This window comes from Rissa tridactyla, chromosome 1 (assembly GCF_028500815.1).
Source record: "Rissa tridactyla isolate bRisTri1 chromosome 1, bRisTri1.patW.cur.20221130, whole genome shotgun sequence".
In the NCBI taxonomy this organism is placed as follows: domain Eukaryota; kingdom Metazoa; phylum Chordata; class Aves; order Charadriiformes; family Laridae; genus Rissa; species Rissa tridactyla.
Genome location: NC_071466.1, coordinates 14,873,891 through 15,010,393, shown reverse-complemented (window position 1 = coordinate 15,010,393; position 136,503 = coordinate 14,873,891). Strand labels below are relative to the sequence as shown.

General features: G+C 43.4%; 3 protein-coding genes across 17 annotated transcripts; 2 read left to right on the top strand and 1 right to left on the bottom strand.

Annotated features, from left to right (window-relative positions):
- The first annotated feature begins 15,050 nt into the window (after positions 1 to 15,050).
- MTMR2 (myotubularin related protein 2) lies at positions 15,051 to 80,471 on the top strand. Of its 5 annotated transcripts, none has more exons than XM_054191868.1 (15): positions 15,051 to 15,228; positions 37,134 to 37,239; positions 53,422 to 53,497; positions 56,812 to 56,906; positions 57,084 to 57,194; positions 59,999 to 60,100; positions 60,803 to 60,886; positions 69,146 to 69,295; positions 70,096 to 70,284; positions 71,243 to 71,428; positions 72,295 to 72,501; positions 74,080 to 74,172; positions 75,735 to 75,848; positions 77,213 to 77,389; positions 78,411 to 80,471. In XM_054191868.1, the coding sequence occupies exons 1-15, from the start codon at positions 15,140 to 15,142 to the stop codon at positions 78,570 to 78,572; spliced, it is 1,941 nt and encodes a 646-aa protein (XP_054047843.1). In that variant the 5' UTR covers positions 15,051 to 15,139; the 3' UTR covers positions 78,573 to 80,471. The 5 variants fall into 5 exon arrangements, with proteins under 5 accessions (XP_054047843.1, XP_054047861.1, XP_054047852.1 ...); XM_054191886.1 differs by lacking the exon at positions 15,051 to 15,228 and adding an exon at positions 15,605 to 15,724; XM_054191877.1 differs by lacking the exon at positions 15,051 to 15,228 and adding an exon at positions 15,777 to 19,702.
- Positions 79,715 to 104,950, bottom strand: CEP57 (centrosomal protein 57). Of its 2 annotated transcripts, XR_008464914.1 has the most exons (12): positions 104,856 to 104,950; positions 99,790 to 99,946; positions 96,558 to 96,737; positions 95,623 to 95,744; positions 94,623 to 94,739; positions 88,448 to 88,525; positions 87,124 to 87,228; positions 86,884 to 86,964; positions 86,285 to 86,529; positions 85,474 to 85,618; positions 82,070 to 82,782; positions 79,715 to 80,042 (listed from the first exon to the last, which is right to left on the bottom strand). XR_008464914.1 is itself a non-coding variant. In XM_054191918.1 (11 exons), exons 1-11 carry the CDS (start codon positions 104,883 to 104,885, stop codon positions 82,546 to 82,548), a joined length of 1,497 nt encoding a protein of 498 aa, XP_054047893.1. In that variant the 5' UTR covers positions 104,886 to 104,950; the 3' UTR covers positions 79,715 to 82,545. The 2 variants fall into 2 exon arrangements, 1 of the variants encoding a protein (XP_054047893.1); XM_054191918.1 differs by having other exon boundaries at positions 79,715 to 82,782.
- Positions 104,951 to 105,242: 292 nt separating this feature from the next.
- Positions 105,243 to 118,394, top strand: FAM76B (family with sequence similarity 76 member B). Of its 10 annotated transcripts, none has more exons than XM_054181256.1 (10): positions 105,245 to 105,392; positions 105,944 to 106,008; positions 106,307 to 106,361; positions 107,868 to 108,023; positions 108,584 to 108,780; positions 110,786 to 110,833; positions 111,030 to 111,110; positions 111,798 to 111,930; positions 115,063 to 115,164; positions 115,809 to 118,394. In XM_054181256.1, the coding sequence occupies exons 1-10, from the start codon at positions 105,267 to 105,269 to the stop codon at positions 115,896 to 115,898; spliced, it is 1,053 nt and encodes a 350-aa protein (XP_054037231.1). In that variant the 5' UTR covers positions 105,245 to 105,266; the 3' UTR covers positions 115,899 to 118,394. The 10 variants fall into 10 exon arrangements, with proteins under 10 accessions (XP_054037270.1, XP_054037306.1, XP_054037297.1 ...); XM_054181245.1 differs by having other exon boundaries at positions 105,246 to 105,392; positions 111,795 to 111,930; XM_054181276.1 differs by lacking the exon at positions 105,245 to 105,392 and adding an exon at positions 105,584 to 105,807.
- Positions 118,395 to 136,503: the final 18,109 nt, after the last annotated feature.

Sequence of the window (136,503 nt, the reverse complement as noted above, 5' to 3'; positions counted from 1 at the left end):
CACTTGGCCTTGTTGAACCTCATGAATTTCACATGGGCCCACTTCTCAATCTTGTCCAGGTCCCTCTGGATGACATCCCATCCCTCAAGTTTTGCAACAGCAGAGCCAGTTGGCATCTCCTGGAGCTGCACGGTTAAAGCCCCACTGTCTGCACTGGCATGTGCCTGGTGTGCAGCCCTCTCTCCCCAGACATGTCATGCATTCCTGTGCACAGCTTGAGACAACAAAGATGCTCTATCTACATTTTTTGGAGGGCTGCCTGCGATGTTTTCACTCTGGCTGACTGGTCTGCCTTGTTCTACAGGACACAGTTGCTCTGTTTTATCCTTCATGTCCCGGAACATTGGGAAAATCCTGTGCTGCTGTTAAGCATTTGGCTGAAATGCTGCATGTAGGTGCACCCATGTAGCTCATGTCCAAGTAAAGAGATCTGGTGGCAGAATCGACCCCTCAATATCGATCTGAAGTGAAAGGAAAGGTTCCTGGTTGTTGTGAAGGTCAATGAATATCATGTAAAGGCAGAATTTGCCCTAGACACCATTATGTTGGAGTGACATGGTGAAAATAAAACCGGGGAATGTATTCAAACTGCCTTTCGTGCTAACCTGGTCTCTAAGCACAACAGGGAAGTTCAACTCTAGAGGCTTAAAAATTTTTAAATATTAAATTAGTGCCTGAAGCGCACAAGCTCCAGGGTACCAACTGACTGAGAAATCCTTATTGGATATTAGTATCTTATAATTTGAGGATCTGATTTGGAAGGGTCCTTCTTGTAGAAGTAGCCCATAGGGTCAGTTCCATAATTGATCTCATGACAAACGACTGGGCATACATGCCCATCGGGTTAGTATATGAGTGTAACTCATACATGAGTGTAATTTCCATCAATGAAAGACATCTAACTTTCTCTAGGGGGATATCTGCATATCTGGGGATTCAGCAGGTCAGCTGCATTTCTTCAAATTTATTTTAGAAAGAATTTGATACATTTTCCAAAAGTGTAGTTTTAAAAAGATAAATGTATCAGAATACATATGGCATACTATTTGATTCATTAAATTTACCAGTGTCTTTAAGGTAAATACTGAAGAATGTCTAAGAATATATGTATTGGCCAAAATACCCCTTGATCAATCTGCATGTCAACTGTGCCAGTGATGATTTATTCATTTTTTGAGTTCCTTTTGCTCTTAAGGATCATGCTTTTTTCCCCATGTTACTCATCCTGCAGTGGGAATTCTAGCTGGCATAATGTTACTGCTCATAGTAACTCTCCGAGTAACTGAACTCTACAGCAATTTAGAACTGGTGTAAAGAAACCTGTTGCACTCTCTCCTGTGGTTTCCTTAGTGTGAACGTGTTAGCCTTGATCTGTCGGAAAACCAGACTCACAGGATGTCTACAGCAGAGGCAGAAACTCCATATGTGTTCCCAAAAGGCTGAGCAAAGCTGCTGTGGTATCCCCATTCACACGTGAGTAGCAAGTTGACTGCATTAGTAGAGCTAAAACCAGGATTTCATGCATAACACTTCCTCAAAGCCAACCTTTCCCTTCATTTAAGAAACAAATCCACTAATCAAAGGTGTTTCCCCATTTTACATTGCATCTTTATATTATAATGTGCCACAATGGTCTTGATTAATTGTGTGGATCTCACTATAGTAAAGCTATTGCATGTTAATCCTGTTCATTAACTTTCCCTCCAACCCCAAAGACTCTGTCCAGTCTGTTTTACAATATAATCTGATAGCTTCTTATATACAAATACCAACAGACCATCTGTTTATACTGGGGAGTTTTTAAAACCTTCTTGTAGAAAATGTCTGGAGTGTTTTAGAGGGTTACAAAGAGAAGCTTTCAAATGCCAACAAGACAGTGCCTTTTAAAGAAGCAAATCATTAAAAAACAGGAAAAAAAAGCCCGTCCTGGAGAATATTTCATTACTTTCTCAACATTGAATATATTCTTTTTGCAGTGACTCAAGTGCACAAAACCTCAGAAATTTCCTTTTGTTACATCAGTTTTTTAATCCTCAGTAGTGGCCTATTTTGGTTTTCTTTTTCATTTTTCTTTTTTAAAAAAAATAATGAAATAGTGTCCTTTTTATACACTTTGCTGTGCCTCCAAGGCCTCCTGCTATTAGATTGGGTTTAGCTTTCACTAAGCAAGAGTGTGCAATAAAGAAAAATCCCCCAATGGCCACCAACACCGTGACACAGTGTAGCTGTGCATTTGGATGGCAGATTAGCTCCAGAAATGCTACTTTATATTAAACTATCTAAGCTTTCATCGAATGCTTAAACCGGGCTTTTACAGCCTTTGATAAAAGGCAAGATTATCAAAAAGGAGCCCAAAGTCTGGCTTCTGTGCCCATGCTGATCAAAATGGTGATGTGTGGCGCTCAGATTTTAGTCCCACGGTTGCTCACAGAATAGGGGCACTTTGGTAACATGATATACTCCAGGCAGAAATAAGCAATGCAGATAACCAGAAGTCTGCAAAATATATAGAAAAAAATTGATGTTGTATAGCCTAAAGAAGAGGAGGTTTGGGGTGGGATAGCATAAAGAGTCTTTGAATAGGTAAATCATTGCTGCTGAGGGAAAAGATTATGTATCTCCATTATTGGTTCATACAGGCCAAGAAATAACGTTTTCAGGATAGATGCCAGGTGGAAGTTCTTAACAGGAAGGATAATATGAGGATGGTCTGTGTGAGGAGGGTTTGGTGTCTGAAGGTCCTCAGGACCTGGTTAGGCACCTGTCAGAAATTATACCAATACGGTTTATCTGCCTTCAGCCAGGGGAATGGACTAAAGGTCTTCATGGGTCCTCACAGAAAGACAGAAAAGGATGGAAAACAAGCAGAAGGTTTTCATGCTGAGGAAGAAAAGGCACAAAAGTCACTAAAGAGTTTTGTGTGGCTTAAATCAATGAATACTCACCAACTCATATGAACACCACCACCACCACCCCCCCCCATCCTGTAACGCAGCTACTCGAATCCCTCTCCGCTCCCATGCCATAAAAACACGGCAGGAGGCCTGAGAGAGTTGGGTTTGTCCCAACTGTCTTGCCTGCCCCTTCAGTCTTTTTCCTGCAGGGTGAAGTTAAGGAAATCTTCCATTTGAGCCCCCTTTCCTGAAGAAAAAGGTTTTGATTCTATGCTTGCCCTTTTGTGTTAAAGCTACCAAGGCAGGCTGGCTAATTGCTGGAATGATGAGGAGGTCCCAGAGATACCCAAATCCAGCCTCGAACATGTCTAAGTTGATGCCTTTGTTCGCTTCACAAAACCAAACAGGAGTAGCTTGTGTGAGGATTAGATATCTGCAATTCAATCCAGATGATCGCTTTATTATGGAAAAACATCCCTTTCCATACCACCCAGAAAGACAGCTACCATGAGATGAAGTATCGCGGGCTCCTGTTCCGCCCCAGTTGAAGCTGCAGGCTTTAAAGGCAGAGTTAAAAGAAGATGTACAGCTGCTACAGGAGACGGGCTTAACACTGTGTCAACGCCATGTGCTTGTAAGGATATTTAAAGGATTAGGGGAGAATTAAATGTTTGTCTGTCTTTGTTGTTCAGTACAGCTTCAAAGCTGGAGGACGATATTAAAGAAGATATTTCCCCTTTTTAAATACCGGAAGGGGACTCCTAAAACAATAGCTGGAAAATGCAGGCATGACCTAACAGATTTATACACAAAGATGCTGGGCGATTCTTATCAGATGGGTGAAGAACAGGCTATTCTGCAGCATAAGACGGTGATATAAATTTCACAATTTAAAATATCAATGAATAATCCCCAACATGGACAAAAAAGCCAGCTCAAAATTCCTCTCCAGGAAACAGAAGGCAAGCATCCTCGCTGGTGGCTTCAATTTATCCCACTATGCTGGGTTGGGGGTTAATTGGCCAGTAGCGGAGCGGTGCTTCCCATGACCTCCCCTAGGAGCAGTTCTCTTGGGCAGCCAAGGGTGGTCACCACTTCATCTGCTGCTGTTAAATCTGCCCTGTACACAGGATCCCAAACTGGGAACTTTCTCCATAACCTTTTAGGAAAAAGCAAATCTGAGCCAGAAACACAGTTGGTCAGATTCTCAGGTCAGCGGGTGCTTTCTGGGGGGAAGGCTTAGTTAAGGATTCAAGTAAATTCAGCGCCTTAGCTTGCAAGGGGAGGAATGGAGTCTCTAAGGGAAAAGAGACATCTTTCTCAGAGAGGTTATGACATTAAATCAGATTTTTACTGAAGTGAGAATCTTGCAGCTCCAAGAATAGGGCTAAAGATAGGTCTTAGAATTGCCTAGGTTGGAAGGGACCTTTCAGATCATCTAGTCCAACCATCAAGTCTTAAGATAACTTGGCATGTTCCTGATCCTGAACTATTCCACATAGCTTTAGATGACTTCGGGGACATTGGCTAACTTGTGGCACACACCCCACAGCGACTGCCCTCTGGATGCCAGAGCTTTGCCTGGGGCAGACACTCTGCTCTGCACTGTGGCTGTGCTCTTGCTCTGGGCCTTTCTGTCTCCAGCATCATCTTCTCAAAATACCAGGGCCGGTGCTTCTTAAAGCACCTTTAGAAGGCAGACCGATGGCTGTTTTCTGCATGAGGCAACATCTCTTCCAGCTGCATTTGGGGCTTTTACAGATTCTTCTTCACTGCTCTTATTATTTTATTCATTATAGAAGGAGCAGAGCAAGGATGAAAACCTCGCTCATTATATCTTTCCCCTCTCCTGCTCCAGCCTATCTCTCTGAAGGATGTTATCACTGAAATTTGGACTAGTAGCAATTTATATCATCCTTAAAGAACAAAGGGAAATTCTTTGCAACAGCAAATACTCATTCTGAGCAAACGCAGCCCCGATTTCCTAATCTGCCCATCACCTACCACTGTTGCATTACTTGTGAGTTCACAGGCCCAACAGTGAAGAAAATAACTTTGTTCACCTTCACTGTCACCATAGTATGGATTTGAAATGTCTTCAGTTTTGTGTCATGTTTAATCAGAGTGGGAATATGTTCTATAATATATTATCCAAGCATTTTTACAATGGGCACTGAGCTAAGAGATAATCAGGTTATTCAGCATATTCATACAGCCAAAGGCGTTAAATTTTGTCCATGAAGAATATTTGAGCAAAACCAGAACGTTTCCCTCCTTTCCTTCTTTTCCTTTCTAAAAGTGAATTAATATCTCTTAGTAGGGATGCCTGTCTATCCCACATTAACATTACTTAACCCTTGCCTTTACAAAGGATTCTCATGACCCTTCTCTGGGAAGGGATCACACCTCCATTTTTTGGAAGCAGGTATTTGTACTCAGCACACGGAATGCCCTCGGGGTAATGATGTATCTTTGCCCTGGGAAATTCCACTCTGCTTTGGTTGAGACGTTTAATGTTAAACCTCTGTTCTTTCACTTTTCTCAATATCCTTAGGCTGGAAAGCATGTTGGCAACGCTCCAGCATGACTGAAGCATCCGAGGGAGCTGTGAGGCACATGCTGACGGTTCAAGCCAGGGCTCATTCTGAATTCCTGCTGGTTTCAGGCACTGCCAACCCCACAAGCACCTCTGCTCTCCACAGTTGCTTTTGTAGCAGAGTTGGCCAAAGCAAATGTGTCCCAGCCAAAGCATCAGCCTCCAACCTGTCTCTGTTCACGAACCACCCAAGCTCATCTATCAGCATGCTGAGGATGGGCTGAACCCGTTGGCAGAGCAGCAGCAGATATTGCCTGAAGACACTGCTGAGCTGCCAGAGCAGCTGCAGCTGGGAGACGGCGGAGGACTGCGCTTCATGTCACCATCCCATCACACCATTCTGGGGCCCCCATGATGGATGGAGGGGTGCCACCCCTACGCAGGAAGAAAAAAAGAAGGGCTGCCTTAAGCTTCTTTCTTCTCCATCTACAGTAGTGCCACCAGATCCAGCACTAAAACTTGCTTCCCATCCTTCCTCTTCCTCGTCAAGGCCAGGAATTTCCCAGCTGAGAAATGAGGGTTATCATCTTCCTTCATAAACTCCCCAACAGTAGCGTGTGTCCCTCTCAATCTCTCAGACAAATTGCAGAGACATGAGGCCCTTGCCTTTCAAGGGCAGGAAAGAGGATACTAGATCGTGCTCCTCCTCCTTATCTTTGGAGCCAAACACACGAGACGGTGATTCTTTTCAAAAAACCCCGACCCAAAACACACAGAAATGCACAGAGGAAAGAGGGTGTCAGGACCATCACAGTCTCTGAGTTACAGTGTTGAAGGCTCAGGGGTCACTGACGGCAGGTGACTTATTACACTCCCATAAGATAATGCTCACTTTTGGCCTTCACAAATTGCAGGAGTTTATATATCAGCACTGCCTCAGTCTCACTATGCGGGGTAGAAGCAGTTGACATCCAAATGCTGGAATAAGGCCAGAAATGGCATATTTGGAGTTGCTTGTGAAACCTGAATTGAGCCACACTTACGTGCAGGCGTTAAACTGCTTTTTAATTACACAGTCCCATCATGCTTTCTGTCCTGAACCTTCACTGCATCCAGCACACAGATGGGATGTCTGAACAGAACCCGTTCACGTCACGTGGAAATTTAAACCAAGCATTTCCTAAGTTTTGGTACACATGGCACTGCAGCCTATTTCTTTCGTGCATTCATTTGTTGAATGCAACATAGATTTGACTACAAAACAAGTGGCAAGACAGGCACAATCTGGCTGCTTCTTTCATGATCTAAAACTAGCCTCAAGAGGAGGGAAGTGGTGTTCATGTCTACGAAAATGGTAACAGTAACTGACACTTTCAGCTTATGCCAAAATTTTGGAGTCTGAGGCTGCCTGTAGGACACCACACGCTCCTGCAGTTGTGCGCTTTCCTGACCAGTCACTCACTACCGCCTTTCTGGGAGAAGCATGCGCTCCCTTTTCCAGCTGTCTGGTGTTCCTAGAAACACTGACCGGTGTCCCCACACTGGGTGTGTAATCGCCTTGGGGACAATGAGAAACAACTCCCTGAGTAGGTCCGCGTTGCTAAATAAAAAGCGGTCAGGGAGAGATGCTGGCGATGAGATCAAGTGTAGTAAAAAGTAGATGTCGTTTTTGTTTTGGAGGCTATTTCAAATCAGCACATCTGCTGCAAAGGCAGGTTTAGAATAGATATAAGGAAGAAATTTTTTATAATGAGGGTGGTGAATCGCTGGCACAGGTTGCCCAGAGAGGTGGTAGATGCCCCATCCCTGGAAACATTCAAGGTCAGGTTGGACCTTGCTCAGAGCCACCTGATCTAGTTGAAGATGTCCCTGCTCGTTGCAGGGGGGTTGGACTAGATGACCTCTAAAGGTCCCTTCCGACCCAAACCATTCTATGATTCTAGTAAAGGGAAATGCATCAGGCAGGTATTTTCATGGCAGGAAAAGATGAGTATCTTTGCACATCTGGAGATGTGGCAGGAGAGCACTGGGTTGTTTGGGAAGGCACAGCTTGTTGTCACTGTGCCAGAAGCTGGATAGGGAGCAGGGAGCCCAACCTGGTGCAGTCCCATCCCACACTGCCTTTTGAGAGCCATCACTGGGGCAAGCTCCAGCTTGAAGATAGTTCACCCAGTGCTAAATCCAAAAAGGCAATGTGGGTGTCTTGAAGGCAGCAGATTGAAGCAGTCTCCCCAACCCAGATGGTAAGCTAACAATTAAGTAATGCAATTAATCAAGGCTTCAGCACTTCAGTTTGCTCCTTGTGCCTCTTATTTGACATTATTGACAACCATCTCCAAATTATAGTACCATTGGAAATGGCAGTAAGCTTCCTCCCTCACAATATCCAAGGGCTTAATGTGTCTTCAACTTCCTGAATGTTTTCCACATCTCACCCACTGTGGATAGGTTACTCACACAGAGCAGATAATCAAACACCTCTCAAATACTTCATTTTTATTGCGCTGACTGTTAAGCCGGCAAGTCCCCAGCCCTTCCATCACTGGAGCTGAACAGCTACCACTTCTAAAAGAAAGTTGGGCAACTACACGAGCCTTCCCCATTTGAGCCATCGAGTTAAATAAAAGGGAAACCAAAAGGAATGAATTCCTACTGTATTTTATATTCTAGGTGTGTCCTTCTCATCTTTAATGTCATCTCCAGATCTTACCATCATCATTTTATTGTGTTTTGTTAAAACACTACCACAAATGCACATCTTCCTTAGTAGGAAAAGAAGCATAACAGATAAAATCAAGTATTCTTAAGCATTTCCCTAATTGTAGCTATTAAATACACCAGCTGTAGATTAAGATCTCACTTTGAGAATTCTGTGTGCACATACACAATATAAAGACAGTACTATTTCAGAGAATGTAGACATAAAATCACCTGTATTTAAAATTACCGTTTGCTTGAAAATTGGTGTACAAATCAGGACTGTAAAATAAAGATTTGAGATCCAAAAGGTACGAGACCCTTACCCTGCATGTGAACACCTATCCCCATCTTAATGAGACTGCTCAGTGCAAGTGCTGAGACCTCAGAAAATCACACTCCTAATGGCTGACAACATCAAAACCAATTCTTGCCCCAATGTCCTTCCTTCCTGCCTCATCACCCTATAGGTTCTGGAAATACATTTCTTTCCAGCAGTAGCGGTTTAACAAGCACCAGAACTTTCAAATTTAACTCCTGTGAGTAATTCTTACTTCATGTTTGCCAGATTGGAGACCATTACGCAGATGGCAAGGAGCTGCTGAAGTGTTGCAGTCCGAACCTGTAGACAGCCAGACAGCTGCTGTGATGTATGTAGTCCTTCAGGAGGAAAGATACTATACTACTTTATTTGAAGTGACACTAAAAATTGATCTTCTAAAACTACAACATGTTTTTCAGCATGTAGTGCCCCTAGAGCCAGAGGAATGCAGCACACAGCAGCTGAGGCAGCCGCACGCTCTCCAGAACAGGGTGCCTGCACCTTCAGACTTCACAGTCTGCTACAGCACTGACATACTCACCTTGTCAGCCTTGGGCTGCGCTGGTATCATTGCTTAGCTACAGGCAAATGCATGCTCCGGTACATTGCAATAAATCATTATCTGCAGAGGCCAGCAAAAATTAAAAGCATAAGGCAATTAAAAGGCGGGTGAAATGCCTGACTCCAGGCAATGGTCTGTACACACCGAGCACACATTGGGATGGATCCTCATGTACTCATTAGCCTATCTGATATTTAATGCCTCACTGCTCTGCGAGCAGCCATGGGCTGGGGTGGGAGTGAGGACAAGAGAGCACTACACAGGCAGAGCAGCACGCAGAATAAATATTCCGCCCATCAGAAGTGCTCTGTAAACAGGTAGCAAGCTATAGCATGCAGGATTAGGTCCAGGCTGAGTCCAGAGCTCCACATCTGTAACACCTTGCACGTGCATGACTGCATAAAAAAAACCCCAATCAAGTGACAAAAAGAAAGTGTCATTGGCCCATTGATCATTAGCTTCTGTTTCTGCCAGACATGTGGGGGGTGCAAGGCAAAAGCACTGTCAGGGTGCCATCACAGCCAGTAAAGAACCTCATCATGGGTGAGCTAAAGTGACCACTCTGATCAGGTTAACCTCAAGTACAGTAATGTTGGAGACATGGTGACAATTTAACTGTAAGTTCCCCTCTTGGTTTTGACTAGTTTCCAGCTTTGACAGCACAGGCATCGTGCACTAGCAGGACCAAATCCGTGCATGTGCCCACGACCGTCTTGTAACAGATGTTCTTGCAACCACAAGCAGCTCTAGCTCCAAATCACAGCCACAGCACGTTGTTCTTCATCAGCCTCTCTGCATGTGCCAAAGCTCTCGCTGTTTCTGACCTCATACTTTATCAGCTGATGGAGCTTGACAAAAGGAACACATGCCACCTCCACTGTGATTTGATGATCATACATCACAGTGGGATCTCACCAGTGACACTCCGCCCTTCCCAAGGCGCTGAGAATCTTTTATCAGCTGCCCACTGCCCTTAAGCTGTACATCAAGGAGACAAGAAAACGTAATAAATCTGAGAACCATTTTAGTGAATCAAAGGGAGAGACGAGGGTGTCTCTGGTTGTGTGGTTTTCAGAACAATTATGGGACTGAGTCATGCCACAAATTTGTTGGACTCACTGATGTGGACTACTAGAGAGGAAGGCACAGTGTGTGAAGCTGCCATTGCCATGAATTATTTAATGCACTGGCTAACAGGGCACAGGAATGCATGAATATAGTAGGGGAAATATGGGAGATCCATAGAGCTCCAGCAAGAAGAGATAGTTTTAGGATGGATATGATTTCAGTGTTGGGGCTGGAGTGAAGGGAACAAGGCAACCATTTTCAGAAGGGATTAGGGCTCTCACTCCCTTGTTATTTATAGGCCTTTCAAATAACTGTGTTGGGTTTTGTGATGGGGAAGAGAAGTAGCGAGGAGAATGCCTGATGAGCTGTACCATGTAAGGGCAGGTTATAACAGAGACTGCAGCAGGGGAGCATGCTTTCTTAGAGAGAATCATTTGAGCATGTGGTCCTGCTTCATGGTCCACCCATTGACCACTGTAGAAGCACAATTCCTCCTCTGCTCTGGCACCCGATGCTCCAGGTACATTTAGTCAAGGAGTCACAGACCACGACCAAACATCTCCACGAGACCCCTATGAGATGGCTGTGCCAGGATGCCTGGGATGTGTGACTGTCCCTAGCTTTGAGGAGCTCTGTGCTGCTCACAGTGTGAGAAATGACAATGCCTGTGTTTGCATCAGCAAAGCTGAGGAGTTCCAGGGATGAGAACATCTGGATTTTTAACATCTGGCACATTCATCTATCATATACCAGATGTGTGGACTACACATACACACAGAGCTATAAAGCCCTGTACTCAACAGGCATGTAGTTTAAATACAATAGACAAATACTATCTCCTTTTCACACTAAAGGACTGAGGGAAAAGCTTTACTTCCCCTCTCTTAATCGTGTTTTATATGGTACAAAAATTGTCCTCTTTGTGCTATATTCACCACAGCTTTGACAGCCTCTAAACACCCAGGAAAGCCAGGCTATGTATTTTACACTTCTTATGTGCTATGAACAAAAGTTACAACCACGTACAATTTCAGAAAGTACTGCAGGATGTCTGCTTGTCTCCTTTACTTGGAAATTATCTTTCACACCTTTGATTCAAGAAAGTTCCTTGTCATTCTCTCTTTCTGGATATCTTTTATCTCAGCTGTGCCAGCCACATGGAATTAAAGAGGAATACAGATAATTTTATTGCTTATCCATGATGCTAGTTTTCTTTTACTGTTTCCTGTGTTCAAATCACAAAACGGCAAAACATTCCCTCATAAAAAAAAAAACCAACCAAATGATGATCCTTGTAAGATAATGGTTAGGGATGTGGTAAGCAAAAGTAGGTTAACAGACTGAACTACACTTATTTTGCATCAGTTATAAAACAGTCTTGTGAACTGTCTTTAATTGGTTTTGGTTATGTCAGGGCCTTTATTTAATTCACCATCACTTGTAAGAGCCCTGAGGTAACTCACTTCACAGAGAGAAAATTCTGACTGACTTTGAAAATGTGGTATTGTTGAGCAGAAAGACTCACTGATCAGACTGCTAGTTTCTTTCAGCAGCAGGAGAGATGCAGGAGGTGATTAGCTTTGTTCTCATTTACAAAGCACCAGTGGGAATTTCTAAAGGGTTTCACAGGCCCTGGGGATAAGGCCAAGAACAAAACACAGCAATGAAAAGCAAATAGGGCACTTCATCAATAAACTACTTAGAGATGCCACATCAATAGCAAATTAGGAAGAAAGGAAGGCACTCTAATACTTTCACATAGCAAAGGAGGTTTTATATATTGTTTTTATTCGTACTTGACTTTTTTTAAACAACTGCACCTCTATCAAACTAAGCTTAACAGAGGGAATAGAGGTAATACCAACTCACCACAAGGCTATTCGATAAGATTTGAAAGGGAAACACACACTGCTCTGTGCTAGTTCTACGGCGCTGACCTCTCCCAAAGGTTACTACCGTCAGGAACTCCGTCCTCGGAAAGACTGGGAAAAGAGTACATCAGTGGGAAAAAGCCTACCAGAAACTGCATGGCTGCTTACCAAAGATGCAAAACTGCTGCTGCTACAGCACCCCCTGTCCGCTTGTCTCCAAAGAGGACGCCATCTGCTTGCCCAGACATAGGTGGGGATGGAAGGCTGAAGAGAAGAGAGGGTGAGAGAGTATCTCACTAGTACCTCATTCTCCATTAATAAATGGCATTTCTGAAAGGTTTATTGCCCCTAATTAGAGAAAAAAAAAATTCATTGTAATAATGTAGAAGCATTTTGTTTGGATTTTAACACTGCAATAAAACATTAGCAATCAGCTTATTTTTTAAAACAAAAATTTCACTTCTAAACAGAAAACAGAGATTTCATTTTAGAAAAGCCTCCAGAAACTCCATTTTCTGGGCTGAACCCTCCCCCCCTCCCCGACAAACTCATTTGCCAATTTAGAAACTTTTTGTTCAGAAGACTAAGTAAAAAACACAGACAAAAAACCTGCTGCAACAAAGCTACGTTTTCAAGTTTAAACCAGCTTCAAAACTGTCCCACATCAAGCTTGCTCAACAGCTGCCGATAGACACTGAAGGAAAGGGTGACAGAGGCAATTTCACAGCCACATTGTGCAGTCTCAGGCGGGGCTACTGCAATCCCTCTTCAGCATCCTGCTCCTGTTCACAGGCTTCTGCATGATTTAAACTGCTCTGGAGTTACACTCTGATGACAGGAACAATACGGGAAACAACAGAAAGAGATACATCAACTGATTTGCTCCTTTGAGCATGAAGAGGGACGATGTTTCAGTAACCATTTTACAGTCCACAGAGTATTCAGATGTTTAGAAAATACAGGGTTTATGCTGTTTTGAGGTAATCTCCAACAGGGAGGTATATTTAGACTGAGTGTCCTGACATAAGGTGCTCGCTTTACCAACAAGCGGGACTTACTGGAAACGCACCTGGCTAGTAACACGTCCTCAGAGTTTCAGTTTCTTTGCCTAGTGGGATTTTTGCCAAAACAGCTGTACGGGTGGAAAATGCCTTTGCGCTGGGTATGGGAGGCTTAAGATGCAATTCCCGGGTCTCTGTATGCAATGCCTTTTCTCTTGCTTACCAAACTGCTCCAAGAAACTGAACACACCATGGCTCTTCCTGCAGAACATTCAACAGTGAGTTGTGACTGCAAAGCTTCCCGGGCACAAATCGCGATGTATGCACACGAGCTGTCAGTCAGGTAACTTCTCTCCTTGCGAGCACACAGAGGATCCGTGCTGGCACCCCGTGGACTCGCATGATTTTGACCTGCCATGTTCCCCAGCTCCTGCTCGATCCAGTTGAGGGATAAACTCAATGGGGATTCTTGAGCAGATACAGGCAATTAAAATTTTCAGGAGCATAACTGTTGTTTATTACGGGCACACAACCCAGCACAAGAGGAGGTCTCAGCAAAGCCTCTAGCAGGCTGGCCTAACACAAATAACAAGGTGTCCAAATGGTGAGCAGTGACGAGTGGTGTTCCTAAGGGGTTGTTCCTAGGACCGGCACTATTCAACAACTTTTTTGGTGACATGGATATTGGGATTGAGCACACGTTTGCCAGTGACACCAAGATGTGTGGAGCAGTTGACACACTGGAGGGAAGGAATGCCATCCAGAGGGACCTGGACAGGCTTGAGAAGTGGGCCCATGTGAACCTCATGAAGTTCACCAACGCCAGGTACGAGGTCCTGCATGTGCGTTGGGGCAATCCCATGCACAAATAAAGGCTGGGCAGAGAACGGCTTGAGAGCAGCCCTGAGGACAAGGACTTGGGGTGCTGGTGGATGAGAAGCTCAACGTGAGCCAGCAGTGTGTGCCTGTAGGCCAGACGGCTAACTGCGTCCCAGGCGGCATCAAAAGAAGCATGGCCAGCAGGTCAGGGGAGGTGATTCTGCCCCTCTACTCCACTCTGGTGAGACCCCACCTGGGGTACTGCATCCAGCTCTGGAGTCCTCAGCACAAGAAGGAATTGGATCTGTTGGAACGGGTCCAGCGGAGGGCCACGAAGATGATCAGAGGGCTGGAGCACCTCTGCTATGAAGACAGGCTGAGAGTTGGGGTTGTTCAGCCTGGAGAAGAGAAGGCTCTGGTGCGACCTTATAGCAGCCTTCCAGTACCTAAAGGGGGCCTACAGGAAAGATGGGGAGGGACTCTTTAGCACTGAGTGTAGTGATAGGACAAGGCGTAGTGGTTTTAATTGGAAGAGGGTAGATTTAGATAAGATATTAGGAAGAAATTCTTTACTGTGAGGGCGGTGAGACACTGGAACAGGTTGCCCAGAGCAGCTGTGGATGCCCCATCCCTGAAGTGTTCAAGGCCAGGCTGGATGGGGCTTTGGGCAACCTGGTCTAGTGGGAGGTGTCCCTGCCGGGGGCAGGGGGTTGGAACTGGATGATCTTTAAGGTCCCTTCCAACCCAAACCATTCTGTGATTCTGTGACTTCAAAGGGGATCTTTGAGAGAGACCATTTCCTTGCTCTTAGCAATGACCCTCATGCCCTGGGGAGGGAACCCGGGAGCTGCCGCCTTCCCTTGGTTTTCAAGAAGCCAAAAAAGGGAGATCCCGGCCCATTCTGTGCTCCTACGAACAAACACCTCCACTCGCCGGCTGGCTGTCTCCTTCCCTCACCCTCTTCTCGGTCCCCAGGCGATGAGGAGCCCCCGGGCTCCGGCCAGGCTCACGCTGCGGAAGGAGAAGCGGGGATGTGCCGAGGGGAGGCCGGGAACGATCCCCTTCCCCTCCCTCAGCCGGCCGGACATCCCCCGCGTCCCTCATCCCGGTGAGGGGAAGGAGAACCGCATAGTGCCCCTCTCCCTGGCTGCCGGGACCGCGGGCTGAGGAAAAGGGAGCCCGAGGACGTTCTGCCCTCGCCGCTCCTTTCCCCGCAGCCGGCGGAGCCGGCCCCCTCCCGCCGCCCCGCCTCAGCCCGCCCTCCCCGCGCGGCACGCCGGGCCAACATGGCTGCTTCCCGCTTGGCCTGGCACCCGCCGCTTGGCTGACAGACAGCCGGCCGCCCCGGGGGGCCGCCCTGCCGCCCGGCATGGAGGAGAGCTCCAGCTGCGAGAGCCTGGGCGCCGGGCGGGCGGCGGCGGCGGCGGCGCGGCCGCCCAGCGGCGACTCCCTCTCCAGGTAACGGCCGCCGCGCCATCCCTCCCCCCTCACCACCCGCCCGCGGGGGGCCGGGACCGGGCCGCCGCTGCCGCACCGCCGCGGGGCTCGGCGGCTTGAGGGGCCCCTCGTCAGCCAAGAGCCATGGCGGGGCGTGGGGGGAGAGGAAGAGGGCGAGGAGGGGCCGGCAGGGAGAAGGAAGCCGAGGGGATGGAGCTGGTGCCATTTTCTCCCTCGGTGGGCAGCAGGCTCTAGCGTCTCCCCGCCGCCGGGTCCAGCCCGCCCGGGTGTCCCCATGTCCCTGCAGGTTGTCCCGGTGCTTGGGGTGGCTTCGGGGTGACGGTGCAGGCGTGGGCACTGCTCGACTGCGGCCAAGCCGGTTTCTTTTACAGGCGTTTAGTCAGAGCAGGAGGTGCCACCCCCAGCAGCCTTTCGATAAAAGCTGTCTGAACAGCCACAGCTGCGCTGCCTGCCTGGGGTGCCTGCGGTGACTGAGTTGAGGAAGGCAATGGGACAGGTGAGCTTCTGCTGGAAGGGCAGGGTAGGGCACCAGCGTTGTTACCTGCCTTCTGCTGCTCCCACGCTAGGCCTTACCCTGTGCTTTTTCACCAACAGATTTCCTGGGCTGTGCTGAGCATTTGCGGTTGTTGTCCTCACAGCTTTTTCTGAGAGCTTGGCTTTGTGGTCTGAATGACTTCTAACGCCATGTGGGTAATTTCCAAGGTCTTTAAGGCACAGAAGCTGAAAGGAGACTTTCCTGTTCCTCCCACCCTCCACAGCCTATGGGTGAAGTTTGAATTTTGCCACTGGCAAGCGCATCTCGCTTGGGCCATGCGTTTGGCGCAGGAGAGTGTGGTAGGGTAGCAAGGGAAGATGATGGCTGAAGGACAGGGGTGGTGGCACAAGAGACTCTAGGTTTCGTGGTAGGGCCTGGAAGCAGGATGACCTGGTGACTGAAGGTTATTCTCTCCCATTCTGGCTGCTGTCACCATGGCCAGGTCGTAGGATCACAGGGTAACTCAGGCTGAAGGGATCTCAGCATCCCTCAGTCCAGCCTCCTGCTCACAGCAGGGACAGCTCTGATATCAGATCAGGCTGCTTGTGGCTTTTACCCAGTCTGATCTTGAAAACCTACAACAACGGAGACTGCACAGCCTCTCTGGGCAGCCCGTCTCCATCTTCTGGATATTTTCCACATAGCCACTGCGGCTGCTTTTCAGTCTCCTGAAGCAGTCTCTGCTCCAGGCTCCCACAGCCTCTCCTCGCAGCAGGTGCTCCAGATCCACCATCCTGGTGGTGCTTCCCTGAACTTCCTCCGTCAATGTCTTTCCTGCACTGAGGGGCTAAAACCTGGATGCAATATTCCAGAAGCACTCTAATGAGTGCTGAGTAGAGGGGGATCCTTCCCTGTATCTCCTGTCTCTCCCTCTAGTCTTATAGCCCAGGGTGCTGGTGGCCCCTTTGCTGCCAGCATCTCTGTTTTATCCCCAGCAGGACCCACAGGGCCTTTCCTGCAGAGCTGCTCCCCAGACAGGCGGTGCCCGGTTTGCGCTTGGGCTTCTTCCTTCTTGAGTCCTTCATGACTCCTTGTCCTCATTTCACCCTCCTCCATCAAATTGTTCTGTTCTCTGCTGTCTGTATCAGCTTCCTTGTGCAGTTTACCTGTACCCTGCCAAATGTCTATAGACCTCTTTCCCACTTACCTAACTGACCCAATATACGCTTCTGTTTCCCTCTGCATCAACTTGGGCAACTTGGACCCATCTGGAGGTCAGTCACTGTAAGAAACGCAGGCCTGTGGACACAAAAGAGAACTTAACTCAGAAGAGCCACTGGCTACAAGGAAAGTCCTGTTCAGCCTCTCAGCAGCATGCCCTGCACAGATGGAACTGTTGGAAAATTGAGATGATAAATCTGTTTCTGTTGAGCATGCACAAGGCTGTGTCCTCCAAGCCCTGAAAAGGCCCAGACTTGAGCAGACTTCTTGGGATATAAAAACACTTATCCAAAAGCTTTCAGAATTTCGAGTCTCTGCTCTAGCATCTAGAACTTGTAGAAGAAAGCCAGCCAATTTTTTTTAGGTATTCCAAACAAAATATATTTTTCTTTAGCCAGGTGTTGGAAATAGATCTGCAGTTATTAATAAAAAACCCCTCATCTTGAGTTGGTATATGCTGTGAAACTTTTTAGTTAAATTGTAAGAAAGTAAAATAAGGTTCTTATAATGAGAGATGCCTGATAACCTTCAGAATGTTTATTACCAACTTCCCCTGCAAATCTAACGATAGTTATGCACAAACAAATAATTTTCCTATGAATCAGACTGCAGATCCATTTTCAGTTTTGGGTTTTTTTAAAGATTTTTTTCTCATTAAAGCTGTACTGCAGTTTGATTTTATGCATCAGAACAATCCCTCTGAAGCTAATGGGACTATTTGTATGCATTGAAACACACTTATTTTCATCTCTGTGATTGTGGTCTAATAGCTAGACCAACTTTGGATCATTAACCTATGACTACAGAGACGTGACACATTTTCACTAAGTGATTTTGTTTAAAAAGAAAAAGTTAGCTTTGGGGATGATGTGAGGAGCACAATGAATCACAAGGGTGCTGTCATCAGTTTTTATAATCTGTTTTATTTAAAAGGAACAACAACAAAAAAATGAGTAGAAGGCCACTCATCCCAGATTCAGTTACCTAGCAATGTGAAGCCTTGCTGAGTTGTAGTTGACTGAATAGTTTTATACAAGATTTAGAAGACTCGGAAAGATGCTAGTATCAAATATATACGGTAACACATTATTTGCATTCTTTTGGTTCCAGCTTGGAAGTTGAGTGAGTTTCATATTTCTAGAGATACTTAAGAACTAACACCTCAAGAAGGCATGCTTGATAAGAGTTCCCTTATACATAAAGTTGCTCACATGAATAAGGGCCTTAAAGAACATATATATGTTTACTTGTCTTTTAGTAATACACATGAGATATGTCAATAATGGCATTTGACAGTGACAGTTGCTTTCATATTTTAATAGACCCTAGTAAAGTGCTGTACCTGTGGTCCCTGAGTAAGATATGGGAATAACTAAACAAGTGTTATCTACTTTTCTGTCCCAACTAGAAAAATATTTGAAAATGCTTTACGAGACTCACCGTATAGCTGTTTGTACACGGTAAAAAAATCCCCAGCTCTCTGTGGAAATACTGAGTTAGTTTCAAATGAGCAGGTCACAGCTAATTAACTCAGCTGCCCTCATAGTTGTGCTGAAACAGCTATTCTGCTTTTCAAGTCTAAGCCGTCTCACCCAGTGCTAGTTTTGGGTGGCACAGCACTGGGTTCTGCAGCTCTGTGTGGTTTCCAAAGTCAGTATTTAGGATGGACTTTCCCCTTGCATCCTGTTCTCGTGGAAGACAGGTGACCATGAGCCAGCTAATAAAGAGCTGCAGTGGTATTTAACTAGAAGCTTGCAAGGAGCGCTTTTGTGTCTGCAGTGTCAGGCCGGGAGCAACCTGCGAGACAGAAAAAGGACTAAGGTAAAACACTGATTCTAATGTTTGATGAGCTACAGTACAGTTACATCCAGAAGAGCAAGCTTTACTTAGTGTTATGGACTGCTTTTATATCTATAAAATGGCCTGGGGATCCTGGGTGAGTGAGTGATAAACACACTTCAGCTGTGCTAGTTAATTAGAGTTCTTCAAAGACCGCTCTTAAAATGAATTTGTAGGTAAAGTTGTGGGTGGTTTTGTTTGGTTTTTTTTTTAAATTTGAAGTTGCATGTGGACCCTCCGACTTTTGGAATTCAAAGTAATAGCCAGCAAAATTCTACCATAATCTTTCCTTTTATGAAAGGAAAGCCAGATAAAGCCATATATGACTTTAGCAGAACACATGACTTCTGGAAAAAGGTGATGTCTGACTTCAGCTATTTACTTTTCATTAAAGGCGATGGGGCATTTTGTTCATGCAGTCTGTGTGATTATGTGCTGTAGTTTCTGAATGAACATATATCTCTTTGTATTCCTCTGAAATGTTACCTGAAAAAAGCGTATTACAGTCCAGTCTGAACAACAGTCCAATAAGGTATCTAAGAGGCTTTCTGTTAGATCCGCTGAAGGTAAATTTGTATTGCCTGTGCAAAAGCATGGAGGAGATTGTACTGTAAAGAAACTGCTGTAGGAGATGTCAGCGATATTTCAATCTCAGTATAAAATGAGAGAAAGAGATAAGGCAGCGGGCAGATGTTTCCTGCCAGCATGACTGTAGCAATGTTTGATGTTACCACTTTCTGGTTGCTTGTTACCACCTCTCTGCTGGTGGTTATCATCCACAGAGGTCTGCAGATGCAGTGGATCCTCTGCACGGCACTTTTACTGAAGCATATGAGAATAATCATGCTCCTTGTCTTTATGTTTGCAGGGATAACTCTGAAAACATAAACTCTGTGTAAATCAGTGCAGCAAGGTCTGTTGAAGCAATAGCTCCATGAGGTATGAACTCCCCCCTTCGTCTCAAATAAGGTCCTGTCAATACCTGGTCTGATTTAAGGCTACGTTGAAGGAATTCTTTCCCCACGGGCGAGCGCAGTGCTGGGAAGAGTTGGGTCTGTAAGCTGTTGGCTGAGGAGGGCTCGCTAGCACCACATTGCTACCAGATGTGTGAGATTTGCTGATTGAGTTGTTTTGTGATGAGTCATTGAAGTTAGAGTTTGAAAGGGAAGATTTTAGCCAGTTCTGGTGTTCGGTGAAATGTGAGTAGCTGTCATTTTCCTCATGGGCTTTGAGAGCACTTCTTGCATTTGATTTCTTATATGTGTGAAGCAGGATTTCTCAAGAGTTGTTACCATTAAAGACAAGTACGTTGCTGGCTGAGTGTTGATAATGAACTGGTTTTTGCATCTGAGAAACTTAACACTGTGCCTAGAACCAATTTGCAACTCCAGACGGGCTCATTATCATTAATTTTAATATGTGAGTGATAATTTATAACACTTATTTGCAACTGAAGTCCATTCTGAGATAGATAGTGGGTTTTTTTGTGTACTGTGTATTGTGAAGATAAAGAGCAGTTTTGCCTGCATATACTTTTACAAAGTGAGGAGGATCTCTTATTAGAGTCTGAGGATTTGGGGCAGAAAATAATGAAAATAACGAAAATAACATTCAGTCAAAAAGGCTTTAGAGCTTTTAATTTATGCAGTTCACTTGTGAAGAGAAACTGTTACCTTTGAAGAACTTGGGACTTGTTTTTAGTAGCAGTCTTTGGCATGCAGGTTTTGGCTCCTGCATTCAGCAGAAACCATTCCTACTTCTCTTGGAGAGTGAGACCTTCAGTTTTAGAAGTTTACCTCTATCAGGCACACAGAGATCTCTTTGTCCAGATTCTGGCTATACAATAAAAGTGTATATGTTTTCTTTTTAAAGTATATTTTTCATTTGAGAATATAAAATACAATTGACCCCTGTTTCTTGTATTGTAATTGATGTTATATTGCTGTTTAAAGGCCTCACAGGAATTTGGGGTGCCATGGTACTAGTTGCTACACAGATACAGATGATGGTTTCTGTGTCGAAGAGCCAGGGACCAACTATTTAAATGTGCCAAAGCCAGGACTGTATTTTTACTAATGTCTGGCTGGTAATTTTACTAAGCTCTTGGATGTGCAGTCAAGTGCTGAGACTCCTTGCTGAGAGATTGGGCGAAGAGCGAGAAAGTCTAAGGATGAGATGAAAAACTGCTGTGGAGAGATGAGGCAAGGTCTGACAGCTGCTGAGGGGTAAAGCTAGGCTCAGAACATGACTCTCTTGGGTCCCATCAAGCACTGCCTTTTCTGAAGAGAGATGGTAATGTTATGTTGACTAACAGTCTGTTTGCTAGACAGTTTTGAGTCGTACACGGAGTGCCTTAACTCAGGCTGTTTACAACTGAGATGCAATTACAGAACCTGAATTTTAAGATTGAGGATGACCTGACAGTGTCAAATTACACAATTCCTATCTGATATGTGGTTGTACTCCTGCTGTGACTTCAGTTATAGGTTATCACCTGTCTTGAACATGTTTTGTTGTCTATTTCTGATATTTTATCGTCTCCCTTCCTTTGCTAATTCTTTCATAGCTCATGTACAAAGGCAAGAGCTGCTTTTGGAAAGGTCATAACACCTCTTGAATGGCTCAGCAGAATCGATAGTCTGCAGCTTCTTTTTCCTGAATCTTTTCCCGATGACCTGCTTTACTGTTATTGGTTTTTCAGTGCCGAGGGTATCAGGTAGTGTAAAAAGAGACCCAATCCATACACCGAAGGGCTTAGATTACCAGAAAGCTTCGTTGAGGATAAAAACAGCAAACATACATTAGAAATGCATTGGAAACCTTCCAGAGGTCACTCTACAAGGTGTAGTTGTAAAACGGGACATGAAAAAAGTGGTCTTGTTATTTGTCCATGGGAAGCCCGTTCCACCATGAAGAGGAGGGTGACAGGAAGGTAATGAAGTGCTTGGTTTGTAGAGGTGTTTGGGATAACTCAGAGAAGTGAGACTACAGAAGAGACACTGTCACAGTAATTACCCCATCTTCATTTTTAACTAAAAAACATCTGGCTGCTTTATAGCCCCAGTAGCTGGGAGCTAATTGAAGAAAAAATCAGTGAAAGACAACAACAAAGAATCGGTGGAACTTTTCGAGTATTTGTTTTTCCTTTTTCTACCAGCTGTAGTTTCTTTTGCCAGACAATGTTCTCACTCAGTAATTTTCCAGTGATTTCAAGGTAGCTCTTTTCCTTGCTTCTCTCTTGCCTCTCTGCTCCATGAATTCTTTTCCATTGCTTTCTAAGCCCTGATATATTTGATGAAGGGAAAGTCTTAGCAGTTTTCTAGTTCATAACCCCTTCAAGGTGATGTTCTAGTAATTTTGTTAGCTCTGCACAAATGCTCCCACTTTACAGATCGGCCCTTTCTGTAGTCTTCTGGCCATGGCTCCAGAATCATTAACGTTAGATCACCCAATGGTTCAAATTTGATCTGGGTCAGGTGTGGGTACGTGATCATATTTCTGCTGAACTAGTTAGAAAAACACGAGTTTATGGGGCTTTTTTCTTTGTTCTGGGAAGATGGGCAACACCTGTTTAGAATAAAACAACATTTTTATCTGGATTTATTTACTGTGATGTAATGAGGGTACGTGCTTGTACAAAGCATTACACACAAAATCTTGTTCGTGGACAAAAAGGCAGCACATCTTTATGTAGCAAAGAATTTATTGTTAGTGTAACTGAAATTTTGAAAGTCTAATCATTAATACCTGAGATACAGTTATTACAAAAAAAGAAAGAAGAATAATGCAGTTAAAACTGTCATACATATAAATCTTAGTTTCTACCCCTCTTTCTGGTCTTATGCTCACCCCTCCCCTATTCTGGGTCCCAGAGGTTTTATTCTTCCAGGTTGCTGGTTTTATTCTGGTGGTGACGGGTGTTAAAGCAAGTTGTCAGCATCTGGAGTCCTTTACTGGGAGAAGTATGAGGTTCACGTTGACGGTTTCTTCTTTCCTTACTGTAGGATCCACCTGGGATCATTTTAGTATGTTTGGTAAAACAACTTTACACCTATCTCTGTCTTCATTGGTCTGCAATTCCACATTCCATCTGTTTTTTGCTATATATGGTTGCTTTTTATGGGTATTAGATACTATTTCTTCGTTACCCCTAAAACCAGTTTTGTCCAGCTCCAGGTCTGCATTTCTTTAACTGAACATTGGTGAGTTGTTTATAGCCGCGGTCTCCAGTGCCAAGCCTGTGCCCCATCTCTTCTCATCCTGTGCCTGTACTCCTCTATGCTGTGTCTTTTATCTCCACTTCTCCAGGCCTCTGCTATCATACCAGGCTGTTGTATTTCTCTATACAATTAGTTAGGGGTAAATATCTCATTCTATATAGAATAACTGCTTGTTGCTGCGATTTGTGCAAAACCTTGGTTGTACCTTATACAAACAAAAATAAAACAAAGTAGATATAGACACCTGGCCAATTACAGAAATTACAGTCACAACTAAACCAGGTAAAATAAAGCTGCAGGCAGGCCAAAAAAAAGTTCAGACAAACCTCGGTCCTGAGGCCTTGAAAATTCACTATAAAGCTTATGAAGAGCAATGGCAGTACTGAATGACAGTACTAAAGGTTAACCCAACTATATTTTTCTGAACAAAATTTAACTGGTGCAGTGACTATACATCTGATCAGTGCTTGGTGTTTTGTGAGCAAAGCGTTTGGTGTTTGGGTTTTTTTTTGTGTTTTCCCCCCTCCCCCCAGCATAAAAAGCACTAATGTCTGAGTTACTGAGCTCCTGAACCACAACCTTGTTCATACCTCCTGCCTTTAGTGAAGATAAAACATTTGTGCTATTTTTATTGTTCTGTTAATAAATGCTATTGTTGACTTCTGTGATAGCACTGCTATAGGACAGTAGTCTTCTCAAAGATGGCACAGACAAGTAGTAGGACTAGCCTCGTCATCTATTTCAGCTATATCTTCCCATGAATGAGCTGGAGCCTGTGAACAAGTTGGTTACATATGGAAGATTACAGAGGCTGTCTGGCTGCTGTGGAGAGCAGATGCTGAAGGTAGGGGCACGTCACTGAAACCTGTAGTCCCACAGGTAAGCTGCTAAAGGATGACTGTCAAAATCAGTCATCAGAGTGGAGGTTAGTTTAACCAGCAGATGGGATACCTTTAACAAGTCAAAACTGATCAGCATCTCGTTTGTAAGTAGAAGACCTCTGATACGGAAATGAAAAATGTGGGATCTTCTGCTTGCATTTTACCCACGTTGGCTGTCAGAAGGATGTTCTTGAAAATTCAGGCTGTGGCCTCCAGTCTAAGAATGGACGTCCCACTTCACCGAAAATGAGACCCCACATCTCATGAAAGAGTGCTTCCCAAGCCTTTTTCCTCAAAGGCGAAGAAGCATGCTACCAATATGGGCATTAAACACCATGATGTGAGTAGAAGAATGTGGTGGGACTGTTCGTGGATGTGCCCTTGACTTGTGCCAGCAGAGTAGTCTCGGTCCTTCCCTTGTTACCATCTGCTGGGCTACAGCTTCTGCTGATCACTGCTGCCTCCAGCAACACGGAGGGACATTTTTCATCTTTATTTGCTAAAACATATTCTGACTCTATATTCCGTCTGCTGCTTCCCCTTTCTGCTTCCACCTTGCATAAAGAAAAACACAGGCACCCTGGATGAGATTTGTCACATCTCACTGGACTGATGCAGACCTCTGCTGCTTTCTGGGTTTCTTTTTGTAGATGATGGGGAAGAGTGAGTCATCTCTGGTTTTCCCCAGTGACTGTAAGGAGAGCCTACAGTGAGTAATTCAGATGTGATCACCTACGCAGCGCTCCCTCCCAGTCGTTGCGGTAGGGGCAAAAAGCATGTTGAGTTTGGGTTGTTCTCCACTCCAAAAAAAGGAAGGAAGTATTTCCTAACTAATGTTATTGCTCTTGTTTTGCATATTAACTAAATCTTGGCAACTGAGAGGAAAGCAGAGATTTGTAATCCGGTTTCTTAAGCCTGTTTCTTCATGTACATGTCTAGTTTGTCCACTGATAGTTTTTGTAACATTTGGACAACTTTAACGGTGTTTGACAGAGGAGTGAAAGTAATAACTTTTGTTATGTATATTGTTAAAGTTTTGCTTTTAAACAAAAATGGAGATGGGAAGGGAAGGGAGGCCATGTCAGTTTTTCCATTGCAAAGAGGCGTATTCCTTTTTCAACATAAGGGAATACCTAGATGAGAAAGATGTCATGAGTATGTGCGGATTCTCTTTCGCGAGGCTTTTTTAAAGTTGAAGAAATATTCTAGGTCTCTTGTTTTTGCATTTCCTTCTTTCCTGGGATTTCTCTGGTGGCTGCAAAAGGCTTTGTTCAGTTGAAAACAGAAAGCAAATACAAACTTCTCTACCACAAGACACTCATCTTCTGGAAGCCAGGGCAGGATCTAGTTCAGATTGCCATATCTCCGTGTGAATTAGGTATCTAAAACTTCCCTACTCTCAGCAGAGTCAATACAATCCACAGGTAATTCAACTGAACAAGGGTAATGTTCCACCCTGGGAGAGCTGAATTGTTGTCCAGACTCCATTGCCTCGGTTTCTGTTGACTAAATGGGAGCATAAATACCAATGGTATCTACCATCGGGAGCTGAGCCATCCAGACCTCATTGATCCTACTCCTCTTTGAATTACTTTTTTTCCGCATACCCTGATTTCTTCTTGAGGAAGCAGAAGCGGCAAGAATAAGTGACCTTAGAAGATTAACCTTCATTTTGGATGCATGAGAACTGATGTACAGAAAATCTTCAGATGAGCTTGCAAACTTTGTGTGCCTTATTTTCTTGCAAGGTGGAAGAATTTGGAAGATCTTTGTTTTCAATGTGTACCCTACTGGGCAGTGCGGTGAATGAGCATGCCCTTTGGCCAGTCTGGGACATATAGAAGTCAATGGCTGCTGAGCACTTTGGAAACTGGGCTTTTTATTTAGATACTAAATGGGACTAAGTTTGTGGGGAAACTTGGTCCCAGGTATGAGTGTTGAAGGTGAGGACTTTGATGGACCACAGTCTTCAGAGATGCTGGAGTCTCTGGAAGTTGTGACAAAGTACAGGTGCTAAATGTTTCTGAAAACATCCTGTATTGTCTTAGCTTAAATTTCTGGAAATAAAGCCCCCAAATTATTGAATGCTTGGCTTACGTTAGCCTTGAGACTCTGCTAGGGACCAGTTTGGTGCAGGGGTTGGGCTTCTGACCGAATATATTTGTTCCCAATCCTTTTTTGAGCCAAGTCTGGCAGAGCATGCAGCTGCGTAGATACTGTCTGTGAAAGCTAATCAAGGTGTTACACCACGTCAGTTTTGCTCCTTCTTTCGATTATTCCCAGTATGGAACAACTAATGTCATTGATGAGTAAATTGCTGGTATTTTTAATTCCTGTGGGTGTTTGGTTTATTGGGGCGAGGGTGTTGTGTGGTGTGTGTTTGAAAGAAAAGCAGAACATTTAACAATACATGTTACGTTCTGACTAAGGTGTTTTTTAAATAGGGAAATAGGTAGGAATTGAAAGAAAAATTGAGACAGCACATGAACCGTGGGAAGTATACATTTGGTTAAACTATACATAATTGTGTCTTAGCACGTAACTAGAGACTAAGACACTGCCAGAACACAAATAGTAAAAGCGAACTTATATCTGTCTTTTTATCCAGTTCTCCTTTCTGTCCTGAGGTGAGTACTTACTAATGTAGATATTATTTCTAATTTTTTCTGTGATAAATTTAATAGTGTTTGTTTTGTTTTTTAAATTCGCAAGCAACAAAAGATTTGATATCCTGTGTTGGTTTCTATTTTTTCTGTTTCACCTTGCTCTCAGACTGTGGAGTTACTGCAAATTATCATGGGACTGTCTGAATTTGCATCAAAATCCTGATAATTTTTTACTTGTATGTTTTTCTCTGGCTTAATATATTTTAAAGGAAGGGGTGAAAGTTTATATGGTAAATATAAATGCTGGTAAAAGGCAAGAGTGGTTTTGAACTGTGTGTAGGATTTCCATAGTGAGTTTTGTGCGCATTCACAGCACCTGTGGAAAGAGTTGTTGCCAGCCCTTTCTCCTGTGGGGTGCGGTGGTAAATCTGAGGTTGCTCTGACGTAGGAGGTAGGAGCACCACCCAGGTCTCTTACTTCTCTGACACAAAATGTCCTGAGCCTTGGAATCAGCTTCTTACACAGGTAGGGTTTAAAGACATGGGTAGTCTTGTAGCACCAGGAATCACTTGGATTTGTGTTCTTGAATTGCCTTTTTGCTAGAGGTGGTCATGCTGCATGAAGAGCCCCTTGGCTGTGGTCTGCCCAGGCTGCTGCCTGGGTGGTTTTGGGGAGAAAGCTGCAAGTCAGGACACGTGCTGATTCATCACGGCCCTGAGAGATCACTTGCCAGATGTCCGGTCAGTCAGTGATCTCCCTAATGGCTTTCTCTCTGTCGCCGTGCAGCACTTCTTCAGCCATCTGAAGCCTGAGGTTCTGGAATTTCTCTCCCTCAGCCATGGTTTTTTGACCTAGAAATACTATTTTCTTGAGGGGCTCTTCTTCACTTTTAGTTTGGTCTTGCCTGCTGCAGCATCTTATAGTTGAGAACAAAGATGATGATGATGAATGATGATGAATGATCCCAAAAAGAATAGCAATAACCTAAGATGTAGGAAGGTGCAGAGATGAGCAGGTGGGAGCACTGTCCTAGCAGGCAACCTTGTTTGTGTTGAGGATAAGCAGGGTTGCGTTTTCAACCCCTGTTCACCTTCTAGCCTTAATTTGTTTTCAGCGCTAAGGGTCTGTCCCGGTGGTTGGAAACACCAAAGCTTGGGAACACAGATCCAGAGATGCGCATTATCTCCGGGAAGTCTGTCAAACCTTTCTCCCGTGCACTAGGGCAGAGCCAGAACAACTGGGCTGCCTTTGCATCGTGTCTCACCTGGAGCAGGTGGGGCGCTCACTATCTGAATTACTAATGCTGCAAGCGAAGGCGCCTGTGCTAGTGATGGATTTTGCAAGCTAAACATTTCCATTAGGAACTGGAATCATAGAATGGTTTGGGTTGGAAGGGACCTTAAAGATCATTTGGTTCCAACCCCCCTGCCATGGGCAGGGACACCTCCCACTAGACCAGGCTGCTCAAAGTCTCATCCAGCCTGGCCTTAAACACTTCCAGGGATGGGGCACCCACAACCTCCGTGGGCAACCTGTTCCACTGCCTCACCCCCCTCACAGTAAAGAATTTCTTTCTAATATCTAAAGCTACCCTCTTCCAATTAAAACCATTACCCCTCATCCTACACTCCCCGCTAAAGAGTCCCTCCCTATCTTTCCTGCAGGCCCCCTTTAGGTACTGGAAGGGGCTGTAAGGTTTCCCTGGAGCCTTCTCTTCTCCAGGCTGAACAACCCCAACTCTCAGCCTGTCTTCATAGCAGAGGTGCTCCAGCCCTCTGATCATCTTTGTGGACTTCCTCTGGACCTGTTCCAACAGATCCAATTCCTTCTTGTGCTGAGGACTCCAGAGCTGGATGCAGTACTCCAGGTGGGGTCTCACCAGAGTGGAGTAGAGGGGCAGAATCACCTCCCTCGACCTGCTGGCCACGCTTCTTTTGATGCAGCCCAGGACACAGTTGGCTTTCTGGGCTGCAAGCGTGGATTTGCCAGCTCATGTTGAGCTTCTCGTCCACCAGCACCCCCAAGTCCTTGTCCTCAGGGCTGCTCTCAACCCATTCTCCGCCCAACATGTATTTGTGCCAGAAAAAAGTACTGGATTATCAGCCTGCTTTCAGGAGGTAGTAAGTAATTTTGGACTCTGTAGATATGGGATGAAATGTAGTTGGTGAAACAGAGGCAAAATGTCAGTTCCCAGCAGAAGTCTAGCAACTTCTTGAAAAAGTATTTTTTTTTTCTTCTGTTTTCTTCCTCGTAGCTGAGTACCATCCCATGCCAGCCTGGAGTTTGTTAGAAAACTAACTCCCCTTTTGTTCCTCTTGTGAATACATCATTTTGTAATTGTCTTCCACGTGCTGATCAGAGGGTATTAGTTCAGGCTTCTGATAGCTCCTGTTCTTCCTGTTTTTTTACCTTCTGGATTGTTTGACTCATGAAAGCATGATACTGTGGGCTGCTTGCTGTTATTAATTATGTGCTGCATATTGGTTTGTCTTTGGGTGTTGGCTTTCTATTCTCGGAATCTTGCAAATATTTTAAACAATCAGCCTATTGTTTAGCAAGTGCTCTACACACACTGTAGGCCTTTTGTGAATTTATGGTTAAAAAAATAATAAAAGAATGACTAATGGAGCACGAACGGTGCTTGTGACACTGTGGTCCATTGTGTAACCATTAAGAGCAAAATTTGCATTCCTAGAAAAGCTTGTTCACGGTCAAAATATAGGACATTCTCTTCATGGCTCATGGGAAAACATGTACTATATATTCAGCTCAGGATGCTACTTAGGAGGATCAACTTTTAGAAAATGATATTTCTTCCCTTGGAACATTGAAGTCGGACTGAGACCCGGCTTTGCTTGGCAGCAGAAGTGAATCTTTTTCATTCAGGCAAGTGGCGTGGGGGGCTATTTTAGGTCTGTCACACACATGCACAATGATTTGTTTGCTGAAATGGCTTCTTTTTAAGATGTTGTTAAGCTCTGACATTGCCAGCCCTTTTGAATGGAGAGGGTACATTATTATATTGTATAACTGTCTGCCTCCCCCAAATGCCAGAGGAAGCCTGGCAGTTGGTGCTTTTCTTTCCTTCAAAAGCATATTTGTTTATGGCTTTTTTTTTTTCCCCTTTGAGATTGTTACAGGTCAAGCAGAGATTAAAGTGGAATCTTTAAATGTTTAGAAAAATTATGAGTTCCATGTACTTCTGAAATTAGCAATTGTCTGTCCTGTGTGTGCCTAAAAAGAGGGTACTGGGTGTTTGGAAGGGGTAAAGGTGCATCTCATTTATGCTGTAAGTGGGTTTCCTTTGGTACTTCTTGTCTAAGTAGAATAAGCCTGGTTTGATTTTCTGTTTTGCTGGAGATACTACTGCTTTGTCTATCCACGTAAGCTCTTTGGGAGAGGGGTTGCCTGTTATGGGCATGCGCAGTGCTGAGCACTGTGGGATTCCTGTCCTGGGAGAGATGGTGTTAAGATGCTAAAACTTCATTTACAGCAGCAAGAGCCTGTGACAGCCCTGTGGCAGAGTGGAAGCCGGCACAGAGCACCCAGTTCCTGCTGCAAGGCTCCAGTTCGGACAGACACCAACCATGCTTTCAAGTGCTTGTCTGAAGAGGGGCATATGAGGGATCTCTGAGTACCCTTAGGTATATATATACACACCCTGATGAGGACTATGGGGACCAGTTAGCCTTAGCACAGATCCACAGAGAGCTGCTGGGAGAACCTGATGTGGGCAGCAGCTGGATTTCCCAGGCCAGTTCAGCCAGTACTAGCTAGGACAAAGTCGCATTCATGGGGAACAAGCACTGGTTTGTCTGCTCTGATGTGACCCAGAACGTTTTTCAGTATTACTTTTTCCTTCTCTGAAAGAAACAGGAGTGTTGAAAGTATTTAGGAGGGAGAGTTGTCGGCTTGAATTTGTGAAGCAAGTGGGGAGTGCTCAATAACTCTGTGTCACATTTCTAAGAGAAGTGCCCAAGTGCTGCAGGTGCTTCTATTCATGGCCCTGCTGCAAATTTGAACCAATTGTATCCTGCTCTCTTGGCATCTGAAGCTTCCAAATTAAATTGTATTTGCCACTAGTCATCATTAATTTGCAGTTTTCACCTTGATTAATTTTTAGGAATGTGCATAATGAGAAACTTTTACAAAAACAGGAAGAGAGGAAATGGAAATTTGCCCTCTGCAGTGTTTTTCTCATTTATGACCTTTGCGGCTGAAACTGTATCGCCCAGTGGTGCATTTTATCCCCTGTTTTCCATGTGAGTTCAGTGACTATTGAAACAAAACATCCGGTTTGATACAGAAGAAATGGTGTGAGCAGTTCATGCCAATTAGCGTCTGAGTAATTGGCACACCTCTGCAAGCAGTGAAGCAGCTACTTCTTCTACTGTCAGGGAAGGCATCTTCATAAAGAAGGTGCTGGAGAGCTGACTTTATCATCACTGACTGCATTTTGGTTGTGTTATTTATAGGAGCGAGCCAGGTTAGTATTCTAAGACATTAATACAAAAAAAAAAATAGGTGTCCTCGAGCCCTGTGCATATGCTGTAAATAAAAATGGCCTGTTTTCGAGGGGTATGTTTCTCTCCTGTCCCATCAGCTTTTCACAGAGTTCTAGATGTTAAACTCATATGCAGGTTCCCAGACATGGATTTAGGAGAGGAAGTTTAGGAATCGGAACTTGGTTGGGTTTTTTTTCCCCCTTTTTGTTGTAACTGGGGTAGTTTTGTTCTGGTTTGGGTTTTTTGTGTGGTGTTTTTTGGGTTTGTTTTTTTTTTTTAAAAAAACAGTATCTTATTCTGAAGCAAGACAAAGGTCTCTTCCACAGTTTTCAAAGTCTGAACAAGTGTCTTCAGAAATTAACAGTGGTTTCTCAGAGAGTTGCTGCCCATAGAATCATAGAGCGGTTTGGGTTGGAAGGGACCATCTTTCACTAGACCAGGTCGCTCGAAGCCCCATCCAGCCTGACCTGTGGATGCCTTGATGGGGCATCCACAGTTTCTCTGGGCAATCTGCTCCAGTGTCTCACCGCCCTCGTCGTACCCAGTCCCTTTCTGCATAGGATTGTTTTTTGTCTTTGGGAAGGTGTATACGTATATATTTTTGATGTTCTTGCTGAACAGAAAGAGGCACATCTCTAAGATGCTTGCTTGGAAATGACCATTCTCAGCAAGTACCAGCTGGGATGGTTTAGCTGGAGCATCCCTCATAGTGATGTCATGCCCTTTGCTTCGAGTTTTGCCGGAAACTGCTGTGAAGTTTTATGTGATACGTGCAATTGGTTGTCCTGACTTTCTTCTTGGATCACATGGCCTAAGAGGTGAGATTGTGTGATGTGGTTGCCCTTAGGTCTGATGTTCACAGAAAGCTCTTCATAGAGATATCCAAGGAGTTTTCCTTCCTATGGAGGGTTGGTATGGGGAAGTACTTTTCTGAGTACAAAGAATTTTATATTAAATTTCCTACAGTAGTGGTGGAGGGAGGAGAACTCAGTCCTGCATAAATTGTGCATTTGTCTGCATCAGGTTGAAGCTCCAAGGTTTCATGGTTTGATTTTGACTCTTCCTTTGCATCTCCACACTTATATTCTACGTAACCTGAGTTCAGTGTGTCACGCTCAGGAGGTCAAATTGCCCTCGTCAGAAACTGGACTTGTGCTTTTGCCTTCCAGGGAAATCTGTTGCTTCTCTGCACTAGGAAAGCAATAATTTTATATTCAAACTCTTTCTGTAACAGTTGGCAAAACAAAGGACAACTACAAGTTTTTACTTATTTTCCCTGGCTTTCTTATGCACCATCTTTTTAAGATTGCAGGGGTCTGAGAGTAGCGATTGACTTGGATGGCTTTGGCAGATGCCATGTAATGACACTTTTTTGAAGTGGCTTAAGACTTTATCGCTTCTTTCCCCAAAAATATTTCCCCTGCACTTTCACAGTTTAACCGGATAAGTTTGAGTGTCTCAGACACTTCTGTTTGCAGCTTCTTTACATCTTTGTTGACAGTTTAAGCTAAGCGCACTGGCATACCTTCAATTCTGCTATGGATGCAGTAATACCTTTCAATTGCCTGAACAAGAATCACCGGAGGGCATCTGTCTGAATCTGAATTATCTTTGAAAACCATGGGATGTTGTGGGATAGTCCTAATAATAACAATGAACACTTCACCAGGGGTTGAGTCATTGCGCTTGGTTTCCATTGTAATTCTCTTATTAGTTGCATGTATGTGTTCCATATAGCCAAGGGGTTAATACTGTGTGCAGGTACTGTACAAGACCATTGTGCTGACAGCTCTCATTTGGACTCATTTATCATTCAAAATCTGGCCATAAGAAGTACGTTTAAATAATAAAAATAATCACTGAGGTGAAAGACATGTATCACTGTTAATTGCAACATAAACCTGTTTCCTGCTTCTGCTTGGGGAGGGAGGAAGGAGAGGAGAAATGGGGATGGCAGTATCCGGAGTAAGGTGCTTTCCCTGCAGGTGCTTATGAACTGTTGTAGGGGTCTCTCTTGGTACTTGACAGAGACATCCATCAGCAGGGAGGGTGCGGAGCTGCCTGGGCCTGAAGCAGGGGAAGAGAAATGCTCCAGGAGGTCCTTGGTCTTCACAGGTTCCTCACAGGAACATCTCACTTTCTTTCCTGTAGAAAGAGCTCAGTGTGTTTTGTGAACCTGAGTATATATTGCTTTTTAGAACCTTAATGAGGTTCAGAGACAATATCGTTATTTTTGCACGTTTATTAAGTTGTATTGAACCAGACCTTCAGCTAGCAGTGACTGGCACAGGTCCAGTGATTTTTAACCCATGCTGAAATCTGGCCGTACCTACCTGTGTTCTCAGGTGTTTGTCACGTGCCCCCAAACCCAGCAGTTAGGTCTGACTGTCGTGCCCTTGCCATCACTCGGGTTTGCTCTGTGTTGTCTCACTGGTGGAACACAGGTGTTGGGTGTATGTCCCTGCGAGAACATAGCATCCTCGGTGGGTTCCTCAGCATTTTAGACTGACATTAGAAGTACCCTGTCACGCTGCCAGAAGTATTGTTTGTATGAGACAGCTTTAACTTTGTCTTGGCAAAAGCTAGGATGATATGCAGAAGCTGTGACAGAAGCAGGAGTAAATGATTTGCCCGGGATGATGCAGAAGGGCTGGTGGCAAGGCATGGGGGGAGCTCTGGTCTCCTCGCTCTGAGTTTATGTGTTGGCCCCAGGACGCTCTCCCCCTTTCCCCACCCAAAGGCATATGAAACTGCGTGGTTTGAGGATCTTTTCTTTTGCATTGGCAGCAGAGGAGAGCTCAAGACTGACTAAACCACTGAAGCTAATAAAATTCTCATGCGCATGCAGGGACATCAGGTTAATGAGTTTGCTAAGCAGTGGAGCTGGAGCCACGTAACTGCCTGACAATGATAAGAGAAGGGAGCTGCAAGCCAACAGCGTTTCAGTTGTCTGCTCCTTCGTTCCATCTCAGCTCCCTATAAATGATGGATGAGGAGAACCGAGGCAGTGAGCCAAACATATGCAACCTATGCAGACTGTGCAGAACTGCATACTCCAAGCGGTATTGTTCGATTGTTTGCCGTACGTGCAGGCAGCTCTTCCCAAAAGCTCGCCCTGCTGCCACTGGAGGGAGGCTTCACTGGTGACTTCCACGGCAGCAGAGGGAAGCTGGTGCAGGCAGCTTTTGAAAATCCACTTCTAAAATGTAAATGCTTTCCTTCATTAAAACCCACTTGAAGCCAAGCGTGATCAACAAACATAAAACACTTTCACAGCTCAGTCGTGCGGTGGATTATAGTTCTCTCTCTTCCCCCCCCCCCCGCATAAAGCAATTTGCTCCTTAGCCTGCTGAAGTGAAATTAATTAGCGATTTCATAAAAATCTTTGGTCTACAATGATTAGATAATCGCTGCTTGTTTATTAGGTAGACACTTGGAATGTACAAGGGCAGACAAGTTGTGTAAGCAGAAAAACTGGTGACATTTTGATCCTTTTGTTAGCAGTCTCCCTCCATGGGAGCTGTTAAGAGCAGGTTAGACAGACAGGTCTCAGGAGTTGTTTGGGTGTAGCTTGTCCTGGCTTGGGAGCAGAGAGACTAGCGCATTCCATTAAACATTTGCAGCCTTTGCAGCTCCCTTTTCTGTGGCTAAAGGATGTGAAATTCTTGATGCAAATGCTGCTGCTAATAGGTTACTGTGCTCAGTGATTTATTGATGGTGATGGCCGCTGGGTGAGGAAGCTGGCCTGCCTGGTGCACATGGGCCAGGTTAGCTGCTGGTTTCCTCTTGCTTAGTTATTTACACCCATGCTAAATGACTTGTAAACTCAGCAGAGTTGCTGAATTTCAAAGTTGCATTTCAAAATGCATTTAAATACACAAAATTCTGGGCCCTGAAAGGGGAGGGAGCTAGAAGGCATGGCTTCTGGAGGCTTACTCTGAGCCTCTGGCTCCCCCGGCTGGAGCCGGTGCTAGAGAAGGCATGGTGGGGACCCAGGGACAGGAGTCAAGAGTTGTCACCTGGTGACAAAGGCATCTACAGTATCTTATGGCTTGCTGTACAGTAAACTGCTGCTGCTTTGTGAAACGATTAAATTAAGTGTGATTTTTAATTTTTCTCCCCTCCCCTTTTAAAAGTCAAATTAATTAAACAAACATGAGGGTGAATGCTTGGAAGACGAAGGCTGACCATGCAGAAACCAGACTGAAAGGAGTTTCAAGGGAACACATCCAGGGGTCTGAGCTCGTTTAAGTAAAGTAATGTAAAAATGTGGTTTAGTGCTAAGCCTAATTTAGCATGCCTGCAGGCTGCTGTGCGCAGAAGTGCTCTCAGCCTTCCTCATCATCTCCAGATACAGATTCCCTTTCTCTCCGTGCCCTGCATCTGATGATTTATATGGCCATGTAATGAATCCAATCAGCCCTATTATCCAACAGAAGACTCTCTTCATGTTTATTAATAGTTTATCGTGCCGGCAGATCAGCAAATTGAACCGTGCATCCCATGATGCTCATCCAGCGCAATGGAGATGGCATGGTGTGCAGACCAGGTTGAGAGGAGGACAAAGAGAGGGCAACGTGAGCAGCCCGTTCAGCAGCAGCGTACACTTAATTTTGTCGTAATGTGAAACCGTACACAAATTCAGTGTGTGTGTGAGACCCTTTGATCCATAAGAACGGGAGGCTTTGCAGGTTCAGTTCTTATTATTATAGTGTAAGATTATGTTCTGCCGGGGATGGAGACTCTGGGGCTGCCGCAGTGTGAGCAGCGTCGTGTGCACAAGTGCCACTGGCCGTCTGAAATGACATGAGTTTACGTGGCAACACTGCAAGAGCTGAGCAAGTTGTAAAGCTGAGTGATTAGCTGTTGAACTGTGTACAAACGCATTCAGTGGTATTCAATTGACATAAGTATCATGTGTTTTAAATAATTTTTTACTGTTCCCAAAGGTTCCATTTGTAAGTTTCTACCTCTTAGGATGAAAGAGTCGCCAATACTTTTTAATCCTTGGAGAGAAAGGACTGACTCCCAGCAAGAGCCCAATTTTCTGTAGTCCTTCATGTTTTTAACGCTGCCTCTGTAATAGTTTGCCAAACTCCAAAGAATAGAAATAAAAATGGAACATTTTGGCCTTTGGATGGCTGTTTACCAGCAGCAAAACAATTTTCAGATAATTAACAGATCTCCAGGCCCTTTGGAAGCTGAGATATAGCTCTTTCTAGGTTGTCACATGTCTAATTAATACAGCTAGCAACTGTAATACTCCTGCTGGTATTCTCCTTCGGCCAAGGCTAGCAAGCTTGCAAAGCTAGGCTTGCAAGCCCTATAGCTGATCCTTCAGAGTGTCTGTACACCCAGGTAAAACCTTTCTGGGGTCGGTAGGAGCGTGGGAATTAGTTGGCGCAGGTAGCATTGGCTCCTGTACCGTGGCTTCAGGGAGCAACATTGAACCGTGGAGGATCTTTCTTTACAGTCATCTGGGGTTTTAAGAGCATTATTATCGAATGGTAATTTTAAGCAATTATGGTTCTAGGAGAGGTCGAAGCATAAAAATGCTGTAAAATAAGCTTATTTTAATTCCTTACAGCTGTACTAGCAAAACTGTATAGGAAAAGAAAATAATTGTTTTGCATTGCTATTTAGCAAATCGCACTTTGTATCATCGTCAGCTGCTGAGAGAGTCTTTTTAATTCTCCTGAGGGTTGGGGCTTATACCTGAAGGAGGGAAGTTATGTGTGATGGAAAGAGTTTTTATTCTGAGTTTCTTCCACCGTTGTAAAGCTGCGGTTGGAGTTGTGCTGGCGTGCATTCAGGAGTCTGTTTTCATCCCCTTGCAGCGCACTAATATCTCCCATCTGAAAGCCTGAAATGGAGGCCCGTAGTTTCTATGATTTAGGATTTGATCAAGTGTGTGACTGTGATAATGTTGGCTCAGTGTGAGATGAGATTTGGTAATGAATTGTGTGTGCTTTGTAATCTGTGGCAATGGCAAGTAAAACAGGTTCTTCTAAACCACTGCTGAAGGCTGGGTAACTGAGAGTGGAAAGGGTGGAAATAGTGAAAAATGCCTGATATGACTGTAAGCGAGTGGCCGTACTTGTTGGCTTTTGAGCATTCTTGAGCACAGTTTTGATACGCTGTGGTGTTTTTCTTTATAGCGCTTCCACTTCTCAGTCGGACCATTCTGCGCACACCAAATCTGCTTCAGCCGTATCGTCCGATTCGGTCTCCACCTCGGCAGACAACTTCTCGCCAGACTTAAGGGTATGTCTGTTTTGTCTTAAAAGAGAAATATATATTATATGTCGTGGCCTCCTTCAGAGGACATTTCTTGCTTCTGGGAGTTTGGATATGGTAAAATGTTTTCAGCTTTCAGGTTAGTGCCAAATTTTATGTAGTCAAAGCATGAAAGGACCCAAAGTCAAACAGGTGAAATAGAAACTGAAGTTTAATCTCTACCATATTATTCCCTTCTTTATAAAGTTATTTTATCTTCAAAAAGCTGACTCTGCAACCTACACTTGGAGATGAATTTTCAAAGGAACTCAATTTTCTTTTTAAGTGCTTTAAGTAAGTGAAATCCTCAACCTGCCACTTGTATATCCTTTTTTTTCCTGTTGTGTGCGTGTATGAGATGTTCTCTCTTGAACACTCCTGCTTGTTTGTAAACACTGAGTCCTTGGAAGTATCTTCTTTCAGAGAAAGATTGTTATCTCCAAGCTGATAAAACAATCTTCTGTCACAATAAATTGCTCTGACATAGAAAGGTCCAAACAAGGCTCTTTTAAGTCTGTTATTAGATTATTTTTTTTTTTAATTATAAATCCAAAGTTCTAGTTCAGTGTCGCAGGGGTTTTGAAAGCAATCGGTATGTTCCTCTTATGAAATCAAAGGGTTTTCTGATATACCCTAGCTTTAAATAAACATCCCGGAGTATAAAACTGTTGATGTTGGTACATTCTAGTAATGACTTTTAGCATTTCTCAGCTGTGGTTGAGCGTCTTTGTAAAATCTAAACACAGAAAAATTGCATAAAATCCTCTAAATGCAACACTAATTCCTTTGACAACCATGATAATTTTTTGTCCCGTGAGTGTTGTCTCAGTAGTCCATCGTTAATAACAGAAAGTCCACCTGTTCGTAAGCGGCAACAACACAAATGTTTCTTTCCAAAGGCAGCTTATTAGCTAATATTAAGCTAAGATTTGAAAATGAATCAGTTTATGTGGAATCTAATGATAGTTTACACATTTTACCTATGGATACAAAGAGTAATCTTCAGAACATGTCTGGGTAAAGAAGTGTGTAATAGGTTTGAAGGTATTCCCACGTGAAGTTGGAGCATTACATTACTGCAACATACAGAAAACGCACTGTTTAGGCTGAGGCTAAGTGATTTCATTGATACAAATACACATAAGATTGCAAATACTGCTACAACTGTAACTGTCTGTGTAATATTATAAAAAAATAAATGTTACAGAAACTTTTTATTTCCTTATTTAATTTTTTTACTGAAGTTTGCATAAGTGGGTTTCTTTTTGCAGTTCAGATGCGCAACTCAACTGCCTTTTCACAGTTTTTCAACACTTGGGAGTTACATTTGCAAGTAGAGAACAAAGCAACATTTCTTTTCTAGAATCGAGGTTGTCTTTACTTGCCGGTGGTTAAGATGGCTCAATGTGTTTTCCTTGTAACCCTGATCGCGTCTTGTGGCTCTCCCTCCTTTTGTCACCTTGTCTGTGCGAATTGTAAGCTATCTGGGTAGGGATTCCTGCTCTCCTGGATTTGTCTGGTTCCCCTCAATCAAAAATAACATCTGCAGAGGGATGCTCACTTAGCTGCGTGATACATTCAGGCAGAAGATACACGTGTTGTTTACTGGAGGCCATTAGAAGCCCATACTTCCTTGCTGTGCCACAGTTCCTGTAATTTGCAGAGTGATTTCTTCACAGTCTGCCCTCTTCTTTTTTTTTTTTTTTTTTTTTTTTTATTTCTAAGCAAACTTTAGGTTCTGCCACGCTTGGAACAGATGCTGCTCCCCTTTCATTTTAGAGTAGCATTTAAGGAGAGATGGTAAAGCAGAGAATTACCTATTTAGAATAAAGGTACTGCAGGCCAAGTGTGAGCCTGTGCCTCTGCTGGCAAAATGCTTCTTGCTCTTAATCTGCATCAGCTCTGTGGGGCCTGAATTCGGCATAAGCCTGCCGTGCTTCACCTAAAGCTTGCTCTTGTAGGTGTGATGTGAGTGGCTGCGATGCAGCTGTGTGCAGGCATAGGGCTGGTTCTTGCCTTTACACTTGAGTGACTGCTTGTCAGTGGTGAGCAAACCTAGAAAAAATGCATTCCCACATTCCTACTTATATTAGGGCACAGGGAGAAAGGGGCAGTTTCCACTAGTACAGGTTGACTTTATCTCTCCTAGAAGAATTCATGCATTAACCATTTCGCTCTTCATTCCTGAGGATGTTTGATGCTGGCGAACAAGCCTGGGAGGTGGGATGAAGACCTGTCCTCTACCTGTGGACAGCCTCTTGTGTTGGTATTGTCAGTGCAACTGCAGTCCCACAACCTGTCCTCACATCGATCGCTGTCGGTGCTAGTGCGGTCCGTGCGCTCCCTGGGCTTGCTCTTGGAGCCTAGTGCGAGCTCCTAAATGGAAGAATTATAATGAGTGGTGATCAGCTAACACTGATTTCTTTCAGGTCTTGAGAACAGACATCCTCTCTCTGGGCTTATCATTCTTTGTCCAATTTTCTCCAAATTAACATCTCTGTCATGTGACAGTTCTGCAAGTTGTTTTTTTGGTGTTTTTTTTTTTTTTTTTTTTTTAAGTCTGTTCTGTGAGAGATTTTTCAAGGTCCTGATTGTTCTTACTGTTTTCTTTGATCTTTCTGAGATGTGGCCTTGCCTTTGATATTGCAGATGAGGTCATACCGTTATCTGATACAGTGGTGTGAGCGTGCGCTCTGTTCTCGCCCTTTCCTTACGCGCCTGGGCACCTTGTGCAGCTTTGATTGGCACAAGACAGAATGAACTCCCAAGTCTTAATAGGTACTGAGATTTGAGCTAAGCACCTTATTAGTTCTGAGGACAAAACGAAGTCCCACACTGTTCCTGGAAAAATGTGAGAGAATAAGCCCTGAAGTGGGAACTAATGCATTTTGTGGTAACTCTGTGGTGCGGGAGACAAGTGCCTGGGCTACATGGTGTTCTCACAGGAAGGTGTTGCATCAGTTAGCTTTAAGAGGCTGAAAATAAGCTTTTCAAGATTTCGAAGTGGATCTGCCAATTATGGGATTATGCTCTTGATGTGTATTTAAATTTTTCCTGCTAGAGTGAATTGCTACATGGATCCGTCATCACTCCTACCTCTGCTTGGTCCCTGCCTCTGCGTGTGCATTGACTCAAATTTAGGAATTAAATTTCTGTGACGATGGAAAAACGCTTTGTGATAGCTACAATTAGCACCCTCTTTTTCTGTGGGGAATTTTTAGAAGAATAGTAGGCGTCCGTCGGGAGGAGGGAACCAGGGGAAGGACCCACATCATTTCTTGCAGTCTGTGCCTGCAGTTTTCTTTTGGAGTGCAATTAACGCTCTGTGTGTGTGAGTGCATGTGTGTAATGAGGTAAATGAGACAACCACTGGGGATTCCTACTGAATGCATGTGCAGTATTTTTCCTAAACCTTTCTCCAAAGTATTTAATAATAACCTTTATGAAGGGTTTTTTTTTAAGAAGGTATATTGAGCATTTAAATATCTGGAAGTAAGATTAAATTGCCTTTCCACTACAATTTATAGAATTTTCACTTCATAAACTAACTCTAAATAACTTTTGGCTGCTTCGGTTAGCTTCATAGGGAGAAAAAAAGAATTAAAAAAACCCCAAACCCCTTCCTGATCTCAAATCTGAAGCTGCTTGGGATTGATTTAGGGAATGCACTTTTTGAGGGAATTTTTAGCAAATACACTGCCATATGTTTTAACATAAGTTATAGATCAGGCAAGAACAGAATTAAATAGTAGTTAGAAATGAAAAGGAGCCGGAAATTCATAGATACTTTTGTAATTTGGGGTGAGATTGTAAAAACACCTCAGAACCAACGTTGCCAAAGGGATTGAGGTGCATGAGTATCTCTTACAAATTTGGGAACTTGGTGGTTATTAAAGTACAGTGAGATTCTTGCTCCTAAGTCCTACGGGGGGTATTTTCTCCTGTGCCTATGGGCAGATACGTCTGTGTACTTCTAGTACTTTTCTTAAGTCTTCTTGCTAATGCTCTAGCTTCTCTCGGTAGGGACTTTCATTTTGAGTTAGATGTTGATTTATAAGATAATGCCTGAAGTTTACCATGTTCAAAGCTTTGGAGTAGCTGTCATAAAAGGGTTGGATCCTTTCCATCTGCAGTTGGGAAGCTGTGGATTTGGCCAGCAGAGCCTGTTGCTGCTTCCCCTAAGAACAGTACCTTTGCCTGAAAATTTAAGGTCCATTGTGTTTGGTTTTGGATTGTATACAGCGAAAGCCTGAACCAGAGGATGGAAACTCCTGTGTTGGCTTTCTTATGTGGTTTCTTGCTTCTAGTCCATTCTGTGGGCAGAGGAAACCAGTACAGCAGACCCATAAGTTACCTGCTTAGTTGTGCAGCCTGCAGAACAAGCGATTCAGATCTTTGTTCTTGGTGTTGCTGTTTGTGACTGCTAAACCCTTCTCCCCTTTGAGGGCAACAGTAACAGCCACAATTACTGATATTCCTCTGACGTCCAGCAAAATATTGTACAAGCATGTGTCCCATCCTCCATGATTGTTTGCTCCCTCCATAGTAATTTTCTCCTTTAACATGCAAGGAATGGGTGGATTTGCAATGGGTTTATATATGAGATGCAAGAACATTTATCGGAGCATGCCCAGGACTTGAAGGTTAGAAAAGGGAAGAAACAGAGTTGCTTGCATAACCTTAATTTGTTATCCTTGCGTATGTGGTTGGAGACTGTAGACAGGCCCACGTGGTTTATTTTGTAAGATACATAACTGATGCATGACAAAAGGTATATGAAGGAGTCTTCTCCTTCCAAGACAGTAAATGGGTGCCATCGCTGTCTCCTTAGGTTTCCTGAATGAAATGTGTTTCAGCAAGTCTGTATTCAAGCTCGCCAACCACAATTCCTTTGCATCTGATGGAAAGAAATAGGTCGTTTATGATCTGATTTACTCGGCTTTAAGGAAATGCCCATACTAGGTGAGAACATCACGTAGCTGAGCTAGAAAAGTCCTTGCTGCAGGATGTTGTGAACATTATTTGAGGGGCAGCAACTGATTTCTCAGCGTGAATCCCAGCTTTAGCTGTGCTCCAGTAAAGGTGTAGTTTTGTCTCATTTGAAAACCTACTGTGTTTCTCCTCTGACTATGAAGAGATTTCAGGGTAATTTCTCCAGATGTAGACCTCTGAAATTGAGGTAAATCCTGTCCCTCAGGTGTTGTTGGGCGGGATTAACTGAAATGCCAGTCACTGACTTTGCCACCTTTGTGTTACTTTATTCTAGCTTTAGTGCAAAGTGGCTTTGACTAGTTTTAAGTAGAACATGTATATTGATAGTAGAAAAACATATTGAAGAAAGATGTGATTCCCTCCCCCCCCCATCCTTTGCTGTAAATCACTAAAACTAGCCTCAATGAGCTTTTCCATTGCTATCTCCCTGCCAACGCAGGAAGTGTGTCAGGCTTCGGTTATGTGTAACACATGTTCAACAAGAGCTGGGGTTAGAGAGCGGCATAACTTTTTAAACTTTAAGCACTCGTTTAAGCAATGTTTTTTAGTTTTGCTTTTAAGGGACGTTTCAGTTAGTGAATGATGCTAGCTTGGAAGTGCTAAATCATGAAAAAAACCTCTCCCTAAGCACCTCCAGGGTAGTTGAAGACTCTCTGTCCTGCCAGTCGGCTCCATCCCTCGCTTAATGATATATGGGGATAAGTATTCCTGTTTCGGACCGGCCCTTGACTCTTTGCGTGGGACTGCCTGTAAGAAGACTAGTTCATAGCATATGCAAAGATGTCTTCTGTGGTGTGAGCTTTCCTTCCCAGTGCACTGGACTGTGACTGTTACTAAATTACAGATCATAGTGCACAAGCCACCAGGTGGTGAAGATAATTGACCTGTGGTCACAAAAGACTTAGCTAGATGTGAACTGGTGACACAGCAGTGAAATTAAATCAACAGTTCACCTTTTTGCTGTCACTGGGTGAAAACTTGACCATATGTGTTTCTCTGCATCATCACTCTGGGCTTAGTTACATTGTCACACAGGGGTGGACCTCACATTTTTGTGGGTGTACAGGAGGAGAAGCTACGCAGGCAGAAGTAGTGCTCACCTGATCCACATGTAATATTTCCACAGGTCCCTTTGCATGGGATGAAATCGGGGCCAAATCCAAGAACACGCGATGCTTTACGTTATCAAAGGTATCAAGTACGGGTACTTAAAGAGCAGCAGAGGACGATTAGGAAAATTTTATGGGGAAAAATATTTTAACTATCTCAAAATTCTGATTTTGGCTGTCTGAGTTGCGCGTGTGTGTCTGTGGGAAACGGGCTTCCTTTCTTCTTCGGAGTGTTAAGCTGTCAATGAACAAAGGCACAAAGGAGTGGGTCTGGAGAATGAATGATGCTCTTGTGCATAAGCGTGGTCATTCCAGGACAGCCCCACAAGTGACTGGAATTTAGCCCCTGCTGTTGCCATGTTTTTCTAGGACTCCAGTTCCCATCACTGTAAATGCTATATAGTTCATGAGAATTACAGTCTTTTTCTTTTTAAACTGTCCTAAGAGATGGAATATCTTGGTCCTTTTCTGCACCTCCCCCTCAAGAAAACAGAAGCGCAGAATAGCCAGCCTCTGGGTTGCAAAATATTGATTTCATGCAAATTAGATGGGGGGGAAAAGCCAGATGCAGCCAGTTTTCTGTCTCCTTTACATGGAAATAATACTCCCTAAGTGCTCATCTAGTTAGAAGAGTGCAAAGACAGCAAGTGTCACTAATTTTTCTTATATAGAGGTACCTGAACGTTTGAATATGAAGTAATGCACAGTGAAAGAAATCTCTGGAAGCGTTTATGATTGCCATCTATTAGGAATGGAGAACTAAGGAGAATAAGCAAATGGCCTTCATATGTTCCTCAAAAATATTTTCAGCTCTTCCTAATCGACCGCCGTATTTCTCCTAGCTACAAAGTGCAAGAGTTCTCCTTTTGCTGAGTAAAACTGGGTAAGAGGTGGCTTTTTTCACCCTTTTCTTCCCCCCTATAGTTACAGTTTTGTAGATTGAAGCACAAATCGGGCAGGAATGAACAAGCACGGTATTTAAAAGGAGCACGCAGATTTGTGACTGCATGCAGGACCTGCCGAGATTTGATTTTCTGTAGAAGTTTTTGCACTGAATGAAACATCTTTGTTCCCCTCTGTGTGATTGTAAATATATATATATAATTACTTGTATTTTGGATCCTTATCTTATATATCACTAAACTCCAATGTGAAATTCTTGGTTGTAGATACGCTTTTCTGTGACTTATTTTAGTTGGTAGAATTTATAACTCTCTTTGGTCAGAGTGTTTTTCTGTTACTTAAAACTGATGATATGAACTTCACTGATCTAGTGTAATGCTTTCCTTGAAATTTTTAATCTATTTTCCCATATAAGTTGTTTGCTAAATAAAATAGAGTAAAAATAAAGAAAAGATAGAGTCGGACTAATGTGCTGTACCAAGTTTTTGAGCGGCCAGTGGAGAACAGAGCCGTTGTCCTTTGGGACGTATGTGGAACCCTTGGCACTGAAGAAGGTTCGGTATTTAAAAATGTTGGACTTGTCTGAATAGATAATATCTGCAACCTTCTGTGCCAGAGCGCGTTGCTGTGTTGAGTCAATGACAACTTTCTGTCGGAGCCTAATGAAAGAATTGTCTTGAGGCACCAAGCCATACAAACTTGAAGAGACAAGCCAGCCGTGGTTGAACGAGTGGTCCTCAACAGTGTGTTCCTTTGAGTTTCTAAGCCTTGCCTTGTACTTGTGCAGCGAGGGCCCAGGAGATTCACCAGCCCAGAGAGGGTGTTCTTCATCACTGGACACTCGGGGCTGAGTGGAGAAGTACATCGTGGAAAAAACAAAGCCGGAAAACCCCAGGGAAACACTGCATAGTGGCTACTTCCTCCTGCAGAGGAGTCCCTTTATATTACCCTGGCGACTGTATTTTTTTTTTCAAGAGAGTGGTAAGTAAGCAAGTGATTTCTCGAGCCGCCTTATATTTTCTCAAAATATATCTGGTAGGTAGAGATCACAGTTTGCGATTTGTTTTTTTCAGTTGTGTCAGGAAGGCATAGTTAAAGGGCAGTCAGCGTACATTGTATGTGACTATTGTCTTTAGAGTAGTGTAATAGATGGTCTGTTGTAAGAACATTTTATTGATAACTTAAATGCCTCTTGTGTTGTTTTTTAACCAAGCTAGGAAGTCTTCTTTGGCTGAGTGCTCTTTTAGGAGCTGAATGGGCTTGATGTGGTCTTTGGACGGTATATTTTCTCTGTGTACTATCCTGAAATGATCCATGTGTCCATGGTGTTTTGACTTTTTCCCGTTGAACTTCTAATATCCCAAAAGAATAAGACACAAAACATTTCCCTGCAATTAATATCTTGCTGGTCTGAGTGTCTCTAACATAGTTTTTCAACCCATCTGGTCATAATCCTCAGAAAAGTCCCCGTGCCTCAGTCGTGCAGAGATACTGCTGTTCTTTCATGTAGTCATTCTGCTGTGGTATTTCTTAATGATTCAAAAATAATCAACAGAAAGTCCATTTACTTGCTCTATTTATGTTTTATTATATTTCCAGTAGGATACATAGCACATAAATCTTCTCAAAGTATGCCAAAAAATAGCCATAAATGGCAGCTGAAAGCCTCTCCAAAGCAGTACAGTGTATGCAGTCTACAGAAGGATTTCTCAAGTAAGCACGGCTACTGTTTTGCAGTCTGTTTGAGCATTAAGACAGAAGCATCTTACCAGCAAAATGCTAGAAAAAATGTGCCCTCTTTCCTGTTGTAAGAAATGTTTCATTTAGAAAAGAAACCAACACACCTATGAAAAATTATCCTAAATGAGCATACGGGTCTTGATTCTGCACATCTTCGTGTCAGTTCTGCAGGTTCTGTCAGTGTCAGCTGGACAGAATTAGAACTCGTGTTGGTTTTTTTTTTTTTTTTCCTGAGGTGAATGGAAAGATCTTTTGTATCTGTTTTGTTTCAGAGGTTTTTACACCATCATTGGGATAATGATAAATCTTGGTGCACCTGGCATAGTGGCACTGTCCTTTGTTGATTGACTTTTATGGCAACAGCCATGAAAGGGGAAAGGGATGGAGTGATGGGAGGGAATTCGGGGAAGGAATAGGTGAACATGGTCTGAGACCAGCAAAAGGCATTTGAAAGGAGAAAAACATTAAATGTTATGTATATGTTATGTAAATGTGTGTGTTTTGCTCTTGATTTATAAAGAAAATAATGCCGGTACTTAAAGGGTTCCTACAGAAAAGGTGGAGAGGGACTCTATCAGGGAGTGTAGCGATAGGGGGAGGGGTAACGGTTTCAAACTGAAAGAGGGGAAATTTAGATTAGATATTAGGAAGAAACTTCTTACGATGAGGGTGGTGAGGCCTTGGCACAAGTTGCCCAGAGGAGCTGTGGATGCCCCATCCCTGGAAGTGTTCAAGACCAGGCTGGATGGGGCTTTGGGCAGCCTGGTCTAGTGGGAGGTGTCCCAGCACATGGCAGGGGGGTTGGAACTAGATGGTCTTTAATGTCCCTTCCAACCCAAACCATTCTATGATACTATGGAAAAAAAAAAATCAACTATGTAAAAAAAATCCTATGGCTAAGCCTCTGCAGAAAGGCTGACTTCCCTCATGTGGTTCTCTGAGACAGCAGAAAGGAGCCAGCTCTTGACCGAAAAGCTGTTTCTGGTAACTCGGGTAATAAGACCTCTTCTACAAGCTTTGGAGTCATGCCTGTTTTAGTGAAGTTCATACAATTTTTGGATCTGGCCTGGCTCATCTCCTGCTGCCTCTCTGCACAGGTTAAGTTTGGACCTCTCTGCAAAGTACAGGTTGTGACTACCCAGGACATCCAGGAGGTCAGGCGCTGCTGTGCTGACCGCAGCGAAGCACCAGGAGTTGGGATTCGTCCTAACAGATCTGCATTGGAGTGAGTTACCCTAGTTCTCAGCCTTCGGTGGGAAGAAAGGCACTCATCCTGAAGATGAATCTCCTAGGTCTCTGCTTTCCACTGACTGTAGAGAGCACCTAGGGTGACTAGCTCAGATGTAGATCTCCAGTTTTAGATTAAATGGGTATTTCTGCAGTTTATTGACTGGCGTGCCTGCAGAGCGGCAAAAGTGCTGATTCAGGAGGGCATTTAATCATGTGCCGGTCCTTGAAAGGAAGACATTAAAAAAAAAAAAAGGGGTGGGAGGAAAGTTTAGATATATTAACTACAGGCAGAATATTCCCAGTTATTCCATTAAAATGTGAAGTATCAGACAAATATTTTCCTTTAGGAAAATATTCACCTCCTTCCTTAGGAGATGAAACCTTTCACTTGGCTGCTGAGTTTCAGATCCGTATTTTATCCATAACTGAAAAGCTACATATTTTTAAAATCTACTAATTCTATGCGTATATTCTTGCACATGCACATGTGCAACATGCACGTTCTTGTCCCCGCAGCGTATATCCCTCCTGTTGCTGCTGATCGGTGCAAGCTCATGAGGTAGATGCGCTAAACCTGTGAGTTCAGGGGCTGCAGGTGCAAAGGACCGTGTGTGTGTGTATGTATAAAATGTTTGTCTGTACAGACAGGTTATATATGTTTGTGTCAAGAGACCAGTTAAGAGACTGGCTTCCTGCTGTAGGAAACACAGAAGAGGACTGTGTAGCTGGAACAAAAGCAGCTCCCAGCCTGGAGAGCTTGTCTTTTCAATAGATGGGGCAGACGTGGTTTTGGAGGAAGGAATAATGCAGGAACGAGGTGGTCACGGTGTTGGGTCGGACATGTTGCACCAGCGCTGGGGCTTTATGCGTAACAAATCTATTCAAAATGTGCAAAATGATTTGGAGTGTGTAGGAGGTTACCAAGGAGAGATTAACTCGGGGGGGGGGGGGGATAAAGAAAAATCACAAAAAAGGGTACATTTTAATTTTGTCTAAACGAAAAAGATTCTTTTTGTTCATTTTGAATGCGATTCAGGATAGAAGAATCTATGCAGACTCGGGAAAACTGTTACACAGCAATTCGGTAACACAAATCTGTGGTCTCCCCTTAAGTTGCGTGAAACTAAAAAAACCTGATCTTTGTCTGTGGGTTTCAGGACTCAAATATTTAGGAGAAAGTAGAAGAGAATAACTGGAAAATTGCTCGGAGGGGACCGCAGGTGCTCTCTTTGCGCATCTTTGTTACCTGGAGGCTTGTGCAGACGTCGGTGTCCAGGGACACAGTTCCTGTCCCTAGTCAGTCTGGCTGCTCTCCTCCCTCGCCCTGGGTTTACACCCCTTGAGTTGCGCGTGTAGTCACGCCCCGAGCCAGTCCTGTCAAAATGACCCAGGTTATGGCAAAACAACCATTAAGAAAGCCATTAAGCTCACCCAAGCATCTTGATTGAGCTAGATACGGGAGCAATTCCAGCGCTGGCAGATTGGGTGGGAGGAGGCAGCGCTGGCTCGGCCTCAGCCAGCGCAGGATGCGTGTTGTCATCCTGGCTGTGCAGCTCCGCTGGAAGGCAAACACCTCTCGGGCAATACGAGAGGAAAACATATCAGTTGTTGTGTTCACAGGCAAGAGCAAACCCTGGTTATAGAGTTTCATGCCCCCTCTCAGGTCCTTCTGGAGCAGTGTTCGGTGATGCGCAGACCTCTGAGACCCTGTAGTTAGAGTTACAGCACAAGGTATCTCCGTACCGCCCTGAGCTGGCTGTAGCTGCTCGGGATGAGCTGCGTGCCCGAGTTGTGCAGGGACATCAGTTGGGAGAGGGATTTGTGGAGCTGCACAGCGGCTGCTGTGTTGGGAGGCAGCGTGAATACGTGGTTGGAGAGGCTTGGCAGAGCATCAGCATCCTGAAATCCCAGTATTGAAGAGGTAAGGGATGAGGCAGGGAGCGGTCTTACCTCTTTAGCAGGATCTAAACCTCTTTCCCTGACCTCAGACACGCAAGCAAAGGAGGTGATCTCTGTTTCTGAGATCTGAAGGTTGTGTCAACAAGACAGTGCTGGGATTTTCCTGCCTTGGGTGCTATAGATGGGAGGGCATGAGAGCGCCCAGCGCCGTCAGCCATGGGTAAGTGGGCTGGAGCTAACACAAGGTGGGATCCTGGAGTAAGAGAAGCAGTTGTTAAATGTAGCAAGTGTGGGTTTGTTCTGCCAAGTTGCTGCTTGAGCAGAGAGCAAAGGTAGGTGGTGTCATGGAGTCCTCACACCCTCTCTGAGCTGAGGCAGGACTTGCGTTTAGGTGCTAAGGTACTCCCATGCTCAGCATCCCAGAGAGCTCTTTTATCTCGAGGGAGAGCTGCTGATGGGTGGAATGGGTAGATTGTATTACTCGTTAGGAGATAAATAAAGGTTATTGCGGTGTGTAACTAAACTCTTCATTCCCCTGAAGATCCAGTTACCAAGCATAATGTTTTTGTGGGGAAAAGATAACAAAGGCTTTGTTTGGCTTAGAGGCAAGGCAAAATAGTATAACAATTTTTGGTGGTTGTATTTGTTTCTTACAGAAACCATCTTAGTGGTGTTTGTGACAGATACGGCCAGTGTGTAGCTCTACGTCAACGTGGTCCTATTCCTAAGTAATGCTGATCCTGCCCTGCTCTGGCTGCGGCCTTCACTGCACATCTCAAAACTCTCCTTGTTTTTGTTTCCCCGGAACAATTTAAAAAGCTGAGGCACAAAAGGTGAAACATTTCAGTTACACATGTATATGGTACCTGCCTCAATAGTGTCAGTGCGTCAGTAGCCAGCCATCACTGTCCTGTAGCCGGGCTGCCGCAGTCGTGTCCCCGGCTCCTCTACCTGCTTCCTTGCCTCACTAGAGCTCTGAATTTTGTTTTGCAGGATTTGCAGAGGGCTAAATCTGGGCCCTGGAGTGTTATTTTTGGAGTCTTGAAAATAGGCTAATGTACAAAAAAAGATTTTTCTGTCAGTTTATTGAACCATTTTTGGATTTGAGGGGGGAAGGGGAGGATGGCAGTAAGATGGAGGGGCTTTTCATGTCATCTCCTTAGTCACATAAAGGGCAGAGCATCCATCCATGGTGTTAGCATCCTTCCAGAGCTCCGTGTGCATTGTCCCATCCCATTCTTCCCCCCGATCTGTTTCCAAAACTCTTCTTTCCTTATGCACCCACTTTTCCTCCCACCTGCCACCTCCTGTCCTTTAGCACTGTCCCAGATGTCTTCTCCTGTGCCTGCTGCCTGCATCCTCAGCTGCACACAGATTGCATTTCCACGAATCGATTTTAAGGAGCCGTTGATGGAGGTGTATTTCAGGAAAATGCCTACCGTTCATTTCTAATATCTGCCGGGACAGGTTTCGAGTGTTCACATTCCAACTAGGAGGCTCATTCAAGGTCTCGAACTGGGCAAACCGGCACACCAGAGAAGGGTTTGTCCTGGGCTTTCTGACCATGTCTGTCTCAGCCTCTTGGGAAGGGTGACTGTTATCCAGGGGTGATGTGCTTGCGCTGACTTTGAAATCATCGTGAAGGCAGTCGGTGCTGCGTTACCTGAGGTAGGTCATGTGGCTGAGGTCATTTGGGGAGTGCGGGAAATGACAGTTTAGTCCTCAACTCTGTACAAAAAACAAAACAAAACAAAAAAAAAAACCCAAAAAAACCCCAAAAAAAGCAGAGGGAGGGGGAGGCAATGGAGCAGAAGCTGTTGACCTTGAAGCACTGTGCTTCCAGGAGGCCATCCATCCGCCACCCTGTGTTGAAGTGAGCGCAGGTTTGGATTGCCAATCCTTTCCTCTGACCCTGGGGACTCTACATCTCAGAGAGTGCGAGTGAGCAGATGGATTTTATTAGACTTAAAAGAGCCAGTTTTTAAGCTGAAAAAGCTTTCAACCTTGTCTTTAGCGGAATGGTGTTGACATGGAGGTCTTTGTCTTTCCTACTGCTTGCCTCTTCCCTTCTCCTCTCCCGCACCTGCAGTACAGTGTTTAAAACCCACCTGAGCACTGCCCACCTAGTCCGTGATCATGGCAGCTGTCTGTCATACCAAGTGCTTTCTATGTATCTTACCTCATATTTGTTTTGGCTTAAGATATAACCCAGTCCTCCAAATGTTTACCGCTGGACGTGCTCCCGCTGACATCTGCAGGAGAGCAGTGACTCCAGCTGTTGACCGAAGTGACCCTAGCAGCGGCTGCTGCCCGTTCAGGGTATGGACCTTCTCAAAGAAGTTGTGATCGTGTGTCCTGAACGCAGAGTGTATTTTTACTAATGTCCTTCCAAGATAAAAGGCCGCAAAGGCGAACACCACTTACAGGCTAATGAGCCAGAAGCCTCCCTCTCATTTATTATAATCCAGATGTTATCCTGCTAATTTCAAGGCTGTTGCTCAAGTGCAAAAATTGACACAGAGGAGTTGAGAGTGGGTCTACATCACAGGCTTTTGTCGGGGAGGCCATGAGTCAGGGCTTTGATGGGATGTGTGATCTTTGGCCAACACAGCTGTGCTGACAAGAAGTCCTCGGCATAGACTTCTGCTAGTTATACCAGCAAAACCTTGTTTTTACTGGTATTGCTGACGGGGGGGAGGTGGGGGGAGAAACTTTTCTGCAAGTTCAGTGCTGCCAGGGTGAGCTCTGTCAATGGGGACCTCCCTGTGCCCATGCTGGTGACCCCAGTCCGGCTGCTCTGGCAGCCTCCCTGGTAAGAGCTGGCCTAAGTGGGTGCAGTTGTGAGGTTCCTGTTAGGAAGCCAGGACCATGCTTGCTTTTATTATTTTTTTTTTTTTAGGGGTCTTTTGAATGCATTTTTTAAAATGTACATCTTGTTCTCAAGAAGGCTTTGATCTTGTTAATCTTTTCATCTATACATCAATCTGTTGTGTGAAAATGCTGGAACGTGCTTTTATTGTGGCATGGGGTTTCTTTGGATTTTGTTTTCATTTTTTTGCATAGTTTAGAGAATTTTTCTTCCCCGAGGCTCTCCCTTTGGCTTGATCCTACATGAAAGTTGACCACAGACGTGTCAGGTTCTTGAGTGCCACTTTAGGCCCTGTCTTTGAATTTTCTTTGCAGGGATTTCCTGATACCAAATTAAAGCAATTCTTTCCTCACATTAAGACAAAGAAAGCATTTTGGGCGAGCCTGCACGTTCAGGTTGTGAGCAGACGTGGGCTCTCTGCCTGTCTCCACCAGGTGGGATGCACGACAACTTTAAACCCAGGTTCTTGTGGTTGCTACAGCAGAGTGCGGACTAACTGACCTGCGCTCTGTCTGCGGTGTTGGTCGAGCAGCTGGTGTGCTGCTGTGGTTGTGGTCCTTTGGCTGGTTCGAGGCATGGGCAATCTGATTAAATCCACCTGCTTTTGGCCGCACAGACTTAGCTTTCATCTTGGTCACTTACGTGTGCTCTTCTCCCCTAGTTCTTACCATAGGTTTAGACCTCAGGTAATGCTTTCATAGTTACCACAGTGCTTCCTAAAATGTCCACCTGCTCGTGATAGCAGCTGTTCTTGTGAAAACCCTTGTGTAAAGGCAATCGTAGAAAAGTAATGCCCTGTGGTTTCACTTTATTCCGAGGGAAAGTAGAGGAGGCATCATTTGGTAGCCAAAAAAAAAAAAAAAAAAATCAAAACTGTACCTCCTATTCACGCCTATAAAAATATAACCTTTGTAACCAGTCACTACTTCTGAGGCAAATCAGGATCTTTGCAGTTGTTGGACCGTCATTGAAGACAGTGGTGTGACAAGGTGTCCCTTTTAACTTTCCTCGGTGTAAACTAAAAATTGCTCTAAAAATAGCATCATGGTAACAGTTGGTCACTTCAGCTGGGAAAGGAACCGATCCCTTTGGTTCTGTGTGTAACTGTGTGGACAGAGTTTGACTCGTGACGACGGGTTGGGGAGGAGAAGGTTGGAGCCTGAAAGGCAGTCACCTGGGAAGTGTGCTGCTCTGCACAGCTTCTCCATCGCAGACATCCTCGCTTTAAACACTTCTGCGTAGCCTGGTGGACTGCACTGAGGTCTCTCACATGCTTTGTGTCGACCTTTCGGAGGCTGAGACGCTGGGCAGTACCACAAAATCTTTGAATATTTGTTGTCCTTGATATTGACCTGTTGCAGGTAAGTGTAAACTTCTTGTTTATGAAAACATAATTAACTTCTTTTTCTACCTCTATCTTTTGCCTAGGTCCTGAGGGAGACTAATAAATTGGCTGAAATGGAAGAGCCACCTTTGCTACCAGGAGAAACCATTAAAGACATGGGTATGTGAAGAGGAAATCTGTTATTGTTTGCTGACCAAATAGAATATCCATACAGCAAAATATCTTGTCAGTCATTGACTGACAACAGCAAATTGCTGATGTTTTGAGAACAATGATCAGGCAGTTTCATTAATCAAGTTATTGCGCATCGTGTGAGCCGAGGTAACTATATGTCTCCTCTTAGCATGTAGCAAATACAAGGCAATTCAACGTATCGTAGCATGAGCGATGAGGTAGGTGGTGCAGCTTTGCATTTGCTGCCTCCTGAAAGGACGTGGATCGACTGTTTCACATTGTGCTTGCCACAGGGAAACCTCTTAGGTTGACACAGCACAATTGTGTGCGGAACCTCTGTCACAGGCTGCAGGAAAGGATACAGTGCTGTTGGGGAGAACTTGCTGTGTTATGGGAATGAGGCTTTTTTCTGGGTTTGTTTTTTTTTCATCAGATACTCTGACATGCATCAGGTTTGCTGATGCACTCCAGTCGGAAAGTTTGAGTAAGCCTCTTGATTAATTTTCTGTGAAAGATTTTTGCATTCACTAGTTTAAGAGGTTGCCTTCCTCTTAAAATTATATGGAAGAGTGCAGCTTCAGTCCTAAGAATAAAAAAAACAAACACCAAACCTGAAAATATCTCAGCAAAAAACCCCCATCCAGCAACAACGGAAAAAATAAAACCGAGCAAAACCGCCCCCCTTCAGTGCTCAATCCTCTTCTCTACTCCTGCCCTAAGGACTCTGAAGTCGTGCTCCAACCATGCGCTGCAGACTGACGTCTCTCTCGCTCCACAGGCACGGTTAGCTCTGAGAGCAAGACTGTATTTTGAAGGGTTCCTGGGGAATGGTTTAAGAGATCAGAGTTACCAGTGTTTTATCTGTTGTCAAAGTATGTGATGAGCTGCGTGAGTCTGTAAGAACGGGTGGCTTTTGGAGTAGGCCAGACAGCAGCTGCCTGGTCCAGCAAGAAGTTAAAGGTAGCAAAAAGGAAATCTTTATTATTCACCTGTTTTATTTCCTTTGTTATTTCCTGGTAAAAGTGTTAAGAAAGGCAAGTGTAATTCCCTTCATATTTTACAGGGAAGGGAAGAAAATTATTTCAGCCAATCCAATAATCTAGGATAAGATTAGCCCTATAAAAGACAGGAATTCCATAAGCAGACCAATTAGTAAATCCTGGATTCCAGTATCTTTCTCCCATATGGATTCTCTTATATCCACCAAAGACTGAGTTTATTAGACTTTCCCTTGGCAGTAACACTAGTACAACCTCTCTGTTATACCTGGCATCCGTTCTCACAAATAGTGAAGCATCTTAATGCCTTGGAGATCCCTGTTTATCAGATAGAGACTGCTGAAATCATACAACCGTGGTAGGGTTAAGGTCAGACAAGCCATGTGTACATGCGTACATGTACAGTGTAATTAAGTAAAATCGTTTCCATAGGAAACCAAGCTAATAAAACACAAATGTGGAAGGTGATGTGGCTTTACGAGCTGGCAAAGACAGTGTTTGAGATCATGCCTGGGATTCTTTACCTGGAAGACATTTTTCTGTCACCTTTCCTCTTTACCCAGAAATCCCGTTCCTTTCAGATGTAAATGCACGCTTCTCTTATTAGCGGATTTTGTTTTATTATTTTTTAAACATTTTAAATTACATTTTGAATAATGGGAACTCCAGTGGAAAAACCAGGCAAGCTGCCCTCACCCTTATTATGCTTCCTGAGTCTGCTTTCAAACCTCTGTCAAACTAGTCTTTGAAAAGAAGTGATTAATAATCAGCCAATAATGAAACGCTTGGTTTAATTAGAACTGGCTAGAAGTGTTTTGTGTTTAATTGTCCTTCCAACAAATGCATGTAAATTTAAATAAATAAAGAAATAAATAATGAAATTGTTAGCACGTGTGTGTGTGTATATCTCTTATTTATTTTGCTTAAAAATTAACCAAAAATTCTGTGCTACGTATTTTGCTCTGAATTAGTCACTCCTGATTTTTTAAGGATCCTTGTCCATATCCCTATTTCGAGAGTCAGTGTAGACTATGCAGAAGCAGAGCTGATGTGAGGATGTGACTTAGTTACACGAGTTGCCAATGCCTTGGAGTAAGGCAGTCTCTTTTCCTCCCTCCCTCCAGGCTAAATTTGATGGGATAAAGGTAGAAGAAATTCAGGTCCCCATCCTGACATGCCAGTAGCCCCACGCCGCTTGTGCGTGGTGGCTGTCACCTGGCTGGGAGGTGAGCTCTCCTCCTGACTTCACACAGCCCTTCCAAAATGCATACCCCGTCAGGTTTGCAGGCTTGAGGTTAAGTGGTCCAGGGGGTTCTTTCATGCATCTGGCAGCTCCGCTCAGTGGGTCTCCTTCTGAAAGGATCCCTCTGTGTTTGAGGGGTGTCATTACTTGTCGGTGATAGCGCAAACCATTGCCACGGCACAGCCAGCCGACTGCTTCAGTGGCAGAAGACGTGACGGGTCACTGCTGGGCGATGGGGAGGGAACGGCTTCAATGCTGGCAATTTCAATTGATGTAAAACAGAAGGGCAGTTAGGGGAGGTGTTTGCTGTGGAAAAGCAGCAGCACCTCTTGCCTTTTGCTGGAACAAGTGAGAAATGTTTGAGGCCTTTTAAAAAGGGGACTGCGTTGAGTCACCGTCACTCAGGCTCAAAAAATAATTGAATTGTTGCAGGGTAACTTGATCGCTGACTTCAGGCTTAAAGTCACCGGCAGTTGGGTGCTACACACATTCGCGGCTGCTGGAAATCGCTGTGGCTCCTCTGACTTTCAGCGTGAGGGCCTTCATCCCGGGGCTGACTCTGCGTGCAAGGGTGTGCTGAAGGACCCAAGCGTCCTACAAGCCACGTGTAGGAGAACTGCCTTCTGGCCTTAGTGGCACAAACCAGCTTACTGGTGAACCTTAGCTTTTGTGCAGATATTATCAGCTTCAAATGTAGGCATCCAGGCAGGAGTCCTCTCCTCTTTTTGTGCATGGTGTTCTCAGCTACTGGTAATGCATTGCTCAGCAAGAGGAACCAGTTTGCAGCCAAATACTTTTTTTACAGGGGTAGCAGTTCTGTGCAAAGGTAGGATTCTAGGTGATGGTATTTGCCTGGAGTTCAATTTATACCCAAACTCTTTACCTTCTTCACAGAACTGAAACTTACACATTAGCTGTAGGCTAGAAGCCCAGATTAAGCCTGTTTTTATTTCATGATCTGAAAAGCAGAGCCCACAAATATTGTTGCTGTCAAAATTTTACTCCTATAAATTAACCATAAAATTAACGTTGGTTTTTTTTCCTCTTTTTTTTTTAAGCCAAGGATGTTACTTACATCTGCCCCTTCACTGGCGCAATCAGAGGAACCCTTACTGTTACCAATTATAGACTGTATTTTAAAAGCATGGAACGGGTAAGCTTTTGAAACCATCTGCTTTTGTTCGCTGTTCGATCGTCAGACCTAGGTGTTCTTTGAGAGTAATTCCGTGTGAATCATTGCTATATGTTTGGGAATATAAGCATGAGGGAGCAGGAGCTGGGGATTTTTCCCCCTCCCCTTTTTAAACTCACAAATTTCAACTGTCTACAGGACCCTCCTTTTGTCCTAGATGCATCTTTAGGTGTAATCAACAGAGTGGAGAAAATTGGAGGTGCTTCCAGTCGTGGTGAGAATTCGTACGGGCTGGAGATTGTGTGCAAGGTAAACTTTTGTCTGTGTTTTACAATAGGGGAAGGGGAACGTATATTTTAAAAGGTTTTCTCTGTAGTACTGTATTAAGTTCTGCGAAACGTTTCAGTCGCTATGACTTCACACGCTTCCGAAAACATCTGATTTTAAAAGTCATTTTCAGGATTCTGCAGCTCCACTCACTTGAGACGAGATCCAAACCTTTATTCAGGCTTTGTGCTAGGTGATGTCTTTTCTTCATAGGGGAAACCTAGGCCTGCATCCCACTCCAGTTCTTGGTGCCGCCCACCAGGCTGTCCCAGGAAGACTCCAGTCATCGTGGAGTACAGGGTGCCTTTCACTCACTTGCAGGTCAAGAGCAAGAAAGGGGCATGTTTCCTCCTAAATCATTAACTTATGTCCAGCTGCTGCTGTGCTTTGTGATGAGGGACTGGCAAGTAGCCTTCAGTCCTCCTCGAGGCTGTTCTTTCTAGGCAGTACATATTTCGCGTGTGCCTCTCCAGCCCTTGGAATCATTGGAAATGCAAACTACAATAAAAATTAACAGTTCACCTCCTCCTGTCTACTTACTATAGACCCACACAGTAGATAAACCCACCATCTCCAGCCCTAAATTCATACCCTCCGCTGTTCAGCAGGGCACAGCCCCTCTGCTTCCCTCAGTGGCCATATGGGGAGCTGAATGCTGAACCTTGTAGGTCTTGGGCTGCTTAGAGCTCTTGTGAGAGCCTCCTCAAGGCTGAAAGGATGCCACTTTCTGGATGAGGGCAGATGGAGGAATGAAGATGAGTCCCACACTGCTCTGGTCACTGCTGTGATTTTGAGGCGGCAGGAAGCTGAGCAGAATCTCAGGCTGTGGGCGTGCTGAGTCAAGAGCAGTTGGTATAATCTACACCAAATCATCCAGCTGCTCCCTCGTCCTGTTGCAGTCGTGATCCTCCCTGGCTAACGTAGAGGTGTGCGGGCAAGCTAATTTGTTGCCTGCTTTGGTCTGGATTCCTACTCCTCAGCCGTTTTGCCTACATGCAAATTTGCACACGTGGTTGGGTTTGGACTGAAATGCGTTGTTTCCCTGGGTGGGAAACCCAGGCACAAACTATACGATAGGTACCTTGGCCCTATACAACATGTATATATATACACATGTATCTCTCTGTACATCTATCTTTATGCCAGCCTGCTTGGCCCAGGATATGCAGAGCAGTTTAGTGTGACACAGAGTAGTACAGGCACAGCTTATGCATCCTGGAATGTTCTCTGTCTGACACCACTTGCCCAGTCTCAGCCTTGTGAGACGGCCGAGTCTTTAGCTGCTTATCTCATTCTCTGACTTGCTGTACCACCTTTGTATGTTTGAACTTGATAGGCTCATTTCCTGCTGGTGGCTTTTAACCTGGTTACTACAGGTTATTGAGTTGTAGGCTTGGCTGGAAAAACTTGGCATCTTAGAGATGCTGTATTTAGTTTGTGAATTTGATTCTGTAGATGAGTATGGAAAGAAGGTCCTGGGTTACCACTGTGAGTGGAAACCGTGCTGCTGGGCAAAGTGGAGGAGATGTCAGTTTCAGACATCCTCTGCAGTGCTCTGAGAGATGGAAGCTTTAAAGGAAAGATGGCATTAGAATCATAGAATCTTCATGCTTAGAAAGGACCTTTGAGATCATCAAGTCCAACCATACACACACACAAAAACCAAACCCCTACAATCTCTGCCACTAGAGCATGCCCTGAAGTGCCGCATCTAGACGTTTCTTAAACACCTCTAGGGATGGTGACTCAACCACCTCCCTGGGCAGGCTGTTCCAGTGCCTGACCACTCTGTCAGTAAAGTAATTCTTCCTAATATCCAATCTAAACCTCCCCTGCCGCAACTTCAGACCATTTCCTCTGGTCCTGTCATTATTCACCTGGGAGAAGAGGCCAACACCCACCTCTCTCCAACCTCCTTTCAGGGAGTTGTGGAGGGCAATGAGGTCTCCCCTCAGCCTCCTCTTCTCCAAGCTAAACATGCCCAGCTCCCTCAGCCTCTCCTCATGTGACCTGGTCTCCAGACCCCTCACCAGCCTGGTAGCTCTCCTCTGGACACGCTCCAGTACTTCAATGTCCCTCTTGTACAGAGGGGCCCAGAACTGAACACAGCACTCGACGTGAGGCCTCACCAGTGCCGAGTACAGAGGCACGATCACTTCCCTACTCCTGCTGGCCATGCTATTCCTGATATAAGCCTGAATGCTGTTGGCCTTCTTGGCCACCTGGGCACACTGCTGGCTCATGTTAAGCTGGCCATCCACCAGCACCCCCAGGTCCTTTTCTGTGGGGCAGCTTTCCAGCCACTCTTCCCCAAGAGCTTTGCACCACACTGGCTGGACTTGGGCTCCTCATCTGCAGTAGCTCTATGGAGGTACTTTGTGAGGCAGTCTCTTCCAGCTGTCTTCTGCCACAGCTCAACCGGAGAGCCCAGTAGGAGCTAGGAGGTCTGTCTCACAAACTCCTGCTGGTCAGAGGTAGCTTGTGCCTGAGCGGGGCTCTCCCCTAGACTTTCAGCAGGTAGAAGGCTTGATGTGGAGGCAAGACGGCACCGATCAGGCACGCCTGTGCGCTCCCTCTGCTCCTCTGCGGTTGTGGCAGGCTTTGTTGGAGGCTGCAGGCAGCTGCTGAACCAGGCCCAGAGTTCAGCAGTGTTCAAAGTGTGATACTAAAGCAGTACTAGGAAGAGTATCATGATATGAACCTATTCGGAATGTTGGCTTTCAGAGTTTCTTTGGATGTTGAAGCGGTTTGGAAATCTGCAATTTGATTTCCCTCTTTTTTCCTAGGATATTCGAAACTTGCGATTTGCTCATAAGCCTGAAGGGAGAACTCGACGATCCATATTTGAGAACCTAATGAAATATGCTTTCCCAGTTTCAAATAATCTGGTAAGTGTTTTGTTTTCAGTTGTTACTAAAAGACACTGAGTGGCAGTAAGCTGTTTTGTTCAGTCCCATCTACCTGGTACAACATTCACATGGGGTGCATTTTGTTGAAGGAGGAGAAATGCTGGGTTTTTAAATCTGTCTTAGAATGAATCCTCTAGGAATTTAGATTGTATAGAAACAGGAAAAGTCTACTACTGTGAGACTGGATTCCTTCATGTATGGAAAATAACTTCCTGATATTCACATCCTCCTAACAGAGGGAAAATACTCAAAGCACAGTGACGTCCATCAGAGGATTACAGCTAGTGGTGACTGCACTGCTCCCGATTCTGGAATGCCGTTACCTGTTGTGTTATATCGCTGCAATTGTTGCTTCAAATACGGGTTCAAAAGATCTAGTTTTAATATGTAAAAGCGTTCTTGCCTGAGTAGATTTTTCTTTCCCTTTAATAACAAACTTCTTTTGTCCATGAGGTACTAGGTAATAGACAAGTAAGATCAGAGGCATAGAGGAAGGTACATTGTTGTACTAATTATCTGCTACAGTGAGCATCTTGATCTTTTTCACAAAACCCTAAAAGTAAAGTAATGCAGTGGGGAAAAAAAGAAGGAACAGTCATTAGTTATTATTTGAGGTATCAAACATCCTGGAAACGGGCTCTGAGTGAGCTCTTAATGCTAAATTTTCTTTCTTTCTTTCAGCCGCTTTTTGCATTTGAGTACAAAGAGGTTTTCCCAGAAAATGGATGGAAGGTGTATGACCCCACTTGGGAGTACAGAAGACAGGTGGGTATTATTGCCATGTCCTTCCTCCATCCTCTCTATTCTTCGGAAGTGAGGTTCTGTGCAGTCATATAATTACAGGTCGCGTGGAGACGAAGAATGGTCCTGCTGACAAATGTCTCGCAGGCTGGGTTAGGACATTGTTCTCCACACTGCAGTGATTGATGACAGCAGTACAGCTATAGAGAGAGTAGCATCTGCTGACGGAGATGACTCAGGCTGCAGAGAGCTGACTTTAGGCTTTGGTAGGAAAAACCTATTGCTCTGGCTTACTCATCGGCCACTGCTGGCAGTGAGGGATGGAGAATGCGTTTAGTGGGTACAGTCATCCCATTGTTGAGTTTCACACCTCAGCTCTTGCTCGTAGTTTTAATTCTTTCCAGTTTTCTGTAGGATATCTCGAACAGGAACTTGGAAGGAAAAAAATTAAATGTAGAATGCTTTCATTTTCTTGGGGAATCAGTGTAGGGATCAACCTAGAGAGAGTGTTGTGATTAACCATAGCTTGGAACAGACAGTTGTAGCGTGTCTAGAGGAGACTGGTGAAAAGTGCTAATGATTGTGAAGTGGTGGGCTGTCAGGAATACTGCGATAAAAACTTGAGTGGTCCTCCCTGGGGGAAAAGATCGGAGAGTTTCAGTTTTTATAATGAATCACTCTTATAATAAAATTCTCAAGTTGAGGAAACAGCACAATTTGGTGACAGCTTTGCCCTGGACACATTAAACTTTTGTCTCATCCAGATCTGCCAGGATGAAACGAATTTTCCTTTGTAAAATTAAGAAATTTACAGCCATGTAATTTAAAGATTTATTTGGATCTTTTCCGTAAAGCAAGCCAAAACAAGATGTCTGTCTTAGCCTAGTTGTTCATCTGATTCCTGACATCCAAAACCTAAGAAAGGGTTTCATTTTCCTAGCTTTAATCTTCTAAAAGCTGGGCATGCCTTCTAAATTGGTTATCTAGGCCTGTCATTAACAGATGGGGAGAGTGAGTTTCACTGTTGGGGGTGATTTGTTCCCTCCTAAAATAGCTGCCTAAGATAGACGGTTGGCTTCTAGGCTGCTAATTGAAAGTGAGATGTATCTTACCTCCGCTGTCTTCATCGCAAACAAAGGGTATGTTTTGCAGTGAGATACCACAATCTAAAATCCTGGTAGAGACAAACTCCAGTCATTTGTAATCAATGACACACGCTGCATCTAAGGTCGACTTTGACTAATAAGACCAGATAATGCAGCGATTATTGCTTTGTTTAGAATTTACCTCTTTCTTGGTGGCTATTTTAAGGAAAGATCTGTTTATAAAGGGATCTGCAGCCCAAGCTGTATTGGAAAGATGCTTCTTTACAGGACTGAGAACTTTGGAGTAACGACTAAAGAATACCTGTGCTATCAAAATAATCTCCATTGAAAAGCACAACATTCACTTAGCCAAGCGTCAGTTAAAACAAATAAAGTACAAAAGGCATCCTTACAATACTTGGAAAGGAGGAAGGGTGACCCTTGAGGATTTCAAGGTAAATTATTTCAATTTCTTAATCCTGGCGTATCTGGTTTTAGAATTCAAGTTTTTCTATGCATACTGGTTTTGATATTGTGCTTGGTTGTACCTTAAATTTGGCAGGAGCTTGGTTACACAGTGGAAAAGATACATACATTTACATGTATGCTAACGGTATGAGCTTCAACAAGGCCAAGTGCCAGGTCCTGCACTTGGGCCACAACAACCCCATGCATCGCTACAGGCTGGGGGAAGTGTGGCTGGAGAGCTGCCTGGCAGAAAAGGACCTGGGGGTTCTAATTGACAAGCGGCTGAACATGAGCCAGCAGTGTGCCCAGGTGGCCAAGAGGGCCAATGGCATCCTGGCTTGTATTAGAAATAGTGTGACCAGCAGGAGGAGGGAGGTGATTGCACCCCTGTACTCAGCACTGGTGAGGCCACACCTTGGGTATTGTGTCCAGTTCTGGGCACCTCAATACGAGAGAGATATCGAGGTGCTGGAGTGAGTGCAGAGGAGGGCAATGAAGCTGGTGAAGGGCCTGGAGAATAAATCTTATGAGGAGCGACTGAAGGAGCTGGGACTGTTTAGTTTGAGGAAGAGGAGGCTGAGGGGAGACCTCATCACTCTCTACAACTACTTGAAAGGCCATTGTAGAGAGGTTGGTGCTGGTCTCTTCGCACAGGTAATTAGCGATAGAACAAGAGGGAATGGCTTCAAGCTGCAACAGGGTAGGTTTAGGCTGGACATTAGGAAAAAATTCTTCACAGAAAGAGTGGTCAGACACTGGAATAGGCTGCCCAGGGAGGTGGTGGAGTCACCATCCCTGAATGTGTTTAAGACTCGTTTAGATGTGGTGTTAAGGGATATGGTGTAAGGGAGAACTTTGTAGAGCGGAGATGATGGTTGGACTCGATGATCCCAAGGGTCTTTTCCAACCTAAATCATTCTATGATTCTATGTATGTGATTTGCAGCTCTTCATGGCCTTTCCCTAAAGAAAAAGGGACTCTGGGCCATGGTGTCTTTGTTTCTGGTCACGTGAGGCAGCACTGGTGTGTGTAAGGCATGTCCCCGTTGAGACACTGCTGCAGTATGTACTCCTTTTGTTGTGACCTGCTTTTGTATGGTTTTTGAGCAGCCAGGAAAAACAGCCTGACTGCTTTTACATCAAGAAACCAAACTGATGTCCATGTCTGAAGCCCTCAGTCATTTGCTTACATTGGTAACTGCAAAAATGAATGCAAACCAGGATTTTTTTGCAGGCACAGCCTATCTGAATTTTACCCATGATGGGCCACAGTCATTCCCATTCCAGATCACGCAATCCATCTGTTCCAGTAGCTTATCTCCAAAAGTGACCAACACCAGCTGCTGAAGAAGAGGCAAACCGTACCGCAGTAGATGTTTATGTGGTGATTTGGCCAGGAGGAGAATTTCATCCCTTTCGTTCGAGTTGATTTAGGTCCTGTAGTATGAAGCGTTATGTCCCCTCCAAAACTTTTAGGTATTTCAGTCTGTTTATTTAATTTCAGCATTTATAACTATGGATGTTCAGTTTATCTGTGTGAGTGTTTTATCCTTTTTTCTTAATCCAACCAGGTTCTGTTAAAGCAATAACAAATACTACAGTAAATCAGGATTACGTCCTGAAATGGCAGCAGGGATTCGTTAACAGTGAAACAAAACTGGCATCGTCAAATCAGATAATGGGATTACCTGTCTCTGACTGTATGAATTGTGATCAGAAATAGAAAAGCAGGACATACGTGCTATCTGCGGGACCTTTTGGAATTGGTTTAAAAACTACTAGAGAAGAGCTGGCCTGGGGCATAAGCAGCCCAGCAGTTACGGCTGGGCATTATCTTGGTGTAGCTCAAGCTGTGTCAGTCATTTCCCTCTGGGAGCAGGGACACGGAGAGAGAGGAGCGGAGCAAAGGTAGAAGCCAACTACGCGGCATCCAGAAAAGACTCTCAGAGTAGGATCCGTGGCAGGTTCTATGTCCACACTGGTGTACATGGCAAGTTTGCATGTGGTATAATTTATTTATTATAATTTTTTTTTTCAGATTAATCTAAGTGTGTTGATATGATGGAGATTGTAACAATTAGGAAAGATATGCAGGAAACCCCTGACTTCTCTGTTCTTGGGAAAGATGGAAATATGTAACTTATTAAAAATCTGTGATTGTGTAAAACTATGGGGAGTAATAAACAACCTGTAGAGAACAAAAGGAACTCAGAGAGGTTTGGGATTTAGTCGGTAAATGGAATCACATGTGGCAAATGAAATTTAAAACTGAAATTGCTCCCTGATTTTTATTACACACGGGCTGGCAGAGTATAAAACAGAATGGTGAAGTGAATAAGGCTCAGTTGAAACCAAAAGGCCTTGAGATGTCTTTGGAGTAACTTAAAGCTTTCATTTTCCTTAACAAGGTGGGGAGCATTTGGAAAATATTACAAGGGATTATGAAGCTGGAAACGTGTGATGTTTCCTTACAGAAGTCATGCTCGTCTAATCCTACGCTCTGGTCATATGTACCAGGGAGCCACAGATTAGGACTGTGCTCGCTGCTTTCAGAAAAAAACATATAGAAATTAATAATTCAGAAGAGGAGCTGGTCTGTTTTGAGGATAAATGGAGTGCCCAGCATTAGTATACAAGCAGGGTGGGAAAGGGACAGCACGAGAACAGCATCCTGCAGAGGATCGTTGGGTGTAATTTAGGGGAGTAAAATGAGAATTGGACTGTTAAATGTCCCATGGTTTAACTGAGGTCCCGCTTATGCTAGTTATGTCTCTACTGCAGAATGGATCACAGCTGTCTTGTACGAAGTGGACACAACCTTGCCCGCTGTAGCTCAGGGTGGCTAAGCTCAGAATTGGTCTACTGGATCCCATAGAGAGATGTGGCTCTGTAATTCCAGCAAGGATTTTCTTTTTTTCCTGCCAGTGAAAGATCCTCACATGCTTAAGCTTAAACATGTGCTTTGCAAGGCGGTGATTTCAGTGCCATGCTGGTGTGTCTTCAGCAGTTTTTCCCTGCAAATGAAGAAAGTTCATCTTCTGCAACATGTGTAGGTCAAGTGATAACTGAGCACAGGTCATTAAAGTAAGGCATGAGTGACTATCCAGAGGGAAACCAAGGCTGGTTAGTGTGTGGAGATGACACAAAGGCTACGCGTCTATGGTTAGTTGGCAACAGTCGTAAGGAGCGTTCCCAAGCACTGAGGAACCTTCATCGCAAGTTCCAGGTAGGTGTAGCTTCAGTCCAGGCTGTTACCGTCCCTCTTCAGAGTGAGTGTGTTTGAGCTTCTTTAGCATCTTTTAGTAGGGACTTAACTAGCCACTAGGCTGAGCATTAGCACTCGCCACCTCAGAGGAGGCATCTGAAGAGACTTTCCTGGGCAGGCAGTAGTGTCTGCACCTCCCTCAGTTGGGTGGTTGTTGCTGTCTTCCACCAGTAACATCAACACCAGCACGCAGATGACCCAGCTGTTAGCCCTCACCCAGTGACTGCCTACTAGACTGTCAGTTTTTCCCTTCTGGATTTTATACCATCTCATGATGTTGTTTTCCCTTGAAACCTTGAGCTACCAGCGATCCCCATCTCAACAATCCTCTGCCCTATCTGCGATTTTAAGTTTCTTGTCTTTCTCTAGATTTTCACACAGCTCTTTCACATGGCTTTGCGGTGTCCTTGGTGGCCTGAGCCATGGGTGAGCAGCTGGGCCACATCAGAGCTGGGACCTGAAGAGGCAGTTGGGCCCTTGTGGAGTCGAGAAGAAGGAGGGCTGCAAGGCCAGCCTGCCTGCTGCCAAACCTGGGCACAACTCCGTGGTTGCTGCAAGCCAAGGTTCACCATTAGGCAGTTTGGACAAACTGCTCAGTTTTGAGGATTAAACGAGTTTAAGTATGGATGTGAGGTGCACTGTGCCAGCTGGTCCCAGTGAGAACAGCCATGGGCACCTTTGATTTATGACTGTAGGTGTGGCCTTGTTGCCTTCCTCACTTTGCCCTCTGGCAGCACCCGAACACGTGAGTTCCCCTGAAGTCAGGGTTTATGATTTATGACTGTAGATGTGGCCTTGTTGCCTTCCTCACTTTGCCCTCTGGCAACACCTGAACACGTGAGTTCCCCCGAAGTCAGGGTCTACTAGCGGCGTTGGTTTACCTGGAGAAGACAGACCTAGTGTACCCATCAGGGCAGCATGCTCTGGTCGCTAACGTGGACACCCAGTAGCCACGTTCCCTAGCAGCTTCTGGACCATCACACCCGCTGTTAGCCTGGGTTCCTCCTGCAGGTGCACAGGCAGGTGTCTCCCAGAGCAGGTCCTGAGCCGTCAGAGGCATCTTGAGCTACACCTGTAACAGTTTGGGTTGGTTTGATTGTAGGCTTTTGGGTGCTTACAACTTCCCAGGAAGCAGTGAAATGCATCTTATATGAGGAAATACCAATGTGCTTTATATCATGTTTAGCTTTTCCTATTGATTCCAGCTGGAGAAAGTGCAAATCTGAAGAAGCAGGAGTAAATGCACAAGATACACTGCACCATGGCAAAAGTCCTGGGAAGATGCAAATCCGGCTCCTCTTCTAGCCTACTTTGCTTATTTCTGCTTACTTCGAGTTCTTGGAGAGAGTCACAATCTGAATCCAAAGCCCACTTTGGGTGGTGCCGTGATTCAAGGCTCCTGCTCCAGGGGAAAGCAGACATTCCCTGGGATTCAAAGGAAACTTGAACGCTGACACACAGCATCTTTTCTTTCTTTGAGGGGTTGTCATGGATTTTCCTGGTCTGGGCTATTGCAGAGGAAAGATTTCATTCGAATTCGTCAGGGCGGCAGCTGAAAGACTTGGAGCTTTGGAGGTGTTGGTTCTGGACTGAGCAGCGTGTGCTGAAGCCGTTCTGCCCCGCGCCGTGAAGAGGGTGCTTTACAGTGACTGCTTGATCTCAGCGAGCACTGGTAGAGTTGCAGGGTAGAAGAAAAAGGAGCTCTTCTTCCATGTAACTGCATGTCAGCTCCCATTTTCCTTGCCAAGAGCGTGCTGACAGCGTAGTTTTAATTGAGATTTGTGGGAGGTGAAATCTCCACGTGTTGCTGACGGGTCCATTGCAGGGCAGTCATGTACTTACCAGGACAGGACTGAGAACAATGTAGTCATTTGCCATTAGTTCACTTCCAGACAGGAACCAGTTTGGTCACAGCTGATGGACAGCTAAGAGCAAGAGTCTTGCTTATTCCCTGGGGGACAGCAGAGCTGGTGAACCTCCTTGCTGTGTAGACCTCTGAGCATGTTTTACCCATCAGTAGCTTGGACTGTGTATACACACTGTTTGATGCCCGTTTCTGCCACTTCTTTGGCTTCAGGCAGTGCCAAAAATAGATTTTGTTTAGGGTTTTGGGGTACTCGTGATCCTGGCAACTCTGCTGATTCCTTGTAGTAACATTTCCTTCCGAGGGAGTGCCCCAGGACCAGGGGTGGTTCACAAGCAGGGTGTGACCGCTGTTAGGCAGAAGGTCTGTCCTCTCCTCAGATGTCTAACCATGACCTGTTTTGAGAGCATGACTCACGGCTCTGACGAGGAGCCGGCTGCAGTCTCTGTAGGTCAACCATCGTTACCGCAGCTCGTCTGACCTGTGTTAGATTGGTCATTTATTTCCCGTGGGAGCCACAACAGTGGTAGTCAGTGTCCTACCACCCTCCTTAAAACGAAGCGCTGTTTATTAGAACAACAGCGTGTATTGTTTTAAGAACTGATGTTCCTCTAACTCAGACTCTGTGCTCAACAGTCTGGCCATGTTCGCTGCGTATAGGAGCTGTAGTAGATCTGTCTTCCCCACAGAGATGCTTTGTGTCCGCGCTCACCCCTGTTTAAATCTCTCCTTGCAGACACCCAGTAGCAACCACACCGTTTTGACCTGTTAACTCCCAGCGCCAGCCAGACTAAGCCTGCAGATTGTCAGGATCGTCCCCGTTGTGCTTTGGGTGTTACCTGGAGATTGTCGTCTGGGAAGCTGTTGAGCTGCTTCCCCACCAGGGCACCCCGAGCTCGGTGATGTGCGTGCGTAGGTTCCCTGCTCCCCCAGCCCAAGTCAGAGTAGTACAACCAGAGAGCTTAGTCTGGCAGGAACACGGGAGTTACACATCACTGTCCAGATCACGTACAGTCACGCAGCCGCAGACACGCAATTCTTAGGTTTGTGGTGGTTTTAGGGGACTGCACGGCTGTGCCACAAACACTGAACAAGGCCCAAAGCAGAATGATTTTTCTGGGGTGTTTTACTGCCTGTTCTCCTTTCTGTCTTCCCCTCCATCCTGTCTGGTATCTCCACTTTCCATCCCCGGTTTCCACCCACCACGTTTGAGCCAAGTGCTGAGAGAGGAGTGAGGGCTGTTGGTCACCCGTTCTGTCCTGCTCCTGGCTCCTGTAAGCACCGTGAGGAAACTGGGAGGTACGTTACAAATACTCTCAGGGGGGCGACCTCTGTTGCCGCCTCTGTAGCCTCCACAGTTCTTTGCCGTAGGCGAGCCTCCCTGCAGTCTTCTAGTTTTCCTGTTCTTCAGTGACTTGAGCAAAACATCGGCCTCTCCGGGAAGAGGCATGAGATACAAGTTACCAAGATAACGCAGTCCCAGGCTCCAGCCCTAAATGTCCTTCATTAACAAAAGGTGCCTCGAATTTCAGGTCTGGGGATTTGACTGTGCTGAGGTCTCAGAGCAACTCATTTGCTAACCTGCTGCTGTTTCCTCTTTAGGGAATTCCCAATGAAAGCTGGAGGCTGACCAGGATTAATGAGCGCTACGAGCTGTGTGATACATACCCCGCCATTCTAGCTGTGCCTGTAAACATTCCCGATGAAGAATTAAAGAGAGTAGCATCCTTCAGATCAAGGGGACGCATACCAGTGAGTGTGACAAAAGAGGCCGCTTTGATGTGGTGTTCTTACATACCTTTGGGCCATAAATAATACCGAGATCAGGCTGAGTGGATGCCGGGGAGCAAATAAATGGTCAATGGATAATAAAAGTGACAGCAACATGTTCGAGGAGTTAGAAAGCAACGTTATCTGCTGGAACCACTGCTGTGAAAGAGACGTAGACTAAACCAAAATGAGAAGATAAGATAACGTAGCACAGCCCAGACCGAATCTCAGTTCAGTTCCTGAAAAACGCGAAGCAGCCCTATTTAGTTGTTTACAATTGTCTGCCCTACGCGGACTTTCAGGGTAGAGGAATACGTGGTGATGCTCTCGATGACAATGCTTATTACGTGAGCTCAGACAAAACGCACCTTTCTGATTATTTCAGCGCTAACTGCAAATGTACTGTTTTACTTCTCAAGCCTATAGAAAATTAAATCTGTTCCTAAAGTGCATAACTTTAGTAAAGACACAGCCCAGTGACTGCAGAACGAGAAGGTGGGGCTGTGACTCACGCAACAGGGAGAAATCTGCATCATATTTAAAAGTCAGACCTAAACCTATTCGGTCACCTCTTGTTTATTCAAACTTTGGGAACGCCACCAGAATGAATGAGTAAGGACAGAAGAGTTCCTTCTTTCATTCAATTGTGATTTAATAGAACCCAGCCCTCTGGAACTAGCTAATACGTGGCGGGATCCCAGCACAAGCCACTGCAGGTACAACACTTCACTGGTCTAACAAATCCCATTTTTCCTTCATTTCTTTCTCGTTTGTTTCCAAAGGTATTGTCATGGATTCACCCAGAAAGTCAAGCAACGATCACTCGCTGTAGCCAACCAATGGTGGGAGTGAGTGGCAAGCGAAGCAAAGAAGATGAGAAGTACCTTCAAGCCATCATGGATTCTAATGCTCAGTCCCATAAAATCTTCATATTTGATGCAAGGCCTAGTGTGAACGCTGTAGCCAATAAGGTCGGGTACTTTTTCTTCTGTCAAAAGCTGGGAACATAATCATTTAGAGCACTTTTCCCCCCACCATTTCAAATTATTCCTTTTCTACTATGAAGAGATTCATATGCAATGATCTGATTCTCTAGACAGAGTTACACACCTGCACTGGTATCAGTAGATATCAGCGTGACTATGAAAGGTCCGCTTGGATTAATCCACAACTTGAAATGAGATTGGAAGGGAAAAAATCCAAGTAGAACTGAGGTCAAACTCTAACACCCCCAATCTTGCGTATCGCCGTTTTTCACTTCACGTGGTTGAAAGACCTCCTTCCTCTAACAGCGCCGAACCCTGGTGGGAGCAGAGGTTACTCAGCGCTTCTGAAAATCAGGCATCGTGATCTTTAATTTCAAAATATAATCTGGGGATCTTTAATGTCTAGGAATGTTGCCGTTTTCTTCCTGCTGTTATGTCTCATGCCGTAACTCTCACCCCTGTTGTAACGGTAGAACTGCTGTGTTGCCCTAAAGCTGATTTTTTTTTTTCTTTTTAATCTGTCTTTCCCACTACTTAGGAAAGGCAATTAGCGTGTGGGATATACTGCTCTATAATAGCATGGTAAATTTGTAAATGACAGAATAGTGAATCTAATGAGCTAGCAGCTTGAGTGGGGGATAAATGGTAGGATAAATGATAATTACAGAGAAAAAGAAGGCTTGTAATGTGATATTCTTTGGTAAAAATTATAGCATTCATTACTATTGCAGGAAAGAGACACAAAGTGTGTGTGTGTGTGTGTGTACATGTTTGTTCCCAATTGTAAGATAAATCCAATGTTTACTGCCTGCTTTAGGTAGCGCAGTCACTGTGGCATTTTGTCAGCTGATACTTGCTCAGGACAAACGATTGGGGTAAAATATCAAATGCGGTTTTGCTTAATGATTTTTATGTTCTTAATGATTTTTTTTTTGTTCTTCAGGCTAAAGGAGGGGGCTATGAGAGTGAGGATGCCTATCAGAATGCAGAGCTGGTGTTCCTGGACATTCACAATATTCATGTTATGAGAGAATCACTGAGAAAACTGAAAGAAATTGTGTACCCTAATATCGAGGAGACTCACTGGCTGTCTAATTTAGAGTCAACTCACTGGCTGGAGCATATCAAGGTACGCATGGCTGCCCCCACTCCATGTGGCTCTCACCACAAGTCTGTACCAGTCTGGTCACTGGGAAATGTATCCAGAGATACTCATTCGTATCCAGATTTCAATTCATGAGAAATTTGAAGACTTACAGTTTGTTTTCAATTTAAAAACAACTAAACCCACCGTTTCTTGGAATGGGGAATTTTGAGGAGATGGGAAGAGGGACAAGAGAGAGGGTTGAAATACTGACAGATGGTGTTTAGGAAGTGCAATGTGTTCCTGGGTAATGTATAACTGTGAAAGCCCTGGTCAGAGTGTAGGAGCCCCAGAGGTTCCAGGCTCTTGACTCGGGGATCCTCAACATCCGGGCGTTACTGCCTGGTTCAGACCAGCAGGTGTTGGGAGTTCGTGCCCCATCGGCCTTTGAAGAAGCCAAGCAGAATTGGGATGAGTGTGGCAAAACGCTTCAGCTTCTACAAATGTTGGCTTTCAAGTTAAGCTCTTTCTTTCCTAAAAAGCTCCAGTTTACGTTGTCTGCCTGCTAATGCAGAAAGGGGCAGTTGCAAGGTGATGGCCATCTTGTGTTGGCCGTTCAGACACAGAATGCTCCTGCCTTTAAATCCTGGTCTGTCCAAGGACTGAGCTTAATGCAGGGGCTCTGCTAGAGTTGTGCCTGTGCTACAGTTTAGATGTCTTGTCATCTTGCTGAAACAAAAAATGTGTTCACCAATTTGCTGTCCTAGTTATGAAGTAGTTGGAACTGATTTACCATTCTCCATGAGGCAGGCAGAGCCCTTGGTTTGTCCTGCGTTGTCACGAGCCATTTTTCATTTATAGTTTCTGTTCCAAAGAGATTTCGTAACTTTTTTTTTTTTCCCTTGTCCCAGCTTATTCTCGCTGGAGCCCTTCGCATTGCCGACAAGGTGGAATCGGGGAAGACGTCTGTGGTTGTACACTGCAGTGACGGCTGGGACCGAACAGCCCAGCTCACCTCTCTGTCTCTGCTCATGTTAGATGGCTACTACCGAACTATCAGGGGCTTTGAAGTGCTAGTGGAGAAGGAGTGGCTGAGCTTCGGCCACAGATTTCAGCTGGTGAGTCACTAGCCCTTGGAAGGCACTGAACAGAAAGTTATTGTCCACCTTGAAGGATTTCAAAGGAGTTTAGCCTTTCCTGTGAGAAGTCTCCCACCTGAACTCGCAGAAGAAAGGTGAATGCTGCTGCTGTTGTTTTCTGCCTATAATTCCAGTCATCTCTTAACCTCCTTGGAGACAGTAGTGGTCAGATACGAGGAACAGCTGGTATTAAACGTCTCAGGTGCCTGACGGATATCTTGTGTTCCCATGCTTAGGCTTAAACAAACAGCGTGTGTTGGGTTCAGGACAGGTGTTTCTGCTGGGAGGCGGCAGAAACCACTGGGGTATTTTTTGTCTTTCTTTCCAGTTCAGTCCGTTTTCCGAAACTGCTTGGACACTGTCATTTAACAAATGCCTTGGTATTGAGAAGGCTGGGGAATTGGGTTATGGCCTTGACCTCGCATTTTCAGGCACATTTTATTTTTGGGGAGGCTTTTTAATTATTTAGGTAAAAGATCAGCACTTTGAGACTGGAGCAAGAGGAGCTCGTGGTTGTGTCCCTGGAGTTGGCAGAGAGGCAGCTTTGTGGACTTACGACACAGCAGTTCGTTACGGTTTGCGCTGATGGGGACGGAGAGAGCCTTTCAGTAGTATCCTTTCAGTCTTTGTTCCTAGTGTGTTTTGCTCGTAGCTGCTCTCTTAGGGCTGTTTAATTTTGGCAAGGGCTAGAAAAAGGTCTGTTTCCAGCACATGCGATGGTGGTTGCGTAGTTAAATGCTCTGAGGAAGGTGGGGAAACAGGCACTAAGCAGCTGAGGTTCTGCTGCAGCAAAACCGTCATCTGGTGTTTGAATGGTATTTTAACTTCCCTGTCTATACAAAGAAGATAACGCTATTGATTTCCTTTGGTGAGGGGAGAACAGTATTACAAGGAGGTAGGGATCTCTGTTACTTACGCGCTCTTGCCTGTCTTTGTACGGTACTCAGGGCTCCTGGGTAGCGTGTAACCACTAGCGTACTATACTAGTGATAAGGAATCCGGCCTCACGTGTCTCGGCCACACAGCGTGGTCAGGGTTGGAGGACTATTTCTGGGGATGCTTTCATCACTGCCTCTCTTGAGGTGGCAGGAGATGGGCTGGGTTAATGTTTGTACAGCGCTTGGAAGCTGCGAGGTGTTGTGTGACGGTTGTGGCCACATGCCGTGCCTGTAGGTAGTGTTTAGGTCTAGCGCACTGTACTACTGCAGTAGCCAGGACGACAGCTGCAACCGAAGCAAAAAGCATTCTCTTTTTTTTTTTTCCTCCTGAACTTTAGCTATTAACTGAAACCAGTGCCAGCATAGCATCTGGAGCCTCTACTCAAACAACTTTTGTTTAAATTTAGCATGAAAATATCCCCATAAGGAAGCGTCACTTCAAAGATGAAAGGAGTAGCTGTCCTTTACTCCTTTACCCGCTGGTATGGACAAAGCAAACCCAGGACTCACTTGAACCACCTTATAGCTCTCCGTAAAGGCTTGGGTGACCGAGAGGAGACCCCAGCAGTTTCCCCATGAACCCCGTGTGACTCATGTTCTTTGTCCTGCTCGGTTTCAGAGAGTTGGCCATGGAGATAAGAATCATGCAGACGCGGATCGCTCTCCTGTCTTCCTCCAGTTCATCGACTGTGTCTGGCAAATGACGAGACAGGTAAATTACTGGGTGACACACGTCCCCAAAGCTGCTGTGCCAAGATGTGGCACAGTGTCTGGCCCCAGGAGTAATTTCCAGGCTGACCTGCAGAGGCTCACCTTCCTGGGCTTCGACTCTTGTTCTGAACTCTGGCGACAAGTTTCTTGGGAGCCTGTTTAGCAAAGAGCCCGCATGCACAAGTGCACAGGGAGGCCACGGTGTCAGCACGTGTCAGATTAGCCAGTTAGTGGGTGCTGATGCCTACGTGCTGCTATCATAAATGTGAGCTTGTGCTCACAGCTTGCCTCACCCTGACACGGGGGACAGCTGCCTCACATTTGTCACGGAATAAACACCCCAGCCACCCTCAGTAGCCCACTGGGCCTTCGGAAGCATGAGTTTCTTGAGCTGCTGAAGTCTCGAGCGTGGTGGGTGCAGGCAGATCGCTGTTGCTTCTGCTCAAGCTGATCCTGTAACCAAACCTGCAGCCGTGGAGCAATGCATTTGCTCCATTTTAACTTCTGAAGGCTAACGCACTGCTCCTGATTCATACCCGACGGCTGGAGCCGAGTTCCTCACTTCATTCCAGGCATGGCAGAGGCACGGTTCAGGAGCCATCCCTTATGGTTGGGAGGTCTTTCCCCAGGTGTGTGGGACCTGGAAGGCTTTTTTTGTGTCTGCTGTGACACAAAATGTGTCACGTGGCAAATGTCAGCCACAGTCCGGCAGTTCACTGAAAAAGTTAGGCTCATCATGGATCAAAACAGGTAAAGTGGAAAAGAAGGATACCATTATATACGAAGCTGTACCACATTCAAGCAGAGGTAAAGGAAGGCTTTACCATCATCAAACGTCACTTTCACTGTGCTGTCCTTGGATTGCTCCTGGAAGCAGGCATCCTGTCCTGCAGCTGGCGAGGTCAGGATGCTGCAACTGGGGCAGCCTGGGAAGCAAAGCATGTCTTTGCAGATCACTGCACGTATCGTTACTGACCCTTTGTGGAGCTTCGGTTCTCCCTGGCTTGGGCCTGATTGTTTCTGCATGGAACATCAACAGCAAACACAGCCCCTACCCATACACGCGTTCCTCCCGCTGACCTGTGTTGCAAGCTGCCTCCCTGCGGTTCCCTCTGGGAAGCGCTGTGTTGCACAAACAGGTTATTTCCATTTGGCCCTGGGAAATTTCCATTTCGTTTTATGCATTATTTCACATGTGCTTCAGCCTTTTGTTCACAGTCTTGTTGCATGGTCTGTCATGAGGGGCAGGCATTAGCAGAGCAAGCTTCAACTTGAAGCAGCACCAAATGTGTATATAAACACAGCAGTCAAACCCTTCAGACCTCTGGCTTTTGCTCAAAATTCCTCTCTGCACATGTAAAGCAGCTTTGCAAGGGAGAAACTCTTGCTTCTAGAAGGAGCAAATATGATCCCGAATATCCAGCCAGGCAGGGAACGGGGACAAATCCTGTTTTAGAAATCAAGAAGAGAAGCCAACTCCTTACCAAGACCACGAAGCGGGAGAAAGTTTATTTGCGATTCCTGTTCTAAAATCCCAACCTAATTTTCTGGTTCTGTCTGAAGTTTCCTACAGCATTCGAGTTCAACGAGTACTTCCTGATAACCATCCTGGACCACCTGTACAGCTGTTTGTTCGGGACCTTCCTGTGCAGCAGCGAGCAGCAGAGGGTGAAGGAGGTAAGGCAGCTTCTCTCCAAGGCGAAGGCATGGTGGCCGTGATTGCTTTAGCTGCCGGGTACTGCTAGCGACACTGTTCCAGCACTCAGTGGTAGATGCAGGTCCCCCTTCTTAGCAGCTTCAACTGCTGTCCGTTGGAGGCTTTCAGAGCAATACCATTTCCACTGCTTTCAGCATGGTTCTCAGCTGCTCACTGGTCACTGAGGAGCTCCTGGTGTCTCCCGGTAGTTGGAAATGCAGTTTTTCTTTGAACTCCAGTTTAATGTAACCTTCTCTGTGGAAACTGGTACCTTTTCACCCTCCCTTTTCCTTGGAGTGGTCCCATTAGGTGGATTTTTAACTACCAGCCAAGTGTGTATTGTCATTCTGCACACGCAGGTTACAGCAAGCGCCTGGTCTCGGGGTGCGTTCTTGCTGTGCTTGCATTTTTCCGGGAGAGGACAGAGCTGCTGGTGTTGCGAAGGACGTGCCTCTGGGTCCTGCCATCAGCCAGCTCTGCTCTGCAGCCCGGCCGAGGTTGGTTTGCTGAGGGAGGAGCGTATAGATGTATCCATTCAAACGCTACCCTGTTCAGACCCTGGAATCAGAAGGAAAAGCAGTGACGCTCATTCTGGCTCACCTACCTAAAGATGGAGCACTTTGTCACCAAAAGCTCGCAGGCTAACGTCACAGAGGTACAGTGAGGACGGCGCTGGGTGGACCCCATGTAATTATATTTGATAGCACATGAGTTAAAAAATAAAAATAATAATAATAAAAAAAAAATTACTGTACTGTAGTGAAATCAGGGTCCCTGTTTCTCTAGAGTCCACAGCGGCTGAATAATTGTAATTTCCAGAGAAGAAAACCTGCGTGCTTGGGGCTTCGTTAAGGCCTCAGCCTAGCAAAGTACTTAATCTAGAAAGCACTTCAGCACTGGTTTCACTGGGACTATTCACAGCCCTAATTATTCCACTAGATCAGGGCCCAAGTCAAATGTTTTCTTTTTTTTCTTTGCAATTAAATACTCCAGCAAGTCCTCCAGGAGCACTTTAAAGAGGTGAGGTTTAACCAAAGCGCTGGGAGTTCCCATGCCAGCGTCCCCTTGCTGTGCCCATGGCGGTTCCTGCTCCGCGCTGGCAGCTGGCTGGGTGAGAGAGGATGTTTCCGTGCCAGGCTGCGTGTGTGCCTGCCTGCAGCCATGTGCTTTAATTACAGTAACCGCATCAAAAGAACATTTTGGGTTTGGTTTTTTTTTAAGCTACAAAAGGGCAACCAGCTCCGTATTAACGACAGGCATATGTATATGCTGTTATAAATACTTTGTAGATAAACGCTGCGATTCATATAGGAAATAAAGCCTCCTCCACCCCCTTCCCTTGCAGAGCCTTCCAAAAAAGACCGTGTCGCTTTGGTCTTACATCAACAGCCAACTGGAAGACTTCACTAACCCCTTGTACGTGAGCTACTCCAACCACGTCCTCTATCCCGTGGCCAGCATGCGCCACCTCGAGCTGTGGGTCGGCTACTACATCCGATGGAACCCCAGGATGAAACCCCAGGTACCTCTCTCTTCCAAGGATCCTGCTTTTATTTCCCTCCCTGCTAGCACTAATAACTCATTTTGGAGCTCAGGACCTCTGAAGCACAAGAAGTAACGTACACACTTAGGCTGCCACTGCTTAAATCTAAAAACAAAAGCCTAGATTCAAATGCAAGCACGTGGAAGAGCAGCACCCACAGCTGGGCTGCCATGGGCGCTCAGCTGGGGGTCACAGCCTCCTGAAATCCGCAGGGGCTGAAGACACTCAGCAACTGGGAAAGTTTCCCACTTTATGGGCAAAAAATCATCTGAATTCTCTCTTCTTTACAAACGAGCCTAAAAACCTAAGACTTCTTTGGTTGTGGGCTTCTAGCTCTCAGTTTTGGGGCTGTACTTAGATGGCCGGCAGCAGGAACGGCTGCTTGCTTTGGCTGCCTGAGGCACGGGGCTGTGACTGCGACCCTCGTTACACTCTTGCACCCTGGCAGCAGGGAACGGCCTTGCCCAGGGCAGGCACCTGAGACGGGAGCCTGAACATGGCCCTAAATGCTGAAATCACTTTTTAATAGGAAGGAACATAAATTCCTGGCTTGCCTCAGAGTCCAACTGCAGTTAGCAGAGCTTTGAAAATCTGGGGCATTAGATAGAGGAACCCAGCCTTCCAGCATTAACTATGTAACAGTCAGAACTATGTGGAAAATATTTAGATAAGTCTGTGGGGTTCCCCCCGCCAAAGCCCTGAAATTCTGTCCAGGCCGAGATGCCAAGGCCAGTCCCCCCTCAGAAACGTCAGAGATCAGAGTGTTGTAATGGTCATCTTGCAGAACAGACACAAAGTTTTGTTTAGCCACCCTTGCACTACACTTGCTGGATAAAAATGAGTATCCCACAGCCAGAACAACTACTGTCTGACCCCTGGGCTGGAGGCAATGATTTCCCCACCTCCCCCCTCCTTCCCTCATAGCTGGGTGCCAGGTCAGCAGCAACGCTTCATGGTCCAGGCGTCCTTCTTCCACGCTCACCTCCACCTTTTCTTGCAGGAACCTGTCCACAATCGCTACAAGGAGCTTCTTGCCAAGCGGGCTGAGCTGCAGAAGAAAGTGGAGGAACTGCAGAGAGAAATCACCAACCGTTCCACCTCGTCCTCGGAGAGAGCCGGCTCTCCCGCACAGTGCGTGGCTCCTGTACAGACTGTTGTATAATACAGACTTTTTTTTTTTTTTTTGCGCCGAGTACCTTCCCGGGACCATGGGGGCAGCTTTTCTGAAGCCTTCTGGATTTCCAGTGTGGTGTCTGGGAGATGCCAACCTATTTATTTATTTTTCTCCAGGGTAATTTATTAGTACTGTAGCACTAGAGGAAGCTTAAGCAAAAACAAAGAAAGGCAGCCCCCTATGCAATTAACCTTCTCAGTGGCTAGATTATAATACAAGCTAATTGCACTTGCCACCTAAAAGAAACCTAGAGCTCTTTCTTTGCTCACTTATGTGCTGGAAATCACTTGGCTTTAAAGAGAGCCTCTGCACTAGAGTGAAGTACTGTGGAGGAAAAACATCTACTCAGAAGTTTGAAAAATCTTCCCTTTGCTACAAGGAAATATCAAACCTGAGTTTATATCGGAGCCTATAACACAGCTGTTAAGTCATGAAACCTTCCGCTATGGATGTCTGCATAGCAGTGTTAATGAGTTTGCCAACGTACTCAGAGACAAGCAGCAACAGAATCTGAAACATATCACCCTCCTCCTTGCGTTTCCCTTCGCTTTGATCTAGGTCATAGGAAGCCATGTAAATGATGCCTTACTCCAAGAAAGGGCAGCTTCCACCAATACAACATGGTGGTAGAGGAGCAACCTACGCAACTTAATTTCGTAGGACAAAGTTTACTTCTGTATCTGCAACTTTAGTCTCACTTACAGTTTACATGGGTGTGCCAGGACGCGACTCCAGCACCTTTATTTCTGCAGGGGGGGAAGCAGAGCACGGCTCCCCTGGGCTTTCTGCAGCTTCTCTGGCCTCCAGTGCCTCACGCTCAGCAGGGGAAAGGTAGTGGAATTCCAAGGGGCATGTGTGAACTGCTGGGATCAGTCATGTCATTTTGCTCGGATAATAAGCATAATCAGCGATTTGAATGTTTCTGTGCAGGATCATAGTGGCATACTTAAGGTGTTTCAGTTTTCTGTTAACTCATGGAAGCAACTGCGTATCAACCAAAGAAGCCTTTCTGCCTGCATTGCAACTGCTGCTTAAGGTTATTGTGGTAGATAAACAGCTTAGCCAGTTTCTGAGCCCGGTGTTTAGGTCTTTTTCCTCATAGCATACTTCAAGGATTAGCGTCACCTGACTAAACTTAAGTCATATTCAATTTTAATACAAAGTTTTACTGTAGAAGCGGAGATAAAAACCACACTTGGTAACACCACGACTGCCCCATGGCTCTTCCAAACAGGTGAGGCTGCAGAAGATGGGGCTTACAGTGAAGGACGTTACACCTGTGCAAGCATCTTTACTCCAGGCTGCGTCTCACCTCCACGCTAAGGAAGAGGGGCAGGGCTTGGTCCAGGTTCCTGTGTTGCTCTTTTATGACAGGATCCCATACTGCGGTCACCTCTCTAACGCACCCATCAGCATGCTGCTTCACGCTGCCTCTCTTCCATGGTAGAGAAGTATTTTCTGAGAGGGTACAAGAATGGACAATTTACGTGTCAGAAATTGCCCGTCAAAAGCCACGCTCCTTCCAAGGCAGTAACAAGGGTTTTCCCCTGCAGTCTCCATTTCTGCCTGCTCCACTGCAATCGGTGTCTCAGTACTTACACTGAAATCCACAGCCACCTTCCGACAGGCCGAGAACAGGCTGTACGGCATCACTGCATTTGTGAGAGGGGGGGCTGGTGTTATGGTTCAATAGTGCAAAGGATCCACACACAATACCTTCTGAAGGCCTTGGATTTGCTTTAAGGATAAAGGGCAGATCTGCTCTTACGTACAATCATTATAGATGGTTCATAGCGTTATTCTCTATTAGCAAAGTGACTATGTGTGTATATTTTGTTCCTTGATGAACACTGTTTGGTTTCCTTAACACTAATAAAAATTGATAAATGGGTAAAGTTCTTCCTGCGCCCTTATTTTCAACTCTGTGGTTCGCCAAAGGACTTCTAGTCATGCAAACATTAATCAAATAGCACTGAAAATTTAGTATGTGGAATGTAAATCTCTCTCATTCTTATACAGATGGTCTTGGAAGATGCTAATGTTCAAACTCTGAGATTTAGAGTGACAGGAAAACAAAATTCATCTCTGGACAAGTTTCTCTTATCCTATACAGACCAGTATTAATACAGATACAGTGTTTAGCTGCTCAATATTACAAAAATACTTTCACAATTTAAAAAAAAAATCAAATAATTTCTGCACTCTACAGTTCATTACCACAGTAACATCTGTGTAAAAGGAATATTCGCATTTTTCTACGTAACTCCTGTTAAGCCCAAATTCATGGATGGTCTGGCATCAATGCCTGCTCCTTGCTCTCACCCCTACTAGGCTTAATTCCAACGTGGGCACCTCATTCACTGTATGCAGCGCATAGGGAGCCTAAAATAGTTCTAAGCCCTCCATCACTGAGGAGCTGCATCATCAACTCATCTAAGGCAGCCTGAGGTAATGCTGACATTAACCCATCTTTGAGCAAGCTCATCCCCAGAGGCTCTTCCCAAGCGAAATTACCAAGTGTACTTTCAGCTCCGGTCTTTAGGAACCTCCAGGATGAGCTGCTCTCCAGGGGTTACTCCAGCTACACAGAGCCCATGTCCCTCACATAAACAAAGTTAAGGGGGGTGCCAGGCCTGGATAACAGCTTCTGCCTTCTCCCCTAAAGCTTCTCTAAAGCTTTCTGTGCCTCAGATGCAAGAAGACAAGCAAGGTGGATCACCTACAGATAGCCGAAATCCCTTCTGCCTGTGTTGACCCTACAGTTCCCCATCCATTAGCTACAGGCAAGGGTGGACAACCCTGTCCCTCACCTTAACCGCAGCTTGCCAGCGGCTCACATTCACCTCCCTGACCAGAAGGACATCCCGTCACCACAGAAAGCACACTGGAGGGGGCACAGTGCTGCAAACACTGAGGTAATTTAGAGAAGTGCAGCTTTCCCACAACTCATTCAACAGGCAAGCTGGCTTTATTTCTCAGCTGTATAAATGGGTAGTCCGGGTCTTCTGTACATTCCATTAATTGGAAATTCTTTACATTATTAACATAATAAATAACATTTACTCAGCTGTGCAAGTCAGAGTGCAAATCAAATTGCACCACTACTGAAGTAGATAGCTCATCAAAGCACATATTTAAAGTTAAAAGCAAGATGCCAGGGCTGAACGGCATGATTGAGGCACTTGCAATTTAAAACACTTGTGGTTTATCTCATGCCTTTACCACCCAAAGCTGCAGACTAGGAGATGGGTTATTATTCCCTGTCCTTTTGCTTCTTCATAAAGTACAGTTGTGAAGAAAAATTTCACTCTTTAGACTTGAATTTAATGAATTATTAAGCAAAATAATTTGGAAAAACTATTTTGCTCCTTTTTTGAGTACTCAAACATCCCCTGCCATTAATGCTGAGTAATGCAATGCAGCAGAACAAGAACTAGGAAAGCTTTTTGAGGAGAGCTACGCAGGACACCTTTCCAAGGGTTTACCTGTTCTCCCTTAAGACTCTCTCAGGGCTCGAGTAACTGCAGCTGCACACACAACAGAACTGGGAAAAGCCCTTCAGACTTCAGGTCACAGCATCATTTTCAAACAAGACGCATCATGAGAAGCCTCCCACTGCACAGTTCAACAACAGCGTGAAATCGCACTGGCATTTCACACACACCAACCCATGGTGCTCAGTGTGCTGAAACTGGAGGGACTGCTGGAGCCGTAACACGAAAGGAACTGGTGGAGACCTACGTTTAGATTTGGTGGCTGAGTACCTTAAAAATGAAATGTCTTTTAAGCTAGACCATAATATATACAATCACACTCAGGGATGGAGAGTTAAGGGCTCATATTTCAAAAGTGCACTTCACATCCAGTAGTCTCTTTCACACAGCAAGAAAGGCAGCTGCTTCATATCCAGAATGGGAGAAAGTTTGACTGGGATGGTTTGAGAACATCTCCTGCAGTAGAGTCAGTAGTCCCAGCTGATATCGTCTTTCTGTAGCGAAGTCTGTATGGTCTGCATGTCTCTCAACAACTGAAGATTTTTCCGACTCTTCTCTCCAGGTTTCACCTTGATGGGACCAGCATTCTTTCCCTTTGTGGTTACTGTAGTTGTTACTTTAACCTCACTCACGGGGAACCTGCTGTCTTTTATTTGTTTAGCAGAAGTCTTTTTGGACTTGCATTCTCTTTTAAGTCTCTCTAGCTGAAAAAGAAGCCCAAAGAAAAACATTAAGCAGTGACCTTGTTTCAGTTTGTGTTCTGCAATTGTTCCAGACAGCTGAAATATCCCACCACTCATCTCACTCAGTTAAGCAAACGGATGCGTCTAAGTTGCCCTGAATAATAACTATTTTATTTTCCTTACACAGCATTGCTGTATTTGCATCTTTAGAACTGTGTTCAGCTTATAGTCTGAACTACGAGGTTATCTCTTTAAAAACTGACAAGTTGATTACGGGGGAATGTCTCCATCATGAACATAATAGAAAAAAATTATATATGACAAAAACTTGATTTGCCACTGTTACCATTTAGTGATTAAAAAAAGCCAAAACAACAACCAACAAGTAGAAAACAATTTTTTCTATATATAGGTTACTAGAAGTTCCATGTGAAGAACAGCATTTCACAAGGACTTTCCCCAGGTGTCTGTGCAGCTGGTTGTCGCTAGGGACCTCATGCAAAGCAGTTGCTTTGGTTCAGCACAGCTGTTTCACATGTGCCAGGAGTGAGTGTGACTGATCAGAACACAGGTACCTCCTGACACATCAGAGCATGCAGAGCAGTCGACACACTGGAGGGAAGGGATGCCCTCCAGAGGGACCTTAACAGGCTTGAGAGGTGTAGCCATGCATGTAGCCATCATGAAATTCAACAAAGCCAAGTGCAAGGTCCTGCATGTGCGTTGGGGCAATCCCAAGCACAAATAAAGGCTGGGTGGAGAATGGCTTGAGAGCAGCCCTGAGGACAAGGACTTGGGGGTGCTGGTGGACGAGAAGCTCAACATGAGCTGGCAAATGCACGCTTGCAGCCCAGAAAGCCAACTGTGTCACGGAATCACGGAATCTTCAGAGTTGGAAGGGACCTCTAGAGATCATCTAGTCCAACTCCCCTGCTAGAGCAGGGTTGCCTAAAGCACATCCCTCAGGGCTGCATCCAGGCGGGTCTTGAAAATCTCCAGAGAAGGGGACTCCACAACCTCCCTGGGCAGCCTGTTCCAGTGCTCTGTCACCCTCACTGTAAAGAAGTTTTTCCGTGTATTTGAACGGAACTTCCTATGTTCTAGCTTGCGCCCATTGCCCCTTGTCCTGTCACTGGGAACCATTGAAAAGAGCCTGGCTCCGTCCTCCTTAAACCCACCCTTTAGGTACTTGTAAACATTAATCAGGTCCCCCCTCAACCTTCTCTTCTCCAGGCTAAAGAGTCCCAGCTCTTTCAGCCTTTCCTCATAAGGGAGGTGCTCCAGTCCCACAATCATCTTGGTTGCCCTTCGCTGGACTCGCTCCAGTAGTTCCCTGTCCCTCTTGAACTGGGGAGCCCAGAACTGGACACAGTACTCCAGTTGTGGCCTCACCAGTGCAGAGTAGAGGGGGAGAATGACCTCCCTCGACCTACTGGCCACACTCTTCCCTATGCAGCCCAGGATGCCATTGGCCTTCTTGGCGACAAGGGCACACTGCTGGCTCATGGATAATTTGCTGTCTACCAGGACCCCCAGGTCCTTCTCCTCAGAGCTGCTTCCCAGCATGTCCGCCCCTAACCTATACTGGTGTTTGGCATTCTTCCTTCCCAGGTGCAGGACCCTACACTTGCTTTTGTTGTTTTGTGTCCTGGGCTGCATCAAAAGAAGCATGGCCAGCAGGTCAGGGGAGGTGATTCTGCCCCTCTACTCCACTCTGGTGAGACCCCACCTGGAGTACTGCGTCCAGCTCTGGAGTCCTCAGCACAAGAAGGACATGGACCTGTTGCAGCAGGTCCAGAGGACGGCCACAAAAATGATAAGGGGGATGGAGTACCTTTCCTAGGAAGACAGGCTGAGAGAGTTGGGATTGTTCAGCCTGGAGAAGAGAAAGCTACAGGGAGACCTTATAGCGGCCTTCCAGTACCTAAAGGGGGCCTACAGGAAGGATGGGGAGGGATTCTTCATCAGGAAGTATAGCAATAGGATAAGGGGCAACAGTTTTAAACTCAAAGAGGGGAGACTTAGATTAGATACTAGGTAGAATTTCTTTATTGTGAGGGTGGTGAGACACTGGAACAGGATGCCCAGGGAAGTTGTGGATACCCCACCCCTGGAAGTGTTCAAGGCCAGGCTGGATGGGGCTTTGAGCAGCCTGGTCTAGTGGGAGGTTCCCTGCCCACTAGAGGGGGGGTTGGAACTAGATGGTCTTTAAGGTCCCTTCCAACCCAAACCACTCTCTGGTTCTGTGATATCTGATCAGAATTGTCTCCCAGACAGACCGCTGGGGGCCCACGAAGCAGGCTCACACCTTGCAGCCCTATGTGCTGTTTCTCAGATTGTGTATTGCCCCCCCAGCTTATGCTGTGTTTACAGAATTCAACAGCTGTGGGATTTGCTATCACACAGTAGACAATCATTCCCCTGTCTTGGGGATGAGAGGAGCGTAAAAGGCAACGCAAGAGCAGAAAGCTCTGCTCGGGACATGATGAAGAGTGGGCACAAGGCTGACATGGTAAGACAGAAAGGATATTCCTGCAGAAATACTGGGATAGAAAGATGGAGGCTTGCAGACTAACTTTGGGACATCAAAGCTAAAGCTAGGCACTACCGCTCTACAGCTATATTCAATTGCTGCTGAATTAGAATATAATGTAAAAAACCCCTTAATACAGAAACTCTACAGAAGCACAAACATAATCAAAATGAACTCACCTGCAACCGATGCCTCCGGACTTTGCTGATCTGGTCTGCCTTTGCTTCCATCTTTCCCACCAGCACCTCAAGTTCCCTCTCTAGATCTTCCCTCACAGCAATGGTTGGGGCTTCCTGGACAAGCTTTGACAGCTGCTGGTGATCACTAGCATGGAATTCAGACAGAACAAAGCCTGCATCAGACACCCTTGGCTTCTAGTGCTTGTACACCCAGTTCAGAAATAACACTTTTAGGAAACAATAGCGTCATCAGACATGTTCAACATGCCATAATGACCCAGTAAGAACAGTTTTGCTGGTTAACAGCATTGTTACAGTAGCACATCCTGGTGGCAGGGTGCTGCAACACTAGGTTTCAATAACTTAAGTAGCTTCAAACTTCAATGCACACATTCAAAATAATGAAATAACCCGTTGAGGGCATGATCTCAGCACTCACTCAGTTACTATTTTGTGTCTAGCCACTGCAGTTGCGCAGTGGGATAACAATTCATGTTCTGTTAAGCCAGGCAAGCAAAATGACCGGTAAAGATGTCCTTTAACGAAGTATTTGTCCGTTGCATCAGGGGCTGTTACCACACTTCTCCCCTACCCCTCACAAATTCAATACTGCTGCATATAAACACAGGTATGGAGTCCAGACTTTATCAGAATCCCTCTTTAACTGCAAGGAGAAATGACAGCCTCTACAGCCAGTTGAACAGAGATAAGCTAGAGATAAGCTAAAACTAACTCCTTTCTCAGGCAAAACCTTCCAAAAATACAAAGCATCTACACTGATAATCTGCAAGGAAGAATACACCAAACTCACAAACTCATCTGTCCAAATTCATCTTGTAATGTCAGCAACACTTCTGAGAGCTCTTCCTGGGATGAAGAAGACTCCTTTGGCAGAGATGACTTTCTGCTTTTGCTGGCAGGATGACCAGTACTGATAGATTTTGCCAGTGGAGTATCATTTACCACACGACTGTTACACAAAGCTTTCGTGTGCTGTTTCATCAGGTGTAGGACATGTTGCACATTGGCACCAACTGAATGACTGGGACTGGTAGACTAGAAGGAAAAATCAAAGAGACTTATTTTAAACAGCATTGTCAACAACCTACTTGATAATAATAGGTAACATTTAAAAACAATAATATTTTGATTTGCTGTCAGCAATGTATTTTTTTGTTTGAATGAATATGCACCAACAAGAACAGCTTGACAAGCATAGAGAAGACCCTGTTTTGGAAATGCCAGTTCAGCAAATTATCAGTATTCAACAAGCCTTTTGAAGACAAACTGGAAGAAAAGAGTCAAAGTAAATGAAATGATCTGACCACTGGGTGTCAGGAGTGCACCAAGCCAAAGCCACTCAAGGAGCTGCAGCTACTGAGCATTAAGCTTTGGAATTAAGCAGCTCACCTTCCCAGCTACAAAGGGTACATCACCCAGACACAGTCTGTAATGGGGCTGCGTAGTGAGATGGCTTGTATGAGAGCATTTCTGGAAGGAAAGAAGAGAGAAATGTTTATCGAAGATGACGCTACAGCAAACCCATTTTCCCTCTGCATTGTAATAAAAGAGGCAACCTACCTTCCTGTTTGCCTGCATGCACCCTAATTTTACTCCTCAGTAATTGCCCTTCTCTTCCCCCCATGTTACCTTCTCTGGCTGCTTAGTTTTCTTCCTGGGCTTTCTTGCTTTTGGAGAAAGCAATGGTGATGCTGCTTGAATCAGTAGTCTGTTGGTTTCCAGGCCTGTCTGAAGCTTTAATTGAGGAAATAAGGGGAGTTACTGGAATTATATTAATAGTTAATCAGAGACAAAGTAAGCTGAGATTTGCAAAACAACAGTTTTTAAAATACAGGCTCTCTGAAAGCAAGGGCTGCAAGACTTCAGGATGCTTCTGTAGTCCAAGGTCAATTTAAACCTGATCTAGTTGAAGATGTCCCTGCTTACTGCAGGGGGGTTGGACTAGATGACCTTTAAAGGTCCCTTCCAACCCAACACGTTCTGTGATTCTAAACATTGAATAAGAATACTTCCTCTGGTAGCACTACTCATCACTAATCCTAGCAAGTTAGAGAATGAGTCTTACTGCATTATTCCCATGCAGGCAAGCGCCAAAATGTCAGCTGTGCTTTACACTTGACAAGATATTAGGGAAGTCAAGCCACCCAACCCTGCTCAATTGATCCTGTGGCAGACAGTAACAGACAACTATTTCTTCTGTTCTATTAAATTTGACATTAAAAAAGGGAAAAAAAAACTCAACCAAATGTCTACTAGAAGAGATAAGGTTAGGATTCTCACTGTCAACAGTGAGCTCTACATTCTTCACTGTTCCTTCCACAAGGAAGCTATGGCACAGCTTTAGAAATCACCTCCTAACCAATCTCAACTAGAAGCATTCACAGAACAATTAATCCTGATTAATTTGAGACAGCCTTTCCACTCTCCCCCCAAACTCACAGAAAGAGTTGATGCTAGAGCCTACCACATTACCTACATACTTCCTCAGCATACAATATTTAATGAACACAACGCTTCCAGGTTAGAAGACCAGTGTCCTTATGGGCTCGTAACCAATAGTATGTTGCCTCTTTTCTGCCTTCATGTACAATATTTCTAGTTAGAATTATGAATAAGGGACTACACTTGTTGACCTTGATTTATGTAAAGCAGAGATCCCCATGCGTCCTCAACAATGAATTTCTACTCCTCTTTTCCAACTAGCTTCTTTTATTGAAGAAATCAAACTTCAGTGCACAGGTGCCGTTAGAAAAAGGTTTCCAAAAAGCTCACAGAACTTCAGAACATTTGGTACCTCACACAGATGGGAAAAAAAAAAAAAAAAAAGACTAAGCCAAGGCTTTCGTTATTTTATGTATGGGAGGCACTTTCAGCAAGTTTAGTTGAAAAGTTGGTGTAAAGGAAGGGCTAATTACAGTGCATACCAGTACAAAAGAAATTTCCTGTTGGTTACCTCAGCTGCTTTTTCCTGGACAAGCTTCCTCGCGTGTTCTTCCTCCTGAAGCTTCTGTTCCAGCTCTTTCATTTTTTTCTAGTCCAAGTTGAATAAAAATAATAGCATTACTAATGAAACAATCCTTTTTTTACTGAAGCCTACAATACTAAGAGCCTGAGCAAAAGTGTATCAGTTCAACTTACGACTTAAAACTAAGTGAAGACTTCAGCATTAGAATGACGGCTGAAATTTTGTCTGTACAAGTACAGCAGTCAAAGGCATAAAGACAGCAGTCAAGCACTTAAGCTTAAAACCTAACCGATTTTTGTATTTAAATTCAGACACCAATTGCGGAAGTAAAATCGTAGCCTACAGGGAGAATAATACACAAGGCTCTCTCTCCCTCTTCAGTTGTAAAAACAACCTAGGAAGTAGATTGTTTTGAGCACATTATCCTGAAAGATTTTATAGAACAGAAGGGCTAACAAAGCTATATCGCAAATCATTATAAGCTGAGAGATACTTGCTTTATTTAGATCACTAAATTTCTGTAACTTAAACATTTAAAAGAGAAAAACTTTTGAACTTATAATCAACTTATTAATAAAGAAGAGGAGGGAAGTTTGTATGATGCCTCTGAGATATCTTTAAGCAAAACTGAAGCAATTTCATCTTTTTACGGCTAAAAATGTGTAAGTCATCTTTTGAAAGCCCCTTTCAAAGACAATTAAGGAGGAAGGCACACATTTCTTTGTAAACCCTCCAACAAGATGAAAACCTTTTTTAAAGCAGGATACACTTAAATTCCCAATGTGAAAGTTATTAAGTAACTTTCTGATTTTATACAGCAGAGTGAAAACATGATCCAGTGCTCCAGTACACAAAACAGCTTCCCTTCTCTTCCCCTAAAGAGTGACCATTATTCACAGAACCACTAATTAAATTTAAGTCAAAAAAGCATGCAATTCACAGTAACAGCTATATTTGTACACTTCTTTTTTTAATAAACTCAAAGAGCTTTTAAATATTTGCATTCTGCTCTACTTAAGCATTAACCACAAGATTAACATCACCAGCTGTTATACAAAGGTGTTAAAAGGCAAACCCCTGGATAAACACTGAGGACAAAGGCACTATATATAAAGGAACCAACTTTTTCTGTTGAACAAAAGAACTCTTTTGACTAATTTTTTTTCCCCATTCAAATCAGTTATATTCCAGGTAACTCTAAATAATCTTTCACCCTTTACAGCATATGGCACAATTCTTGATTTCCACGTGGCCGGTCGCACAAAGATCTTTAACCTGTTACATATGAAAGAATTTTTAATGTGGAAATTCTATTTGAACAGAAGACTGACGTGAAGCTGGGCCAATGCTTCTGTACCAAAATGAACGAAGTATTCACTCAGCCAGCTGTTCAGCTCAAACTGCACAGGAAGAGCGTCAGACCCTGTTGGAAGTTATCTATCCAAATTATTTTCCCAAAATGGTTTTTTTTTCCCTTGCTTATAGAAAAATGTATCACTCAATCCATCTTCCAAACTCAGCTCTCCCTTAGGCAGACACAGATTACTGGGGACTGAGGCCAGAGGGCCAGCTAAGAGCAAACACACACATGCTCCCTGGACACACTGCCCATCACGTAAGGTAGCATGGCACAGAAGGGCCCTGCAGGTCAGCACTGGGCTACCTAAAACGCTCTGCTCCATCATCACTAACATCTGCAAAAAATCTCAGTGAAAAAAATACAAATATTTCAACATGTATTTTTTCCCAATTTCTAAAGAAATGAAGTTTCGTGTGATCACCTTACCTATCCTTCTGGTTGCCACTGAAATAAATTTCAAACAACTTTAACCAAAGACAGAAAGTTTTGAGCCCTCAAAGATACAGAACACCTGTATTTCTAAAAAGCAGCTGCTGTGATAAACATCCAAATTAGTTCCACCAGAGAGGAAATGTCTCCAGTGTGAAGACAGCTTTTACCTCTGTGCTTAACTACCTTGCAAATTAGCACCTGCTTGACAGCTGAGCAGTCAGCTTACACCCAATTGTAACAGGGCAGGTGCTGCTTCTCACCACCTGGCAATTTAAGGATACAGGAAAAATGAGAGGTGCAGGTAGCGTACAGCCACAACAGGATGTGAGGATTCATTATTTCTGTTGTTCACAGAATGGTGTGGTTTTATTAAGTCTCATTGTTAGCATTAAGTCGCATTGTTGCGGGGATGAAACAAGGAAAGCCAAGGCTGCCTTGGAATTAAACCTGGCTAGGGATGTCAGGCTCAACAGGAAGGACTTCTACAAGTATATTAGAAGCAAAAGGAAGACCAGAGAAGTTGTGGGCCCACTGCTGAATGAAACAGGAGCCATGGTGACGGAGGATGCGGAGAAGGCGGAGTTACTGAATGCCTTCTTTGCTTCGGTCTTTACTGCTCGGCCCAACCCTCAGGAGTCCCAGGCATTAGGGGAAGTAACGGGGAAAGAAGACAACTTCTCTTGGGTTGAGGAGGATCGAGTGAGAGATCAATTAGATATTCACAAGTCCATGGGCCCTGATGGGATGCAACCGAGAGTGCTGAGGGAGCTGGCGGAAGTCATTGCTGGGCCACTTTCCGTCATCTTTGAAAGGTCCTGGAGAACAGGCGAGGTGCCTGAGGACTGGAGGAAAGCCAACGTCACTCCAGTCTTCAAAAGGGGCAAGAAGGAGGAGCCGAGGAACTACAGGGTGGTCAGCCTCACCTCCATCCCTGGAAAGATGATGGAACAGCTTGTTCTGGGCATCATCTCAAGGCATGTGGAGGAAAAGAAAGCTATCAGAAGTACTCAACATGGATTCACCAAGGGGAAATCATGTCTGACTAATCTGATAGACTTCTTTGATGGCATGACTGGATGGATAGATGAGGGGAGGGCGGTAGATGTGGTCTACCTTGACTTAAGCAAGGCGTCTGACACAGTCTCCCACAACATCCTCATAGGGAAGCTTAGGAAGAGTGGGTTAGATGAATGGACAGTGGGGTGGATAGATAACTGGTTGAAAGACAGAGCTCAGAGGGTAGTGGTTAGGGGCACGGGGTCTAGTTGGAGGTCAGTGACAAGTGGTGTTCCCCAGGGGTCAGTACTGGGTCCAGTCCAATATATTCATCAATGACCTGGATGAGGGGATAGAGTGCACCCTCAGCAGGTTTGGTGATGACACAAAGCTGGGGGGGGGCGGCTGACACGCCAGAAGGCTGTGCCGCCATACAGAGAGACCTGGACAGGCTGGAGATTTGGGTGGAGAGGAACCTTATGAAATTCAATAAGGGCAAGTGTAGGGTGCTGCACCTGGGGAGGAATAACCCCATGCACCAGTCCAGGTTGGGGGCTGACCTGCTGGAGAGCAGCTCTGTGGAAAGACACCTGGGAGTCCTGGTGGGCAACAGGATGACCATGAGCCAGCAATGTGCCCTTGTGGCCAAGAAGGCCAATGGCATCCTGGGGGGCATCAAGAAGAGTGTAGCCAGCAGGTCAAGGGAGGTCATCCTCCCCCTCTACTCTGCCTTGGTGAGGCCACACCTGGAGTACTGGGTCCAGTTCTGGGCTCCCCGGTTCAAGAGGGACAGGGAACTGCTGGAGAGGGTGCAGCAGAAAGCTACCAAGATGATTAGGGGACTGGAACATCTCTCTTATGAAGAAAGACTGAGGGATTTGGGTCTCTTCAGTCTGGAAAAAAGACGGCTGAGGGGGGATCTTATCAACACTTATAAATACTTAAAGGGTGGGTGTCAGGAGGATGGGGCCAGGCTCTTTTCAGTGGTGCCTGGGGACAGGACAAGAGGTAACGGGCACAAACTTGAGCATAGGAAGTTCCACCTAAACATGAGGAGGAACTTTTTTGCTTTGAGGGTGGCAGAGCACTGAAGCTCCAACTCTGGAGACATTCAAAACCCACCTGGACACGTTCCTGTGCAACCTGCTCTGGGTGACCCTGCTCTGGCAGGGGGTTGGACTAGATGATCTCCAGAGATCCCTTCCAACCCTGTGATTCTATGATTAAGAAAAGATCCATTACTACCAACTACAGTTCTTGAAAATGTGTCATCTACATATACCTTCAAATTCTAGCCATACGCAAGACCAGAGCCCAAACCACGCTTTTAGGGAATAATCCCATCCCCTTACTCCATCCTCAGACACAGCCATGCTCAGACTCTCTCCATCAGCTGTCCAGAGACTGCACTGTGGGACTACAGTTGCAATAAACTTACACTAGAAAAAGCTTCTGAGGCAAGTACTCCAATTAGGAGGCCTTCACATGAGTAAGAATCTCAGCATTTCCTTTTCACAGCTAACATTAATAATGACAAATTGCTTGAAGGTAACACTTATAGCTAAGTAGTGGCTCTGCAGGTTTTAGAGATTAAATGCTCTCAGTAAGATCCACACACAACTTGTGCTCCAGCAGTGTCTGAAATCAGAGGCAGTTAAATCACTGCTTGCTCATGAGTAGTCATCTCACCACTTCCCATTCATTTCAGTGCACAAGGTATGGAAATATTCTTTTTTATCTACTTCTTGCTACAACTTAAACCTGCAAACATTCCTACCAACTAAAGCAGAGACTGAAGAGGCAACAGATGCAACTGTTTTGAGCAAAGTGTGCCATCATCCTTCCAGGATTACAAGGTAACACTTGACACATGGATGCTCACATAGAAACACACCCTGCAAGCACAGTGCCAGATACACCTGTCAATTAGAAAACAACTCATGACAACAAAGTGATCACAAGGAAAATGACCTTTAGTCAGAACTAAATCCAGATTTCTCAGCTCCTACAATTGATTTAAAATTTTGTGACTTTAACACCCAATTCCACTAAAATAGACTTGTGACAACCACAAATTCCTGAAGATATCAGAGACATCTAGTTTGATACAGGAAAAAACCCAAACAAACACAAACTGTTACGCTGAAATTATGTTTGCAAGCCAGGTACAAAAAAACCCAACCATCTCCACCAAACTCCAGCTGCTATGAGTCAAAAGCTTGATAAAAGCCCTTGAGAAAGGAACTCCTGTTGCTGAAACAGTTATTTCAGCCCTGGAGGAGCCTACTACTACTTTCAGTGAACAAGGCCCAGGAGACATCAGCTCTGACAGAATCCGGCCCAGGTGAACAATGCAGGTACTTTTACTCCATAAATGCAGCTTACAAAAATGGGGTGTAAGGATCTTAAACAGCTTGTTACAACTGCCTTCAGTCAGGGACTCACAAGAATAGCTGTCGTGTCTGAAGGTCCTGCAGCAGACCAACTAGCTAAAGATTTACTATCAAACATCTCCTTGTGTACTCCTGGAAAAACACCATCTACTGTAGCACCTGTTAAGGGCTGGAGTGCAGGGTGGCAAGCCTACAATTTTGATAGAGTCCAGAGCTGTCCTCAATACCACAGTCTAATCATGTACTATCTGCTGCTTTTGGATGGAGGAAATTTGCAGGTAGAAGCCCAGTTAAGCCCTCTGTTCCCATGCTTAGGAGTGTTGTGGTCTCACTATAGCAGCGGGAAGAGGTATGTGGACCAGACTTCAGAAGCCAACACTACAGATGGTACACAGAAAGAATATGACCAAATACAGTTGTGTTGAACTTATAAAAGCTACAGAGTCAAAAGGAATCCTGAAGAGGCAAACTGATTCAAACACTGACAGACAGAGCTAGAGGCTAAGCAATGCCAGGCTCCAGAGCTCTGCAAGTAAAATAACTAGTAATTATTTTCCTTAAGGAGAAGGGCAAATGGCTAAGAGGAAAAAAAAAAAAACAAAAAACAACAAGCAAACCCACATAAATCAAGTCAAATCTGGGTCATAACAGAATATAACTGCTAGCATCCAGCATCATGCAAGGCAACTCAGAGGCTGGCAGCTTAGGAATGCCCACAGTCCTACATGCCTATGCACCAACTAACCACAAAAAAGGCACACCAACAGAGACCGCTAAGGCTAAACAAAGTGTAGTGACATAAAGCCTACTTAGACTTCCAGCAGTAACTGCAAGTTTTTACAACACTTGCTTGAAGAAGATATTTAGTTGCTTTCTCCACAGCACAAAGTTTTGCTCAGCCCTATTATTGACATATAGCTATAAAGTGCTGATTACAATAAACAAGATAAATCTGATACAGTATCCAGTACAAATGACAGACCTCTGCTATGGACTGCATGGTAGTAAGTCTGCTGTACTCTTTTTCCAGCATATCCAGCTTTTCCAACTTAGACTGAACATGTGATTGATCAAGCAGCCGATCTCTCTCCAACGAACCCTTGAAGGGAGAAGTGAAAAGCAAAACAATTATGAGCACAATAAACCAAGACCATCTATAGTAAGCCTTGTGTCTGCAGCACAAAAGGAAACCATAAACAGTCCAAAGTAGCTACTACTTCCCTCTGTGCATTTTTAAACGGTGCTACAATTACGGAGCAACTGCGCCACTGGCTCAATCAACACTGGGAGCCTCACACTCAACCAGATTCAGATGGGAGAGAATTCTGCAGAGTCTCTTCTTCCAAACCCAATGTGGTAAAAAATTCTCATTACTCAGCTATTAGAGATAGCTTTCTGTATATTTTTTCTTCAGTAAATATCTAATAGAGTGAAACAGGATAGCCACAGAGACCAATGAACAGAGCTCTAGGAGATCCATACTCCTATAAAACAAAATTCAAGTTCACTTTAGATATAGGCCCAATCCCAGAATCACTGATGGTGGGAAATAGAAATTTTACTATTATTTCTACAGAATCAGTATTCAGCCCCAGTTTAGCAAAAGCAGTACTAGTAAAGAAAATCCCTTAAGACCCGAAGAGGGAAACACAAAAGGGAGGATTTTTTCCCAGTGGCACGTGGGTATGTAACACTTGAGGGATAAGGATGAGCTTCTGCAGTAAGTCAAGCACTCAGAAGTAATCAATTCTTATTAATATTAGAGCCTGATACTGCCTTAGAGACAGGTCAAAGTCCAAAAATACCACAGTCCAGATAAGACTGGGAAATTTAAGTAGGAAAATTATCCACACCCAAGTATATTAAGGCTATCCAAAATAGACATCCATGCTTAAAGATAATAAAATTACAGCAACTACAAAAAATTATGACATAGTTCATGATTTTTATAATTTAACTCGAAGATAATCTTGAGAACACACCTGTTTCTCCAAGAGATGCGACTTCTCATCTTCTGCATGCTGGATCATTCTTCTCATGTAGTCCAGCTGTTTCTCTAAAAGGCTGCACCGAGACTCAGCAGCTGCCAGCTGAGAAGCCAGTTCTGAAGTTAAAAGGCAGAAAAGTGAAACCATGCACTGATTGTTCCTGGGATTTTTTTTGTTTTCGGGACAGCACCAAAACAAACAGGAAAAGGACCATCTAAAGAAACCCACTGACTAAGCCTCCTGAACTTCTGTATGCATGCAAATCCTTGAAACAAAGTATGTTTTTAGAATTATTTATTGTAAATCTGTGTGTCACTGCAAAAGATGCTGAACAAACTATATTAAATTAATTAATTAAAAAATAATTCTCAGCACAGAAAAGACAAGGACCTGTTGAAGCAGGTCCAGAGGAGGGCCACAAAGATGATCAGAGCACCTCTCCTATGAAAACAGGCTGAGAGAGTTGGGGTTGTCCAGCCTGGAGAAGAGAAGGCTCCAGGGAGACCTGTTAACAGCCTTCCAGCACTTACAGGGGGGCTACAGGAAAGATGGGGACGAACTTTTTAGCAGTGTCTGTTGCAATAGAACAAAGGTTAATGGTTTTAAACGAAAAGAGGGTAGATTCAGACTAGATATAAGGAATAAATTTTTTACAGTGAGGGTGATGAAACTCTGGGCAGGTTGCCCAGAGTGTTTCCAGGGATAGGGCATCTACAACCATTCCAGGCCAGGTTGGACGGGGCTTTGAGCAACCTGATCTAGTTGAAGATGTCTGTGCTCATTGCAGGGAGGTTGGACTAGATGACCTTTAAAGGTCCCTTCCAAACGAACCTATTCTATGATTCTGTGAAAACAGTTTTATGCATTGATAAAGCTCAAATTTCATCCACAATAGTGTTCTGTAGTATCTATATAAAGTTTGCAAAAACCTTGATTTTTCTTTGACACTTCAGTCTTGTCATGCTCTTTGTGTTGCATTTGTTCACTCAGCACTTTTTTATAGTCTGCTGTTTCTCTGCTGAGGTGTTTTACGTTCTCCTCTGCCTGAAGCCGTTCTAACTCCAGTCGATGAATTTTTTCCTGGAGGTTCTTCAGAGCAGAAAATATTGCTGTAATTGAACAAGTACCTTTTATTAGATACCATCAAATCGCCACTTCAAGAAAACATTGAACTTGAAACCTTTTGATAAAAGCATGTTATGTAAGAAAGTCAGTGTTCCTTACCAGCATCCAAGGCTCCTTCCAGGAATTAAGACCCGCTTCCCGTGAAACCATAACTGATCCTAAAACTAGTCTCAAATGAATAGATAGGGCATCTATTGGTGCATACCTTCATCTGAAACATTTGGGAAAGATGCATCCATTTCCCAGAACAAGACACATAAATATTCTGTAGACTAAGTACAAACAGTGCATCTTCTGACTCTTTATCAAAAGGAAATGAAAGGTCAGAACTAGGTAGCTAAAACAGTGTCAGCTCTTGTTATTATTATTCCTCTACCAGTGCATGCTAGCACAACAAATACAAAAACACAACGTTCTTATGAATAGTCACAGAGCAGAATAAAGATTAGCTATTAGACAGACCATAAAAACATTTATTTAAGTGGCAGCTCTTTTTTGATTCTTCTGTTTTTGCACTTGTGTTCTCCTCCTCCCCCCCAAGACATGCATCTCCTTTTGAGCTGAAAAACTTTCCCTCTTCCTGTTCCATTCCCTGCTTTGACAATTACTCAAGAAAACCTTTATATATTCATCACCACAAAAAGAAAACAGTTGTAATAGAACTCACATCACCTTGCAATTAGACCATCTGCTGGTAATCTGATGCATTACATCTCTTAGCTGTATTGTTTAATTCTGCAGAGGGAACCATAACCATAAACCTATAAGCCCTATATAGTCCTGTTAAAGTAAAACACAGGAACATCTGTACACAGAGCTCATATAGCAGACTAATCTGCAAGGTCACATTAACCCACTCCTTTGTGCTTAAACTCACACTAGAGAAAGAATACACCACCTTTATTACCAAATGCACAAGCACAGAAAAGTTGAGACTGCGTATTTGTTTGAGTTTCAGATTACGAAAAACCCCAACAAACAATAGTTATCAGAATTCATTTTACCAGAGTAAAAAGTCATCAAATCTTGAAGTGCAGAACAGCACATTCTAACGTGACATCAACAAAAACTACCTGCTTTAAGGTACCTGTTAGGTAAATAAGAAGTGGGTGACAGCAGTCACAGTTAAGGAGAAGTTACAGACAGCTCGGCCCTTTTTGCAGGATCAGAGTCACCAACTGTACCCTCTTCTCTTTACTTATGTTACAGTTACTAGGACTCAGCTGAAATGGGCAGAGTTGAAACTATAAACAGCTTTGTTACCTTAGAGCTAAATTGAAATCTCTGTATATTTACAATAATGACTAACAAACTACAGGAATGAAGCAATTCAAGAAATGAATAGATAAAGATAAAACCCAACAGGATGCCAAGTATCATTCAGTCATCGTTAGAGTATTAAAACCAACTATGTATGCTGAGACACGCATATATACAAATAAATTCAAACCAAAATAAGCAGAATTTACTATATTTAATTTCAGGATTTTTCAGTATGATTTTTTTTTTTAAATTAGGGGGTGGGAGTAACAGTAAGGACCCCCAAGCACAATCAAACCTACTTTCTCATCTGAAGTTAATTCCAATATCCTTAACCTTACTGAAATATACACTCCAGAAGACTTTTGCATTTTTAAAACCTACGCAAAAAGCGTAAGATAGTGTCATCTGTCTGTTGAATTGAATATTAAGTATATATTAATAGTTACATAATTATTTTTTTTAAATAAAGACATTTCATAATTTTTAAAAAGGCATATGACTTATCAGATTGTCTCCCTCTGCCTGTACTTATTTCAGAGTTGGCAGACTCCCTGCTTGAAAAAAGTTGCCAAGTGAAAACTTGGAAGTCAGTCACTAATGCAACATAATCTAAAAAACCACTCCTGCATCAGTAATTCATATGGAAGCTCTTTCCTGCACATCCAATTCTTTATCTGCCACAAGGTTCCTTTAGTTTTGTATCAACTGCACTCTAAAAACTGACGGCATTGAGCATACACTACATTTTAAATAGCGCTCCAAGAATTGAGATTTCATCTTCTAGGTCGTTAACATAGAAGTCTCTAATAATTCAGACATGAATTATGTTACTGGAACTGGGACTTGAGCCTATCATGCTGATTTTTCTACTTAGTTTGAGTAATATTAGGATTTATCCTAAATCTTTCTCACTTTTCTCCTTATAAGGAAAAAATATCAAGTTTTTCATGTAACTCCATGCAACTTGAGTCTTAAAGGGAGTATTTTTGCAGTGACCCGGAGCCAAACAGCTCACATTAAAGGATCAGTTCTGCTCTTGCCTCCCAACTCCCTAAGCTGCCTCCTATACATATCCCAAGGCAGGTCTGGAGTATGTCTCATTGCACGACAAGCCAAGGCACTAAAATAACAGAAAACTAACCAAGAATGTTTCTGTTCATGTCAGGTCAGGCAAGACGCATCTGCTTATCTGGAGATGAACACGAGGACCAGAGTGGGAAAGAAGGGAGAAGGAACAGCCTAGAAACGAGGAAGAACAAATGGGAGTAAAATCGCCTCCCTTTTTGGTGTTGTGAGCTCTCAGTTCAACACTATGCTGAACTTTTCTGTATCCTCCAAGCCTTCACTGATATAATAAATATTATTGCTATACTCTTTATCTATAAGTTTTAATATTTCAACAGGGCCAAGCCTCCTCTTTTGCTCCAAACCAGTCTGGGGATTAAAGTATCCTTATTTCAAACTCAGCTATGAACTCAGGAGAGGAGGACTGGAGAAGGGGCAAAGAAAACAAGTCAGGACAATTTAATGAAGTACTCAATTTTACAGCTCTCTCCTACTGAAAAGGAGCATCTTTCTCCAGCTGTAAGAGTACCTCTTTCATTAGGTATTCTTCAGAAAGAGAAGCGCTAAGGACCTACAAAACAGGTAACCTGCACATCACTGGGAAGTGATAAAAATATAGTAAGACTGCAACCTTTGTAGATTTGAAGATACAGTACTTCACCACATGATTTGGAGACAGGTAAGAAAATAACCTTGTTTATCTATTACCTCTGCTGTTGCTTTCAGGATATGGAATCACTGGTTTCCGTGGGGAGCGCAGCAAATCTGAATTAATAAATGGCTTGTACTTTGGATATTCTATAAATGAAGCTGCAGAGAGTCCATCTGTGGCTGATGCAGAGTTATGAGTTTTGTGCAGATCATCCTGAAAACAAAACAAAGCCATTATTTAGCACATTTGTTCCCCTGTCACAACAACAAAACAGTAGAATCCAATTAGTTGATGTGTAGAAGTACTACTGCAGGAGACTAATACCTCAAAAGCTGTATTTCTTTCCTTACATCAACTTTCCAAACATTCACTGTGTTTTGGATGATGCAATGACCAGAGGGGCCCACCTAGCTGTGAACACACTGTGCAGTCGGGACACCATTGAACTGTGTGCTTTCTAACAAGATTCTTCTAAGCAAAAGGGCCACAGCACTCGTATAGCATGTTTATGGGTTTGACTCAAAAACTGGCTACCTGGCCTAAGCTTTCTGGTATGTGTATATGAATTAAATAAAATATTAATGCTTATTTTTACTGTGCTAAAGTCATTTCTCTCAACTGTACCCACCACTAAAAGTTTCAGTAACAGAATTTGAAGGTAACCTGAGAGAGAAGTGGGCTGCAGGCAGATGCAATGCTCCTGCAGCTTTCCACAGAGCATTTACTTCACTAATTTGACAACTGAGCAATTGCTGATCTCGGCAGGGTTTTTTTAAGCTTTTGCAAACACCAATTATTGGGAGCATATTGTGACTTAAAGTACAGGAAGTATTTGTGAAAGTATCTCATAGAAAATCAGATATCAGCTCAAAATGCATTATGAGGAAGCAAAATAATACAGGTGACAAAAATTAAGAAAATGTGTAAGTTATTTAAAGCCTATACACAGCTAATTTCCTCTTATAAATAACAAATGATTTGTTATGCACAAGAAAATTAGGACCCTAAGTACCCTGAATGTATCAATCAGTATTCCTACGCACAGTTTTATGAATGCTTTGCAGTTTGCATTTATAACATTTCCTACACAACCTAAGTGCTTTTCTTGGAATAACTGCATTTGCACAAGAACTTTTGCTACCACAGATGGCCAATTAGAACACTAATCCCTAATTAAGAATATATTTACAAAAATATTTCGAACAGATTTTTGCACGCGTGCACATACACGCTGTTTTATGCTCAGCAGCCATACTGGTCTTTGTAGAATGTGTAATGTTAAAGTCCAATGAAAGCCTGCTAACATTAAGATCTAAACTTCACTCCTGCAAAAATACCGCCAGCGCTACAGGATACTAAATGCAGAATAATGAATAAGACCAAATAACAAAGGCAAAATGAACCAAGCAAAACACAGTACTTTATGCAGCAGGCAACAGAATAAGAGGAGCAACACAAACCTCAACAGCCCAGACAGCAGAAACTATTGATTCAAATATCCATCTACTATTTTTGTCTGATATTCATTCAAATCAAAGGTACCCCACAAACCAGGCAAAAGAAAAGGTGAATGAGTCTGAGACCAAAGTAGGGCTGCCAGCATCACAATTTTTCTCGACATCTTTTATTTTCCACCTGTAAAATCTCATCTGTGGGTTAAAAATAATTACATAAAAATCACAAACCACAGGGGTTTTTTGTTTGTTTTTACTGGCATAATTACGCGTTATCTAGCCAACAGCAGACTGACCCAAAGAAAATGCTAGCATACTCAAACATTTGAACGCCAAGTTACACAGAGCAAAACAAATACAGGCTTTCAACTAGTCGCCTGTCTTCTAAATTTCAGCTGCATGCAGGTATAATTTGAATAGCAGAATAGTCAGTACAGCTATCTGCTTGAAACAAATACTGAAAAAATTGTCCTGAAATATTGTCTATTGTATAGGCAATCGTTCTTTGCCTATGCAATATCATCTAAAGAGCCACTTGCTACCGGCTATATTTTCATTATATGTTTAAGAAAAAGACTATCTTATATTCTGTTTCACAGTTACTTCTCAATACACCTGAGTGAAAAACTGAGAAAGTTTATGAAACAGCATTAAGGAATCTCCCATCACAAATCTCAGACAAAAATATCACACCTATTCTTTGCTCTTCACTTTCTCTCAAGTCATTAAAAATTACGTAAGTCTGTTTCTGCTCTTGGAAATTCTCATGGGGAGCATCACACTGCGATGCTCAGGAAAATCCTGAAACATAAAAAAATACGTATGAAAATCAGGGAACACCATACATTTGTTCTGAATCTCAACCAGGCCACATTTGCTAACTAAATTTCCTCCCTTTCTGGGTACTCCCTATAGTCTTTCTTTCCTTAAGCCACACTAAAGCCTCATAATCGTAAATGAAGAAGCTTAAAGGTTCCACGAGGAGCTAAGTGCAACACTATGATGTAACAGTCACAAGCTGAGCACATTTAACCTTCACAGGTCTGAGGACATTACCTTCCAAAATTCATTGCTGCTGCCATCACTGGCCTACTCAAGCACGCAAAAGGAACATTAAAACAGAGCAGTGACAGCTTAACACACTAGCAGCATGCAGTGACCTCCTGAAGATTCTGAAGCCTGAACACAGTAGGGGCAAAAAATAAAGACACAACCTCACATAGACAGTTTTCAAAAACCAATCAGCAATTTGGGGCAGAAGGACACTTTTCAAACCATGCAACCTGTATAGATGGTAAAAACGACCCACCATAACGCTGTCTCTTCTCTGATGCAGTAAAGAAATACAACACCATGAAAAACTATCCAGAAGACTATTAATCTCAGTGGTATACCAAATGTTTCAGCAAGAAAAAGGTAAAAAAATCTCTATGTTTTTGTCATTATCATACACAATTTGACTAGATCCAATATTAAAAGTAAAAATAGCAATGATTTATAACAAACTGTAGAACTAAAGAGGGAGAAATTTTGAGCATTTGCAGGAAGTCTCTCTGGCAATAACTGCAGCAAGAAAGCATGAAGACACCAAGCCTTTGGTACCAGCACTTTAGCACTGGGAAAAGGGACTTAAATAGAGTGGATGTATCACAAATTCTACACAGGTGCTCAGAACAGGGGGAAAAAAAAAAAAAGCTTGGTAATGCTTTAAATGACACCCAGTAGTCCTCACACTCCATTAACAAAAGGAAAAAAAAGAAAAAAAAGAAAGAAAAAAAAAAGGCTGAAATAGGGGAAAGTCATCTACAGACTGGGAAAAAAACCAAAATAACCAGGTATTGAATTCACCAAACATAAAATACCCAAGTACTTAGTTATCAGAACTTACAAAATAGCTATTTTGGAAAGACAATCTCAATTAGCAGCCCGCCCTTGTCCCTCAGTGCTGCCTTACTGGGAGAGCAGGGAAGGAAGAACAGCCCCTATCAACCAGAGACCAACCCAAGTGCTGTCTGTGCCTGCCTGATAGAACGCCATGTCAGGAGTGCCCTAAATTTGTATAACGTCTCTAGTTAAAAGCAGACATTAAAAAGTTAACTTAGTCAAGCCATTACATAAATGAAGGGAAAAAAAAAAGAGAAAATGTTGCCACAATACAGTATTTTTTGTTAAGTTTCTGCTGTAGCATGCCAGATGTATTAAAAGCAACTATTTTCAAAGCTCAGGAAGTGTAAAGTTTGCTTTTTGCTTTTTTTCAACACATACAGAGTCTTCAGTAGTCAACTTTTTTCCTAAAAGTTTTTTTTTTGTTGTTACTAACTAAATTAAGTAAACAGCCTACATTCATCTACTTAAGACTAAAACTAGTTTCCTTCCATCTTTCTCTATGCATGCTAGAAAAAAAAAAAAAACCAAAACCGTCAGGAAGGATATAGGATATATCCTGCTGTCACCACTCTTGTTGGTGCAGGTGTAAACACGGGGGCACACTGCAGAGGCGGAGACAGAGAATACGAAGCTGGGTGCCCACCATGCAGTTATGGAGACCCCAAACCATGAACCCTCACGAGACATATCTTCCACACCATCATGCTGCACCCTTTTCACCATCTCTACTCCTCCTACATAAGGCACAGCTACTCACCAAAAAAAGCCAATCAAAAAACCCACTTGACTTCAGAGAGCTACAAACCTCAAGCCAAAACGTGAAACAAGGAACCCAAGTGGAAACTTGTGTTTGAGGCGATGATCTGGTGGAGGCAGGCAGCCCCAAACACCCAGCTCAGTGCAGCTCGCTGTGCTTGCTCCAGCCCAGCCTCAATTTCTTCACGCCACCTGCCTGCGGTGGACTCGGGTCCCGTTCCTTCTCTACCCTCAGCACCTTGAGCAGGACACGAACAAGGAAATTCTGTCCCTCTGCACACCACCACCTACACATTACCTCCAAACCTGCCAGCTGCTCCTGCAGGCCTAAGGACACAGGCATACACTGAAGTTAAACCTCAGTTTAAGGGAATGTTTTCGTCTCGTAAGTGGAAAGGAGCTGACGCAAAATCCACAGCCAGCTCTCCAAGAGCAGCTCGCTGTGCCAGCCTAACTGGACCGTAATTACAGTCCAACGCTTAATTGAGCCTCACCTGCCTTTGGAACAGGTGGTTTCAGGGTCACGACCCCAAGTTATTTCTGAAAACAAATCGAATTACAAAATTTTAATCCCATTCACTTACAAACACGCTCTGCCGACACTGTCACGGGAAACGGTAAGAAGGCTGCTACCACAGTACCTTTATCTTTTTCTAGCTCTTTTATAAAACATGTGTGCATATATGATAGGTTTTAATACATTTAATCGCTGCATTTAAGAGACACAGGAGCTTTCACCGCCCGCGTTGCTCTGGGCAGGCCGGGGGCGAGCAGGCCGCTGCCCCGGACCCCGCCGCGGCCCCGCTCCGACCCTGACCCCCAGCCTGCCCACCATTCCCCTCACAGCGGCTGCGGCGCGGGCGAAGGCCCCGGGCCCACCTCCCCCCTCATGGCCGGCGCGGGGCCGCACGCCTGAGGAGACCCCGCCGGCGCTTACACCCGGCGCCGTGCAACGGGGGCGAGCCAGGCTCTTCCCCCCCTCCCCAAGCCGCCATAGCCCCCTCAGAGACGCGGCCCAGCCTCACCGTGCGCTGAAGACCGCGCGCCGCCGCCATGTCGGCCGGGGGCCCCACGCTCGCGCCTGTCCCTTTAAGGCACTCCTTTCGCGCCGATCGACTCCCACTTGATTGACACCGCGTCTTGCCAATGGGAAGGGAGGAAACGAGGCTAAGCCCCACCCCTGAGCAGTGCGAGCCCCCGTCGCGGTCTCAGATTTGAGTGACAGCTGAGCTACCCAATAAAATAATAAGAAGGGCGCTTTTCAGCCAATCGAAGGGGACGAGACAACAGAGGCGGTGCGGCCTCCTACGGCCAATCGCTTGAGGCGTGTGGGAGGAGCGAGCGGCCGCGGGCACACGGCTCCTGCCGCGCACGCGCGGAGGGCTGGCGGCGGAAGAGGATGGTCTTTGTCAAAGTGAGCCCCCGCCCCCCGGCCAATGGGGAAGCAGAACTCGCCCGAGGCCGCCCAATCAGCGCCGCCGTCTGGCCGTCACCCAATCAACCCCCATCACCGGAGCAGGGGATTGGCGGCGGCGGGTCCAGCGAGGGGCGGCGATTGGGCGGTGAGTTTTGAAGGCAGGTTTGGCGCGGGGCGCTGATTGGCTGCCACCAGAGCCCCGAGCCCGGGGCGGAGGGAGCGGGGCGGGGGGTTGGGGGGGGGGGGGGGGGCGCGCGGGGTGACGCCGATGCCGACACCGAGACAAGGGGGCGGCGGCGCGGCGGCGGCGGCGCGGGCTGGGCGCGGGGCCTGGGCCTAGGCCGGCGGCGGGGCTGCGCTCCCCAGGCGGCGGGGGCGGCTCCTGGGCGGCCGCTCCGGCCCTCGGCCCCCCCGGCACCTCCCTCTTCCCCTCCCTCGGCCCGCCCGTGTCCGCCCCGCGGATGGCGGCGGCGGCGGCCGCCCCGGCTCTTTACGCCTGCACCAAGTGCAACCAGCGCTACCCCTTCGAGGAGCTCTCCCAGGGCCAGCAGCTCTGCAAGGTGCGGCGGGGAGGAGGGCGGCGGCGGCGGCGGCCCCGGCCCCGGCGGGACCCCCCTGAGGGCGGGGGCCGGTGCGAGGGTTTGGGGGCCGTGGGGAAAAGCGCGGGGGGGAGTAACGCCGCTTTTCTCCCCTCAGGAGTGCCGGATCGCCCACCCCATCGTGAAATGCACTTACTGCCGGTCGGAGTTCCAGCAGGAGAGGTAGGGCAGGGCGCCGAGCCCGGCTGGGGGAGGAACGGCCCTTTCCTGCCTGTAAAGGCAGAAATTCGCCCCCCGGGAGACACTAAAAAGGGCAGAACCGCAGGAAAATAACCCGCCCCCCTGCTCTGGCGGCACCGGCGGGTCGCCTAAACCCGGCACAGCCTTAAGATGCGCTCACCTGCCGTTACCCGCTCGCCACAGCCCGGGTCTGCCCCAGCGCCGTCCTGTGATTGCCTGGGGAGGAATGTCAAGGGGGGTACTGGTTGCTGAATTCAACATTATGCGATTTTGTCTTTAGCAAAACCAATACGATATGCAAGAAGTGTGCCCAAAACGTGAAGCAGTTTGGAACGGTGAGTAGGCTCTTAGTCCTAAACATCGAAGTTCATTCACACGTTAAACTGAAAAAAAAAAAAAAAAAAAAAGCTGTCTTGCAGCTACACTTCTTATATTCTTTTTTGGGGAAAAAAAAAAAAATTACCTTTCGGAAGGGTGGTGACAATTACTGGCAGCTCTCGATTTCCGTCGTGGCTTACAGTTCCTTTTTTTTCAAATTGAAATCCATTGCGATTATATGTATAGCATAACAGTTATGAATAATATAGCCATTCACAGCAAAACCAATGTTATTTCACTTTATGCATGTAGAATTATTCTTCACATACTCTCATAAACGCACGCTTGGTGGAAGAAAGACCATTAGCTGTCTGTGCTCTTAATGAGTGGTAAATGTGAAAATCTAATAGCACCACATAGTTTATATTATGTAAGTCTTTAAAATTTTAAATGCATGTTAATCATGTTAAGCTATTAAGTAGAAAAGATGAGTATTAGCTGTATGCGTGTTACTTTGTGTCTTCTCGTCTTGAATTTGAGCTTCAGTTCTGTTAGAAGAATGAATTTTTTAAATACGTGAATACACACACTGTATCTGAGCGCCCTGCAGATACTAGTTTATAGGCGGTATCAAGGTAATCTTGTTGTGAAACAAAAGTGCATAATTTCTATATGTCTTGATGACATACACCATATTAGATGAAATTCAGCTTATTTGAGAAATGTAACAGCTGTTGGTATGTAGTCAGGCATTTTGTGAACGTAAATGTAAACTGAACAAAGAACATTCTTTTAAAAGCTTAAAATACAGCAAAATGAAGTGCAGGACAGATCAAACAATGTTTTTTATCAGTAGTTCATCAAAAAAAGGAACCGCATTGAAGATAATCAGCCATTTCTAACCTATGAAAACTGACAGCAATTTTATTTTCCAGCGGCATATTATTCTAGTTGAGCATATGATATAAAAGTTGGTATCCTGACCTGATGGCATCTGAAGCTTTTTGTTGTTTGTGTTTTTGGGTTTCTTTTTAAGTTTCCTGCAGAATTGCAGGGATCAGGATACTAATCTTGGAACTGCAGAGTTATCAAATCCATGATGAAGGAAGAGGGATGTTTTCAGAAACTTCCAGTCTAAAAAATGACTTGATTACTCTTTTTCTAAAGTTTTTAAAGTAATTTCTTTAGTAATGTCTTTAGTAAAACAGAGAAAAAATGTCATATTTTAAAAAAAATTAAAAAGAAGCAGGGGTGGAGGTGAGCAATCCCATTGTATGTGTTTCTTTCATTGAATATGTATCTGAGGTTTCATGGAAGTTCAGACTGGTTTTGACCATTGAAGCAGCATCATTTTAGGGGAAAAGTTTATTATTGAAGATAAAAATGGTAGGTAAAAGGTTCTTTAGGATAGGTTATATGAAGCTCTAGTAGTTTAGAAGTGTCATTGTGTGATTTGAAGTACCTGTTTTCATTACAGAAACTCTAAATGTATTAACTTCAGTTCATCTTACGTTTTTTTTCAGCCCAAGCCTTGTCAGTATTGTAACATTATTGCAGCATTTATTGGCACAAAATGTCAGCGTTGCACCAACTCGGAGAAGAAGTATGGCCCACCGCAGACCTGTGAACAGTGCAAACAGCAGTGTGCTTTTGATCGAAAAGAGGAGGGAAGAAGGAAGGTAGGCTTTATTCCATGGTTGTAATGGCTTAGGCTGACAGCAGACCATGTTCCTTCTTCAAAAGAGAAAGATTAACAGGAACGTATCTTAAGTTCACTAATATTAGATTAAAGTTGCTGTGCTGTTCTTTACAATATTTGAATTAAATTTTGCAACCTGCAATTGTTACGTTAGCTACTGAGCTAACTTACTTTAAATTAAATCACTCTTGAAAATAAGCTTAAATGTAAGCTGACAGTTGTAGCTGGGAAACAAGAGGTTAAGCAGCTGAATAGTTCCCAGTGCTTCGATTTTATTTTTTATGTTTTGTTTACTGCTAAGACTGCTTTCTAGCATAACTTTAAATGACAAAAAGAAATGGAGTAATATTGACTTTACTAAAAGATAACGTGCATACATTGGAGATATGGTAGTACTGTTCCGTACCAAAGAGATGTCTGGATTTTCCCCAGAGATAACAGATGAAGTGAAACAAATTTTTCTTGCAAATATTTAAGTACATCTTTCCTAGCTCAAATATACTTGGAAAAAAAACACTGCTATGAATTATTTCCCAAAAGGTTGATGGAAAGTTGTTGTGTTGGCTCTGCACACTGTCCTACAAGAGAGTGCTACAGAAGACAAAAGAACAGAGGAAGAGCCTAGGATCGTCACATTCGAACTCCTCATCTGCATCGCTTACTGAAAAAGACCAGCATCATTCAAAACACCACCACCATCACCACCATCATCATCGTCACAGCAGCAGTCATCATAAGTAAGTATTTCAACAATTAAAGTAGCTGTTGGTACCTCTTTCTCTTCTGTGTTCTGTTAGTACTGAGATCAAATCAAAGGAATTAAGAAATGCTGTTTAAAACATGGCATCAGAAGCAGTAGCAGAATGTCATTCTTCCATGGTCCGTCAAAATCGTTGTATTCTTACAGTTTGGATGAAGGGAGATCAGCAAAAAGCAGCAATTCTTGGTGATCATCAGACTGGTCAATGTTAAAATTGGTTACAAGTCTAGAAAAGAAACCCACAGAGCGGCCACAGAAACAAGATACTTAGGGATAAACTTGAATTTGGCTTTCTAAGCAGTAACTGCTGTGTGGTAACTGCTATTTTATGTGCATTTAACATGGGTTAAAAGCGTGTGTTAGCAGAGCAGCTACTTTGCTCAGAATCCTTGCCCTAGCTTACTTCATTCTGACTTGTTTGTGTGCACATACTTGCAGTTAAATGGAGAAGCAGAAGCAACGGTGTGGCACCACCCTCGGACTAAGAGTGTAGGACCAGTTTCTATCTATTTACTAGTTTTTATAACCAAATCTTTCTGGAATTGGCAGTTTGTGAGTGGCTGTCATACAGACATGGGAAAGTAACACTGTCAGTTTGGTTACTGGCACTCTGGTAACATTTCACACAGTTTTGTCCCATCTTCTGCAAGGTTTTTCAGCGTGGCCATGGCATAGACAACGTACCAACCTTAACGAACATACACAGTTTACTTAGTCGTAAATCACAGAATTGATTTGTTTTTTATGTCAGTATAATAGTCCTCATGATTCTTATTTTCATTGGTAGGCTTATGGCAGCGTAACTTCAGAGCTACTTATTTTATTTTTATGTTGGATAGTAAATACTACGGCTGCAATGGTAATGACCCTGACCCCAGACACACAATCACTTTAATTCTAAGCTTCACTTTTCTAGTGCTAATGATTTTCTAACTTGACTGAAACTTGCCTGACTAAGTGTGACTTAAAGATAGAAGTAAAATAAACTGGAATAATACTGGGAATGAGGAGAAGAGAAATGCGTGTACTTTCACTTAAAAAAGAAAAATAAGTTGGTTTTTTTTAGGAATTTGAAGAAGAAAATGACTCTTGTCAGGCAGAGAGTTATTGTACTGTTCCTGTTCTCTCAAATCTCTGCTGAAAATGGAGTTACAACAAGCTAAATCTAATTGAATGTATGTGGCAGAGGTAAAGTAAGGATTAAATAAAAAATACTTTGCTCTCTGCTACAGAATAGAACCTGTAATATCCTTGGGAGTTATAGAAGTAAGCGTATCTCTATAAAGATCATAATGTACCTGGTTTGGCACCTTTTTTCTATAGGCTGCCATGGATCCATTGCTTCTGGTCCAATAAATGCGACTCCTTTTCCCTATGCCTTTCAGTTATTGTTAAGATGAGGCAATGAGGTAGAAATAGAGACTCATTGAACTATTTCATTGAGTGCAATCTTCTACATTCTACCGTTCCTATATCAGTGGTGTTTCTTAGTTGCTTTTGAAATTATTGGAAACAACTGTTTAGACCTGAAAGGCAGTTACTTTCAGGGGTCCAAAACTTGGCTCTGCTCTTGTGCCATCACATAAGCGCCACTTCAGGCAATGTTCATATGGCAGCATGGGAATCCCAGGAACGCCGCTTTAGACCAGTGTACCCAGTACAAGATAAGCAATATAAAGTTCACAAAAATTGGGAGGTACCAACAAAAAGGCTTAACCATCAGTCTGGAAGTCTGCCCCTTGTGTCTTACAATAGTGTAAACATTTAGCCAAGAAATATTTTTATAGCATCCTGACACATTATAGAGTGATCACGAATATGACAGATAATACAACTGTCTAATTGAAAATTCATAATTGTTAACTTTATTAAAAAAAATAATGGGGGGGTGTGGATTTTTCTCAAGTACAGATAACCATTCACATAAACTTAGCAATAATGGCATGTTTGGTCAGTTACCAAATATGTTTCACATATTTCAGAATCAGCAGTCTGAGTCCAGAACAAGATCAGGGACTATGGAAACAGAGGTAAATATGATACTATTTATTAATTACCTTTTAATTTATCTTGCAGTTTTCATTTAAAGGACTTTTTTCTTGCATTGCTGGCTAGTCTCTAGCATTCCAGCTAGGAGAATGAGTTAGTTATTTTACATGTACCAAATGGTGATATTAGAGAGTTATATAGTATGAGGCTTTAGGTTTACATTTTGTTTGATTTCAGCCATAAATCCTCTGCAGCTATTCAGAATGAAACTCCAAAGAAAAAACCCAAACTGGAATCCAAGCCATCAAATGGAGATAGGTAAAGTTATATTTTCGTAAAGCTGAGCCATTTCAACCAGACAGAGCACTGATGTGTGGCCAGTTGCTTCTTTTATTTTTTTTGTTTGTTTGTTTTTGTCTGAAGAATGAGGGAGGTGAAACTGTTGTCCAGACAGACACATTATTGGGTGGCATCTGAGTGCTGTCAGTCAAATAAATGACTTTATTAGCAGAAAACTGGCACTGTGTTCCTGCTTTTAAGCTGTTTGGGGTAAAATTAAATAAAGTTTATGTATGAGGCAACAGTTGTCAATGAAACAGTATTCCTTAACGTCGGTGTTTTGTCAGTTAGATGCAGTGTTGAATCTGCTGCTTTAAGCTGACCTGGTATCTAGAGAAGTCTTTTGAACCTTAATGTGGGAGACTGAATCTTTATTCTGTCTCTGGCTAAACAGTTGGAATAAAAATAAAAGTGGCTGCTTCAGTCAAAAGGTATTTGTCCCCCTCAAAGCTAATACTTAATTATATTTCTGCAGGTGTATGTAATGTGTGCCATTAGTAAGGTAATTTGCCAGTTGCATCCATTTCTGTCAGGTACATACTTTTTTTGCATTAGTCCTTAAGGATGTCTGTGGAATTATTAATTATCCAATTTGAATTTTTAAAAAAAAGTTACTGTTTTTTCCCGTTGATGTTGCAAGTAACTATTGTTTTTTATTTTTAGTAGCTCTATAAATCAGTCAGCAGACAGTGGAGGAACCGACAACTTTGTCCTCATAAGTCAGCTGAAAGAAGAAGTAATGTCACTTAAACGTCTTCTGCAGCAAAGAGATCAGACTATTTTAGAAAAAGATAAAAAGGTAAAAGGTGCACCTGCTTAATTATAATGTAATAATTTTGTTTTCTATTTTGTAGACTCCGGACAATGTCAAAATGGTGACATAAAACAAAAATCAGATACAATTTTTTTGTATAGCAACTGACCAGATCTTACCATTTAAAGGACACGTTTGGGACTTTTCTATCATGAATAATATTTTGGCTCCAAGTCAAAGAGGAATTTTTCTTGCCTCACTTCAGCCATCTAGAAACTAGCCATCTGGTTCACTGTTACTTGGGCTGTGTGACACAGGCGATGGATAAAATGTGAGACGGTGGTTTGTATGTTTTATGTATTCTAAACTGAGTCATGGCAAAGATCCTGAATACCTACATAGGCTGATGGACACACAAGATAAGAGGAGGATTCAGAGTGGTAACGGTTCAGAGTTTAGGATAGGTTTGTTTTATTTTTTAACTAAAGCAACTATAGCCATAATTAATGAGTCTGCATCCAAATTTACATGCACAGTGTATGAATATTAAGTGTTTTAATTTTAAAAGATTGGTAGCATATATGTAGGTTAGGTTATCACGTCTCTGTGTATGGTCAGAGACTAGAAGAAAACCTTGGGGTAGATGCCTGGCAGTCAACAAAAGTTAGCAAAATAGCCGGGCTCAAATGGCTTCAGTGAAACTCATACAACAGATTTGCCCTTCAAACAACCTAAGGACTAACAAGAAAAGAGAAATAACTACAAATATGTACTTTGCCCTTACTAGAGCTTATTTCTCTGCCATCTGATTAACTAGAAGCTTTTAAGGCACTGTCTGTAACGGTGGCTCTGGGGTGTCTGTTCAGGATTCAGTACGTTATGGAATTGTATTAAGAATAAATGTACTATATTTTCAAGTGAAATTTTGATTATAGATGCATAGTGGTCTATCAAAACATTGATGGTTGAGAAAGGCTCGTTGATCCTGAAAGGAGGATGTTTCCACTTTTAAACCATAGTTCAGTATTTTAAGTTCTACGCTTCAATGTGTTTTGTAAAGGATATTGAACCTTTTTTCATTTATATCAGTGTTATAATATACCTAGTGTTGGAAGTACTTGCTATTTCAAGCCTTTAAATAGTTGATGTGAAAGAGCTGAACAGTCTGTCATGGATTTGCTTTAGGTATTTTCTTCAAAGGACAGACATTAAGGCCCTGATCTCTCTGTTATAAAGCCAGTAGAAGATGATGATTCAGTAGGAAATTTACTTACTTCTTTTTATATTTGATCTAGTAGGCAGAGCTAACAAAAGGGTTAGGCAAGGAAATGTCACCTACTTCTGCGGAACCACTGCAGTAATTTGTTTTGTGATGTTTCCATGGGAGAGCATCTAATAATTTTAATATCCCCACTGCTAAAACTATTTATTTGACCTCAGAGTACTTTGAACTTAAAGACTCCTTCAAGGCATGAATTACTCACTTCCAGAATGTCACATACTTTCTTCAGCTGCTGCGGGGCGGAGAAAAGCTGAACACATCATACAATGTTTGGGTAGCTGAAAAAAATACAACAAATGAATGCACTGCAGAGGTTTTTTTGACTGTGAGACAGTAAATTTAAAGTCCTGTACTGGGATAAAAGCTTGAGCCAGACCTGTGGGAGACTCCTGTTAAGATCTTGTCTCAAAATTTGTGTAGGGACAGCATTTGAACAGTTTGGAGCACGCCAAAACAAAAACCTTTGAAGTGTATAATGTATGGCAGCAAAACCAACTCGGTACCCCAGCTTTACAGGCAATCCTCATTCATCATTTTTGGTTATGAGTCAGGATCTCAGGCATGTTGTTACAGTGCTTATTGTTTGCAGTCCTAGCCTTGTTTCGCTTTCTGGACAAGATGTTAGTGAGACACCAAGACGTTACTGCAGGGCTCTGAGACTTGATCCTTAGGAAGGGACCACAGTTTGCTGAATGTTCACAGGTAGTGCGTTTGCTCATCTAGTTGCACACTTTACTATGGTGCAATACTGCCACTAGTTTTTTTGATACTTAGTTTGTGGTATGTGGTTTTTGTACTGGATCCCCTGTAATTTACAACACCTATTGAGTACATATCTAGAGCAGCAGTCTGGGTACAGTGGGGCATGTATGCGTCTATGAAAATACCCGTGCTTTATTTAGGACTGTTTGGTTCAGAGTTCCGAAGACCTTGGTTCAGAGTTTTGAATACCTTGTTTCACTACGTGTGATTTGACATATCCTAATGGCAGTCTTGGTGGTCATTTTAGGAATGTATGTTCTGATTTGTTACAGCGAGCTTCTTTGCTAGCAAAGAGGCTTCATTTCCTCATAAGTCCAAATTGACTGGAGAGGTTCAAAATAGCCAGGTGAATCTGGGATGCTTTGAGGAACTAGACTTTTTAAAGAAGTGGTTCCTAGAACTTCTGGGTCCATATACAACAAACTGTTAGTGGTTCACCCAGCTGCATATGCTTCTGGAAGAAGCATTCAGCTGCATGGATAGAAGAATATACGACAATTTAGAAACACCTCTTTAGTGCTGTGTCGTCTGGACCTCTGCCTGTCTCGGGAGAGACCCAGTGGCAGCAATACTGCACCATGCCCTCAGAATTAAATTATAAATGAAGTAATTTTAAATTACACATTTCTAATAACACACTTTAATTCACTGTTGTGGATGGAGAAGCAGTGAAACTCTGGAATGTGTATTTCTGTTTAAGACAAAGTGTAGTGTAAAAGGACAGAAAGGAATCCTTTCTGTTGTCTTTGTATGGAAGATTTTTCATGTGTTACCGTACTATATAACTGAAGAGACATAACTGAAGATTGCGATAAGTATCTCACAGCTGAAAGAACAGCTAAGATTATAAGTCATTGGTCTTGTGTTTGAATTTTTTTTTTTGTTGACAATTAACCTTCTGTATACCAAATCCTGAGCAAATAATATAGTTATACAAGTACAGTTATTTTCTTCATATAAAGTAGATTTACTTACTTTTCAAGCTACTTCTCAAGTGCTGAGCTGTCAATACTACAATAGTAAATAAATATAGTGTTTATTGAGATCCCTGAGGCTTCCATAAGATTTCACAGATTGATTAGAAGATGTACACTGTAGCACTCCAAGGATCTTCATAGAATTTGTGTTTTCAGTTGACAGAACTGAAGGCAGACTTCCAGTACCAGGAGTCTAACTTGAGGACAAAGATGAACAGTATGGAGAAAGCTCACAAGGAAACTGTGGAACAGTTGCAGGTGAGTAATTGCTTATTGGTACTTGAGAAATACTTCAGATGGAATTATGTATACAGGCTGTTCACTCACATCAATGAAATAATACCAAGTTCCTGCATGATCATTACCACATTTAACTTTGGATGCATTGTACAGCAGTTCTACAGTCAACTGACAGTCTCCATATGAATTAAACTCACTGTATGAATTACTTTCTAACTTTTAAGAGACAGAGGCTTACTTCACATTCTTTCTCAAAGGTTATTTTTTGTGTCTCTTCTCTGATATTTAATGAGTTGTCAGTGTGCTATTGATCTGATTTAACCGCTCAGCATAACACAGTTGACGCTTAAATGTCTGTTGTTAAAGCAGCCTGAATTAGTTGCCTTAGAAATCACAGACTGAGCAGGTACTCAGTGCAGTACCTCAGATACTGAATTTTGCAATAGAGGAAATGTGGTTACCTTTTCTGTTAAAGAAGGAATATGCATATCAAAAAGCATATACAAATCTTTGAAAAGTGATCATTATCTCTTTGAATATTCTCAGCATGTACGTTTTGATAATTTGTTTTATAAATGCAACAGGAAATTACTGTGTGATGCTACTATCTGAGATGTTTCAGTAATTCATAAAACTTTTTTTTTTTTTTATCTGTATTGCAGGCCAAAAACAGAGAACTACTCAAACAGGTTGCAGCATTGTCAAAGGGTAAAAAGTTTGATAAAAGTGGGAGCATACTAACATCCCCTTGAGAAACTGGTTATTCATGGGGTTTGCTACTCAATGGAAATTTGAGTAATTCTGTGAAGCCCTTAAAATCCTGTGTAGTGGAAAAAATATTTTTGCACACCAGATTAGTTGGCATGTTTCCTACACGTTTTTATAATTAATATGCAGCTTTTTTTAGTTACTGTTCAGATGAAATACTTCAACTGGCTTGAAGAATGTTTTTATTTTTTTGATATTGGAAACTTTTTGCCAGCAATAGTATTAAACAATTGCATAGAGAACATGGCAGTGCTCTCTCTAAACGGACAACATGCAATAACAAACTAGGTGTACTTTTTACAAAGCAGCAACTGAGTCTTTTAAGCTACACTGTCAGCCAAAAGTGTATCAATCTGCAGTGACACTGAACACTGGTTTCTGGCAACTGTTCTTTTACTTTGTATCAAAATATAAATTTAGAATGGAAATCATGGTGCTCTCAAGTGAAACTAAAAAAAAAAAAAAAGGCATATATGTATGTGTAAATACACCTGTAACGGTTATATTCTTAGTTATAACAAGTAATTAGTGTTTTACATTCTTGTGATAGGGATTTACCGAAAGATTATCTATTGTACAGTAACAGAGGCAGTGTGGTTTTTGTAAGATTTACTGTAGATTTTTCTTGCAAGTGCCTTTCTCCAACTGTTTATTTATAGGAATGTTGGTATTTTGTACATAAGGTTTTTATGTTTTAAAATCATGTTTAATAAATGTTTTATGTAAATATAAATGTGTGTACAGAGGAATCTGAAACAAAGATCAAAGTGGCTAGTGCAGTGCTTGAAGCAGCATTAAGAGCTAGCGAATTGATGGACAGTGAGTATTGGCTTTAGATAACCTTTGTAGCTTGTGTCTGTGAGGTGTAGAATTTTGTTAGTGCTGCTCATGCCAAACACTTCCTGAACAAAAAACAAAATGTTTTTTTTTGCCACATTGGGGTTTAGGGGTTTGTTTATATATTTTTTCCCATTTGGCACAGCGCTAATTTTAATTCCATAGCAGACATTGTACTCCCAATGTTACATCCTTAATTGGTGATACAGACTCAAAGTTTTAAAAAAAACGTATTCCCCATTGTCCGTTTTGATGTACTTGGTTGTAACTTCTGGTGACTCTTCGTAATGAATTGCAAGATTCTCATCCCCCAGTAAAGAAACACAATGAGAAAACAGTAGCCAAAACTAATGGTCTTGAAATTAATTAAGGGAGTGGATGTGGTGTCGAAGGGTGGGCTGTTTTAATGTTTTGAGTAGATTTTGATTCTAAATTACATCAGTTTAAGTTTAGCTCTGCTCCTAATGGACATTAGTCATATTCAGAAATTTCTATTAAGCATAATTTAGTGTCCCCCAGGGTCTCTGTTCAGGAAGGTGAGTTACGAATCAGCATAAAAGAAGTGGACTCAATGTAAGTAAAGGTTTAGTTCAGCTCTGGGTACTGGTTGGTAACAGGGTAACTGCTTATATTTCAGTAAGCTTAATTATGTAGAATAAGCTACACACCTGTTAATTAAAGAACTAAAATCTGAAGTTCCTTGGCTAACCGTCCACGTACTGAACTATGAACACCTTTTCAGTAGTTCAAACAAGTTCCAGCAGTGACAGACTACTGAAAAAAAATCAAGCTAGGTTGTTTCGGATGGTGTACGTGTATTTTTATACCCTAAAATCAACTTTTTATGTTTATAAATGCTCTTTAAACTTGCTAAACTAGGGTAGAGAATGCGGCTATACTTTGGGGATGTTGTTATTTTTTTTTTTTAATATACAAATTTATGACTTTCATTAATTCAGAGTTAGTCTTTTGATGCTGTTGGGTTTTTTTCCAGTTGAATGGCAACCCATGTTTGCTTCATGTTTTTAAAACACAGAAATACATAGCAAATTGAAATGTTTGAATTAAGATCGCTTAATGATTCCTGTTCAAGCTGCAATAAGGACATTTTAAAGGAACAAACAGAAATTCTACATTAGAAGTAATTGACTTTATAAATCCCAATCCAAAAAATTTTTAGGGGCTTCACAGTATTTAGTTCTAATTAAATACCTGCGGGTTTTTTTCCATAAATCTCATTTTTAACATGAATTTTTTTAAAGTTGTAAAGTAGCCAACTGAATCCCAGTCCTGAAAATAGCGTCCTGGAGCTGTAGATCATTGACATAATAAACTGATGTTCTTTAAACGTGGATCTGCGAGGAGATTGTTGTACTGTATTGTGCTTTTTAGCCTGTTTCCGGATGTTGATTAGCATTGACCAGTAATGGCCCTTTTGGCTCAAGTTATTTATGTATTTTAAGCCTGTGAATATCGCGGCCCCCTTTTAGATAGGATGTCTAAATACGCGTTCTGCAGTGAAGCTATTCAGCTGTCCACATGTATAGACTATTGAAATACTGTACTGGCACACATCTGACCGTTGACATTTTGTACCTTTTCTAAATCCAACGTTTCACAATAAAATCTTGTCAAAACATTAATCTGTCCCTTTAAAATTATTCAAAGATTCGTACTTCTTGCTCATCCTTCGCGCTATGTCACTCACAAAGTCTGTGGCCAAAAAAATGCGGAATAGTTGCATTTAGTATTTAGATTTCTGGGTTGATGAGAGACCTTGGGCTGTCTACAAATCGTAACAATATAGAGCTTCAGATTAATCTCTCTCAAGAAAATATTTTGGTTTTCTACAACTGGATTACAATACATAGAAATAGTTTCTTGTAGAGAAGAAGAAGAAACTGTTAAGGTTTAACTGAAATCTAGTGACATTTAATAAAGCCTTTAACAGGCTTTTTATATTCTGATTAACATCCACACTCACATTTAAAACTACCTGAATTTTGGTCTTAATCTGTAAACTGTAAGGTTGTTCGTCCTTTATATGCATTGTGTGCGATTAGGTGATCCTGAGATTTGAAGTGACGTTGATAATTTCTGTGTCCGTTCCCTTTCTTGTGCTGGGGAGGGGTTGGGTGCCGACACCAACGTGCTGTCGCTCGCGGTGGCTCCTGGTGTTCAGAGGCGCTTGTGCTGCAATTTGTAGGTCTCATTTTATATTTTTCTCAGCAATCAAGTCTTCATCTTTCCACAGGCCAGCAGAGTACTTCTCGTGAAAAAAAACCAAATAAACAACCCAAAAAAACCCAAACCAAGAAGAGAGTAAGATTCTGTAGTTTCTGGTCAAGGCAATGATCTAGAAGGGCGGAATCTTTGGGTTTCAGAGCCCCACTCTTAAAACAGTGTATATTTTTTATTAGTTATAATAATGAATAATATGCTGTTCTAATACTGAATTGTTCTTAGCCTTATTTTAATGCAAATTTGCAAGGGCTCTTTTTGGAGCCATTTATTTTCAAATCGGAGAGCGAGGCAAAACTATGTGTGGTACCTAGTTTAGATACAGCTTCCGTGTGACACGGGTGAAGGTTGTGTAGCTGGCCATGTCACAGATTGAGTCCCTAAAGGAGATTGGCATCCTTTGAAGCAAATTCCCTTAGAGAAGATTTACATCATTATAACCTATGTACAGGCACTTGGGCAGATCCCGTAGCTTCAGAAGCTCCAAATCCACATTGATTCTTTTGAAAACACTGAAGTTTATGAACGCAAACTATAATCTTAGCAATGTTTTTTTTTTAAATGGAATAAAAGCTGTTGGTTTTGTGCCTTCAAGTAAGTCACAAAATTATCAGTTCAGTTGAAAATATGGGTATAGAAGATAGATTTCCTCATATGTTATGTGCGGTTCCTTTAGCTTTTCTCACGCAAAAGGTATTGCTATATAAAACTCCTGTTGAATCCTACAGAAGAAGTTGGGGGCATCAGGTGATTTTTCAGGTGGAAAGAGGAGATGTTTGAGGTGCCTCTGGGGAAAGAAGCAAGGTAATGGCGGTGTAAGGGCTAATGGGGAAGAGAAACCTCTGAGGTACCGTGTTACTCACTTAAGCGATGTACTGAATCACATGGTTGGGGTTTTTTTCCCCAAGACGTAGGTTACCTGTATATGTGCAAAAAAAGCAACTTTTGAAGGTAAAATGCAGCACTGCTTAAGGGAATGTTTTGCTTGTTTTTTCTTTTAATGATACTAGAGTCCAAATTTGAGAAACAAACAGAATAAACAGCTTGATTAAATTGAAATACAGAGATGTACAGTGTAAAATCCATCTTATAAGCAGTCAGTTGTGCTGTTTAGGCCTAGAAAAAATAGATAAAACGACAGTGGAGTCCTGTATACCACTGCCACAGCTGGGTAATAGTGCGAGTTTCAACACAGGACCTGAACTCATTTTGTCTGTCTGTTTTTACACATTGGCCAGAAATTGTCCTTGAAGAGACGTCGCTCATTAGCACATGAATCATAGACGTTTTCCCTTGCTCTAACCCAAGCAGAAAACAAGTCTGGATTTGCCTGTTCACCTTTAATAACTGTCAGGATGGTACGCTGGCACTGCTCTAACTGACCTTCTTGCTCCCCGTTGTTTCTCTTTGGTGTCTCTCCTGGTGGGTAAAGGCCATTTTGCATTTTGACCGAAAGGGGTTTAAGTACCAGGAACGCTGATGTGCTCAACAAGCCAGGTGAAAGCAGGGGTTTGTTTGCAGTGTAGCTTTTCCTCCTGCTAAGGCTTTCTGACTCTTGGAGCACTTGGATAAGTTCATTTATTTTTAGTTGTCAATTGGAAAAGAGATGTTCCAGTTCCTGAAGAATATCCTGAAGATAAACCTGCATCAGCTTTGGATACAAAAGGTCAATCTTTCAGGCATAAGCAGAAGACTGCTTTTACAGTGACTGGTTTTGATTGCAGAAGGCTTGTGGACAAACAAATCAACTGGCCCAACAAATAGGTCAGAGCTGCTTTGGACCACGGTGATCTTACTCAGGTCGGGTCACAGGAATTTGATGCGTTCCTGCTATGGCTTCTGCAGGTATTAGAATTTGCAGCCTAAGTTGATTTTTAGCTCCAGTTGTAACCCGCCTCCCCCTTCTTTAGTAACTTCTAGCAATTTATTTTAAACTGAATGCTGAAAACCTGAAGATATTCTCCCTTATTTGGATCAGTAGATGAACGTGTTTTGCTTTATTTCAATAAAAGATGTAGCACATTCACAATTTATCCTTCATCAGGTACATCAGTCACATCTTTTCATTTTATGGAAATCTTGAAGAGCAGTTGTATTTATAGATGTTTCTTGGGAAACTTCTTAAACTTTCTTAGACAACTCTTTGCATGGTGGTTTACTTTCTGCAAAATCACATGTGTTAATTCCCCCTTACATTTGTATGTTCAAAATTCCACTGCAGCAAAAAATGGTAGAATTATTTCCTGGAAAGTTTTTGTCCAGCCGTGGTCTGCTCTTGAAAATATTTTGTGACTATGTTGATTAGAATTCAGCTTATAAAAAATCATTATCAACTAGTGAAAGTGTATTGAACCGGTTTACTAACAGAAAAAGTGTCTTTTTTGGGTGAGGTGTTTTCCTTCATTTAAGGAGGAGAACTGTACCACTTAAACTAGTGTGTTTACAGCTATGAAGTATTAGAACACAAAAAACCTTCCAACAAGGGGAAGAGCTGTCAAGCTGTCTGTACTAGAATAACGTAAGTCACTGCTGGAAGGCTAATTCGTTAATCTCGCTGGCTGCAGTGTAGCAGTCCGGTAGCGCTCATACGACCTGTTGCAGTGCTATAGTTGCAAATGCAGCTGGGAATGGCAATTTCAGTTATTCCTTCAAGATCTACAAGAGTTTTCTTCCTGGTCACTTACCTGACTCGGGGTGCAGCATTCACCAAAGTTATGGTAGTGCAAGATATCCTTATCTCGCCATCCAGAGAGACCTGGACAGGCTGGAGGGTTGGGCAGAGAGGAATCTCATGAAATTCAACAAGGGCAAGCGTAGGGTGCTGCACCTGGGGAGGAATAACCCCCTGCACCAGTCCAGGTTGGGGGCTGACCTGCTGGAGAGCAGCTCTGCAAAGAGGGACCTGGGAGTCCTGGTGGGCAACAGGATGACCATGGGGCAACAACGTGCCCTTGTGGCCAAAAAGGCCAATGGCATCCTGGGGTGCATCAGGAAGAGTGTGGCCAGCAGGTCGAGGGAGGTCATCCTCCCCCTCTACTCTGCCCTGGGGAGGCTGCACCTGGAGTACTGTGTCCCGTTCTGGGCTCCCTGGTTCAAGAAGGACAGGGAACTGCTGGGAAAGAGTCCAGGGGAAGGCTACAAAGATGATCAAGGGACTGGAGCACCTCTCTTAGGAGGAAAGGCTGAGAGACCTGGGTCTGTTTGGCCTGGAGAAGAGAGACTGAGAGGGGACCTCATCAATGCTTGTCAATATCTAAAGGGTGGGTGTCAAGAGGATGGGGCCAGGTGCTTCTCAGTGGTGCCCAGTGACAGGCCAAGGGGCAACGGGCACAAGCTGGAACACGGGAAATTCCATCTCAACATGAGGAAAAAATTCTTTACTTTGAGGGTGGCAGAGCCCTGGCACAGGCTGCCCAGAGAGGTGGTGGAGCCTCCATCTCTGGAGACATTTAAAACCCGTCTGGACGCGTTCCTGTGCAACCTGCTCTGGGTGAACTTGCTTTGGCAGGGGGTTGGACTAGATGATCTCCAGAGGTCCCTTCCAACCCCGGCCATTCTGCGATTCTGTGATTTATAACAGTAACATCCACAAAAGTGGAGTGAGCACTTGATTCTTCCTCTTACTGGAAAGGCATGAGATTATCTTGTGCAAAAAAACCCCATGTTGCCTTGCAAGATGCGGTTGAAACTTAATTCCTGCATTCCTTGGTTGAAGATACTTCAGTCTTTCTCCTGTAATCAATCTGCTCCAGTTTGTTAGGGTGCGATTAGTAACCTATAGTGCTTTTTCCTCTTGTTTTGCATTAAGGGTAATGATACATAAAGATATTTTTTTTAAAGCAGACACGCCTTTGGATCTTCTTTACCAAAAAGTGATGGAACAGACCTCTTCCCTTCCTTCCGAAATGACAAATTTAGTAAGAGAAAATAGAGCTAAATGGGAATGTCTGCCTACCTAAGCTTAGCCACTAGATGCTGCTTAAACCACGCGGTTTCTCAGAAGTATATGGTTGTAAGTGCTTTCTGCGCCCCGTCCGGCATCCAGTGGATAGCTGTCCCTGTTCAAATACAACACTGATGCTAAAATGAGAGTATATCCTAAATACTGAAATAGTTGTACTTCAGAATATATTTTATAAAATTTGAAATATATTTTGGAATATTAAGCATAGCGATATTAAGCATGTTTAATATAGTTAAATATAAAAAATATATATATATTTGGAACGATATTGTGTTTTCTCTGATTGCTTTACCTTAAGAAAGAAAAAAAAACATTTTATAGGTCAGAAGGCTGAACCGTGAAATACTGCAGCTTGACTGCTGTCACACAAAAAGCATTATTAGAATTGAAAATAAACTCCAAGACTCCCCAAGTAATGTGGAGATTGAATACATTTTCCTTTGAAGGAGCTGCTATGGATGAGTTAAAGTCTTATTTAGTCACCATAGATGTGTAATAAATCTGTAGCACTAGTTAGCTGACTTAGCATCTAAACCTTAAAAACCATTATTAAATGTAACTGATTTATTCATAGTATGGCTAGCAATACAAAGGTGACAAGAATGTACTTTTGACTTGGAAAAATAAGGTTTACGACCTGCTGTTTTCCTCTGAGTCTGACGTACTTCTGATACAGATTTTTCACAGTCCGATTCTGTTAATAGATGTATTTGAAATCTTGTGATTTCTAGGGAGAGTTCTCATCACCGTTTAAAAATTCAGGCTGTTTTTAACAAGTCTTGGATTCACAAAGATGTAATTGTAGTAGAGGGGGAAAGTGGTTTTATTCGTATACTCTTTAGCCATTTTGTGTAATGTATTTCTATGAGCAATCTTAAGGAGGAAGACCCAGGGAACTACTGGTCAGGTCCTCAGTACAAGAGAGACATATTGGAGATAGTCCAGCGAAGGGCCACAAGGATGATGGAGGGACTGGAGCATCTCTCCTGTGAGGAAAGGCTGAGAGCTGGGACTGTTCACCCTGGAGGAGAGAAGGCTCAGGGGGATCTTACCAATGTATATACGAAGGGAGGGTGCAAAGAGGACAGAGCCAGGCTCTTTCCAGTGGTGCCCAGTGCCAGGACCAGAGATGATGGGCACAAACTGAAACACAGGAGATTCCCTCTGAACATCAGGAAACTCTTTTTTACTGTGAGGGTCACTGGTCACTGAAACAGGTTGCCCCGGGAGTCTGGGGAGTCTCCATCCTTGGAGATGCTCAAAAAGCCTTCTGGGTGTGGCCTTGGGCAACCAGCTCCAGGTGGCCCTGCTGGAGCAGAAGGATTGGACAAGATGACCTCCAGAGGCCCCTTCCAACCTCAACTGAACTGTCCTGGGACTCTGAAACCTAAACGGGGCAAATACCACTTGCTTCATCTGTTAAAATACAGTATTTTGTTATGAAAAAAAAAAAAAGATAAGTAACGCTTTGATGTTTTCAGTTTTACCTTCGCTGCCTTCAGTTCATTTGAATAGAACAGAAAAAAACAACGGTTTTTGTAACAGCAGTTCACCTGCATTAGTGAAACATTTTAAATTACGTGGATGATGGTTACATAATGTTCAAGATAGTTTGCTGAGCCTGTAAAGTAAATACTTCTGCATGAAAAAGCATTTCCATAAGCTATTTTTGGTAGCAAATGTCAAGTAAACAAGGAGCAGTAACTTCCCATCTATTTCTTTCCCATTAATCTGTTGCCAGCATGGTATAATTCTTGTACCATGCACATTCAGAAAAAGCCGGTTTGAAAATAGTAAAGTTCCCAAGAGTACTTGCTGTCCAAATCTTTGAAGCCCTTTTGCATTATCTTCTTTATGTTTAGTAATGGCATTCCGAAGAAGTTTGGTATGAAGTGTGTAGGACGTGAAGAGTATGTGTAGCTTTATGATGTTTTCCTCCATAGGAAGACTCCATAGGTCTTACCTTTTACTAAATGTGGGTGGCTGACGCAGAGTTGTGTATCACATTCAGTATGTATCCCCTGTTTTCAGTAAATCCCCAAGCACTGTACTTTCAAAACAACTTCTATTTTCTTAAAAGAGGTTTTGGATCAGGCCTTGCGTACTAATTTAAACTTATTTTACATGTGCATCAACATCATAAGTCATGTGCGTCAGAAAAGCAGTATTTTGGAACTGTTGGGATTTATTATGTATTTATACATAATATTTATATTATTAGGTGTTTTTAGTCTATGCATTCAGTTAAAAAAGCAAACTCGAAGTACGGAGTAGTTCCTCACTTCTTTCCTTGTGTCGGGAGAACAGAGTCATGCAGTTGAATGAGGAATATAATTTTCCCTATATTTTGTTGCTGTGACATGAACAAATGCATTATTTTTTTTTCCTTCAAAGCATCTTTGCAACAACTCACAGAACATTATTGCTGAGTGAAAATACAGGCAAACAGAAATCATAGCAAAAATCAGATAGCATCTTAATCCATTTATAATGCTGTCACACTTAACATTTTAAGTTGAGTAAACTAGGTGATAGTGGGGGAAAAAAAGGAGAATTAATCCAGATCATTCTGAAAAGCAGTAAATAGAAATTTTATGGTGATTCAGAGTGCACTCATAAACTTGGTTCTATTGTCAAGATTGCTATCAGGCTCATAAACACATTTTATCTCATAAAAAATGAGCATGTTTTACAAAATGGCAAAACAACATGTTTTTCATTCTTGGGCTATAGTTACCAACACTGCTATTGATGTATTATTTACCAGAATAGTATTGGAGCTTATGAACACAGTAATTTATCCAGTCTAAAAATATCTCTGCTACTTGAGTAGAATGTGAAAGAATTTTTTGGTAGTTGATACAAAACAGCCTCTTGACAGATAAGTCTTTTTAACCCCATTAGAAGTTTTTCTGTACCCTCAATTCTGTTTCTTAAATCTTACTAACATCGTAATCTCAGTTGCATTTTGTGGCAAAAAAAAAAATCCATAAATTCATCAATTTTATCACAATTTCTGTGGTGGTTCTTTCTTAGTTAATACATTTATTGGCTTAGAATTTAAAGGCTGTAACTCAGCCCTGCAGGATCAGCATATTCAGACATTCTCCGAGCATTTTTGTTCAATTAAACTACTTTGTTGCTAATTAGCACCATTGACTTTTCCTCTTTGCCATAAGATTTGTTCTTCCAGCAGTCAATAGGTTAGTCACCGTGCATATGAAAAAAAAAAAGGACTATCAGCTTCTTAATGTAAAATACACTTCCATCTTCTTGACTCTTGTTCTAGTACTATTTTTTACCAGCAGTAAAAATGCCCAGTTTTGGGTGCTGGAGCTAGTGAAAGAGCTGTCCTGGCCATGCCTGGAGAGACTCTCCAGTTCGTCCCACCCACTGGGCTGGCTGAGGTCCAGCCCACGTCCACCTGCCGTCATTCTCCAAGAGGCCAGCAGAGGTTGTACACCTCAAGTTACTTCATGGTGGAGCATGAGAGGGGGAAGGTGAATAGGGGTCCTGCCGTAACAAGGGAGGGGTGAACAGATCGGTGTCCCCATGATTACTTGGTGGTGAGAAATTGCTCTACAGCAGTGGTTCCAGATGGAAGGTCTAGAGCCCCATGGTCATAATTAAGTAGTTTGGAGCTAAACTGCAAAAGTTTAGTGCCTTTGCTGTGTTTCCAGTTATGCATTTTTCAGTGAGCGTATGCAGCGGAGTGTACAAAGTCTGAATGATTGACAGCACTGCAAAATCCAGAAAATTTGGAAGTGCTGCTTCAGAAAGAGCTCTGTTTTCTTAAGCATGGGATAGGGAGTTAGAATTGCTGAACACTCATCCTGGGGATAGGGAGTTAGAATTGCTGAACACTCATCCTGGTGAGGATTTTCTCTCTTGGTCCTTTTGTCCCTTGAAAGGGTGTTGAAAGGCGTGCTGTCAACTTAACACCAACCACTTTCTGATGGACAGTCAGAAAAAGGAAGCTTTGAGGGACCGAATATATGAGGCTCATTGAGGAAGGAAGAGACAATGCAGATGGCAGACCCCTGAGGGGGAGAGCAGACTTTGATCAAATTATGTCTTCGTTAGCTAGTTTAAGATCAAGTTGGGATGTTTTCAATGACCACTTCCACCAAAATAGACTAAACATCTCCAGCACGTTCTTAAGTTCATTCATACCACCCATTTTAGGAGGACAGTCAGTCTAGGCTTCCTATCAAGTTACCAGATTCTTCTAGTGAGAAATTTAGAGTAAAAAAATGAACTCTCACATTTGTCCTCTGGATAAGCCTATTTTGCATCATTGTATATGGGTCTTAATTTCTTAACAGAGGAAATGTGAATGCTCTTAGAGTGACTTCCAAAAGAGACTGAGTTTGACTTATTTCTTAGAGCTTTGCTGCACATGTAAATTCTGGCCAGATTATCCTAATGTATATTACCTCCTGTATTCCTGCAAGAAATCCTTGTTTCTTTTCATTTTTCCAGTCTTCCAACATGCAATTGCACGCATTGATGCAACTTCCAGGCTTAAAGGCAGAAGTCTGTGCCCTGCTGACCCTACAATAAGGCTGCTGAACAGACCTTGGAGGGAAAAAAAAGTAATGAGTAGCTCTAATTTATATAAAAACATAATTATATATAATATACTATAATATACAAATTAATATGTAATATAAATATATTTTTTATATCTATATAAAATGTCTGGTTACCTGTATTTTCTCTCACCTAATGCAAAGCTGGTGGGATCAGTTGCGTGGATCCTAATCAAGCATTCTATCCTTCACAGACTTGTTTTCTCTTAAAATCAGGGTGGCTCTTTCCATTCAGCTCACCTCTGATCAGTCGATAGGCAGCAGTAGGATTGTTCTTTGGTTTGAAAAATAAATGGGTGCAAGTTTTTTTGTGGTGGGGTTTTTGTTATTTTTTTTTGTAAATACTTCTTTTCCAAATACAAACCTGTCATCCAATGCAAGGTCTCTGTTCCTCCCCATAGAGGGGGGACACTGGGACCTGTTTATTTCCCTGTCCCCTCCAACAAATCACAGAATCACAGAATCACAGAATGGTAGGGTTGGAAGGGACCTCTGGAGATCATCTAGTCCAACCCCCCTGCCAGAGCAAGGTCACCCAGAGCAGGTTGCACAGGAACGCGTCCAGGTGGGTTTGGAATGTCTCCAGAGTTGGAGACTCCACCACCTCTCTGGGCAGCCTGTGCCAGTGCTCTGCCACCCTCAAAGGAAAGAAGTTCCTCCTCATGTTTAGGTGGAACTTCCTGTGTTCAAATCTCACGTTAATGACAGTTCCCACTCAACACGTCCAAAACAATCCCTCGATAAACCTCCTCCAGGACACCTCCCCAGTTAAAATGCAAATTGGTAAGTGCTGTGAGGCCTGATCTCTCAGTGCACAGGCAACTGCTCAGGTGAAAGAAAAATTCACATGTAGAGTATATCTAAGAGAATGAATACACCTCAAATTAGTATTTTACAATCAGCAGGAGTATTTATTATGCCCAAACCAACCGCAGAACTGTAGTACAGCAAAAAATAGGTAAGGCAACCCCAAATGGAGGAGAGAAGGCAGGCTAACCACTCTGGCAAATGTAGTTGATTTAATTTCCTATACGCCCCAAGCATGCTGTCTCATGGTTAACTCACGCCTTTGTTTTTAATGGAGCTTTTACTGGATGTAACTTACTGAACCATTTTCCACTTGGTACATCCCTCTTATCTCTGCAAATTCTCCATGATCGTATTAACTTTTTTCAATTGAAAAAAAAAAAAAAAAAAGAAGTGAGCAACCTTTTGTTGCGGATCTGCAACTGCCGAGTGTGGTGCTGTGGTCCTAAGTAACACAAATTCAGCATCACCGTCTCAGCGAGTCGCCGAGCTTGTGTACTTTAGAGCATTTCTGCTTTCTGCTCTGGGATACAAAACATCATATGTGTTTTGCAGTAGTAGCATATTTCCAGCCATCTGTAATTGCCTCCCACTTGCATATGCTTAGTCACTGCGTACAAACATACACCTTCTGCTGAACTTTAGAAATATGCTCCCCCCTAGTAAAGCTCATTATGTTTTTAGCCGTATGGTATTCTACAAAGCCTCTTTTGACAACATTAGAGCCCAGTAATCCAGGTTTACCTCCAAGGAGGCCAGAGGAGGTAATTTAACTGAACCATTATTGTAAGTACTTACTTTCTCATGTGATCCAGTGACATTTTGATAGAAGTGTTGTTGTTGTCATCAGTTTTGCCAAGTATATGAAAACATGCCAGTATGAAAAAAAGTAGTGAATTTAATAGTGGTAGAGCCAAATTTGGAGGCATATTCTAGAACAACACAATTTAATAACTCTTTTACTTCCCCTATATTTTTTAATATAAGTCTTATATGATCCCTCAGGCTATTGCTAGCTTAATATTTCTCAAAATCATGGAGTACTCACAGGTGTATTTACCTCTCTCCAGTCACCAGCTGGAACCCAAACTGGTTGCCTATTGCTATCTTGTCTATGAGTCTGGTTTTTCCAAAATGGATGTTTTGGGGGGAGGGTTCACCTACCTCTGAAGCCATGACAGTCATGACTACCCAGATTTCTTCTGGTGATGATGTTTCAAGTTTATTTGCAAGTCTACTGTCCAAAGAAGCCTTCCTCCTCCTACCCCGACATTTGATCATTTAGCCATAATGTCTCTCTCCTGTTAAACTAGGGAGAGGTTGGTTGGGTCAGTGATCTCCAGTGCCTCGAAGCTGAGGAAACACACTCCCTCTGGTCTCCTCCTTCTCCAAATATCAGCCTTCACGACATGGTGGGATCAAGCTAAATGCTAGGTTGATGTACTTTGGGAAGCAGTCTCATCCTGAAACAGGGATGAAATGGAGATGATGTTAACCTTCTAAAGAAAACCAGTTGTATTTGGGGAGGGAGAACGTGTCTTGGAAACTTGCCTCACTTCTAGACAAGACAGGATCCCAGAAGAGGAACGAGATACTGACAGCCATGGTATTCTTTCCATGATGGCAGCCATTTGGAGATCTCAGAGCAGTGAAGAATATCAGGCTGCAGACCATCTTAAGGATTTAAGGATCTTTTCTCCCTCACGGTTTGATAGCATGGAGCTTTTTAAAAGAGCTTCCTTTCCCCCTAAATTACTTCTTTATCACTTCCATATTCTTCCAATCTGTGCCATTTTATAGTGGTCTAAGAAAAGCCTCTGGAAGTACGTGTACTCAAACCACTGTTGGCATTTCGGTCTATGCTGCTGCATAAGCTCTTCCAGCCCCGTTCCTGTAGGGATGAGCCTGCAGAGGACTGACGTGCCAGAACAGGCAGAACTGCTGTCCTGGGGTATCCTGGGAGAACTCCATGAAATCACTGCTGTGTAACCTTACCCTTCTTTCCCGCTTCTGGCAAAAGGAAAAGGAGTAGCAAAGTCCACAATTGGTTACGTCAAATAGTGCAAAAAGGTTTAGTAGCTTGATTAAGGATTTACAGTACCTGCTCAAGACACAAAGGAAGTCTTTTGCTGCTTGCTGCTCCTGTTTGATCCACGTCCTGGCTTTGTGGGAAAGGTTCAGCTTGTTGCCAATATCCAAAAAGAGTTGGCAGGCTTCCTCAGGAGCACCCTGCAGACTTCTAGAGGAGGAATATGACTGCGTGCTACATCCTGCAGGTTGAATTGTGTTCTATGGAAAAAATGACTCCCTATCGAATTACAACCGCTTCATAGGAGAGCGCTTTAGAAGCCGTTTTATGCAACAAAAGGTTTTATCAGGCAGAAGAACGTGGTCCTGATGCCCAGAGACAAGGCAGCTGTGTAATTCTGTGGGTGGTGAGCCCGGCTGATGGCACGGCTGTGTGAGACCTGGTGCCTGCACAAGGGACCCCGAGAGCATGCAGGGCTGGGCATGCGGGGAGAGGAGCTCAGCCTCTCCGTCAGTAGTGCAAATCTGCATCTGTTTATTCTTTCCATGAAGCCATCCTCACAAACTCTCCATCCTTGCTTCAGTTCTCTGTCCAGGCACATGGCTCTGCCCTATGAAAATACATTAAGTAACACGAGATGGTCAAATGCCAAAGTAATGAGGAACACAGACGTACCTAAAGGGCTGAGTAGAGAATGTTGTATCCAAATTTTCTGTTGATATTTATGCAAAGCACTGTAATTATGTTGTGCCTTGATTAAAATACAAGCCTTTCAGAAAGAACAAGAGCAAACCATCTTGTTTCTATACTGAGGCTGTAGAAATAGTTCTTAAGATGATGAAGAATAGAGGTTTTTTTATAAAGCAACAATATAATCAGCTGGCTAAAATAATGAGCTGTTTTGAGTAATTATCAATGGACAAAGCAATCCTAAGGGAATAAGAGGCATTAAGGGAGGAATGAATGCCATGCAAGACAACAACAGAGGGAGTTTCTGGTTCTCCTTCTCTAGGTTTGTATCGTGAATTGCACCACAGTGAAATGTGTCTGAGGACACAAATTTTATTTTTACTTTCACATAGTGAGTCTAGAAAAGCACATGGATAAGGCAGAGAGAACAGAAGATATTGGGAAAAAATTGGTAAACACAGCTATTTTGGCAAAATACAGGTCCTTAGACCTGATAGATACATGGACTGGGAAGCATAGGAAGGAAAAGAAATAGATCTCAGTAAATGCGTGACATTGCTCTCTTTTCATTACAATGGGGGAAAACCATTCAGCAAAGCAGGAGGAAAACCTACAACTTTGACATTTAACACCTGCAATGTATTTGGAGGGAAAAAAAAAAGGATTTTCCGAGCTCAGATTAAATCAGATGAGTGTACTGATTAACCTTAATTGCTGCTGATAAAGGTAGGAAATTAAAGGGGCTTTTAGACATTTTTGCTACCTTAAAACCTAGTTGAACTACCTGCTGAATATTAGACACATACTTATTTTCTGTTGTATTTAATCTAAAGCAATGTAAGGAAGATCTGAGCTTGACAGTGCAACAGTTTTAGGAGACCTGGATTGCTTTTCTGGTTCCTCTTCCAGCCTTCTCTGGACTTCATGTCTCCTTCTTTTAGTTTCCCTTCTACAGATGGAATTCAGATTACTTTCTCCTGCGCTCCCTTTGTCTTCCTCACCTGTTTAGATTAGAGATGCTCTGACTTTTTTCATGTTCTCCTTTTCCTTCTGGTTTTCTCCTATTCATTGTGGAGGGTAAGAGGAAGATGTCCATCCACCTCGCGCAGGGTGGACATGGGAGGAGGTGTTTCCAAGAAGCCTCTGAGAGCAGGGTAGTAGGTGTAGGCTGAAGGGTCCTATGGATCGTGGCTGGGGAAGGCATCATATGGTTACAAAGGGACTGGAGTAGAAAGAAGAGATGGAGTAGAAAGAAGAGATGAAGCAGAAGGAATATTGTGCTTTCTAGTGTGTGTGAGCAACTTCATAGGAGTGAGGGGTATTGGAGGTCCCCCATTCTCTTTTTCTGCACACAGATTTCTCAGTACACTTCTGTCCTACAGCTTCACTCCTGCCCGTAGCACTGCCTCCCACCTGGGCTCCATTTGACCTGAATTGTTGAGAGATTGTGTCCATGGTTCCCTTTCCCAGTCTGATTTTCTTAAAAGGCGTAGTTGACCCACCTTTGCCTGCTTGTCTATTTAGAGCCCCGAGTGATTAGAATCTACTACAGGGACGGCTAACATCATACCATGGAGTCTGTTATATAGAGGTAAGATTTGCATGTGCAGAAGATCTTTCCTGTTCTTATTACCGTGTGTGTGTAAATGTTGGGTATTACATGAAATTTGTCACCCTCTGGTGGTGATGTAAGCAAGAGTAGTTTGGGAATCTCGTTCATGTCCTGGTGGAGAAGGATATGCTAACTTCATTTCAAATCAGATGTACTTTCTTTGTGCCAGTCCTCTGTGATCTTCTTGAATTAGCTGGTAGGTAACATTCATTTGCTTATCATTATTCCATAAATTATTTCCTGTCATCCTTGATTTCCTGATTGCAAAGCACTGGCATTATTTAACTGAATGCAGCTTTATATTGCAAGGGATAAGACATCCGTTTGTGTCTTACAATGGTACGTCGCTAGAAGCCTGTCACCAGGGTTAGAAGAAAATGGAGGCATCAACAGGTTCATCTCACAACTTTTCTTTCCTTTAAAGGGTTTACCATTTGCTTTTCTCTTCTGCACTGTTTTTTACCATTCTTTGCAAAGCAGTTATTTGACATTTCCTTGCACATACAAGTATGCAGAATTCATTTTTCTTGGGTATTCTTGTTTGGAGTCTGCGCTATCAGTTTACATTATCTGTATCCATTCCAACACCACTAAAGGCTCATAGTTTCCGGCATTTCAATGACTACTCTCAGGACTCTCTTTTTTCCAGATAAGCCAAGGATTTGTGTGTTTCTATGCCTCCTGGGCACTTGAAGTTCTTGTGTACAGTCTGGAAAAGTGAAGATTATTTTCATTTCAGAGACTGAGATAAAAGACAGGGAAAATAATTCAAAACTTACCAAAATATGCGTGAAACCTCTGGCTTACTTGAAAAATCATAACAACCCTTGATTATCTCAGCCCTATTTTTCTTGACCCCAATATTGTCTTTCTCCTTCTAGTCATTAAGGTACGCACAGTAGGCTAAACTCAGTCCGTTGAGAGGAGCCATCATAAGGCTTTTGCATTATTTATGTCCCACTTGACTCTTCAACACTAGCCTTTTCTACAGAGGTGAATTTTGCCCACTGAGAGCCAGTGTTTTGTCTCACTGTGTGACCATCGGTCTCTCGCACAGCCAGCTCCCTGTAACAATATTTAAGAGCTCTTTCACATCTAACATCATAGTTGGCCCTTCAAGTTCTTCTGGGTTGTTGTTCCCCCTTCTCTGTTAGCTGTATGCTGCTGAATAAGTTGCCTTAGACATTTCAGTGCCTCAGACGCTTCGTACAACCGGCAATTACAATGGCTGGCCCTTGAGGATGGTGGCCTCCTAACCCTTGTCCAGATGTTGCTGCCTTGCCTGGTAAGCGTTACTGCTTTGGCCTCGCCATCATTTGCAGCTCCGTTTTGGCAAAGCAAGGTTCATGCTTCTTTGTCCTTTCCTGTTCCTTTTCAATGGTTCTCTGAAAGTTTCTAATTCGCATTCGATACAGGGCTCAACTTTTCCCACTTATCTAGTAATTGTTTTTAATCACATTAATGTGTATGAAAGCTTACAGCAATTTCTATTGCAGGACTTTGTCATGCATGTGTTTTCCAGTATTTAGTTTATTGGGTTTTTTTTGTTTCCTGCTTTTCTTGAACTTGAAATCTGACCTTAAATCTTCCAAAATCTTTTCATCTCCAAGATAATAGATTTTGCAATTAGTCATTAAATTACAGCATAATGCACTTACTGGAACTGCCTGGAAATTACGTTTTGCTATTTGAGTGTTTTCCTTGTAGGTATCTGAAAGGTTATCGTATGCTGATCTCATTTATACCTCTTTAAATCCAGAAAGACTGCTCAAGGCAGAGGAGACACCTTCCTGTCAAGTTTGTGTGTTTAGGATAAGAATCTGGGCCTGGCTTCTTTTAACTTTAGTCTTTATTTCTTGGGGTGGAAGAAGTTACTTCCCTGTACAGTGATGATTAATAACTCATGCATCCCAAAACAGAGAACACATTTGAACAAAAGCAGTCCTAGCTCTTGCTATTATGCTTTTTAGAGGTGATAATTTGTCTCAAATTCATTTCTTTCTCATAACACATCTCTGTCAGGGGAGCCATAATGGCAGGAACTTTGTTACAGTATAATAGCTGATATTTACTGAGGACTTTGTTTGCATGTTAATAAATAGTTGTCTTCCCCTACAAACCTACACACCAACTTTTTTGGTAAGACAATGTTTCTTTCCTTGGAAAAGTACATTGAAATTAAAAGCTAGTTTAAGGCTAATTTCTTTCTGTCTTACAATTCCCTATCAGAAGGTGCAGAGGAATCTTCCAATCAGTTCCTTATCACTCTATTATTGTGACACTTCAGGTTTCATGGAACCACAGTTCTTAAAGTGGTTTTAGGTGCTTGTGCCTATCTTTTTTTTGGAAAACCCTTCAAAAACTGCTGTGGTAATAGCATTTCGGGCTAGGCTGGTGGGCTAAAGAATCAGTTTTGAACAATGGACAGAAGAACACAATTTTAAAATATATGCATGTATGTAAATGGAGAAAAAAGCCTGTCTATAGATGTTCACAAACGATATAGAGATGATTATGCTGAGGTGGTGAGCTGTGGAATGGGCTGGAGATGGATTTCTCTCATTCACTGCTGTATGACAGCATACGTATGTTGACCCATACTTAGAGCTGGTGAAATTAGAAGTGTTGCGTGTGGTTAATCGTTCTTAGGTCTTTACCATTTCATTCTGTGTCACTTAAAGCTTCTTCTTCTTCCAGTGTTGTACTTCTGCCTCATCCACGCCTCTCATCTTCTCACTGAAACTGTCCCTTATGGTTTGCCAGTGGCACCAGCTTTGATATGTCATTTGTCCTCAACTCCCCAAAACCACCTTTGACTTTCCCTACACTCTTTCTATCCGCGTGGCCTCTGCCTGTTTTTCATGGATGTCCTTCCCATGATTGTGGGCTGATAATGGCAAGGCTGTAGGTAAGTCATGACTGGTAAAATTTTGGGTTTTGTTTAAATTCACACTTCATTATGTCACTAAAACTGTGTATTATCTGGAGCAGAGGTAGTCATCATATAATTTCAAGTTTGCTTTTCCTTTTGTCAACCCTACACTTCCTTGTCTGACTGTGTGCGCTTTTTAGTGGGCCAGATCTCTGGAAGCAGCCACTGTGTAAACAGGTCGCAATTTAGCAAAGTACTTGACCATATGACTAACTTAAAGCATTGATTTAAGACATATGCTTATGTGCTTTGATGAACGCTTTGCCAAGCAATTTCTGTGTCCTGCTGGGAGAAAATATAACAATAATATGCCAAGAATTTGAAATGACTATGAGACAGGCATTAATGAATATGCCGACATGGAATATTTGCTTTTCCAAATAAGCTTTCACTATGCTTTCTCTGTTTGTGCATGGAATTTCATAGCAGGGACTGAGTTAGAGTTACTTAAGTGATGAATAGCTATGCAGCTTAGTTATGCTAGCTAGTAATCATGTGAAAGATCTCTTTATTGTTGCAAAGGGATACACTGGAGAGAAAAAGAATCAAGTATGGAGCAATAATACAGTAAGTGAGATGACTTTTCCTTTTTGATGGACATCACTCCAGTACAGCCAGTGCCAAACCAGTGTAAAAGAGGAGAATCCAACTAACGTTATTTAGAAGTTTGCAGTCCGAGGTGAATTTAAGGTGCAGATTTTGTTCCAGCAAAGATTGTTAGAATGCCAGAAGAGAGCCTGCGAGACTGCAGGGAAAGAGAGAAATGGAATTTCTCTATTCACACTTACCGAGGGGAAGAAGGTGAGATAAGATTTCCCTTTTTCCCTCTGCATGGATTACCTCCGGCGCTAAGCTGCTGCGAGTATCGTGTGAATGAGAAGCTGC

What these genes read in the sequence shown, in the direction of transcription:
- MTMR2 (XM_054191868.1), top strand. Translation starts at nt 15,140, where the DNA reads ATGGAGGAGAGCTCCAGCTGCGAGAGCCTGGGCGCCGGGCGGGCGGCG. An exon ending in AGAAACCATTAAAGACATGG is followed by an intron (nt 53,498 to 56,811) that starts GTATGTGAAGAG and finishes TTTTTTTTTAAG; the next exon opens with CCAAGGATGTTACTTACATC. An exon ending in TGAACGCTGTAGCCAATAAG is followed by an intron (nt 70,285 to 71,242) that starts GTCGGGTACTTT and finishes TTTGTTCTTCAG; the next exon opens with GCTAAAGGAGGGGGCTATGA.
- CEP57 (XM_054191918.1), bottom strand. Translation starts at nt 104,885, where the DNA reads ATGGCGGCGGCGCGCGGTCTTCAGCGCACG. An exon ending in CGCATCTCTTGGAGAAACAG is followed by an intron (nt 94,740 to 95,622) that starts GTGTGTTCTCAA and finishes TCTCCCTTCAAG; the next exon opens with GGTTCGTTGGAGAGAGATCG. An exon ending in TACCCTTTGTAGCTGGGAAG is followed by an intron (nt 86,530 to 86,883) that starts GTGAGCTGCTTA and finishes TTTTCCTTCTAG; the next exon opens with TCTACCAGTCCCAGTCATTC.
- FAM76B (XM_054181245.1), top strand. Translation starts at nt 105,267, where the DNA reads ATGGGGAAGCAGAACTCGCCCGAGGCCGCCCAATCAGCGCCGCCGTCT. An exon ending in CGAGGGGCGGCGATTGGGCG is followed by an intron (nt 105,393 to 105,943) that starts GTGAGTTTTGAA and finishes TTCTCCCCTCAG; the next exon opens with GAGTGCCGGATCGCCCACCC. An exon ending in AAACTGTGGAACAGTTGCAG is followed by an intron (nt 115,165 to 115,808) that starts GTGAGTAATTGC and finishes TCTGTATTGCAG; the next exon opens with GCCAAAAACAGAGAACTACT.